This window comes from Dermacentor albipictus, chromosome 1 (assembly GCF_038994185.2).
Source record: "Dermacentor albipictus isolate Rhodes 1998 colony chromosome 1, USDA_Dalb.pri_finalv2, whole genome shotgun sequence".
Taxonomy (NCBI): domain Eukaryota; kingdom Metazoa; phylum Arthropoda; class Arachnida; order Ixodida; family Ixodidae; genus Dermacentor; species Dermacentor albipictus.
Window position 1 is genome coordinate 453,383,906 of NC_091821.1, and position 134,284 is coordinate 453,518,189.

Genomic DNA, 134,284 nt, shown 5'->3' on the forward strand with positions numbered 1-134,284 from the left:
GCAAACACTCATTCCCAGTCGGGCATCGAATGTTGTCGCAAACTCCCGCCTGGTGGCTCAGACGAAGAGAAGGTGTTGGACGTCGGAGCGAACGTCTGTAAGACGTTCAGTGAAACTTGAAATTATCGATGGAGGGGCGCGGCTCGGCCGACGTGGTCCACACGTGGCACTTCACTCGCGAAAGATTAGTTTACGGTTAAGGACTCAATGTGGAACTGAACCTGCGAGAATGACTTTTCGCTTCTGTAGCTGTCCTACAATACAGATTAACTCCACGTAGCCATTGGTTTTGCTTTCGTCCCAATGAGGCCTTAATTTCGGCCACTTCTTTTGGAAGGTATGTGCAAATAGTCGGTACCACATTAGCTATACGTGAACATAGGCCTCTTCATACTTTTCAGTCTTCCACTCTGATGCGCGTGCTTGTAATTTTTACTGCATTTTCACGTGAAATCTAAGATTGAGATGAAACAGGAGTATTACCTGCGAAGTCTGCAAAGTCTGTCCCCTGCAGTGGCTCATATTAGGTCACCTTTGCGAGAGATCTCGCAACCCTGTTGCTCGAACATGTTCGAGCCACTCGCCACGTTTTCACCACATACCGATTCCGACCTCCTAACGGGATTTTCAGCTATCGAAAAAGGCTGTAATATTGCATCACGTGTGATTGTCATAACATACGCTGGTGACATCATCTATTGCTTTGAAAAGCGAAGCTTCAGGAATGCATTTCCCATTAGGCTGATCGCACCAGCAGGAGAGTGCATCGGTCTGTTTAGGTGCACCAATTGGGATGGTTAAGTTTTCACTACTATCTGTTTTGCAAGCACGAAGAAAGTGTCAGTTGTGACAGTTCAGAAGTAAACGTAAGTACAATAACGGAACTAGAGTATCTGAAGGGCTTTTTTTTTCTTTTTTTGTGAGTAGTTCCAGCCTTCAGAACGGGCTAGCATTTACGTGAAAGTATTTTTCCATGTCCTCGTAAGAAAAGAAAAAAGAAACATTTTGTGAGAAATTCGACCTGATATGTTTCTATTAAATAAACGTTCGCATCCTAATAGATAAACATACAATAACAACTCATTTTCTTACTATTTTATGCATTACAAATGAAATGTCGTTGCTCTCGCCTATTTCTGCTGCAGAAACAATGTCGCGCGCGAAATGAACTCTGCGATAGTTATGCAGGTGTAAATTAAGCGCAATTATATTGGCACTCAATCCCCTGCGCTTGTCATAATGCGCCCTTAAGTAAGCCTCCGAACGCGTCGAGAAGCAGCTATATTTCCGAGAATAAAATCAACTGCTTCGTCCTAGGGGTCGTGGTCGCACTCACAGATTTTCTTCGTTCTTTTTTCCCAAGAAGGAGTTCGGTAGCTTCCTTTGCAAATTGCCCAGGGAATGCAGCTTTGCTGGTTCAAATTAGTAAACACCTCTAACACGGATGTTTGATTCGTCTTTTTTTAGAAACGCGTGAAGAACCTGAAGCAACAGCTCATTTCTATTTTGATTTGCGTTCATAATATTATACGCATGCGGAAGTTGAAGCGTTCTACAGGGCATTTTCCAGACTCAACAGGTATATAAATTCTTATAGAGAGCAGCTACTGATTTGCTTCCACGCAAATTTAGTTATATTCAGGCAATTTTCGTGCCGGAACAACAATCTGATTATGAGGTACGCAGTTACAGGGGACTCCGAATTTATCTTGATCACCTGCGATTCTTTAACACGCACCCGATGCACGGTACAGGGCCGTTTTTTTTTCTTTCTTTTTTTTTCATTTCCTCCCAGAAATGGCAATAGCGCCTGAGATATACACATAGTATATCTACCGATAATCTGCTTGAAGGGGAAGGCTCAAGATGCAATACTTTCGAATTATTTATATACAACGATCTTTAGACCTCGGTGTTTGGGGCACGGTATGGTAAAACTTTAATGAAGTCCTGCAGATCGTGAGCCTTCACGAAGCGGGCCGCTCCCAAGTGGGAACCGGAAGGCCGAGCCTCTCGGCCGCATCGTGAGCCTGCTGGACAGCCCAGAGTTGGCAGCCAGAAGAGGGCTGCCGAGAACCGCCTCCCATCTGGCCGAGCTGTTAGCGATAATAGAGCATGACCAGGCACACCGTCAGAGCATGTGGTCTAACGTGGCTATTTCTCCACAATCATGGCACCTAGCATTGGTGAAAAGTATCCGGAGAGATTTTATGTAGGAGCGACGGATTTGGATACGTATTATTCGTTTGTAGTAGACGGAGCATTAGTGCTTGAGATCTATTGAGCCGCGGATGAGGAACAAAGTAGGTTCTACGGCTGAGATAGTTGCGTTTAGTAATTTCGTTGTAGGTAGAGGAGTGTCCCTGTTCTCTGGGGAGTCGGCTTTCGATTGGCCGAGGGTAGCGCGGTGGGCAAGTTCACACGCAGCCCCGTGAGCCGACTCGTTGAGGTTGGGAGGAGCCCCCTTTATCTGACCCTGATGTGCGGGAAACCAATAAATGAAGTGGTGCGTGATTGCCTTGCCCCCAAGAAGTCTCAGGGCCTGTGTGGAAACGTTGCCTTCTTCAAATTCTCTGACTGCAGACCTTGAATCACTATAAATGACATCCCGTGAGCTATCCAGCAGGGCTAGTGCAATAGCCATTTGTTCAGCTATTTCGGTGTCCCTCGTCAGAACCGAGGCAGCAGTGGTGATTTCTTGCCGACCATCGACAGGGACGATGGTGAACGCCCGACCTCCATTACAAGAAGCGGCATCCACAAAGCTGACCTGTCGCTGATCACTGTGTATTTGCCTAAGGTGGTTGGCCGCCCTTGCCTTAATTCTACCGCGATTATATTGACACGTGTACTTATCTTTATCGGACAACCACGTTTCGCCGCTTAAGAACGGTAATCGCAAAGCGAGGGACGCGCCTGCATGTATCCGACGTGTCTGGAAAGTTATCGACGCTTCTATCCGCGTGTCGGTTGTCGCCGAACCTTGTGTTATCAGATTTCATCGCGTGACACGAATGATGTAGAACTTTGTGGAAGACACGCGGGTCCCATCAGTTAATCTGGAACATTCTACGACTGATCTATAAAAGCCGACGCGCTTGACCCGCTGATCAGTTTTTCCGACGATCGCCGACCGTGTTCGCCGCTATCGTTGTGCTATAAGTGTAGCCTGTTTTTGTGGGCACAGGTTCGCCCAATAAAAGCTAGTTTTGTATTCCACCATATTGCTTCTTTCTTCACCGTCACTACCACGTGACAATATGATCGGGGTGCATGTTCCTAGGTATGGGCGTGACCGTAATGTTCTCACGAATCGACGGTGCTTAGCCCTCTGTATATTATGTGTGTGCGTTTCGCTTTTTCCTGATATTACAATTCTCGTTTGTTTTGCAGGTGACCCAAAGGTTATGTTGTGTTTATGTGTCTCTTCGATTATCTAATGCGTTTTTCGAACCGTATTGTAAAAGCGCGAAAAGTGAACCTTTTTTATATTTCTTTTGTCTTAAATTCTATGTGAAGTGTATGTGCAATGTCTTTGAACAAACGAAATCGGTTTTGTACGGCCTCTACGTCAGGCAACGAGGAATGTGGTATACATTGTCCTGTTCCGCTTATTTTTTCAGCGAAACTGCATATGGCTACCCTGCGGTGGTGGTCGATGTCAGTCCATCTACGCGTCGCGCCGACACGAAAGAATTTTCGTCTCCAGTCACTCGCGAATGCTCTATAGCTCTCAATCTGGCGTAGTTATCTTAGAAAAAAATTCATACTGAAATTGGCCGCTCGGACGGCCGAGTTATTTCAATTGTCAATATTAGTTCACAGTGAAAGTATAGACGTTACAGAATTCCCGTCTGCTATCAATACTTGGACGTCTACGCAGGAAGTACGGTTACAGAAAGTGGCTGTAAGTCTTGTTTTATCGAAAATATCAGAAACAAATTTCAAGACAATTAGCCGCTCACACAACTCTAACATAACAGAGGGTTTCATGTACTTTTCGCAATTATGTAGTTCACAGTGAAGTTGTAGGTATTCTGAAATATATTCATGGAATTTCCGCATGCTGTACATGGGCTCCTACGGGAGGCCCCTATGGGAGGGAAACAGACAGGCGCTTGTTTGTACGCTGGAATAAATCTCTAGTCCTTCCACGTTTCATTCAGCTAATTAACTGGGAAGTATGCTCAGTCGCAAATTGCAAGCAAACGTGTTCTGTTTCGTGCACTCCTTCGACTGCTCCCGGTCAACGCACATCTTTGCTCGAGTCGATTCGCGGTTTAACGGCCACCTGCATCCAATGCACACATATACACAAAGCGACCTACAACAATAATAATAATAATAATAATAATAATAATAATAATAATAATAATAATAATAATAATAATAATAATAATAATAATAATAATAATACATAGGTGCGTCGATAGAGGTAAAACAACGCAGCTTCTCCGCTTGTCCCTCTTCACTGAGTGGAAGGGCTTATGAATTTTTCTTAATTGCAAAAACTGCCCGGCGTGTTGGCGGGAACTGCGGAATAAATTGATTATTTCACTTCAACGATCAACAGTCCCTATTCATTCAGGAAGTTAGCGTCCTGAAGGAACCGTCGACATATTGTTACGTGCAATATTGTGCTTTTGCCAACATTTGTAACTGGTAATAAATAAATGAATAAATAAAAATAAATAAATAAATAAAAAATTCGTCGGGTATCGACCTCTAGAGCTGGTGATTCAAAACAGCGTTCATCAACCGATGATATTTAGTTTCACGCAAGGAGATCGAATTTTTCTAATATGGACAAAATGGACACTCATTAATAGGATAAGCAACATGCAACAGCGGATTACCTGTTTCATTCGCTTTGGCTTCTATAGTTTTTGAACCTTGCAGAGAGGTAAGTGGCACTGTCGAATTTCGTCACCTTTATTGCGACAAAATAAACGCATTGTTTTAAATATCAGACCACATTATTTTTCTCTCTTCTCCAACATGTTGCTCGAGTGTAAGTCTATGCATTAAATTTTCAGTGCAAACCTATACTGAAATCTTCAGCAATGTTATGTCGTACTTTTATGAAACCTGAAGACAGCCCAGACACATAAGCGTTTTTTTGCTTGAGCGTTCTTACCGTCCGCTCCGTTGAGCCGGTGTGCGTGACTGCAAGTGCGCATGCGTAGTCCGCTTAACCGCAATGGAGCTGACGATGCGAGGAAAGCGTGCCGCTTGCAGAATTCCAAAGTGGCGTGCGGGCTGTCGTCGCAGTCTTCCACTAGCGCTATCAATCCAAGATCCTTCACTGCAACCATGCCTTCGACTGCTTTCACTGCAGCTTTGTTTGCTACTGGGCAGCGCCAGCCTCGAAAGCCGTTAGCGTAGAAGAGGACCCATTGCGAGAAATCGCGAGTGCTAACCCATTTGAACACCCCGCTGCGTGGTAAAAAGCGCAAGGGAACGTGTTGCGCGCTTTGCATTCTAATACTTGAAGACACAGCAGTTTTTCTATTTCCGAGCACTTCAGCAAGGTCATAAGAAAATGATCATTTAGCTCACTTCTCAGTGCCATCGCTTGTCGCGTCGGTGCGAATCACTTCAACAAAATAGCCCCACTAGAGCTGGGAATAGCTTTTCTTTGTTTTTGTTTTTTTCACTGCGCATAATTCAGCCAGAGGGTGCTGCAAGTATACGAACCGTCGAATCTGCTATGTTAAGCGCACACCTAAAACATTCAAATTGGTCGCCTCTCCACTGTGGCTCAGCAGGGCGACAGGGAGGGAAGTGTACCGTAAAGACACTCAGCTAAAACACCCCAAAATCGCTTTTTGAGTCGGCACTTATTACGGAGTGGTACACTATGAATGCCAAGAACTTATTTTATTATACAGCGGATAGAGGCTCAAAGCAGCATTCCCATGTACGTAAAGAAAGGAACCATTTCTTCCTAAACAAAGAGACAAAGATAACTGCACAAAGATTTGGAGGACCCTTAAGCTTCGCTTTTGAAAGTGGAATGCGATAGCATTCAAAGACCCCTGACTGCTTGTCACGCTTCCCGGAACCGCAGCTTTCTTGCGGATGCGCGGAGGCGAGCGCCATCTGTATGGTGTTGCTGCAAGGAACCTAGCGGGCCGCGTCGCTCTATGAATGCTAGAAACGAAAAAAAAGGGCGTTGACCGTTGACGTTTCGTGTCGGAGTTTCCGCGTACCAAAATTATGTTTTCTGGAATATTCAAATTACAATCCAACGCTACCATGCCCGTAGGTTTTGCTTAGGTCGTACTTCCCAATTTTTCTAATGCGTTCTACTTTGAGGTGCTCAATTAGTTCACTAACGACTCTTCGCCACGCGGAAGGCCTGCGTGATTGTGGTTCAGCATGATTTTTCGGGAAGTGGTGTCCGACGCAGGACGCCGACAGCGTTTTTTTTTTTCTGTGTATTGGGGCCCTTAACGCGTTAATATCGTGTAGTGGGTCAATATGTTGATGAAGCGTCCCCAGTGTTCATGTCATCTGGGGATATTGAAACACAATTCACGGGTACTTTTCTTTCCCGTGGAAAACACAACACCATAAGTGAATGTATTTTTATTATTCTTGGGAGGTGAGGGCTAGAACGCAATTAAGCAACTTCCGTAGGCAGTACCGCATGAACCTGACTTTATATCTGGGTCATTCCAAGAGAAATGTCCTCGACCCAAAGAGATCATTGGAGTTTCTCTTCGAACTAATTGGGCTAATACTGCTAATACTGATACTGATATTGCTGGTGAATGAGGTTTGACTAAATTAGATTTCACGAAAAAAAATATATTTCGATATGTATATACACTTTGAAATTTCCCCAAAGAAGCAAACCTTAGTTGAAGGTAAATGTTCAAACTCAAGTTTGACTCTCGGTACAATGACAAGGCGGTACAATGATATCCTGCAGGCGTAGTTATTTCATGAGACTTCGTAGGTGAGCCCATTGCTGTGTTTTGTGTACTTATTTGGCTCAATAAAATGGAAAATTGCGCGTGTTTAGGAAAATTCTTGCATAAACATCGTTATTGATTCAGTCACAATGCCTTTTACTGCTTTTTTAATGAAGCTACAGTTTCTGATACAATTATTGTAAGACAATGACTTAAGTACTTTCCGAGAAAGTGACTTCCGAATTGGGCAAAATGCCACATTTTTACGATGTTCATAAGTAAGGTAAGCGTTAAGACCGTCCAAATAAAAATACGTGATATACATCATTTTCTGCAGTTTCTTATTTAGAAATTTTACTTCGTGTAAAATTTGTCTCAGGCGAGTATGATACTTTTGGATTCTCCAACTAATGTCACCGCCAGGCACTGCTGGACTGCGCCTTCACTACAAAACACGCGCGGCCCACAAATGAAGTTTTTGCCGTGCTTGTGAAGTCTTTCTGCATATTATTTGGGTGTGTGCTTTTCGTTATGCGCAATGCGTACTTTGCAATGTCGCGCGCGGTCGGGCGTGCTGTATCTTGAAATGGATCTGTAGATGACTCATGCCTTTGTGTGTGCTGTGTTCGCACCGCTCTTGCGTTGGAGCGATAGGCTGCACGAAGGTCACTTCGCTCGCTACTGCTGCCGCACTTGCTCGCACCAGCGTTTTGACGGCGAATGTCGGCGAATGTCTCATTGATTGAAATGTGTTCATTTCTGCTTGTGCGCGTCCACACCATGCTTGTTAACTCACTAAGGGAATATTTCCGAGTTTATACGCCCGATAAAACTACTATCCTTACTTCGTATAGCTGTCTGCTAATTTGCTATTGCAATCGTTGCTTCGCCTTCCGGTCGAAACTGCAACTTTTTACTACGAGCGCGTAACGGAAGAAAAAACACACAAAAAAGTAGGCTACGGTAGGCGCTAAGTGTTATGTTGAAAGGCCTGGACGAGATGCTACATCCAAGTATATTTACAAGTAGACGAGAGCCTCATAGCTAAAAGGCCTTCCCCACCTTCACATCATGGTCGTCTTTTAGGCACTAATAGCCATTTTTGTCCTCAGTGCTACTGGCCTCTATCAATATGTTGTGTAAGTGATAGCGATGTAATTTTGAGAGTTTTGAATGAAATGCGCAATACAGGGTGCAAGGAGTTCGAAAACAGTATAACTTCGGAGGTATGGGTAAAATCTCGCAGCCTATACCAGAAGCAATTTTTTTTCTGTGAAATGCAAGACGTTACATTCATGATATTGTTCTGAGATTGTTTTTAGTGTTCCTGGAATTATTCGTGACTTAAGAAGCAAGATTTTCTTTTCAGCTTCTTGTGACAGTACGCGCTCCTCACATAATTATCGAATATATACGCAAAAGTCGCCGAATATATACGCAAAAAGAACGTAAGCCACTATCTCCATGTTATCTTAGTCAACTCCTCTTAGCAAGTTTCGCCATCCTATGTGAATGCCAGCACGTCTGAAACTGAGGAGTAGTTAGTTTCATACATAGCCATTGAGTACGCGTAAAAAAATGTGAATAAGCATAAGGAGACAACCGGATATCATGATCCTCGACACACTTTCAGATATCTTGTAAAACAGGCGTGGTCTTCAGACACTTTAGCGCCATGTCAATATCGTTTGTCAGTGACAGCTATCGCGCCCTCAGCAAAACACTACCGCCGCCATTTGACATGCTTAGTAATGCGGCACTTATGACCGTAATTTATCTGTGTACTTTCTCCGTTGTCGTCGTTTCCTGGTGATTAGGGTCACGAAAGGGTTCTGCAAAATAAATACACTATCACATGCTATGTACTTCCTTAAACGGTTCCTCTTGGAGGCGCCATACGTTCCAAACGTTCTGCTGGTGATCTCGAGAAGATTACCGATCTTTTGTTTCTGCTTGTACTGTCGACAATGCAGATCCGTTAAAAATAGCGCTGAGCACACATATCTCACATTTCGCACGAACTGTCTTCCAAGTAGTTTATTGCCTTTATCCTAGTGTAAACCCAGCAGATTTTGTGTCCTCTACATTTGCTCTGTATCTCATTCATCTAATGGCACTTACTGGTGCAGCGCCTAGGGTTTCGGCTAATAAACGAAACTCGTATGTTTTTCAACTTGGAAACTCCATAAGGCCACAAAAGATTTCTGTTATCATGACAAATTGCTAAGACACGACGGGACGTTGTCTAAATGATATATGAAGAGAACACATCGAACAGACGTGGTGACGGCCTAGTTTTGCATAAAGAAATGCGTGAAGGCAAGTTTTTGATTCAACGCTTTGTAGTGTCAGCCCAAAATATTTCCTGGAAGAGGCAATGTGACTATCCACCATTAAGTTTTCCCTTATATCATCGTCAGTAATCTAAGCAGCGCTTCACTTTTGTTGTCAGCAATCCTGGCAGATCATTAAAAGCGGATGGCTAAAAAAAAAACAATGCAATAGCAATTCATATTCTTAACCGCCGTGTGACGGTCGTGAAGAATACGAGTACGTCACACGTGAATTACGATCGTGTGTATTTATGATCCTTTAGAATAAAGTACCCTGTTCATGTTTACTCTCAGCCAATTTACTTCTTCCATGCATGTTTATTGCACATAAACCTAGAAACCTTAACAAACCATAGGCCTTCGAACAAGGCTCAAACTTGGCGCCTCGTTAAATGACGCGTACTTGAAAGCCTGTAACAGCTGTCATAACTACATAACTTGCATCTATTTCGTGTTTATGTAAGTGAAACAGAATCGACACGCAAAAACGTCGGACGCCGTACTCATTAGCAATAATATTTTATTCACAGCAATAAAAAAGTCCGGTCCGGGAAACAAAATTCAGAGCCATGTAATCAGGTAGCTTTTAAAAAATAATAATGAAACGTTTGAATGCTTCTTCCAGGATATAACACGCTACCTGCTTGGTATTAAAGTGTTCAAGCACGTGGACATCCTATAATAACCTCACTCCCCCTTTCTCGCTCTTCCGCACTATGCTTGACATTTCTTTACCGCAACGCGAATTACGTACAGTGCAACCAGGGGGACAACTATGGGCTGTCCGAAGGCACGTGCTGTGTGCATGCTGCACAGTTTGCTATAGCGCTCAGAATTGAGCTCAGACGAAAGGCAGGTGTAAGAAAAATCAAGCAAGAAAATCAAAGAATCGGCAGTTGCTTTTCGCCGTCAAGCGAAAAAAAACTTTTTGCAAAGATGGACAGTCAATCCTAACTTCTTGTGTAAAATTTGCTCCTGTCGCCTGCACTGTAATAAGCAATACAAACGGTGACTTGGTGACCACAGGGGGAAATATGGCACTTGTGTTCGGCTTGAGCGCAGGTCTTTCGAACTAAGCCATGTGCTTACCGACGAACAAGGCTATGTCATGATATTGTTCTCTGACGTCATGTAACCTAAGGTTCTTTTGTTTCTTATTCACAGTTATGATTTTAGTTTATTCCCCTATTGTCAAACGTATGACTAGGGCTGCGCTGAGTTTGGTACCTCGAAATTCCTATTTAAACAAGGATAACTTACCTCATGGCGCATACTCGCGTTTTGGATACGTTGGAGTGAAGGCTCAGTTGTGGGTGGTTCACAAAACGAATTACACAATAGTTACTATATTTTATAGCTTTTTACCTAAATACCATTGTATTGGATTTTGTACAAATTTGCACTGCATGGGCAGAAATTAGGGTAAGCATGTTGTTATAATATTTTGCCTAATGTAGAACAGTGTTTGGTGATCACAAGACAATGCAAGTGCATTATGCGCAAAGTGTACTGTACAAGCGCTTTCGCTTGCCCCTTTGGTGCCTACAGTTTCTTGTAACCAGTAGGTTTCAAGTCTGCTAGACATTTCATTCTAACATGTTAAAGTACATTTCGTAGGCACTCCATGAGGTTATGCTTGTTTATAAGCACGATGCATCCTGCAAAGAAGTCTTTCAGTCTTCCCCAGCAACCGGAGCCGCAATTCTTCGGAGAACACCAGTGTTGCCGTCGAGCTGCACATAATCACCTAAGATAACAAAAATAAATTAATCATACTTCTGACCACTGTTTACAAACTCTATAACTTCAACCTTATTAGGAACAAAAATGCCTCATAGTTGCTCTACGCATTCGCATTTAGGAATTTAAGAACAGGAGGGAGAGTGCTGAAAGACGCGGTAGTTTATTCATAACCTTGTTGGGTCTATTGCCTGTACGTGCGCGCAGCTGGCATGTAACGTCAAAAAAAGTTATCTTTCTCTCACGCTAAATTACGTTGAAATAGATTTTCCGCAGGTTCGTAATCAGATGGCCGTTTACAGCGGTATTGACTTGTTAAACATAACGGGTCCGGTAGGGCCTAGAAACAAAAAGCGCTTACCAGACGCGAGCATCGTGGTGACACCTTCGATACCAACGACACAGGGTAGACCGTACTCGCGCGCAACGACAGCACCTGAAAGGAATGAGACGAACGTAAATGTGAATGTTTGAACGCCTGTTACTTAGTGCTCATGATATCGCAGGGTGCGCTATAGCGCACCAGGGCATTTTTGTCTCCGTGCGTCACCAACCGTAAGCTCTAATCGGACGTATGCAAAGGATATAGATCGATTCAAGAACTTCGGTGGACATATAGTCAGTGAGTGATTACCACATTTACAATGACCCGGACTCGCGCGCGTACATACGCGCACAAACGCAACACAAACATGTGAACAGAAATAGAGAGTTACACCGCTTGGAAGCTCTGCATGCCTCTACCATGCTATTTGAACGTGGCGTTTGTGTGTATGTGGGACATCACGGAGGGACATCACGGAGCTCTTTCGGCAAAGCACATGTGCCATGAGCTGCGAAATGTTTCAATGGGGTCAGTCATCTTTCTATCGCTGGTTGCACTACAAGCAGAAGCACCTTCATTTTGCTGCAGCACCATGTTGTTTACAGCTCAGCGCGACGCGGTTTAAAAATAACGATTTTCGTGTGACGATGGCGTGCGGCTGCGTGATTGGTAGGGAATGTCCATCAAAGAACAAAAATCAACGCATCCTGAATTGAAGTGCCGAAATTTCATTTGGGTGTTACATATCAATCATTATAGATGTCAACTAGACAACACCTTCTTTGTGCAGCTTCTTTAGCCAGTAATCCGTAATTTTTTTTCCTTGCGTCACATTTTATCGGTCGCGCATTGTATGCTACCAAGGAGTCCGTACGGCTGCGGCATTGAAAGCTGAGCAGCGGTCCAGCAACAAAGCATGCGTGGAGCCCCGAAGTGGCCGTATCTCTCGTGCGCCAATAAGAACACCTAGGCGGTGTCAGTGCTGAATCATCACTAAGGAAGCCAATAGACAGGCCGCCAGGAAATCTACGATAGCTCATTTGGCTGTAGTTGATGTATCGGTTGCTCAGCTTAGCATACATCTGCAAAAGTTTATTTATTCACTGAGCATACTAAATCTACTTCCCCCGTGTTGGTGTCCTTCAGGTCTCCTTATACGTAGCCCCTAAAAGGTCGCTTTCGCTCGCGAAATATTAGCGCAAGCCTAAGGTTACCCAATAGGAAATACAACACCTGCATGTTGGCCTACTATGATGCCTATCATCATACAATACTCAACTGTAATCGCTATATTTCAACACCAATGATGTTCAGGAATGTGGACAAATAGGTCGATAATGTTTAACGTGGTCCATGGCCCCGTTCTACAAGCAGCGCCAAACAGCAGACGATAAAAAGTGTGTCACATATACAAGTTAACATCACAACACTATTGAAAAAATAATACAAATACAAAAGCACATGACATACATAATTATTAGTTTTTGTGGTTATCCGACAGCCACTCAAACATACCGGTATTTAAATCTCGTGATACAGCAGACCCTAATAATTACAGACCTATATCACTGACATCTATCTGCTGCAAATTACTGGAACACATCCTATACTCTCATATTATAGCCCATCTTAACGATAATAGCCTGCTCCTCAATAACCATCATGGCTTTCGCCAAAATCGCTCATGTGAGACGCAACTTTACGAGCTTGTAACAGATATTCACATTTTTTTGCACAGATTGATTAGTACAGACGCCATTTTTATTGACTTTTCTAAAGCTTTCGACCGAGTACCTCATAATCGACTAAAACTGAAAGTTAGAAACGTACAGCTTCACTGCAACACGACGCCATGGATTGAGGAGTTCCTAACGAACCGATTCTAAGTAATCAGTCTGAACAACGGCTTTTCTAACCGCACTCACGTCACTTCGAGAGTTCCTCAAGGATCCATCCTTGGGCTACTGCTATTTTTAATATACATAAATGACATCGCAACTAATATTACCTCACAAATACGTCTCTTCGCAGATGACTGCGTCTTGTACAATGAAATAAGCTGCCCTGCTGACATCTCTGTGTTGCAGTCTGATTTAACAAAACTAACTGACTGGTGTGACACATGGCAGATGGAAATTAACATAGCCAAAACTAAACTCGTAAAATTTGCTTCAATAACTCGACCTAATTCTGACCAATATACAATACGCAGTATTACTGTTGACTCAGTATCTTCAATCAAGTACTTGAGTGTCCTGTTTACTTCCAATTTAAGCTGGAATGCTCACATTTAACACATCACCACAAAAGCATGCAAAAGACTTGGTTACCTGAACCGTCACTTACACCTTGCTAACACAGATACCAGACTCCGCGCATACAGTTCTCTTATCAGGCCTTCTTTAGAATATGCGTCAATAATTTGGCACCCTCATCACTATAATCTCACGAACCTACTCAAATCAGTTCAAAATAAAGCTGCGCGGTTCAACCACTCACGATATCAAAGTGTGTCCGCCTTAAAGAAATCCCTTAATCTCCCTTCACTTTACATGCGCAGGAAATTATCACGGTTGACCTTCTTCCATAGCCTTTACCACAGGAACATTGCATTCGCTCGAGCCCATATTCTTCCCGCTCCCCACATCTCTACCCACACAGACCATGTTCATAAAGTAAAACCTATATTTGCCAGGACTAACGCGCTTATCAAAATTTGTCTCTAGTTTTATCTGTTGCCGAATGGAACTCGCAACCTGCAAACATTGTCTCGCTTACGGAATCATAATCATTTCATGCAGCACTGCTAACCTTTTTAGAGTGTATCAACCTGTCAGAACCCACATTTTCTTGAAAATTTACTTAAACAGTGTGTTCAAGTGCTTGGCATTTTGTAAAATTTATTCCGTTTCATCTTATATGTGTCTGTGTAGGCTGTTTACCTAAATGTTTGTTTGATTGTATCCTTAAGCTCGTGTTCTGATGGGTACTGATTGTTTGCATCACATTTTAGATTCTTATGCGTGTTTCACGCTACTAAACATTGTATAAATTTCGTTACCTTTTTCTTTCTTTCTTTCTTTTTTTTTGTTTGCTTCTGCTAGATGTTTTTTATGGTTCCTAATGCCTTCATATATTTACATTGTACAGATTTCACTCATGCTTGAACTTTTTCATCCCCCCCCCTATGTAATACCTTAACGGGCTCTTAGGGTACTCAAATAAATAAATAAATAAAAACTACTGCTTCTTACAACGTTAACAGTCACACTTCATCAATGCAGTTCGCAACCGAATCGCTTGGGGCAACATTATATATATGGACAGCTTGCAACAAAAGGTAATTGATAAGAAGTTTTGCATTAGAGACAGCAACCTGTAGAGAACAAAATAGTCAAAAGCGCCATCTCATTTTCCTCCTCGTATTTAAGTGCAATCACTCTCAAACCACGGACGATTAAACCATATGACCTGTCGGTATGACCATATATTATGTTAAAATCTGTCTAGTTCCTTAATACACTTTGCATTTGTTGAATACCATATTTTGGTGGCGAAGGAAAAAAGAAAACTTGCCAGAGAGCCCGCTAAAACATATTTTTGGTGCTTAGCCTTACACTTGGCACTTCCCCACATAATCTTCCATTTGTTTCGGTCTCTTTCAATGTAATCTGACCGCCAATCATTAGTTATATACACACGGTCAGTTACACAGGGTCCTGAACTGCCCAAGCTGTATAGAGAACTCATCGACGAAATTTAGGATTCACACTATAAATGTTGCATTTCATAATCATCTTCCTAGCCATCGTAATGGCTAGCGGGAAACCTATTTGAAAGGCATATACAGTGATAGGATGCATACACGTGGAACACTTCCAAGAAGTTACAAATGCACTAAAACCACATATATGTGCGAACTAGCGTCGCCTGTGTGGAAGCTTACAATGCATTCAAGTCATAAAGAGGTTGAAACGTAGGGAACATATAAACAGACCTTTAAACTTCTGCCGTCTTGTCTTGAGAGAGAACTCACCATGTGACAGTGGGCCTCCTATTTCCGTCACGACTCCACCGAGAAGGGGAAAGTACGGTGTCCAGCCAGTGTCCGTCGCTGTTGTGATGAGTATATCACCCTTCTGCACATTGCAGAAAAATAAAGATGTTCCTTTACATAAATGACTGCTTCCCTCATAGCCCTTCTGTGTAATAATTCATTTTGTCAAAGTCGGTTTCCTGGCTCGAATCAATCAAGAAGTCCTTTCCACATACAGTCATGTACAATATTGTCACGTGGTGGTGACGTTAAGAACACAGTAGCAATACTGTGAAAGACAAAACTAACTTTTATTGGGCGAACCTGTGCCCACAAAAACAGGCTACACTTATAGCACAACGATAGCAGCGAACACGGTCGGCGATTGTCGAAAATCTCATCAGCGGGTCAAGCGCGTCCGCTTTTATGCACCCGTCGTCGAATCTTTATTCCATTATGATTTTATTCACAACATACCACCCAGTGACAACACATACCATGAACTGTCTTCGTAATATTTGCCAGTTTAAGGGAATTTCGAGCATATTGCATGTTTAACAAACAGGCTCTCACAGTGTAAATGCAAGAGGTTTCAAAAGAGTTCCCATTCCGAAAACTCTTTCTTCGCCGAAGGAACACCGGTTTACATAGGCACACTTGATGTACTGAAACTAGCTGGAATAGAACTTCATCTTTACACATTCAGAAGTTGTCTGACTACTTATGAGCCGCTCAGTGCGATAGCCTCGCGTCACAGAAGTGATGCTGCCAAACCGGGTAAGAAAACAAAATTAAGAGCCCCACAGCTGGTTCGGCTGTGGTTCTCTTAATTATTAGGCTCCTGGATTCTTCAGACATAATTTTCGGTTCATTACAAGGGCGATGTACTCACCTATGTCACTTCAAAAATTTGTACTAAATGAACATTATTAGTGCGGCCTTGAAATATACATTTACTAACAATCTGACATAAAATTTTAAAATGATATTTTTCCGTTTTTTTGTCCCTTTTCTCCAAAAGTGATCTTTATAAATTTGGCAACATACTGTAAAGGTTATAATCTACCACACCTAATAAATGCCCAGCTGTAAAATAAACAGAAGGTTCCACCTATCAACAAAAGAGTTTCGCGTTACGTGAAAAAAAAATTTACACCGTTCACTCTTGTGTCGCATCTGCATCGCCATCTTTTCACTTTTAGAAAATAGATACGGAAGAACGTGCGCCTGTTAGCAAAGTTTCATCTTGAACAATGCAGAATTACCACCGTTCTTTATGATAAATGTAGGGATCCACATGGTTGACGCAATTGGGTTTCTTCAACGACACTCGGACCTGTTCATTTCTCCCAACAAAGGTAACAAGTCGCACTTATTGCCATATTCAAGTACTGGATTATGGTGACATTATCAGCATGATAACATAATGTACAATAGATCCAGCTATTATTACCTCTAAGAAACGATGTCGCAAAGGGAATTATATTTTTCTGTGCTTCACAGCGCTTCTTTCTATGCTAGAAATGGCGTACCACAGAAGCGCAGCTCACTGCGATATCTCGCTGTCGTCGGCTTTATTCCTGAGAGTACTGTCGTTGAAGGAAGCTTTAATAATACGATTTGAAGGCCGATTACGTTGGGACGTTACCTCTATTAAATGGGCTTCTTCGAACGTTGGCACCACTCGAGCTTTGCCTTCGGCGATACCCTGAGACATCGGGTTTCCTGCATGACAAGTACAAAACAACTGGTGAAGACGGGAATGAAAATTATTAATTTCGGAAACGCCGCATATTATTGATCACAAGGTCGCATGCGTGCCTATTGTACGCTTGTATATATACTTCTGTTTTTTTCCTTCGTTTCGAAGCCCCAAAGGAATTTTTCACATGGTCAACTACAGGCGAAAACAAATGCGGCGTGAATGGCAGAACACAAAGCAAAAATTGAATTTCTCCGACAGAACGCACGAATGATATACAAGCGCTGTCCTATGCCCCACCGATAACTTCGCATTTCTTTGTTTTTTCTGGATATTAGCAAACCCAGGCTTCTACAATTTCAGCGCTTTTATTCCACAGCCGGCAATGAGCACAATCCTATTAGCATTTCCCATGCTGCAGAAATTTCAAATACCACCCTCAATGACGGAGAATAGAGCATGCCTGACTTGTTCACACTGTAGTGCTATCGTTAAAAGACGCGCATTTCAGAGTTTTTCCTAAAGCGAATATGTTCCTTTGGCTCTTTCACCCATTTTTGTTGGGATGGGTGTGTGCTTGGGCTTTCACCGCCGATACGAAGGCGCCGTAACTAGGGACGTCCGCTCTAGCACAACACTACTTCTGGGGTGCATTCATCGTCCAACGCGAACTCTTTATCTTTCTCTCAGACCAAGTGCGGTCGTGCGAAAGCTCTGGGTAATCTAAAGTGGTACATGATTTGGTGGAACGTTCGCGAAGCACAGCCTTCTCTTTCTCCCTTCGCCGGCGCCGGCGCTCAATCGTGCAGCTGGTAGTAACGCACATTTGACGAATCGGGTTGCATGTATTTCCACGTATACCACCGCTACAGATCTACAAGTTAATATTTCTGTTCTCTAGGTAATTACCCAGGGATACGGCAAACGCTACTAAACATATTCACTGCATCAAATACATGTCTTCATTCAGTGCATCATTCCTTTAATAACGTGAATATCTTTCTAGACGGGGTCAGCGATTTGCTTCCAACGCCAGTCAAACGTGATGGTTTCTGCATGTATATATATATTTTTAGTTTTCCAGAACATACCCGCTATTCATCTTGTATACAAGGAGTGTACATTGCACCAGCGAGGCTTTGTATTATCGATATGACTGCGGAAAGTCGAGGTGGTAGTATAAAAGGCAGTTTAGCTTCACAAATAACAAGAAAGAAAACATTTGCTTGAATTGAGAAGCCTGCACATGCCCGCAGTGGAGCCTCTGAGTCCTTCCATAAAAATTTCCCTAATTTCACATTTACGTTTTCTTTTTCAATCCATTTACGTTCATAAGGAACCACCCGTCTCATATAAATCATTATGGCCTCGTTTACAAGTACAAAGAAAGACTGCATCTTCATAATACAAATTGTCGCCCTAGTGACATCTACGAAATGCAAACAAATACATGAAGAACCTGCATTTGAAGAGCACTTCTGTAACGCCACAGCTTGCATCTAACGCACCCTGCGGTAACTTAACTTTCGCATTTTATGCTCTTCACATGGAAGTAAGATGCTGAAATGTTATATATTGTCTGCCTACGTGAGGTTCTTTTTGTATTATTGTTTTTTCTTGATTTCTTGGAGGGCTACCTTGCAGAATACAAAATAAACAATAAAAGACATGCATGAATGCAATCCTGCGTCACGCAGGAAGTCCAGCAGGGTTCTGTAATCAGAGCCATCTTGACTCCATTTGTTGACGTCAACATGTTGATCATTGTTGAGGCAAGACCGTCTGAGCAAAGTCTCCCGAATATGTCATGAACCTAAGAAAGTCTTCAGCAGGCGACACACATCAGTTTCTTATACCTGGGGGGTACACTTTAAGTGGGTGGCATAGTCAGTGGCGAAGCCCTTCTACATGCAGGTGAACGCAGGGGTGAGGGCTACCCCAGCCAGCATTTTGCTCAGGGAAACTACCTCCACCCCTGTGAGGTTCATGACGTACAGAGGACACTCATATCAGCTGGTGGTAGCGTTCTCCACAGAAACTCGTGGCAGCAGCAACAACGGCAACATCAACACGGCCGACCGACGGCGGTGGCGCCCGCCTTTTCCATGGCCGTCATAGATACAAAGGGAACGATCCGAGTCACGGCATCAGCGAGGCTGCCGTCGGCCGAAGCAGCGGAAGAGATGGCCATAGCCCTCGCGGTACTCCACGGAGGTGCGGAGGATAGCCTGATTATCAGCGATTCCAAATCAGCGATTCGGAATTACATCAAAGGTTGGGTGTCCGCGGATGTGGCGCGTATGCTCAACGCCCGGGCCGGGGACTTCGGATCCGGCACCATTACAAACAAGTCCCTCAAGTGGTTCCCCGCGCACGTCGGGGAGCTTGGCAGTAACAGCAACTATGACACCAACATTGCTAACGGCCGAAGACGCAACGACACTCCACCCAACCACAACGAGCGCGCCCACCTCGTCGCGAGGCAGCTTACCCGCCGCGACGTGGTCACCCAGAGGGCAGCCGCTGCCGTTGTTGTGCGGGACCCCAGCGGAGGAGTGACGGCGACGGCGGCTGCCACCCCGTCTGGCGCGGCCGCTGTTGTTACCAATACAACACAAATCGCGGCGGACGGAGCTGGGGATCACGTGGACGCCGACTGCGATGTCAGGGAGTTTCCGGCAACGTACAGAGAGGTGATTGGTCACTATCGGAAAGAAAGCAGAAAATATCCAGAACCCCACGGGCGTCTAGACAGGTCCCAGGCGGTCGACCTGAGACGGTTGCAGACGGGCACTTTCACCAACCCCTACCACCTGCACCGCCTGTGGCCCGCGCTGCACCCGTCGCCCGGCTGCCCGTGGTGCGAGCACGAACGGGCTGATATGGCCCATGTGCTTTGGGAATGCCAACGCCACGTGGAACAAGGACAAAGAGGCAGGGGGAATACAACAGCGGAACCCTCTGAAGCGGGGCGCCTCGCTGTGAGATGGCAAGCCGCCCTCCTCAGCGAGGCACCCGAAGACCAGGAGTGGGCCGTCAAGCGGGCCAGGGCCGTTGCCGAGGATCTCGAAAGATCTTCCTCGGGCGATGGTCCACTGGCAGCCTAGCCCCGGGCACCAACATCAACTGCTGGACAAATAAAGTTTATTCCTATCCTATCCTATCCTCGTGATTTAAAATGCCTGATTATATAACGCAGAATACTAATAATCTGAGGTGCGATTTAGTTATGGCGTTTGTATGGAGCTACATAACCTAGCAACCACCACCCCTTGAACTCTCTTTCCCTTCCTTTTAAAGATACAGAGCTGGAGGGGGATTGCAGAAATTGGAGAGAACTGTTTCGAACGCGGATTATACTCTTCAAGAGTTTTCTTTCTACATGCACCCATTTGTTACTGGCTTAGAGAAAGCGCTTTCACATGGAGGTTAGCTAAAGTTGGAACTTGAATCGAGCTAAGCTTGAGTGTATAGCTGAGCTGGATGTACCTTTAGCCTGGGAATTGACGCTGGTTCCGCCTCCAGCATAATAGCTCTAATACTACTCAATTCAAACAAAATTTTGCTTACCTTTGATTTCGAAGTCTCCTTCAACGTGTTTCCTGACTCTTTCGATCTGAAGCACCACCAGAAAAAGATTGTTGTAGAAATTTGTGGCAAATTGATCAAATCCTGTACAGTCATTGACTATGAGAACTTCTCTAAATTATTGTTTTTTTATAACCAGTAACCTACACTGAATAAATCAATTTCCATTTCAATCATATTTCATCAATTTTTGACAATCTCAACAAATATGTTCGTTAGCGAAATATTTGCTAAATTCGCGTTTCCGAATGTGAGGCTGGAAAGCAATGCTGCAGCTATCGGTTTTATTTCTTGCACATACAAATGTCATTACAGTTACTTGTTTCATAGGACTCTGTACCAATACAGAGCAAAACTAAGATGCCGATCGAGTAGAGCTATAAGGTACCGATCCGTGCAACAAAAGATGGCATTCCAGAGAAGTGTTCAGACTGCACTGCAGGAGAAGCGCATACAAAGACGCAAAAGCAGCGAGTTACACGTTCGGAGTCACAACGTTCTACTTGAAGGAGTAATTATGGTGCAAGTCAAGAGGGGCAGAGGTAGAGTCGCACACTGTTCCAGGATGTATCTTCCATGTTGGAATGATATACTGCGGCAACACAGACCGTTGCCGTTAAATTCTGTATCATTATTAGCCTATCGTGGTCTCTGTGGTGGAAGCTGGGCATGCATAAACTCCTGACTCCGGGAGACAAGCGCATCTCCTCTAAACACAGGTGGATTGAACGCAAATGAGCTCTCATACAGCGATCTTTTTGAAGGAGCGAACCTATTCCGCTAACTCATGCGCAATATCAGAACTACCAGCTTCAGTGCACAAAAAATATTCCTGGCATTTGTGACACGGGCAGAGCAGTGACATATTCACCGATGCTGGCATTATCGCCTTGGTTCGTTTGGTCCTTCTATGATGAAGACTCTCTTTCAGACCATTCATCCGGTCCTGCTCGCTACACGCGCGCCTAATTGAGGCCATCGCAGCTATGCATCAAGGCACACTCCTCCGAAGGCAAAGAACATGACTCGGCATTAGGTTACTCTGCAGCAGCACCAATATGTCTCTGCTCTTATGAAAACACCCTCGAGAATGGTTTAACCGCTGTCAATTCATTCCCTCGGCAAGTAGCAAGGTATTTGTGAATGCGATGCGGTTTACGTAGCAAGGCGCTGTACCATATTATAGTTTACAAATGCCACGGCGTCTGCTGAAAGGTTGTGAGGGCATTAGATCAATGCTTTTTCGTAAAAATATGTACTTATTTGCTGCTTGATGCGCATACGGAAGTTGTTTAGTACTTCAGTGCGCGTGTTATTATTTAGGAGGCAGAAAGTGGATTTCGGATGTGCAGACCCGCACATGCTGAATACGAGGTTCTAGGAGGTAGGGAAGTTTACCAGAGTGCATAAGTGTCCTTCGTACTCCTATTTTTCTTACAGTACTGCTTTACTTCGTATGTTATGGTTGTAGCACTCGCTCCCTGGCTTTCACCATCCGCCATCCTTGGGAATAGTGACACCGCCTTAAATGTGACCAAGTATAATTAAACTGTGCCTCCGACACAAAATGCTGGTAACCTAACTTTATATAGGAAATACTTACGGGCTTCGGCACTCCAATTAGAATTGTTGGATACTTGTCCTTGTCCAACTGTTCGTACATTTTCTGTCGGCGCTGAGCTCTAGGAACGAGGAAGATGGAATCAAAACAATAGGAAACTGACGAGTGGTCGGAGGCAACTTGTTTTAGAATGATTTAAATAAAAGAAGCACCGCGAAATGCAAGCCGTTGTACGACAGAACGAGATTAAAGGACCAAAGAAATTGGATTTCCGCAGTAAACTAAGTAGCAAACAGAAGAGTTTAAGGCTAAAGTAAAACGAGCAGTTTATGAAAAATGCAAATGTTGGCATTTGTGCAGTCTTTCGTAGCCGCCTTACCCGCCGAAATTAGCCAGAATCATTAGGAAATCTTTCCACAGAATAAATTCACTCGCTTATCTCTTACAAATAAAGAATCAATATTATGTGAAGGATATCAATAATAACAATATGAAGAAAATAATCGAAAGTGACATGAAAAAACACTCAAGGAGTACTAAGTCATGTCGGTTCTCAAGTGCATTGTTATTGTGTGTGCGTGCGCGCGTGCGTGCGTGCGTGTGCGCGTGTGCGTGTGTGTGCGTGTGCGTGTGTGTGTGTGCGTGTGTGTGCGTGTGTGCGCGCGTGTGAGTGTGTGCGCGCCTGTGTGTGCGTGTGTGTGCGCGTGTGCGGGTGTGTGTGCGCGTGTGTGCGTGTGCGTGTGTGTGCGTGTGTGTGCGTGTGTGCGGGTGTGTGCGTGCGCGCGCGCGCGCGTGTGTGTGTGTGTGCGGAAATACAAAGGAGATATTGAAGAGCGACCACGATAACAGCGGTGAGTCCTCATACAACGCGTGGTGAATGCATAACCCAGTGACACAAGCGTCCGAGAAAAAGAATGGATATATGTGAAATTAGGAATAATTGAATTTGCTGCTTTTTGTTGGCATGCATGATTGTATAAACCGTCGGCATTCAGCTCAAAATCTGATTGCGGACATGTCTAGAAATTAGAAAAAGAAGGTAACGACGTTAAAAAGTAGGCGATGCTATTGAACATGAAAGTAAAGACGCAGAACAATAACATAAGTGGAATCACTTTTTTCATTGTGCTTACATGTATTCATAGTACCTTTCGTGCCATACACGCATCGTATATACGAATCGGAGATAGATGCGCGCTCATGTTGAATTGATATGTGTTGCATAAACGAGCGTGGAGCGAGGTTCATTGATCGCCTTTTTGAAGGTGTCACCTATTACTGCGACCTACTAAACTGCCGAAAATGCAGATTGCCTTAAAAGGCGACTGTTAAAGCGGCGGTTTGTGGCAGACTGGATTCTTCAACAGATTCTATACTCGAAGCAACAAAAGAGGCAGAGCAAGCACGGGTTCCTTCTGAAAAAAGTAAAAACATCCAATGGTAGGCTGCAACACAACAGTACCAGAAAGAAAGGCAACTGAAGCCTGTCACATCAAACGAATATTGGTTTTATATATATATATATATATATATATACATATATATATATATATATATATATAGATAGATAGATAGATATATAATATATATATATATATATATATATATATATATATATATATATATATATATTCTTTTTTTTTTCTTCAATTCGTCGCTGTCTCTGAAGGATACATTCTTATGACCAACTTTAATCATCACAAATTTATTGATACTGCATACTCAAACGCACGTGTTCTTCGAGTCGCAGTCTGTTCCACTGCTTTTTTGTTGTAATTTAAGCCCATAAAGACGACCTATTGTTCACCGGTCATCGTGTAGGCTCGGACGCCCCCGCATCGCCGTTATCGGCACTTGAGGCCGTTGGGAACTGATAGTCAGGAAAGAACAATGCGAGGTATGACCCTCCACCCATACTAATCTCAAGTGGCAATTAGTGTACTTCCCGTCGCGTGCGTTTTCACATTGACATCACTAAGCTCCGTGCGCCGCAGCCTTGTAATGTGAATACTTACGACCACGTCACTGAAATGAAAGTTCGAAACTATCGAAATCGATAGGACTCCAGTATTGAAACGAAGTGTAATGTCTAAGAATACCAGCATTTTTTAGTCTTCGTTGTGTGCTTCATACTTCGTGTCAGGGAAATTGCAAATAATATTGATACGCTGGACAACTCTGCTTTTTAATCTTCCCAGAAGCGTCGTTACTAAAGTTTGAAGACACTTTCCGATATGAGGGCACACGTAAACGTTCTTGTTCACGCAATCTATTGATTATTTATTTAAAAGGACGCGTTTCGAAGGAAATTTATTCTCGTGATAACGAACACATGCGGTTACTGTCGAACTTGAAAAAGACAATTGCTCTGTGCTTTTGTAGTTCGCATATAGTAGAAGTATGTTACACTCGAGATATTGAGTCCAGCACTGCGTCACAGGAGTGAAGAAATTTGTTTCTCTTACTTGAGAACCAGCTCTGGGGCCCTCGTGCGGAGCAAGATGCCTATCTCTTCGTAGCTCAGGAAGAAGAGCAGTTCCGGTGAAGGGAGCCTGCCCTCAAGAACCATGCGGTGCGCCAACTCGTGGCACATCAGTCGCAGTTGGTGGATGACGCGAACTATCGCAGACTGCAAGAGAATGTTAAAATGATCATCCAGCAGGAGAACGTATCGAAAGGAGCTCTCTCGTTCATATTCTGGGAAATTTGCGAGAGCGTTATAGCTTCTGCACCCTCCCGTTTTACCGGTGTGTCGTGCGTCGCAAATGGCGCATTCGAAGAGGTAAACGATGTTGCAAATGTTCCACTTGTGATCCCCTTGTATTTGGAATGAAAAGTAAAAAGCGGTGCTCTGGACAACGTTAGCAGTGCTCATCATGGGGCAAAGTTTGCTTCCAACTTCTCCAAAGTATAGTGCGCAGGCTTTGAAATTAGCTGAGGTAATTATGAAGGACGCGACAACAACTAAGAGGTTGGTGGCCTGTCTGTATGCCACACGCACAGGTTCAGGACCAATGTGGCACATTTCTCTCGCCCTGTAAAGGTATGGTATGATGCTGGTGATTTATGTTAGGAGTTGATGCTGAATACCGGATGAAAAGATTATCCTGTGAATTTGGGGGAGCTGTTTTGCTGTTTATGAGCGCATTACGATGAAGCCTGTCTGCTTTCAGAATCGTGCCGCTGATAAGACAGGGAGCATAGCGCTGGCTTAATAAGTCGATTTGGAGTTGGTCATTGTTCAATGCAGTCCTCTTTTATAGTGCATATCCGCTTGCAACTGATGCCTTTGCTGTACTGGAGTCTGCAGTGCTGTTGATATATATATATATATATATATATATATAAACGAGAAGAAAGGGGGTTAACCGAGGGACCCGATAATTATTAGTCATATAATGAGAAGCCAACAAACACTGACACCAAGTACAACAAGGGGAAATTGCATGTGCTTAATATTAAGCACATGCAATTTCCCCTTGTTGTACTTGGTGTCAGTGTTTGTTGGCTTCTCATTATATGACTATATATATATATATATATATCAGCAGGGACTGCTGTGTTTTGGTGATACTAAGCCAAAACATTCCGTTCTCTCCCATTTTGCTGGGCTCTATGCGTGCAGCTTTTATCTACATTGTAATTTCGCCAGCGACCTGCTTGGGCATTTTTCAGTTGCGGGTGCATAACTGTTTACATTTCTGACCCTTTCATGATGTATCCACTCGTATTTCACAAGTGTAATTTTCCATGGAGGCTACCTAATATTTATACTGTCTAAAATCTGAATTTTTACGCGGCCCACTCTTTCGTTCCAGTTGGCCTTTAACTGTCTTCACATACGGAGTTCTCAGACCTACCTTCCCGGTTTCACGTGCTGCAACAGTACTTCGTGCCTTTGGTACGACCAGCTTCAAAATGAGTCTGAAAGGAAAAGCTCCTCATTAGCATGTTCTGTACTCTAAGCACGGATACTAACGTTGTAGCGAATCTTAGCAAATCTTCTTTTATTAGACTCTCAATATAACGACGTCAGCATTGGACTCCGCTTGGTTTTAATTTCGCTAAAATAAGAGTGCCCGTGGCCCACGACCTCCACGTCAACTATATAGTGAGCAATATCAAATCGTAACTCGTTTCTCGAAGAATTATGTATGGTCACATAGGAGTGCTTCACGCAGAAAGTATGGACCATATTAGTATTACTTGATTGACGGCACTAAGATTTGACAGAACGATAAGCTTTGGGAAAACAGTGGGAAACTTTGGCTTTAGTAAAAAAAAAAAAACACGAACTTTCCACAATAGTGTGCGAATGTGCCTGCATGTTTGTTGTGAGCAAAATGGCCACAGCGCCAACGAATGAGTTCGGTTGTACGCAAATGTGGAATTATGAGACGTTACAACCCGTTGCGCGAGGCCCTCATATTGAAAACTACGTACGAACCCAAACTCGCACGCGTTTGCAATTCCTTGCTCAGCACATCAAGTAACGTAACACCTGCTACCCCATTGCATGAACCAGAAGATGACCACCTCATTTGTGTTCACTGCGCGACACAAAAGCGCTCATTGTAATAGAAAAAATACAATGAAACCTACCTTTGCAAAGCGGACAGCCGGAAAGCGCATTTGCCGGCATCCCACGGAGGCAGCTCCTGTTTGTTTGCCGTCTGGGGAGCCTTTGCGGCAGCCTGGAGAGGGTGATAAGGATCACAGTTCAATGTGCTTGAAATTGTGCGCAATTATTGAATAAACTAATGCGAAGCAAGCGTAGAAGTATATTAGCTGTTGGACGTGAATTTGTTCGTAAGAAGCTCATGCTAAGTTGAACAATTCCTCATCTCGTGGTACAAAATTAGAGAAACTTCAAAGGCAGAGACACTAGTGTTTACGGAGTACCTCAACACTTCAGAATGGTGGTAACATATTTATCGGACGTCGTGATGTGCAAAACGGACATGCGGCTTCCAGCCTTTCTTTTCTTATATTTAACCGAATCTAAGGATATCTCTGTATGTCACCTAAATCAGGAAGTGGAAGGTAAAACGCCCTGTAGCCCGGAAAGCCTTAAAAGCGTATTCCGACTGCGGAACACCTTTTCAATCAGCCCGTCAATATATGTTTCACAATGGTCAGCCAATGTGCTGCCCCACATCTCCATTCCCGATGATTCTGTCACAGCACACAGTAACAGCGTTGCTCACAGCAGCGATTATGTCGCGTATGTCATCTAAGCCTTATTTACCAGGCCATTTGTTAAATAAACTTATGATTTAAGTGAGAACTTTGATGTAAATGAGAATGAGGTGATATGTTGTTAAGAACCTGAAGTAGGAAAAGGTAATGCAGCCCTGGAAAACAACTAATTATTGCTCCTCCTACACGTCAATATGTCCACTCTGCTGTTAGGCGCCGCGAAGTTTAGCCAACGCCTATATATTTGGATGTGCTATAGCATAGCTATACAGGATATGTTGTTTGCTGCTATACGAAGGAAATCACACCCTTATGTTACTTTTTGTTGCATAATCGTTGAATATTTTTTAGTCAACTACGTGATTTTTATATCTTAAGCAAAATTTCAAATGAAAACGTTCTTGAGCGTTCTCGAAAATGTCCGATTAAATAGTATGAGCTTTTGTCTATTACGCAATCTTTTTTTTTGTATTATACACAAAGCGTTGCCAATATGAAAAATTATTAGTGCGACTATCTGTTTCGGAAAGGGGATCGCTGTTCCCTCATTCATGCTGAACAACCCTTAGGTTTAACCTATGGTACGCTGCCACTAAAAATGTACCAGGACAGCAACAGTTCAGGGTTCTTTACTCTGCTTTCATTATCACGAACAGAATTGTCTCTTGCTTTCGGTGGTGCAACTGAGACCAACATGTGGCGTGAACTTCTTTGCCAACGTGCGCCTTCCTGAATCATTGTCGTGTCACATCCTCAGTGGCAGTGCACTATACTTTACGTACACTGGCCATTCGTGGCTTTCACATCTCACTCCACTGCTGCCTCTAACTTGAAGACTTGCGATATGTTTAAAACAATCTTGACTAAAGATGTTAAAAAGAGTGAACAACATGGTTTATGTCGCATCCTTCTATAGCAAAGATGAAAATTTTGAAAGTTTGGATAAAGTGAGCTGAGACACACTACATATTAGGATCCCACTCAATACACGGGAGACATTTTGCGTCATCTTGTGCAAAGTTTTGCGTGATTAGCGTTGCATTTATTCGCGCACTTTGCGTAAGCATAAAAAGAAAGCTTGCCTAACGCTGATTCCCACACAAACGTAGTGTCCATCACAGCTTGGCGTCGTGCTTTCTCGAACCGTTTCGTTTTGCTATTCATTTGTTTAGATCACTTCCAAGCTACAGTTTCGAGGAAGCTACAGTCATCGGCAAGGCCCTTACGGCATTCCATGAAATGTGTGGTTGCCCGCCGTGGTTGCTTAGTGGCCATGGTGTTTGGATCCTAAGCACGAGTTCACGGGATCGAATTCCGCCCACGGAGGCCACATTTCGATGGGTGCGAAACACCCGTGTACTTAGATTTAGGGGATCCGTGAAAGAACTCAGGTGGACAGAATTATTCCCTAGTCTCTATTGCAACGTGGCTCGTAATCAAATTGTGCTTATGGCACGTAAAACCCCATCATATAATTTAATTTTTTAAGGTTTGCTAAAGGTATCGACGTGACTGAACTTTGAAAAAGATCTAGGGTAATGTGTGCGTCATTCTTCATTTAGCATGATTTAAGCAGGTAGTAGGCGGATGCTCATCCAGCAACTTTGACTTGGCCAGTATTATAACTTGCACATTACTAACTGCTAAAAGCGGGTCTTGCTTATAGTGTCCCAAAGAGCTATCGATAACCATTATACATAATCGTAACCAACATGTGGTTAGCATCATATCAACAGATACCGCAAAAGACGGCTTGAGCTTGTGGTACTCAATAGAGACCTTATGGCATACATCTAATACAGAATGTTACAGTTCCAGCCTACTTCGTTAAAATATAGACCTGGGTGACGCTTGAATTTTAAATTCCCCATTTAATGTCAGTAGCTCATCTATATTTCATTTGTATAAGTGCAAATGATAGCATTTGGAGGTAAACTTGGCTATCCACGAGCAATTACTTCCTGTTATTACATATTGTGATCACCTTTCGTTTAGTCGCTTGCTGGTTTTGCTATTTCTAACTTGTAATATTTAGGCACGTTAAGCACGCTGCGTGAGCGTTCAACGACGCAGTTTTTTCGCAACATGTATACTTAAATATGGAGAGCGCAAGGACTCCATGAGCTGTAATATAACGCCCAGCATGGCATGCAAAGAGGCATACATATCTTGTCTTTTTTTATACAGCTTGACTTTCAAGACTTCAGTCTTCGCTGACACAGACGTGCAGAGAAGAAGCAGGAAAGTAGATCACCCAGTAGATCAACAAACATGCTAGTGTGTTCGCGGGGCCACGAGTAAATCATACAGCAGGGTAGTCTGTCTTGTGATAAGGCTGGCTACGTGGAACACTTAGTGTGGTTGTGCCCAAAGTTTGAAGAGGAAAGAAATGCATTTTTAGCAGTCTGCAGAATCTTCCGCACGGAAGCTTGGACAACGTAGTGTTACCGGAAGGGCGGTGCGAAATAAGGACAAGGGTTTAACTTTTGATTATTGCCTTCTGAGACACTGAGCGGATGAATGTTTGAAGAAATACTGACCCTCATTATGTAACAGATTCTCAGGCGGAACATTTGCCTGCCAAGCAAGCCAGGCAGACTAAGCCTGACTGTTCTAACCGCGACCACCACAACCACCAAGTCTTCTAAGGTGGAAAATCTGGAATTGTAACTTCTGTCTAAGAACAAGTGCTTCCAGGGAGGAGAGGGGACGGGCTTGCACTGGCCGCAAGTAAAAACGATGCAAAATAATTCGCGACGATTTATGAGTAACCATACGTAAACTTTCTCGAGCGCTCTATTGTTGTAACTTAGAAACGAAAGTAACAAATTTATGCGGTCCAGTGGATATAAATTTGAAGCCATGAACTGTTCGACGCAACGATCACACATAATATTGCCTTCAAACCTTTCCAAATAAAATCAGAATTGATTACGTAAGATATTCACTTGTAAGTATAAAATGCGATGCAATTGAAGCTGTCTGGAAATTCTTCTTTGAGTCAGGTTTCGCGAAAATTTATAACCATTTGATGTTGACAGCCGTGTCGTCAAAGACGACATCATGCGCCCCTGAATTGCGTTTTGAATACCGCGAGATGTCATGTAAATGCACGCTGTATCATAAGCATGCCACATGACCTTTCACCTTTACATCGATGTCTTTAGGCTAGCAAAAGCTGATTTTACGAAGAGCACATTAGGAGGCACTTACTCTTGCCATGTGCATCGTCATACTGATTTGAGCATGTAATAGTGGCACACAAAAAAAGGTACGTGACTTCTGTAACATAACAGACGGGATTAACAATGTCTCTAAGAAGTACTTAAGTGTATGTGCTATCTTCGGCTTTGAAGAGGATTTTGAAACGGGAGAAGTGATACAGGTAGACAGGACGTATATACAACGGAGGCCACCAACAATAGTTTTCGAAACGCAGTGAGTACCTCACTAGAATATGATGCAAATAAGTTTTCTTGCAGGAATAGGGTGAGTCACTTACTCTCGCGCCAAGAAGAAGGTTCAAGCTTGAAGGAAAATATTGTCATTCGTTATCGCCTAATAAAAGATTAATGCCTAACTTGGTAGTTTTTATTGTTACATTGACGGCAAAACTTAATAGGTACCTTGGAATTTTTAACGACAAAACTTGGTCGAAAAAATCATAGCAAATTAGGACTTGAATATATCTTGTATCTGTGCTTCTACTAAGCAATATTATTGCTCAATTAACAAAACGCACTAAGCCGGGCAGAATTATCATAATTTTTTTACTAAGAGCCACAAAAACATTTTTGCCATGAAAAAGAAAATGTGGGGTTTTACGCGCCAACACCATTTTTCAATTATGAGGCACGCCGTAGTGGGGCACTCCGGAAATTTTGACCACCTGGGGTTCCTTAACGTTTAAATCTAAGTACAAGGGTGTTTTCGCATTTCGCGCCCATCGAAATGCGGCCGCCGTGGCCGGGATTCGATCCCACGACCTCGTGCTCAGCACCCTAACACCATAGCCACTGAGCAACCACGGCGGGTTTTTGCAGTGAAACGACTTTAAAATTGGTCAGAGGGGTTCGCTTGCAAAGACCGCATGTAAAAAAACATGTTATAGCATTACGGCCAATTGTTTTGCGACGGTACCACCCACACACCCACGCTTTCATATCGTTGTGTGGGCGAAAAAGCCATTACTCGATCGTACATCGTACATATACCGCATGCACACAGGGCGCCGTTTTCGCGGGGCGCAGAACGCAATCAGAGCTGAATTTAGCATCTCGCTCGACGTTCAGGGAGGCATCGCTGTGGTAGTACATCTGTCGACCCGAGCGGGAGGGGTCGCGATTGAGAGACTTCACTCAGGCATACTAGCCAAAATCCTCTAAACTGAAACCAGTGCTTATCTGCAGTTATAAATCCTGCAAGTATGCTTTTCTCTTTCCTTTTTTTTAGAAAAGTGTAACGCTTGCTGACTGTGGCGCTCCCGCTTTCAACACACAGGGTCCAAAAATGGCGCGGCCATGCTCGGGGAGCAAGACAGAGTGAATGAAAATTTGCGTCCACCACCTTTGACTACGGCGGGCCGGCTGCGAATAGGGAGCGAGTATGATTGCAAGATTCCACCGCAGGACCACCCCTGGCTGTGTGGTAAGCTAAACATGCAAGCATTCTAATTCATGCACATATATCACGCGCCTTACTTTGGCACCGTTGTGCAAAGAAAGGCAGCCATTATACTCGATCGTGCATGTTCCACCCGCGCAGATAGCGCTATTGTCGCGGCGCGCATATGACGCAATCGTAGCTAAACATAGCCACAGGCACGGCGTTTAGAGGGGCGTAGTTCAGAAGTAGATTTGTAGCGTTGGCAGCGTTTGCGAGAAACGACTATTTCATATTAGGTAAAATTTATCAAATTCGTGCTGGTGTTGATCAGAAGAAAACAAAGCCTACGAGCGTTGTAGTTGTTGCAACAACAAAAAATCACGCTTTCTCCGCTATCACGTTCCACTGAGTTCCAGACGTGCACTCCAGAAGTGGTGTTCGATATGTTTCGAGTCTCTTGACAACAGATACCTGACCCCTTTGACCACGGCTGATCGCGTCCGTCTGCACAAGGAGCACAAGCGCAAGAGATTTGGGGAAGCGCAGTAACCACATTAATAAACGACTGCGGCGGGCTGGAACGGCGCAGGGCAGTATTTGGTGCCACTAGTAGGGGGGCACCAAAGAGACCAACCAGTAGGGTGCGATTTCTTTTCTCTAGTGCCCATGTGTTCTCTGCAAAGCAAACAGGTCCACTACGAATAGGGAGCCAGCATGATTTCAAAATTAGACCGTAGGACACCCACTCGCTGTATATCATTGTCTCGGCGTGTAAGTTTTCTAATGCGTAAATAAACGTAACTGTCTATTTGGTTGCGTCATTTCTTTGCGTTTCAGCCTCTACAATGTCCACATCACGCACATAATGTTTCACATGCCCCATTGCTGCTGCCTCGCTTATACAGCCTAGCAATTTCTTTTAACCAAGCGATCACGAAAGCTAGGAATAGATAATTGTAAAGGTACATAATTCTTCTTTAGCCCGTTGTATGACATCCCACCACACATCCGTGTAATGACACGAAATCTGGCACACGAACTCCGTCAGGCCAGAGTAAAATTGTGGACAATTTTTACACTAACCATTCACATCCTTAATACTAGTTTCAGTTTGACAGGACAATACAGTTTTTTCTTTTTGCCTGCACCAAGAGTGGCAGTAACTAATTTCGTCTTTTGGCGGCGAATGAGACATCACGCTGTATCCCTAAACTGCATGAAGTGATTCCCACTATGATTTAATAAGCTAACTTTACCTGTTGCAGGCACTATTTAATTCGTGACGAAAACAGAAAGCCACTAATTTTACTGGTTTTCTAGGCAGAATTCTGTTATTCCACGTTAAAGTTTATTCAAATAAATGTACAAGTAGTAAGGGCTGTGGTATTAACAGGTCAACTCTGTTGAAACGTTTGGCTAGTCTAGTTTAATTACAGTCAGATAGCATAACATGGTCAATGCTCATTTCTTAGTCCGGGTGCGCTTAGCCACAAAAAGTGGCCAAGGCTTTTAATTTCTCACATTAACGTTATAAGCATGGATCGAAGGGCAACACTGTTCACGCGATGAGGCACATAATACTACCAAGACAGTTCATTTTTTTTTATATTAGGTATCCCACATAGCTTGTGCCAAAAAGAAGATTAACTGCCGCGTAGCTGCAAAGAATCAAAGTAATATTTTTAGAGCAAGTCACACAATTTGTCGTATTGCATTTCACCTACTTACATAATTAGTTGCTATAAGTAAAGCCAACTTGACAAATAATATATTCAGAACAAAAGTGTCAATGGGAAACCTGTTGCCAACCCCTACTGAAACATTCCTGGATCCAATTTTCAGTTGCTCAACATGGGCTACATAACTGTCTTTTCTTTTTTTTTTTTTCAAAACCTGAAAGAAGGCCCTCGAAACCCGGAAAAGCGCCGCACCATGTATAGGGCTACGGAAAGCTGGATCGGGAATATGTCAGGATCGCCTCCGATGGCAAATTTATTCTTAATAAATTATTTGCGCATTAACATAGTTATGAGCAACTAATTACGTAATTAGGCGAAAAACGAACAAAGATATTCTTACTTGTTCCAAGCGGCAATGAAAAACAATATCACAATAGTTTTGTCCAGCTACGTAGAGCAATTGCACATTTTAAAATTTTCACGCAGGTTACAAGCGACACTTGGTATAAACCCCGTAAGCATAGTAAAATGTTTGGAACCTCAAAGCGAACGGTCTTGCCCTAGGGTTTCCCACAAGAAGCTGTGAACTGTGGAGAGTTATGGTGTTTTTACAATTTCCGAAAGCATGTTTTTGATTTCATACCTTCAGTGACTTCACCAGTGACGAGGGATCCATCGCCCACGGTTTTGTGTACACATCGAACTGAAATAGAGCACGAGCACATGAAAGTTTGAAATTTTGGTAATCGACTCAAGTAATACAATCAGTGCGATTCCACTCTTGACGCAAGTCTATTCCTGCAGTAGTCAAATTTTCAGGAGGTTTTGCTCCTTAAGTTTGACTCTTTTACAAACAGTGCATCTTGCGCCCACTAAACAAAACCTGCGCGCCACTGACTACTATCCAAAGCGCTCCGAATGTAATTACACAGGTCACATATCTTCATCCTTAATTGATAATTAGGATAAATTAGTTCAGTTCGGTACATTAAATTTTTGTTCTGATTATCTCTGTGGTTTTGTGATACTTCGATAAGTCCATCAACCAAGTGTGAACGCTTGTAGCAATTTTATTTTTTTGTGGGCGAATGTTTGAACAATTTGTGGCGTTGTTACTTTTTCCCAAATACGAGACCCAAAGGTTTCATAGGTAGTAACATTAGCGGCAACTGCTACCAGTCGTATTAGAAGGATCGTCATCATACAATTTGGCAATCACGCGATTGTTAACGTGCCTAAGTGCTTCTGCATAGGCTTCCGTTTATTGCCTTGCGTAACAGTGAAATATGCCGTGTTACCAACAAGAATAACTTTCAAAACAACATTGAAAATAATTTTTCATAACTGCAGCTGGTAACACGCGCAGCCCATATCGCTAATTCGTACCTACTTAAATTTAAGAAAATTCCTGGGAGCAAAGTTATAACGATAAATAATCATACTTAAAGTGAAACATTTCGGTTACCTCCTTTACTGCTCGATGGCCATGCTTCTTGATGAACTCTCGAAACTTCTCGCCACACGTGTTGTCAGCACTTGACAACCACTCCGATGCTTCCTATGTCGTGGTAAAAGGCATGACGAAAGTCAAATGTAGGTTTGATACAGAATTCAGGATTCCCTACTACCATAATCCTTCCTGACAACTTAGCAAGGTGGCCCATTCACGCCAGCCAATTGAACTTAAGCGACTGAAGATACGCATTGTAAATGAACACAACATGGCAATAATTAAGGCTGAAACAGAAACTTCTCAGATTTGAAGAAGGGGATCAGTAATTTTCCAACCCACGTAAATTTTTCATGCTACTTGAAATGTGTCTGAGTATCATCGATGCTCACCAAATTAATAATGTCTTATTTCTATTGTGCGTACAATTGTGCAGCCATAAGGAAGGTAACTTCTTTAAGCCATTTTTGTACAACTTCAGGGTAAACACGGGGAATGCGGGAGATGACGATGAGCAAAACGAGAACAAGGTGAAAGCAGGAGCCAATGTTTCGACAAGTGGACTTGTCTTCTTCAAGGTGACATATGTTTTCCTCGCCACAGTATATATAGATGGGGTTCTTCTAAAGGGGAGAGGGTGTAAGCCGGCTGGCTGTGGCAACGAGGGAAGGTGTGTTAGCGTGTCGAATTGAGAGTAAAGGAATGCTGTGCACAAGGCCAAGGCCAGGGTCACCTCCCCCCCGTCTGTTAACCACGTGTCACCGCATTCGTGTTAGCCGGCGTGTCAACGGCTTCTGACACGCCGGCTGAAAAAAAAGGAGGAAAGGAAAAAAAGGGTACGCCTATAGCTTCAAAAAGGGTGTGGCCTATAGCTTGAAATTTAGCATGGCGAATAGATTCTAAAGCTGCCTTTGAAACGTTTATGCCTATTGGTTGCAATGTCTTGAACTTAGGGATGAGGTATGATTCTCTGTATTTTCTTTCTCGTTCATAACGGAAATTTGCCTGTAAGATGTAGAGTTTAAGTTCATCAAAGTTATAACCAGGTTGGTTGAAATGCTAAGCGACGGTTTTGGGAAGCTTTATAGCTGTGTCAGTGCGATATCTGTTTAATCTGACGTTCACTGATCGTCCTGTTTCACCGATATATTGCTTCTTACAGAAGGAACATTCAAGCATATAAATCACATCCGAACTCCTACAAGTGAAGCTAGATTGGACTTCATGTGTATAACTATTTGCGGTGCTCAGCAAATAGTTCAACACATGAAGTCAAATCTAGCTATTGCAACCAATATGCATAAACGTTTCAAAGGGAGTTTTAGAATCTATTCGCTATATATGCTAAATTTCAAGCTATAGGCAGCAACCCTTGGTTTTGTTTCTTGGCGTACCATTTTTTTTCCTTTCCTCCTTTTTTAGCTGGCGTGTCAGACGCCGCTGACACGCAGGCTAACACGCATGCGTTGACACGTGGTTGACAGACGGGGGGGAGGGGTGACCCTGGCCTAGTGCACAGCATGCCTTCACTCTCAATTCGACACGCTAACACACCTTCCCTCGTTGCCGCCCCCACCCGCCTTACACCCTCTCGCCTTTAGAAGAACGCCACCTATATATACTGTGGCGAGAAAAGCATAGGTCGCCTTGAAGAAGACTAATCCACTCGTCGAGACGTTGGGTCCTGCTTTCACCTTGTTCGCGTTTTGCTCATCGCTTTGTAGAACTTGGAATATATAATATCTTATACAACTGAGAAAAGGGCTCACATTCCATATATTGCGCCGTTGCGGAAACGTTACGGCAACTGGCGCGCTTTTCGAGTCTTATATGTGCAAACCACGTTTCAATTGGCCGGTGCCACTGCTACTTTTGTAGAATCAGCGCTGAGTAAAAAAGTTCCTGTAGTGGCACGCATTTTACACGACTTAATGATAATGACAGACGAACACTCACCGTCTTAATGCTTTTTTACTTGTTGGTTTACCAACACCAGCCTCATTAACAGCAGTGATGAGTGATTCAGTAAAAATAGGAACAATCTGCTCTAAATTCCCCTCCCCCTTTCCTACCGATTTTTTGGCAAAATTCACAATGCAGTTAGTCTGAGCATTGTGCGCACGGTTGCCTTAAACTCAAGTGTAATGAAAAGCAGATAGGAATGCTGGCATCGTGGCTCTTGCAGGGGAAAGGTGTGAATGTGGTTTGAGCGGTGAAAAGCAAGTTTACTTGAATGAAGTCATTCTTATCTGCCTCTCTAAATGCGAACAGCACCGCATTTTCCTTAACTGTACTCACCTCGGTGCTCATGTTGAGGAAGTGTTCCTTGTCCGGGGAGTCTCTCAGCAAGGAGCCTAGTTCCTGCGGTGAAGGAGAACGCTTAAGAATGCATAAATACGCTTTTGTCTCCTGCAACATACGGGTCTGACGGTAACACCCTAGAAAAAGACGAACAATTGGCGAATGAATGAAATGCTGGTTGGGAAGGTTTAACATCACAACAGGTGCGTTGCTCGTGCGGCGGGTCTGTTTAGCCGTGCATGGTAGATTCCTTTAAGACCCCTCTGTAGTAAATATAAACGCAACCCCAACAGTACTACATTAGGATGGATATTTGGGCGTGTTGGTTAAGCATGATCTGAAGCGAAGGCGCTAAAAAAACGATGGACGAAGAAGGAACACACACACACACCGGGCGCCCTGTGTGTGTGTCCTTCTTCGTCCATCGTCTTTTTAGCGCCTTCACTTCAGAACAGTACTAGGATTAAAACCCTATTGAAGAATCCATATTCCAAATAACTCCGATATGCAATAATCCGATATGAACCATAGAGGATCCAATATAAAAACCCCTTTTCTTATACATCATATGTTGCTATTCGACATAGGAGTTATGGGAAAACAACCTTTTTTTCAGTAGTGGAGTTCCTTGTAGAAGCCGAGCAACGTAGAAAGTTCGCACTTTGTCCCAGGCGTCATGGTGTAGTTTCAAGGAAAATAAAAAAATCTTCAGGGACCATGGCAACAAACACTTCCAGCTTGTAGTTACTGAAGAAGGTACCACGTATGGGCCAGGAAATCCACCACTCCGCTTTAACTGTGTAGCCTTGTTTTTAAAACTTCGTGAAAGAAAACATGCTCAAAAAGCATTACCGCAGAAGCATAGTCAAGTGAGCAAGTTAGCTTTCATAGAAAAAGGAAAGCACGAACGAGAAAACTACGAAGAAAGAATTATGCAGACGACAAGAAAGTACTCGTGTTTTCTGCCCCTTGTGCGACTACTTGAAATGACCTATACCTTGCTAAGCACGACATAGGGGGATCAAATCCCAGCAGGGGCAGCCGCATTTCAGTGGGGGCGAAAATCAAAGATGTCCGTGTCCCGTGCACTTAGGCAACGTTAAAGATCTGGTGATCAAATTTAATCCGGGGTCCCCCACTACGGCGTGCCTCATAATAAATTCTTGGTTTCGGCACGTCAAGCCCGAGGATTCAAATTCTCCACACGTACATCGTCGGCCCCGTCGATGTCCCTTACGCACTATTCTTTCTACGACAGTGTTCTACGACAGTAAAAGAGCTCGCGAAAACATATTTACTTAATATCTTTTATTCTCTATAAGCTAAAGCCAAACGTAACGTAAATGCTTTTCAGCGGCAGTGTCTTCCGTGGTATGTTAAAATAACGCAATTCATCTTTAAATTGAACTATTCACACCTGCAACAAAGAAAGCGTTATCCGCACAGTGTCCTGTCTCGTCCTTTCTTTTTTCTGTCACCGCCCACTTGCGCTGTATATACTTGCACTATCGCGCGAGCTAGAACAAAGAACCGTGTTATACGTCATGACTCGTCTAAAAGAAAGGTGATATACGAAAGTCCTTCATAGAATATGCATAATCTGGATCACCAAATGGACATGCTTATCGCGGAAAGCAAGCAACACAAAAGCGCGTCCTTCTGGCTTTGGCGCCCTGAAAGTCCCGCATGCTGTACGAGCGTACAGACTCGATAGGGAGTGCCGTGAACAAAAGCCATCAAAATAAAAGCACCTCACTATTGTTTCGGCTCCTCAAGAACGCCACTTCGGCTTCTCCTACTGTCGGCTCTCTACTGGTATGCGTTGGCCGGTACGAGGAGAGAAAGGATAGGAGCAGCAGACAATCACTGCATGAAGATAGCCTGTGCTAGAAAGGAAAATTCCAAACTAGAAGGCAGACTTGTCAGAATCTAAAAGGGAAAGCGTTTCATGCTAGAAAAATGTACGTTGTACCTGCTAGAGCTTTACAGGAGCACACGTTATTTCGAGAGAGATGAAAATTATTCGGAGCCATGCGCAGTTTGAATCGATGCCACGATAAGTTCGTTGCAGCAAGCTCGCTGTTTAGCATAGCTTGGGGCTCCGCAGTGCGTTACCAGATATAACAAGGTGCTTGCGTGACGGGAGTTAGTATTTGTGCGTGTGCGTGAAGCGGATCAGTGTCGGCCTGAGTGTGACGTCAGCAACCAGGTGACGACGACTGCGCTACTATGAGGGCTGCGGAGGCAAAATGACGACTCGTTTTTTTTTTGTGCACTGACGAAGAAACCTTCCAAGATGTTCTGCTGCGACCTGGGCCGATGCTGAAGGCGGTAAAATGCAGCGCAGTGTCTGTGCTACAGTAGCGCTAGCTGCAATGAACAGTGAATGAAATAAACTAACCATCTTGTTGCGAAGCGACGTTACACACGCAAAATAGTCTTGCGTTTCTTCTGTGTCTGTGTCCTCAAGGAAACAGGCTTAAGTGTACATTCAGTTCCAAGCACATTTTTGCAGTGTGACGGGGTGCACGTGCTCATTGTTTTTAAGTGTTAGCTTTGGTGCGAGCGCAGTATGAGAATTGTTACAAAGAATCATTCAGTTTACTGAAAAAAATGACAATAGAAAACGCCGGGACAAATGTTTATGAAAGCTGCAACTTGGGCAGTTCAAGCCACATGAAAATAATTAGCATTGCATGCATTTATATGAGCTTTAGTCTTTCGGCCTGAATCGGCTTGTGACTTAATGATGTTCGACAAAGCATCACATCAATAACGCAAGAGTTCGCAGTGTTAGGCATACGAGCAGACACAACTGATTCCCTTGCTCTGTTTAGAAAGCTATGAGTGCTTAGAATTTTAGAAACATAAAGCGTAACAAACAATTTTGCCGAAAGCTCGCAAGTAACAAAGCTGCATAAAGCTAGAAGGTCTAAGTTTGGGCAAATCCATCTAAATAACGCTGGCTGAGTCGCCCTACTTACAGTTCCCGCATTTAAAATACTCCGTTTCATACTTAGCCTGCAACACTGTGGAACCTACGCTAGTTTTTCAGCAACCTAAATGCACCTAAAACCTAATTACTCTGCGCATTTCGTCATCAGGCTGCGTGGCCCAGCGCAAGCCTGCACCTGCGGTGCAACAATGGGCTGCAAATGAGAAACCAGAAAATAAAAAAACAATGAAACGTAAAATTACCTAAGACATTGTATTACCAGCCTTAAAACTCAGCTTGTGCAGTTTTAAGGTATACAACAGTTCTCATTTTTTTTTTAGTAAGCCTAAATGACTAACGATTCAGCGTCAGTGCTGGTAAAAATGCCGCACCCTTTCTTGGTGTGAACACAGCTACTGCAAGAAGTCTCACTAGCGCTTACAACAACGTTGCCAGCTGTGTTTCAAAAAGGAGTATAGAGGCTCACTTTTGTGCAGTAATCTTTGTATGAAACACCTTCTGCTAGGGTTTTTACCAGCCAAACCATACCCATCGTCCTTAGTGAGGAACGTCGCAATCTTGGTCTGTCATACGAAATTCTTTCTGCAATTTTTCATCCCCTCGCATTAACTGTACTCACTGGGTAGACGCAAATTGCCAGTTTTAAACATTGAGATGCATTTGCATAATCTAACTACCTCAATGCGCATTTGTAATTAGACCATATTATGTCGATTATTATATATGGTATCTCCCCAACGCAACCTCCAGTCGATCTACAGTCGCACACGGCATTTCTTAGTCATGGAGGCCCCTGCATGGTATTCTTTACCTGAATCAGTCGAGGAACACCAGCACTTTCGACATCTCCTCCTAGAAGAATCTTTGACAGCTCGCTGAAGACTTCGTTGTTCAGTTCTGCAAACAATGCGCACATATTTATCCACGGGTAAGTGCATAGCGAGGAAATATGGCGCGAGAATGTGCAGTTCCAGGCTCTTTAGTGCAATTACACCTCAGCAATATTTGACAACCATATTCTTCTCAGTACGAAAGCATTGGAATATGTAGACTATTAGTAGGGAGAAAATGGAGTGTATTCCCCTCGCGAGTGACGTCGATGGGTGGTCGCCGCTTACCTCGGCTGTTTTATCCAGATGAAAAATTCCGCGAAAACATCAGGACAACCCACAAACAAGAGACGAGACAAGCACTGGCGCTCACTAACCTTCTTGCTCGGCTGTCTCGCACGCTCGCTCGGTTCGTACATGCTAGGAGATAAGTAAATGCGTGCTATGCAGCCTCAAGGATGTTGCGGGTGCTTTCTCGATGCGAAGCCCATGGAGCCCAGGTTATTTTTTTTTACGCGTGAGCGTATAAGCCCCAACTTTAGAGATTAGCGATGCGAGTGTATGAAGCTCAGCGACAAAAGTTGGCACAGCGCCAAGAATGAGGTTTGCGCGGCGCAGTTGTCACGCCGGATGATCACTGACCCAGAGAAAATAGGTGGGTGAAGCCACGGATGACGTCATTGGCATGGCAGGGGCTGTGCCAACTCGCACAGGTAGCGTGGCGCGGAGCGGATGGCTTCACGTGTGATATATAGTATATGCTTTACGAATACCTAACCGCACTTGTTTCGAATAAAAAATGTATATGGTTAAAAGAAAGCTTTAGCTAGTGGTCAAGTCCGATTTCTCCATTCAATTACATGTAAAACGCTCAAACGTGTTCGTTACGTTACCGTTTCACCTATTGGAACGACATATTTTGTCATTTGAAAGGAAATTCCTAGCAACTCTAGCATGCAGCATTTTGATTTAGAGCGTCGAATGTTTTCCGATAAATGCTCAACTTTGATAATTTTGGAAATTGCCAGGCACTTTGCAAATTTGTAACTCTGAAAATTCCTTTTTTCAGTAAATGAGTTTGTATAGGCCATTTATATCAGTAATAATAGTAGGAACATAATCATTTTCGTATTCAGATCATCCAAAACGAACAAACATCCCGGGCGACAGTCAAAAGCAAATACTGACATTTACTAACCTCCACTGGCGGTTGCTAGTACCTGTATAATAATGAGGTTGTACATCGATGATGCTGCAAATGCCTTTACTAGGAGCGTGGCGGGCTGCAAAAAAGGACAAAAGGTATTTTAAAACGAACAGAATGGTCAACGAAGCAGCATTGGCATAAGAATACTGAAACCCACTTGTGACTAAACGCCATGGATGACCTAACTGCCATACAATTCATAGGTACAATAATCACTAGGTACACGTTAGGCACTGGCGTGTCTTCGAGCAGCCCATATAGGTGTGCATGAAAAACAAGCGAATGTTGTGTCTGTGCGTGATGTTTTCAGGCGTCCATGGCGGATATATCTTGACCTTGACGTGCATTACTCAAGAAAACCCAGTGAAAAGGCAACGTGAATCTTGCATTGATTTTTAATTACTACCGCTACCGATATTTCAGGTATGTGAATTCACACTGTCGCGTCAAAAGCTCCTGTCACACCAAAGAGATTTATACCGCACTGCCTGATGACCTTTTTTTTTCAAATCAATGGGAACCTCCGTCATTACGAGAGCAATTTCTGCAGTAAACCTGAGGCAGTGTCGAGAAATCATCTCTTCATTACTTCGAGAACGTGTCTGGCTTGCGGCAAAAATTTTGCCCCATTTTCGAACGCTGTCGCCCTATATAGAGGACTGAATAGGTCCGTAGTGGCATCACCAAACCTTTCTCAACAATATTGTGCGCTAATTAAAATTACCTGTTTTTTTTTCAGTTGTGCTGCGCCTGAACAGCCACGACATTTTACCTGGCAAGCTAGCTTACTTTCCTATGATTTCTACTGACAGTACAAAATGATTATCGGCGAGTATTTCATAGCACGAGTGACTCCAAACATTAGAAGGCAAAAAATAATTTCCGTTATATAACTTCCATACCCCTCGCATGTGATGCAAGTTGCAACCGATGTATCTGTGTATCTGCTCCGCAGTGATCATTCCGTCGGTTGACAACTTTAGTTCGGCAGCTGCGGATGCAGTCTTATCCAGATCTTGAGCACCAGAAAGCATCAGCTGCAATATGAAATGGGAGAAAGATTGACAGAAAATGAACGCCAAAAAAGATGTCCGAACTTCCGCGCTTCTCCAGCGAGAAACGATAAAAAATGGGACATCGGTGATCGCTCCTATAGTATGCGCTTTCGTAATACGCCATGGGACATTCCTTGAGAAGTACCAAAAAAGGTGGCACAGCCGACTTCACAAAATATGTCACCCTTCTGACTCACCTGCGTTTGAGAACCAACACAACCGAGCACTGCAACACCCTGTCTACGTAAATACTGGCTACTAGTGTTATACTGGGTCCATCTAAGTGAAAGTAGTCATTTCGCATGGTATACATTCCTTCATTTGGCATGGTAGTACACTTTCATACCTCAGACACACAGTCGACTTACTAGCCCGCGTTCTCTCTTATCTGCAATGCTTTTCCCAAAAGCACCTTGCCTTGAGCACTGTGTTTTCCAAAAAAAAAGAAGCGAAGATAAACCCGAACATGCTAAGCGGGATGTTACATAAACTTTATTATGGTATGCTGACATGGAATGTTGGTCAGGAGATTATTTATTAAAAAGCCTCTTTTAAATTTTCTGTCACAAGTTTCACAATTGCTGATTTTCTGGTTTAAAAGGAGATAATTCGCAAACGGCCAGGACTGAGCCGCATTGACGTGCTGCGTTTGCCAACGCACAGTAGATACACCTCATCAAAACTTATCCAGGGGGCCTGGAAATCTTCGAAGCTTTAACTGAGACAAAATGTGGATTTATCGTCCCGCTTGGCCTTGGTACAGGAACCGCGCATTTACCTACAAAACTATCATTGCTCGCCCAACAACCTGTTTTTGCAACCAGGCGCTCAAGGCGAATTTCTTCCTCTTTCCCAAGTGAAAAAGCTAAGTGCTCGTACAGTACCTGTCTCCCAGTGTGCTCCAACCACTGATGACACCATGATAGAGTGTTTAAGCGTGACTGAACGAGAACGTAGAAAGAAACAGATACAGAGACACAGCGCCCTGTTTCTTTCTACGTCCTGGGGCCCTATAACGTAAAACTATTCTAATATGTTTTATTCCAATCTCTTGACGTCAAATTTGCGTAGCCGCCGACGCAAGCATCAGGCGCTCATCCACAGGGCTGTCTCAACAAACCAATCGAATGCTCTCCTCGTTCATAGGAGGTCACCTATCTTTGCTTGAAAAACAAATACCATTGCCTGCATTAAGCAGCTTGTCTTATATAATTGGCTCACAAGTGGCGAGGAGCACGCTCAAGTGGAGAGGGATTCAATGGGCGGCATGGCAACAATATAAAACCCAAAATGGGATTGTGAAACACACCTGTTTGCTCAAACCCGCAACACAACGCAGCAATGAGAGGTACAGCTAACCAGCTCAGACCTGGCCAGACTACAGTCCTTCATAAACCATGTCAGGTGGGCGGCCGAAGCCAGTGGGGCCCTAAACTAAAAAGGCTTCGACCATTCCCCCAAAATCCTTTTCAACAATTTAAGCTTCTTTCTCTCTTTCTCTCTCCGTCTACGGAATTGGAAAAAGTGCCAAAGAATGCTAGCCCCTTTAAAAAGGGAGGAATGGTAAAAAAAAAATGACGAGCAATACTAAAAGCTAGCGGCGACTTTAAAGGCATTGTCCCTAAACTGTGCAGGCGATGAGAACGACGGTAAACTGGCGACGTTTGCGAAATGAACAATTTCCTTTAGATATCGCTAAACTACCTCAACAACTCAGGGCCCTCCGTTGAATTCTTTGCCGTCAATGCAGCCATCGCTTATGATAGAGGCACATAGGCTTGCAACGCAGGTCACTGGAAGATCATGTTCAGCCCGGAGAAGCTGACGCATGTAGGCCGCATTAAAGATTCAGGAAATATTTACAAACGTTTTTAATGCGTCCCACCATTAATGCAGAAGCACGATGAGAATATAAACTGGCGTCTACTGCCTTAGTCACCTTTAATTGGTGGCTGTAGCAAGTGGGTGTCGGCTCAAAAGATTGCAATTTTTCTGCAAGTTTCTCCATGGCGCCTTCTATGCAACCGTGCATACTTTTTTGCCGTTGCATTTTTTTCAATTTGATTTTGTTTCTTTTACCGACCAATGGCCCCAGTATTAAGTTGTAGCGGCATTGCAAGTTGCCTGTGTGTGAGTGGACCCTAGGCCTTCATACCTTGATATTGAGAAACAAAATCAAGAAGATCGCCGATATAATGACCGAACATTGTGACCGAGATGAAATAGAGCGTAGCCATCGTCTACATCATCATTCACTTCACCTCCCGTGGAGGGGGTAAACGGGTTAGAAACGGCTACCCGTTCGGCGTGAAGCGAGCCACAAGATGTTACCTTGTAGGGCGATGACGTAATTTCTAGTAAATACGGAAGTCTGCGTCAAACCTCCTGAAAAACGCTTCTACCGCGAAACTTCTGAAGCCTCAGACGTCTGCTTTTCGACAATGGTCAATTATGAACAGGGTAAGATGTCATATGACGGTCTGTGGGTATTTGTCAAATGACAGGCAGTCATAATGTTATAACATTAGAATCGCTCAGCTGGAACCTGAGGACATAGGACTTTTTTTTTACTTTACGCCGTGCTATGCCTCGTCAGAAAGCGTGGGGAACAAAAGAACACGATCGACCCATAGCTCGTAAATGCTGTTTGTTTCAAAATATAATCCATTCGGCTTCTACGAAAATTCATGAGTTTCTGACTGAAAGAAAAAGGGCCTGCTATTTTTTCTTAGTAGTCATTGCGAGCAAACTGTCTTACAGGTGCAGGCTGCATTTTAATATAGCCCACCTCTTCTTCTGTAACATTTTTTATTCGTTGTAGCAAATTATGTGACACCGAGCTTCATTTTAATAAATAAACTTCGTCTAAACAATTTTCTACTTCAACAGTAAAGAACTACTCACCTTCATGGTGTAGAATATCTGCGCCGGTAGCCTTGTTTTTTTCTGCTTCCTGACTCTCTTTACGCCAGCTTCAACATCGGCGCTAATGTCCCGCCCCATGATACTGTACATTAGTGACCGGTCGAGAAGGTTGGACCCTGGACCAGTTCTCCTTTGTCCCTGAAGCGCAGCAATGTTGAACATGTGTCATCAACAGCAGGCCGTAATGCAATTATGAAAATGTGAAAATACTGTGCTAGCTGCATGAATGTACTGAAGCGTAAGCTTGTCGCTGCCCATCAGCGAAATGTTGATTGCAACACGCTAAGAGAGTGACACAGGATGTACGGAAAAAGAACACCGTACTTTTACCGTACCGTGTAGGATTTCATATTCACTACGTACTTTGCAAGATACTTCGAGCCATGTTGTTTTCCCATAATTAATTGTTCTTTTTGTTAAACGTAATAATAATGGTGTTATTATTTGTTTTAAATGGCAACAACTGGTATTTACACTGCTAATATTTTTTCCTGTTGCGACTTTGTTTTGCAGTTTATAGTATTGTTATTCGCTGGAATTTACTATGGTAGGTCCCACTAACAGTGCTTTTCTTTTGGACATGTTAATTTACGTTGTCTGTACCCATTTTGTACATGTGGCTAAAGGGAATGAACATTGAAAATATTCATCTTCAACATACACTTTTTAAAAAGGGAGTACGCACAAACTAGTGACGGTTGCACATGCTGCTAGTCAGTGCGCCTGCTAGTGGCCTGTTTTTATATATGACGCCCTTGTCATTATGGTTGCGTCCGCCTCAATGACCAGCACGATCGGTATTCATGTGTTCCACATAGACCCCTCAACACGCTGTCAAAAAGAGCGGGGAAAACAAGTTTCAAGGAGTATCCTCTTGCTAAGCCTTCATTACGCAAAGCGAAAGCAGCTCCAATGAGGTGGTAGAAGGACAAAGCACCCACTTCCATGTGCATTTGTGGGTTTTGATCACCACTAACTACCTCCACATTGTTAAAGCTACTCGTCCGTATACGGGCGGAGAGCGCATGAGTGGCACTAGTATTAGGGTCATAAGTTAACAGCTACCACCAAATTACAAATTTATCGCAAAGTAAAATGCGGTAACCTGCTCTTGAAAGCCACAAAACTATACGCACGTTGTTGGTATAGGCGGGTACTTAGAACGCACTGCAGTGGCGACACATCTAATTACAGACTGCCCCAGGCGCTGACATTTTGTGCAAGTGCTCAAGAAGAAAAGGAAACACTCTACACTAAGCCGTTCCCATGAAAAGCGCTAATCAGTTGATGTTGTCGGAGCCACACATGTAAGCTTGCGTCGCAGCAACTTCATGTCATGTTGCGTGAAAAGACACACAGGATCGGGAATGAAACGATTCTTCTACGCATTGTGGCCGTTTTAGTGAACTTTAAATTCAAACGAAATGCACACAGGATTCGGTGAGAATTCATAATAATGTTATTACAGTTCAATGCAAATGACGCGCCAAGTTCTCGGCGAATAAAAGCAAATCGACCGTCGTCGGGCACTCCTATAGAACTAGCCAATATCCGTGCACCGAAATATACAGGTTGTCTCAGTTAACATTAGTAAGAGTCATGAAAAATGCCGATGCACTCTAAGTCGGCGCGACCAAATGCAATGCCTGTTGCTGACTATTGCATGATGTAAAACACATTTTCATTTATATTTGATATAATTGCATAATTATTAAAAATTCGCTAAAGTCTGACGCAACAAGGTTAGGAAAAAAATTTAAATTTGAAAGTTGTAGAGGGGTTTTCAAAGCGTCCGATTGAAGAGCTTCTAGCTTTCTGTATGCTAAGTATTAGCTGTTTTCCGATTAATGCTGATGCCTGCGAAATATTTAAAAAGTAACATACCGCGTAACATGCCCGCTTGCGCCACATGACATTACAGGGTCGCAACGCAAGCATTGACTGTGCGATTATTTTATACCATCAACCGTTACGGTTTACGCGATAACGGTTTCTCTGTCACTTTTTAAGTGGCAGCACACCCTGCTAAACACAGTGGAACATTATACGCACAACATCCGGGAGCACTGCAGCTATGGCACGCAAGCGGGCATGTCACGCGCTATATTTTTTTTTTTATTTCGCGGACATCTGCGGTAAGGCATACATTCACAGTCGCAATGCTGTATTGACACTTTCACGCACGCAGGTATACGGGAGTCATCAAAGACCGGACATGAATCCACACGTGTATACCCGTCCTGATCGAGACTTGTCGCGAACAATGAAGACACATCTACAGCTTTTTACAGTCAACAAACGCGGACCTTAAAACTCCAACATCGTGCAAATTGGAGGGAAGACGTATTAAGCACATTCGAGCAATCCGAACCTCAAGTGTAAACGTAATTTCTGCTGCAGAAGCCCAAAGGTGTTCAAGCTATGGCCTGGTTAAGCATGGCGGTAAGTGTACGTTGTTGACGGCGAAATTTCATGTCTTTGAGGGATTTTATATACGGCATGTAAATACAGTTCTTTTTTACAACCCCAATGCAGCGTAAAACATTCGCACCCATAAGCGTACACCTATTGCTCTGCAAAATTTTACGTGCTTTTACTTACGTCAGAGAGCCACATGAAATAGTTGTAACGCTGCAAAGGCATCCACAAGGACTGGTATTGCGTGGGGTCGGGATCATAGGCTCGCACCAAACGAAGACACATGTCCTGCGAGAAAACACATGGTTATTCATTGAGTGTGTTAGCCGTAGTCTCACAAAGAAAACTTGTAATGTGGACGCGATTGACCTAGCACTGCTAGTAAAATGCTGTGAAAGCTCATTTTTACTTTGAAAAGAAGGCAACTAGAGAACTAAACATTAATTTACCAAATTTCACGAAAAGAAAGCACAGCGCTAGCATTAAATCCATCATGACGTGGCCACTGCATTTCCTATTTAGCGTATATATATATATATATATATATATATATATATATATATATATATATATATATATATATATATATATATATGATGTTGGACGTAATAGGGGGTTAATGCATGTAGCCATAGCGGGCACACCAACTTTATATAAATATTTGCATTCGCTTATGATTGTCTAAAATTGTAATCAATTGAAGGCACCACTAAAACCGGGCTGGCTGAACGATTTATAAATGCGGTGGTTGGCGCTCTTTTGAGGCTAAAGGATTACAAGGTGATGAACGTAACACATTAGTTTAGATTTCCTCTCGAAACCTACGAGTATGTACAGACGCCGTCGCCTTGCTGTTAGCATCATGCTGGAACAAAACGAAGAATCTGAACCGGAGTACATGTATACGCTGCTGTTATGTAATATATATATATATATATATATATATATATATATATATATATATATATATATATATATATATATATATATGTGTGTGTGTGTGTGTGTGTGTGTGTGCATGTGTGTGTGTTTCTAGAAAGCAGAAGTAAGGATTCGGACTTGCAGTCATCGCAACAAAATGCAAGTCACTGTTCCCAATAAACACAAAATGAAGTAGCAGGATTATATTTGTGAAACACTGCGCTGGAAAAAATCCATTACGGCACTCGGCATCAAGCACACACGGAAGGTCTGCATGCATATGTGTGTGCGTGTGTGTCTGTGTGTCCGCTGCGTCACTTACCAACTTCATCACTAACTCTCTTGCACATTGCCAATGCTTTATTAAAAGAATTTAATCACGCACTGGGGCAGGGACTGCAATAATTGTACTTCAACAAATATAAATTATTCGCATTCGGTTCCTTTTTGGACTACTATGTCACAAGAAAAAAATCACTTGTTCCTGAAGCAGGCACTCCTAAGCAGGAAAGTGGTTCCGGTAATTCACTGGCCAAAAGAGGCAGTATACAGAAGCGAAGGCAGAAGTTCGTTGGGCACGTTGAAACGTTGATGCCAAAACGACAGGAGCCTTACTACTGGAAGAGATCGAAAGCATCTCACAGAACTCGCCCATCCTTGAAGCTTTCTCTAGTGCCCGTTCAGTCATTGTTCGGAAATGGTGGTGAATGGAGAAGATATGCTAGATAGTAGCGGAATTTTCATAAATAACGTACTATGTAGTGGGTTGGCGAGAGAAAGATTATACTGCCTTGCCTAAAATATGCACTTTAGTTTAGGCATTCACAGTTCAGCGCTTTGGCGTGTAACTGAATTGTGTCAATCATTTTTTTTTTTCTGCAAGGAAACAGTTCAGGCATGTATACGCGAGGTATACATGCCTGAATTGCTGCTATGCAAAACACAGATGATTGCATTGGCTGTGCATACTGTAGACACATTCTCGGCCACTTTCCTGAATCTGCTTTTCTCATCCCCCGTGACAAATATGATCACCACTTGCAGGATGCCGGGACAGCCGAACAAATATCTCCTCTTCTGCAGTACATGCTGATGGATTCACGTGGCATTGTTTTCTATCATGGCGGCGAGGGCTAGAAGTCGGATGAAAGATTGATTTCTTTCTTTATGAAGGTAGCAACACGGTATAATTTTTAGAACTTTAGGCCTACGTCATACTGGTCAGAACCAATTGGAAAAAATCGCGATATTGAATTTCAGTATAGCGTGCAGAGTTCTTGGGTGGGATACGAAATCTGGTCGTGATAACACTTCGTAAGAACATCAATTATCGAAAAGATTGTGACCTTAATGCGTGTCAACTGGCAAGATTCACAGTAAGGCACGTAGCAACAGCACACCGCCGAATGTGTTCACAGCTCTATGAAAATGTGCCCCCTATTTCCATGGCATGCTCTTAATCGCACTTTCGTTATCATTTACCTCGTAACTCATAGATTGCAAGCAAAAACAAGCTATTTTCTTTGTTGGCTTGACTTCGCTTCCTTATATTTTGGCTTTATATGGTTTTGACTAACAAAGACCTCCCTATCTGCTTGGGCTATTGATGCTCGTTGTACCTTACGGTATTCGAGCGGGGTCATTCATTCAACTTATAAAGCATAGGTGCGACTTCTTTATGTGACAGTGAAGTAGTTTGTGGGCCTGTTACATGCAACTGTGTGCATTCTTGAATTTATGGACTTGAACACGTCAAGTCTATATAAACATTGTGCTTGGCATAGCATCGCGTCTGGCTTGTCCTCTGCCAGCCACGGCAGTTAGAAGATTTCTGGCGGTGAGTCAAAACGAGACAGAAAGTACGTGAGCAATCATCTCGGTTCCATATATCACCTTGCAGTACGATTCGATGCCAACACGAATAAAGGAGAAACTCAGTGGAGACGTAGCTCCAGGAAGCACTTCTCTGAAAGAAAAAAAAGGCAAGAATAGGTATTCGGTAAGCAAGTTTCAAATTACGCCACTCTATGGTCACCGGGGCACAACGACATTGGAGGACAGCTAAGTGCGAGTGAGCATGCAAGTTTGTATACCGGCCCGGTGCTTCACGCACCTTGAGCCAGAATTAAAGCCGTAAACCGCAGCTGGCTGACACCAACGACATGTTGTTTTCCGTCATGTGGCGCGCTTCATATTATTTTTCTTGTATTACACCCAATTAGTCAGTTATGTGCAAATAATTATGAAAAAGAAATTATAACTGAAGTTTTTTGGCGCACGAGAAGGAACGTGAGACAGAGGCAAGACGCGGCCACATCGGTACGTAGCGCTGTGGCCGCGTCTTGCCTCTGTCTCTCGTCCCTTTTCGTGCGCTAGAAACCTCAGTTATGGAATACCAACACACCCTAACCTACGCTCTTTCAAGAAGTTTATTTGAGTTAGCTTATTTGAGGGCTTTAGTATAGGTTACCTATGACGGCGGTGCGTTCATTCCGCGCGCTTCCGTCTCCAATTCCGCTTCCAAGCGCTGCCGCAAAGCTCGCTCAGAGCATGGTTCAGAACGATGCAATACGATAGCGCATGAGTGCAGTCACGTAGAGAGAGTGTGTGATTGTGAAGAGAAAGGGGCGCTATTTTCTGCAGCCGTTTAGGGAGCACGACTCAGCGCCTAGGGGAAGGGGAGGGAGACATAAAGACGAAAAAAAAAGAGGAGAGAGAGAAGGTCGAGGCGATTGCAGAGCTCGGTACCGTTAGGTGCCGCTGTCAGCGGTAGCCATGCGGCGCATTCTCAATTTACACGACAGCCCCGTGTCCTACAGGAACGTAAAAAGGTGCCTCCGCGAAACAGCAGCTGGGATGCCGAGGCCACTGGGAGTCCGAAGCGTCGGAACGAGACGTGGAGAGGCGACCTCTCTTTGGAGAAGCCGCGACACGAACTAAGTAGATGGTCGATTGTTTCGTCCTGGCCGCACGCTGAGAAGGCCGGGGATGAAGCCAGGCCTTTGACGTATATTTTTCTTATTTCGGCTGCATTTGTTAAATGCCGGAAAAAAAGGCAGCACACAGTGGGTACGTTGCCGCAAAGCACTACATCGCTAGCCTCGGTAACGACGTAACTAAGCACAGTTCGCCCTCAAATAAATATAAAATTGTTTTTCATAATTATAATAAAGTAAATTACTAATTAGGCAGAGTATAAAAATCTGTCTGGGGAGCGCCACATGACGGCAAACAATACATACTTGCTTACACTCAACTGCGATTTACTGATTTGTTGTAATCCTTGGTTGAATTTACGTGAAAAACGCGGCACACTAGGTACTCACTATGCACGTAGCAAATCAAGCAGAACTGGAGTGCCGCTAAATACAAAACAGGTCATAGCTTTACACATCTGATAGTGCGAGATGTTACACTCTGAGGTACCATACCATAGGTACCATACACTCTGAGGTACCATAAGATATCAGTAGGTGTTTATCCAGCAGGACCGTTCCTGCTTAATGGACTTAATGGACTTACTCACCATTCTACATTAACAGGAACATTCGGCGAAGCATGCCAATTATTTCTCCTATCAATGTTACATTACGATGACTATCGTCACAAAGCCGTAGTAATGTTAACATGCATGTGCTAGAGTAAACGTTACTTACGTATGCTAAAGCGTGCACTTAAATAAACGCGAGCGAGTGGTCACATTTGTATGTTTGTTTGCTTGCTTACTTGTTACACCGTAACAAGGCCCAGATGACAACCTGGCTACAAGTATATATGCAGCAAGACTAAGAGAGATATTTATGGAAAGATATTTGATACTCACGCCATGTTTGCCTTGCAGAGCACTTCCTTCTCGCACTTAAGGCCATTGTCGAATTCATGAATCATCTCGCAGTCTGACTCCCTGAAGAACGTTGTCACTGGCCGACACTGCATGGCATAGCGTTTATGTACGATATGGACTTTCCAGTAGTCGCGAGTTTATTCCTATATTTAGGTAGGTGAAATGACACTTACCTGTAGCATAAAGAAACGCCCATTGCTGATCGCCCACTCAATATCTTGAGGTGTAGTGTAAGTTTTCTCAATCTATAGGAGAGTACAGAACAAAAGGGATCAGTCCCAACGTTATCGGGCTATCGAAATAAGTTATTCGAAACTAATTCTGGGTATACCACAAGAGTTAACACATTTGAAAACAGTGCACAGCTACGAAAGGGAGATTTTGCTTTCAGGGAACTCATATGTAAATATAGACCGCATAAGTTTAACGATGAACATTTCTCAGCCACGTATATATATATACATATATATGTATATATATATATATATATATATATATATATATATATATATATATATATATATATATATATATATATATATATATATATATTATATATATATATATATATATATATGATCTTTTTTATGTGCCCCGTGAAGGTCTTCCCCCATTTTCCTCTACTTTGACCCCCCCACTGCTGAGGCAACAATTGTTAATTGCTGCGTAGTTGTCCACGTAAGTTCCACAAGTTTTCCCACGTGGTGGGGACGCAACAGGTCGAGGCGTAGTCGGCACGAGGAGGAACAGCGAAGTGCAAATAATCGAGCCGACGTTATACAGCCGCGCAGCGTGCAGGAATATATGACAGATATAGAATATAGCATAAAATACTACGCTAGAGTTTAGCCAAGCGATTGAAAGCACTGCAAAATAGCGAATGAATGTCGCCTAATATACTGAAGCATCTGCAAATCCCTAGATAGCTTTCGGGCAGTGGCAAACGAAGCTTCAACGATTCCCGAAGGGTGCAAAAACTCTTTTATACAGCTTGGCTATCTTTCATGTATGATTTGCTCAACTTCCATACATGTGCGAAAATATTTTTTTTCTTTCACATCATTGGAAATTATGTTTAATAGTTATAATCCATCCACTGAAAAACGACTTAGCTGGGTGCCATCGTGTCAACGGCTGCTGCGCAGATTTGGAGGACGCATAAGATAAAAAGTGAGCGTCAGTTCACCAGCAGCTATAGAAAACACACGCGTCGCGACAGGAAAACTCCAGAACAGCATTGAACAGGGATGTCCGATTGTCGCAGTTTCTGAGACGAGATCACATACGAAACGAATAGTGCCAGAAGCGAATCGAATTGAACCGAACATATAATATTCTATTAGTTTGCCAATAAGGTGCAGCCTTACTACCATTACTATCAACCATTTTTCGCATTGGGGTGCTTGTCGCCACGTCAACACAGCTGCTGCATATATACATAGTACCAAGCAATACCCACTCCTGATTGTCGTGTCTAAAAAATGTATTGCAACTAGTTGCAGTTATGCCAGGAACACCCGGCTTCCTGAAATACGCAGTTGGCGCTGGTATGTACATTACATCCACTCTGAATGTGTAAAAGTTACACATTGTCACTTAAATTTTATATTTGATTGTGCCTAGTGGAGGAAATGAAGCATCCAAAAGCTGTCTCAAAAATATTCAGGTTTTCTAGTATTCGCTATTTGATTTGAAGACCGAATCATGTAGGAGAGAATTCGGTTCGTTATTCGATATCTCCAAAGATTTACATCCCCCTAAAAATTGCAATGACTCGTGTTTCTATGCAGCGTAACCAATAGAGCATACTTTACCTGTGTGCCAATAAAAGCCAAAGTCTCAACCTCTTCTTTTGATATGCACGCCCTGCGAGCCTTTTCCTCGCTGACCGGCGCCGTAACTACGCCGTCACTGTCTGCAAGAGAAGCACCTCAAAAATAATGGAAGAAAAAAAATGACATCCACCCAACTTGTAGCTTCGTGCTGAACGACGGCTGTAAGCCTTATAGAATTTTCCTTCAGCTTGCAGACTTCTTCGTCGTCGTCGTCATTGCCATCATAATCATCATCATCAGCCTGGCTACGCCCACTGCAGGGCAAAGGCTTCTCCCATACTTCAACTACCCCGGTCATGTGCTAAATGTGGTCATGTTGTCCCTGCAAACTTAATCTCATCCGCCCACCTAACTTCCTGCCGCCCCCTCCTACGCTTCCCTTCTCTTGGAATCCAGTCCGAAACCCTTAATGACCATCGGTTATCTTCCCTCCTTATTACAGGCCCTGTCCATGCCCATTTATGTTTTTTTATTTCAACTAACATGTCAGTAACTCGCGTCTTATTTACCTCAAAACCTCAGATTAGCTGAAAATTTTGATTTCAGGATTTCATCAAACGTCACAAGTTCTTTAAGTGAGATGTCAGCACTGCTGGAAAGTAAATTTTCCCCAGGCCGTTTAGGATATGCTTACTTCAAGCACATGTTCCAGAACTGAGCTGTCTTACACCCATGAATGTTAACCATCATCTATGCATGCAAAGCATGCATATACGCTACGCATACTTTGAAAGCTTACCGGAGGATGTCGTGTAGACCGACTTGTGGCCCAATTGTGTTGACATGACCACCGGCCTGCTTAAACCTGCCCTTTTGAGGACGAAAGTGTCGGGTTCCGCTGTTGCCGAGACCACCGACTGCGTGCATGAAAACACATAAGTTATGTATAAGTAGGCGCATATATTAGAATAAACGCCCTCTCCCGAGAGAACCTTTTATGAACGAATACACGTCTTTGACATAGTTGCCGTACAATCTTTCTTAGTTCGCTCATAAATATGCAATCCCTAATCCGATATACGTATATCTATATACTTTTTTTGCAAGCATATCTCAGTTCTCAGAAACTTCCTTACTCATAAGCCAGTGCCGCCAGACCTATCGGTGTCGTAGCCAGTACTGAAAGCCTTCGCTTTCTGAATAATGAGATTCAGCTTGGAATACGGCGTTTATCACAGTATTTATTATTTCCTTTTATTTTATGTGTAGTACTGCCTAAGTCCCTTATCAGAAAAAAACATCAACTAGAAAAATATCGAACTTAGGTTCGCATTGCACCGCAGTGAAAGAAATTTTTATTTCTTGTAGATAATGCGCTCAAACAAAAGGCACCTTGGATATGCGTGAATAGCTGGAAATTCTCTCCACTGAAAAAATTGGTTTACCGTACGTCGCGATACTGTGAGCAGAGTATGCAACGTCCGAGAGCCGGACATTGCAATCCGATGCGGGCAAGAGCGCCACGCAGGGAACTGCCTGTAACTTAATTCTTTTTTGTCTTGTCTTTGATAATTTTTCCCACGCTGAAAACATACAAAATAAAGTGCATTGAAGAGGCATAGAATGGAAACCTTGCTGTTTTCTTTAGAGGAGCCATATAATTCTAATAGATACAACTCAATCTCACCGTCTAAATCTTCAATGCCACCGCGAGCAATTTATATCCTGTGGACCAGTGTGCGTGCGATTAATAACAACAACCAAGTGCATCAAAACACATTTTAAGAGAATTTGTTTTGTCTGAAAAAGTACTTGCTAGTATATTTATCCGGGGCACCTTGCTACAAGTCGTGGCAGGGTAGTTCAGAAAGAGCCAGAACCTATTTTAGTCCCATACAGTTCAATCATTTCTTCTCAAACAGCTATGTAATTCACTGTCTACGTAAAGGAATTTGGCAGCCCTGGGAAAGAGTAGACTCCTCAAGCAGGCATGCATAATAAATTAATATCTTTAAGAAGAAAGCAGTCATAATCCTTACCTCGCCAAGGCCGTAGTTAGCTGTAACGGTGATTTGCGCTGGGCTACCAGTGAGCGCATCACAGGTGAACATGACTCCGGCAGCGTTTGCATCGACCAACTCTTGCACAACTACTGCCATCGGTACGTTCAAAGGTTGTCCATATTGCCTGCGTGTTTGCAAATAGCAGATATATAAACATAACACCCCGTCATTGAGCAGCTTGTACGGAAATGTTGGGCACTAGCCGAGGAATAGGCATAACTAAACACCAACAGAAATTAATTTGCCAAAAAAAAATATCCGTGGTTCCCATGTTCATAGGACTGCCATGTTTCTTTGCACATGTTTCTACAGCTTGTTTGTGCCTTTCACATACTCCATCTATGGGCTAAACGGGAGGAACTGCACTTGTCCAAGAAATTCAAAGGTGTACCTATTACGTCGAACATGGTTCATAAGCACAGAAGAAGAGCATGTTTTCTCGAAATATGGGTCAGTTGTTTCAAGCGGTATATACTGGAATTGACCGGCTTTGAGATGTTTGGCACACTTAATATCTCGAACAAAGAGGGACGGTAACTTGTCAGTTTGTTTATGAATTTCGCTGCATTGAAGTGAGTAAAATATGACATCTGTATTGAAGTATTAAAATGTGTATTAAAATGTATTAAAATGTATTAAACCAAAAAAGTAAATAATACATTATACAGGCACCCTAAACAGGCCCGTATTATCGCTTCAATGCACCAAAGTTGGAACGGAGGTTTACAAACGTGTTCCCATAGATATTGCCATCGCTAGATATGACGGTTTCGTGATAGCAGAAAAATGGAAACAACAGAAAGCGCTTTTCTGCGCCAAGTACTTCTAACACAAATAAAAAACTCACCTCTTATAGTTTACATTTGTGAAACTGAACTGCGACGCCCAGCACTTCACCACACCGCTGATTACCTTCGCCGTAAAAAACAAATTGTGTGAATAAACATTCATATAGCAATAAAATGAAAATTATAAAATCTCATATACATCGCCCCACCTTTTCTTCGCCCCGTAGGCCAAGCAATGTTGTCATCTGACCCGCTGCTGACATGTCTTCAGAATCTTCACCTGTATGGACAATTACAACCAGTGTTCACGACTTCAAGTTCACAAAAAACTTTAAAAGAGCTTATATAAAGTCTTACCTAGTGCTGACGATCTGACGGCAAACCTCGTGTCTGCATTAAATTTTGAAATGCGTCGCGAAATCTCTTCCGCGATTTCTGCAGGTACTTCGAGCTTCTCTATGCCAGCAACCACACTGCGGAAACGAAAACAAGCACGAACATTTTGTAATAATACGGACGGAGAATAACTTCGAATATCCTCCCAGGTATTGTTCCTTAAGGTGTGGTGCCTGGACCTCTATGCGACCTTGAAGGGGATGAATGTAAACCACTTAGTGACATGCAATTGACGTCGAGCGTTTCCTAAAAGAACACGTGGTACAACCTCACGATGACATTTATTTATGTCTCTGTTTTCTACACGGTTGACGATAAAATGAAATAACGATCCTCGTTTCTTGTTAGTGTAGTCTTCAGGGTAAGCCACCACCGTTATGGTTGTTTTTGGTATAAAGCGGCGCTTTTATTTACGGATTGTCGGTAGACACCGTCTGACATATAAGATATATTTGTGACAGTGGAATATAAAATTTAAATTCAGTTCTCGCTACCAAGGCGTCAACCTATTCTTGTATATATTCCGTTTTATAAACATCACCAATGACTGCTCAACAGAATATATTACAAGAGCGTCAAAACGCCATTATGGAAGAAACTTACTAAATCTTATCAAAAGTAAACGCTATTTTAGATATCGTATTAGTGTTCCACTTACTTCACTTGCAAAAAGAAGCATGAAACGCGTTTCACCACGTGCACGACAGGGGTGACTTAAAGAAAGCTTTTCTCTGGCGACAAGTGTTACATTGGACATATCTGGAGGTGTTTTAGTTACAGGTGGAGGGTGCATCGTGGACACGGAAAGAGAGAGAGATAACTTTAATGTCAGAAAGCTGGAGAGGTCAGCTTTGGTGATGACACTGGCGTACTACTCCACGCTGGAGAAGGCTCGTTTGGGAGAACAACAAATATAAGATGTGAAGACGGAGAGTGGAATAATGAAGTTGACGAATATGGAAGCTGCGCAGTACACTGGTTCTAAGCAAAGCCATACATGTACACTACCCAGCACATGCTTCTTCGCGGGCAGAGGTTAATGCTATATACTGCAGCGTAGCCATAGGAATGTCTATCGATAGCCTAATTTCCGCAACTGTTGGCGCCACTGCAGTACCATGTGCAGAGCGTCGGTTAGTTGCCCCCGCATTGCCTCGATGACTGTCTCCTTGCCCTCGCTTAGATTCCAAGGTCAGAGGCCGCGGCAGCAATCGTGGCCATAAATTCAATTCCGAGCTTGCGTTGCTCCCTTGACGCAATGACTCGGAAAGATCAAGCGCTGCCGACTCAACCACTTTCTGTTGGACCCACACAATTGGATTCAGGGAGCCATCGTCGGGATTCGCAGCTTCACCACGCCGGCGACGCGGCCGCCTCCGTCAGTGGAGCACTCACTCTGGCGGCTCTTTGTGTTACATATTGGGCTTACCATTTGGTTCATCCTTTTTATCTTTCCATTTCTGTTTGGGACAAGCATTAGAATTCTCCTGGATTGTTTATTGCCATTCGAGAACAGCATTTTTTTCGTTGTTTTTATAAAGATATGCCATAGCTACCTGCGCAGTGGAGGCATGCCGTCTCACGATTCTCGAAGCCAAGCCGGTTTCCTGGATTTCGTTGTCTACGTTCAACGAGCTGGGCGTCGACGCATTTTTTTCCCCGCACGAAGAAGAAAAGCGCATTGGGGTGACGAAGCTAAAGGCGCGTATACAACCGGCGTAACGCGGACGCGATTCACCCGCGACGCAGTTACACTACGTCGTCGAAAATTGGACGCTCTACAGTCTAGCGTGGCTGGTGCGAGAATGGAACATGTCCTGCTCATTTCAGAACCGCTGTAGCAGAATTCATCGTGCTCTAGCTTGGCTCACCAGCAGCACGCTGGCCTAAATCGGATTCACTGAAGCGAACGCGATGAGTCTGCGCTTTAGACAAACAACAAAGCGCTCGCTCGTCGCACATTGATGCGCTTGCGCTGCGGCAATAACTTATCGGTGCACTGCTGCGGGTCACGTTTAAAAAAAATATGGGGTTTTACGTGCCAAAACCACTTTCTGATTATGAGGCACGCCGTAGTGGAGGACTCCGGCAATTTTGACCACCGGAAGTACTTTAACACGCACCTAAATCTAACTACACGGGTGCTTTCGCATTTCGCCCCCATCGAAATGCGGCCGCCGTGGCCGGCGGGTCACGTTTAACGCGCAGGGTAAAATTATAGCCGTCTTAGCGCCTCCGGTGTGACGTATCTGACTTCACCGGTCGCAGCCTCGCACGCTGAAAACGCTGCAATCGTCAACCGATCAGATAACTACTGACACCTGTAGTGAATAATGAAAAGTTGCCTAGGGTCGGTGGGGCGTCCAAGATTTATGCGCCCCGTCTGGTTTTGCACCGGCCGTCCCATTCGCAGCGCTCCCAGCAGTAAAGTGTAATGTGGCACCCGGCTACCCTGAGAGGGCGCTGTTAGCCGAGTCATACTAAAGCCCCTTGATAATTTGAAAGTAGCGCCATTCTGTGAACTTTGCCGCCGCGCCGCCAACCCTCGCACATCCTCCTCTCCCGCCTCTCCACTCGGCGCTTTTCTGACCGATGATTGGCCGCTGCGGCCGGCCCCAGCCGTCGCCTTGGAAACGCGCGCGAAAGCGTCGCTTTGCTTGTGTTGTTGTTTTTCTTCAGCGCCATGGGGAGGCCGTGTTCCTCTGTCGTGGGTCGAGCATTTCTACTTTATGGGACCTAATATTATATTCATATGACGCTTTCATTTCTTCACAGGCTTGAATGCTTTTCTGTGTTGCCTGAATGTATTCTAGTAATATATGTCGTACATTTGTATATATATTCTAATTCTTTGCGTGATAATCTTGTTTATTTCATTTGCTGTACATGAGTGTTATCGCGCGGCTTTTTGTTGTACCACTTACCCAAAACTTTGTGAGTATACAAACTAGCTGCTTCGTTTCCTTCAGTTATGTTATGTTGTAAAATTTTAGTTGCATCTGGTGCGCTACTCTGAATAATACTTGTTCCTTTTTCACGCATATCGTCTGAGGATAACACCATGCAATGTTTCATGTTACTGGGTTCGAGCTTATGCTACTTGTAACCGGCGGTTTATATGAATATTTATATTTTCCGAAGTGTGTGCTATCCTGGATGTTTTGTGCGTTTTCCGTGTAACGTTTCAAGAGTCACCTGCAATAAAAATTGCATCTGGCCAGATATGTGCTGGTGTGCCACAGCGGCTGTGTATTCTATGCTCCAGACCTGTACTCTGCGTCTGAAATTTGTGTTGGGGTGGCGCGATGTTTTCAGTAAGTAGCTGAAAAAACTGGCAAAACCCTGCCCCCCTCTCAGATCTATGGTAATGGCTGCGGCTGGCAGCTTTTCCAGCTCTTACGAAACAGCTTTATTGGCAAATTGCAAAAGGAATGACATCTGGGAGAGTCATTAATGCCACAGATTGGAAGAATAATGTGCAAAGGAGGACCAAAACTTCGCGCAAATAAGCTTTGAGCATCTTCTTGCCTGCTATGGATCTTTAGAGCGTTGAAGGCCTTCGTGTGACCGCCGCGACTGTGAAAGTCTACCGCGATACCGAGGTCTAGCGGCACGTGAGGAGCGAGTCAGCAGATATGCCTTTTAAGGCTGACTTTCATTCGCCATAGGTGCAATCTTTACAATTTATATTTAGTTATGCTATCGAAATAACGTCAGATTCTTAAGCTCTGTGTTTCTAAAATAGTACGAATTGTTTCCTTGAAACCGACCCAGCCACAGAATGGCTAAATCCTTTCTTATCGTCCTTTACAGCGCTGAATATTGCATCACCACGGGCGTCTGAGGCACTAATTGAATGCATTCGATGGGCTACACTGAATAAGTCACAAAGACAGCATCACCTTCCCATCTCTTAATCTAGTCGTCCGTTGCCGTCAGCAATCATTCATAAATTTCAAGCCAACCCTTGGCTACGCTCACTTCTACAGTAGTCAATAAAAATATATCTCTCTTGAGAGCACGAAAAACTAGAAAAAAATTGTTCTCTTTCAAGCAGGAATGAAATTTCTATAGCCCAGGTATTAAATGCGCGGCATATGCATTACACCGAGGCCCCAAGCCTTTTAGGACTGAACCCCTCCCCCCATGCCCCCTCCTAAAAAAATTCATAATCACGTTAAAGCAAATTTCGCATCATTTTTGCGGCCATTGCCCTGCTTCTGAAGCTTCACGCACGCAATGACGTCCAACTAAATTACCGCAATCTCTGCCTGGCTCGACTGCAAAAAGATAGTGTCATAAAAAGTACTTCCGCGAAAATGCAGCGCTAGTGTAAATTGGATTTAACGGAGCGTCACTGCGTCGAAAAATATTAAAGAATGTACAAATTTAAATTAAATACAGTGCTAATTAAAGCTCTGGCCTGTTGAAGTGACCAGTATAAAGATATCAAAGCCAATGTGGGCTATATACAGTACGCTGCGATTGTTAATTCATGCCGCAAACGCGCACGTTTAGCGCTCTCATTGTTCAAACGAGAAGGTGATAAATGTGGGTCATGGTAGAGTCAAGCACACTGCATCCCTTTCTAGTGCTTTCGGTTAATAATAGAGCGAGAAAAAAATCCCGAAGTTAGGTGCGATCACGGGTGCCAGCTAATGCATCGGGCCGGCGTGCGCGCGATGGCCTGCGAAGCGTGCCGTGCGCAGCGCGCACAGCCGGCGGGCGAGGAGAACCGAGGAGGAAAGCGCGGGAGTGGAGGAGAGTGTCGCTACTTTCAAATTATCAAGGGGCTTTAAGTCATACGGCGCCAGCGACGGCCGCAGTAGAAGACTAACCGCGTGACATGTCATAGTGCGCATTGCCTATTTTTTTTCGCGTTTTCTAGAGCATTTTTTGTGCCAAGGGAAGGGAGCAGTGCCTAGACCTTCATAATGCATTTATTTTGGCCTAACTTACAAAGAAAGGCACAGCAACTGCTCAGTTTTCCAAAATTACATCACTGCAAAGATATGACTTATTGTATGTGTTAGTATAACGCTACTTTATTCGTGTCCGCTTCTTTGCAGCGTAAAATATCCTCATGTGGGAAGTAATACAGGTGTTCTGGCGTTCTAGTTTCTTCGAGAGATATCTGGATGGAAATTGGGCTAATTATGGTCGCAAATGCATTCTTTGATGCTCATTCCGTGAAACAGCCTTATTATTTAATCGCGCACAAATATTGATGAGGTAAGCACAAGCCCAAGCAGGGCTACTTTCTTCGTTATAAGAAGCCCGTTTGAACGCTAAAGCCATTGGAGGTCGTCAGATGCCGCCCCCTGGGTCGCTGGGCACTTAAGTCTGGCTGCTCTGAAAGATTTTAAAGCATTCCGACTACTGACACCCACTCGCGGCTTATGTCCTTGTATCTAATGTTTGCAACATTATCTATGTCTACGCAAGTCAATAGTGTCCTTTGAATCCCGCATCTGTTTCTGGAAGCTCAGTAGAACTGAATAGCATCTGCTGTCAGGCTTGTTGGTGCGGGAACGGGCCCACTCGTTACAATCCGAATCGACATCGGAAAAATTGCCATATCTGGTCACACCAGCCAGCTGGTCCAATGCTATCTCGACATAGGAATTGAGGAGAGGATGCCTTATCCGCATTTGGATTTATTGTCACCCCGACCTTCCGAACGAAAGCGCTGAGCTCAAAGGGGAATAGAGAGGGGATATATGGCATAGGTCGGCAGAGTAACTCCTGAGCCCACTCATTCAGGCTCATTGAAATTTACACTGACGCGCGAGTGTGGGGCTGGCCGAGTAGAATTTTGGCGAGTCGGTTACCGGTGAGCCTTAAAGCAAAAAATAAATGCTGTAAGCAAGTTCTGGTAATTTGTTTACTACATGGCGAATTTTGAAAAAAAAGCAATCGATAACATTGTTGAGACCGCGGAAACATCAAAAGTTTATCCAAGTGGCTCTCACCATACTCCGAACGACTGTACCAAGAGAACAGGACTCATCACGGAACTGCGCGACCACCGCCTTACGGGCAGCACAATGTTCGCATGTATACGCTGAACTTCCCCATTCCTTCACACGCGAGCACGCACACGCACACATACAAACTTTACGTAGGTGCCTGTGGCTCCATTCCAGAGCCGTCGCAGCGCCGGCGACGCTCAGACTAGCCATACGGACACTTCCGCCCCTCTCACGGTCCAGTGCTTCTTGTCTTGTCACCAAAAGTGTGTGTACACATTTCACGCACCCGCGGCCCGACGAAGGGAGTTCGGAAGGGAAACGTGGGAAGCCTCGCCGGCGAGCACCAAGCATTGTGCGCAAAGCGAGCCCCGCTATCGCTTTCCCCACCGGCGCCGCAGTGCCTGGCGATGTCCGAGGGTCAGGCGTCGCCAGACCCGAAGGCGCCGGCGATATCGTGAGAAGTGGGCGTGTTCGGTGCCGAGTGCCGGGTTTGGTCCGTTCGATATGGGTTCCTTTTCAGCGTGCCCACGACCTTCTTTCATAGTAACGCGTGCGTGCTGCTTAAATTGAGCGTTTGAGCTGTTGCCTCGTTCGGAGGCGGCGCTGGTGTTCAGCGCAGCTGAAATGAAATCTCGATGTCACCACTTGAAGTGTCCATATAACTGATATCGCAGTACTAAATTCTCGGTGTACGGGCAAAAAAAGAAAGAAACGATATGACTATGAGGCGCGCCGTAGCCCAGAGCTCCGAAATAATTTCGGCCACTCGACTTTCTCTAACGTTCCCCTCAGTCTAACTACATGGGCGATTGTGGCAAGTTTCTGAGGGCGAATCTTGCTGCACCTTGATTCACGCCATCTCACTACGGCGAAATGCATAGACCACAGCAAGCGCCGATACCAGCTGGCGAAACTGCTTTGAAACTGACCAATTCTGTGAGCCAGCTTTGAAATGTAGCTCACACAACGAGAAACATCGATATAGCCCGCAAATTTTGGAGTATAGTGCGTTTCCCGCACATGACGACCTTCTGCAGAGATATTCCACTTCTACGTACTCACTTGAATGTAGCGAGTGTATGTATGCCGAAAATAAATAAATCAGCGCATTTGAGAAAATAAGCTCAAGGATGTACCTTGGCCTACGTACACGATGAAGCCGTCATCTCCAAATCAGCAAAAGATCGTAAAGCAGCGCAAAGACATTCTTTCCTCGCCTCATCCAAGCCGCGGCAATATCACTAGAGCACCGGAAAGCCTTCCCGATGCCTCCCTTGCGAGCGCCGTGGCGTGGAGGGGGAGCCGGCCGCAGCCCACCTATGGAATTACATTCACCCCGTTCGATGGGAACGACCGCAGGAAAACCGGCCAGTGCGCGTGAATCTCGGAGGCTATGGGGCAGGCATGGCGTGAAGTTCGCGCAAATTTACAGCGTGAAGTTTCGCTCATTTTGCTCAGGCGGCAACGCATTCCTGCATGACTTGCTGCCGTATCTATTCAGCTACGTTGTCGCGTTCTCCCCGACAAATGCCGCACGCGGTTCCTGCTGATTTCTGGCGATGTGTAAGAAAGGCTTTAGTTCACCTACTTTGACACGTCCGATTAGAGGCGTGCGAAATGTCTCGAAGATGATGCACTACCACAAACGAACGCTCGACAGTATCGCGCCTGAATAGAACTTACCACTGCTTTTCGCGGGCAATCGCAGCCCATATATAGTAAGTTACAGTCATCCGGAGAATGCGTTTGGCAAGCAGCTCATGCATGAGTAAGTGACTGTGCTCTTGATATCGAGAAGAAAGGGGGTTAACCAGGGCATCCGATTTTTATTAATCAAATCATGAGAAGCCAAGAAACAGACACCAAGGACAACACAGGGGAAATCACTTGTACTTACTAATTGAAAAAGACAAGTGATCAATTATTAGCAATGAAAGTGGATATAAAAACAAGCTGCCGCAGGATGGGAACGATACCACGCCTTCGCATTGCGCGTGCGATCCCACATCTTCGCACGCGTGATGCAAAGACGTGGGCTCGTTCCCCACCTGCGGCAGGTTGTTTTTTCATCCACTTTCATTGCCATTAATTGATCATTTAATTCAATTAGTAATACAAATAATTTCCCCTATGTTGTCCTTGGTGTGTGTTTGTTGGCATCTCATGACGTGCTCGTAATAAGTAGCTTGTTCAGTTTCTTCTGCTGCAGTTTACATGCTTTGTGCGCGTTGGCTGGCGCGCTTCGCACTTTCCTGCTGCGGCGAAGTGCACGCTTTCGCTTTGAAAGCTAGGATAGGAAATGTATCCAGCCTTCCCCTACGCAGCGTTGTGTACTGCACAGCCATCGTTCGCGTTCGAGTAGGTGTCCGAGCACCCGATGGCCACGCAACGCGCAGGCGTTCTTGCAACAGCTCAAATCACATGCGCAACGAGACAGTACGTTGAGAGAGAAACCCAAAAACTGTAAAGGTTGAGCGAGCGGCGCGCCTGGGTGCCTATAGGCGCTACTGACACATCAGCAGTGTACGCTTGTAAAACTCACCATATCCGCATCGCTACGGCTTCGCCGCCAGGGGCATGCGACGTCTGCTTGGACGCTACTTAAAGGTTGCTAATAATAAAATTAAACCATTAGCAGGCTTGCGGCTTTGCTAAGATTATATCGATAGTACATGCTAAGCATATCTAGGGAATATAATGCGAGTGAAATTTCGTTGCAGTTGGCCTTTAAGATGTTAGAGTTTTACTACGAGACATTATTTCCCCATCTGCACCAATCTTTCTTGCAATATGCCATGACAGATTGTGCACAACATTTTTAAAAGGAAGCCTTGTGCAGAAGCCATCGATGAACAATATCTTGCTTTGAACTAAATTTAGGAAATTTCTTTGAATTTTGTACGGCCGATGATAATTGCAAATTCAAGCCAACAGCTCGAACCAAGAAAACTAATGAACGAACAAAGGAACTAAGGAATGAATGAGTTAGACAATTAGCTAGAGAGCCATATAATGCCATTCTCTTTGATACAAAACGTAACGTACGTTTACAAGAGGCAAGAAGTATAGCTATTAGTCATTTGCCAATACAACTTGGGGTACATAAAATTTCCACGTACCTGTTGCAAGCTTCTTTTAGATGCATTTGCTTGTCGTTTCTGCAAGAAGCGTGTATATAGTCAAAATAGGTCGTGCGTTTTACTGAATTCACATCCACTGATCACCACAAAGTGATTTTGATAGAGCACGAAAATCAATGCGTCAGCAACAAGCCGAACTTTATACGCAAAATGATAACAAGAACTTACTTGTTGAGTTACAATCTCTACCAACTCAGTCACTACCAGCTTTATTTTCTTGTGCAATATCGCTGCATTATTTTGGGGAAAATCTTGACCACCGAATGAATAAAAGAAATAAAGAAGAGCGTTTGAGGCACAAGCTCCGAACGTTTATTTTATACGGACTGGAAGGCTTTATGAGTATGGCAGGGTCATTATTAGTTTTGCTCGGCACACGAGCTGTCCTCAAAAGAATGTTGACTAGCGCAAGAGGCAAATCCATTTGCACGTTTTGCCGTTATTAAAGAAACAAATCATTTTTGTTGAAAATAATTCCCAACTGTCTTGCTCTTAACAAATGGTTACACATTTTTTTTTTATTCAGCTTTACCGTGTGGCCTTGAACTATCTTGTAACTTACACAATTGCTCGAAGGCGCGTTTTCTTTATTGGAGGCGGTGAGGGGTGGGAAGGGCAGAAAATGTCGCTGCATTTGCTCAACGGGAGCTGGATGGAATATTTTTCCAACAGTGATGCCCATTCCATGTGTTTATTGCAAGTTACATCCAATAAGCTGCTGATTTTAGTCGCCTGAGGCGTGTTCCATAGGCCATGTAACACCGATGGGTAACTGAATGAGACAGACCCTGTTTCATGCCGAAAGTCCGCAACTAGCTAGGCTTCGCAATTGAGTGCTTCAGGCTTTGCACTATGGAGCAACACCAAGCACGAGCCAGAAGGAAAGCATTGTGCGCTGACTATACGTACGCAGACTCAGATTATCAGTGAGAAATGTATTTCATATCTGTAGAGACGTTACAGCCTTCTTAAATTCTAAAGAGGGCGTCATAGAGATGCATCCTGCAGAACAGTAAACACCCACCTTTTTCTTGAATCCTCAATTTTCCTGATTAGATTTCGAAACTCTCCGCTCGAGGCAAAACGCCTGTAAGACTCCGTTGTCACAACAAATCCACGAGGAACTGTAAACTGAAAGTGCGTGAAAAAGCAATTATAGCCTGTCTGTTACCATGCAAATGAAGCAAAGGTGGGCTACTGCAATATCCACTTTGAAAAACATGAATATTCTGGGGTTTTACGTGCTAAAACCACAATTTGATTGTGAAGCACGCCGCAGTTTGTGACTTGGGAAATTTTGACCACCTGGGAATCTTTCATGTGCCCTCCTTGCACGGGACACGGGAGTTTTTGCAATTCGACCCCATCTAAATGCGGCCGCCGTGGCCGGGATTTGATTCCGCGTCCTCGTGCTCAGCAGCGCAACTCCATAGCGGCTAAGCCCCCACGGCGGGTAAATATGATGATATAAAAAAAACGCGGTTGTGGAATTTAATGCGGTGCGCATCCTTTAGCTGTAAAATACTTAGCCGTCATCTTCATGTGGTGAGCTGAGCACACTACGGCAAGAATATGCTCTGTTTGGCAACTCTCTGTGTCTGTCCTAGTGTTTTCAAGTAAGCAAAAATCAGTTAGCAACCCTATTTGGTAGGGTATATGGGCACGGCTCATAAAAGTGAGTTGGAGGTAGTTGGTAAGAGTCATTCATTTTTAACAGCACCAAAAAACACATGCATAAGGAAGGTCACATGACTAGCGCTGTGTGCTTATAGCTTCCTTGTCCGTGTGCTTCTTGGTTCTGTTTAATATGAATGGGTATACGGCGTCTGCTCCGAGGAAACAGTTTCTTTTGATTTTCTGAAATAAACCATATATATGAACTGAAATGTTTTATAAAAAATTTTATAGTTTTGTGTATCGTTTTAAATGGAAATAAGGTTTTCTTTTAAATCATATATTTTTGCAACGCAAGCCCATCGTAATCTCTGTTGTGTGTACCACATCGGCTGCGAAACTCTTGCAACCTCCAGCTCTAATATGTCAGACAGGTGTGCTGCCTACCGTATTCAGTTGAGTAGAGATTGAGTGTAGTATGGCCAGGGAGGACCCCTTGCCTCCAGTCAGGTCAGAAACCTTGCTACGTTGCTCTTGGATGTCCGACACAAGGGGCGCCACCTTTTTCATGGCACGCTCTGCACAACAACAAAAGAAAAACTTAACGAATATTTGAAGCGCCAGACACAATTACTGGTACTCGTTTTCTTTTTACACCGAGGAAACACATAGGCCTTATGCCACGAGATTGAATGTTCCTGATTCAAAATGTTAAAGAGACTAGTGCTTCTTCAGGCAGGCTTCTGAAGATAACATGTGCAGTGCATCAAATAAGCAACAAATTTTCAAGGCGCAGATCTTCGCTTCGTTCACAAGATATTTGCAAGAATTCCAAGCTTATTTTAAAACATACATTTTTGTGTCTCATAATTTGAAAGAAACGCTTAAACTACAAAACCTATCGCACGTGTTTAGGAGCTTATTTTAACCTTCGTTACTGCAGCAGGGGCTAAGCTGTCTATAACTGCTGCTCCTTCAATATTTGCAGTCTTGCAGTTTATAGCAATTAGCAATATGTCAACTATAGGGCCTTTAGTTGTAAGCTGACTATGCTAGAATCATACATGGTTTTTTGCTTACCATCAATTAACTTGTGTTTGAAATGGTCATCGATGTGGTGGGGTGTTCTTTCCCGCCTAGAAAAAAGAAGAGAAGTCATGAACCATGCACGCGGATCAAATGGCAATCCTTTTTTTTCATCAGGCATCATATGCGTGAGAAAGATGCTCGCTTAGACTAACAGGTATGCTGGTCATCCACTCTCATAAGCAAGGTTGAGTTCGTTAAGCAAAAATGTCTGACGAAATCATACAAATCATGTTGAAGGCCCAATCTCGTTTTAGTTCTTTACACCTCAAACAAACGTAAATATATATTACTCAAGAAGAGCAACCCGATTCAGAAGAGGGACTTTTGAGTTTGAGAGACTGAGTAAATTAGGCAACAGCCAATGAAATTGCAGACTTCTGCTAAGTAAACCAGCCAACTCTCAAGTAAGAACAATCGCTGATCATATTTCTTAACACTTGCGTGTAAGCCCTTGGTTTACTTGGAGGTGATGCTGATATTTGTTACGACAGCGATTTGTTTTGAAGGGAGAGAGTCAAAATGCCTCTTGAGTAAACAAGGTTGCATCTGTTACTTGCAGCAGCGAAACGGCACCTAAGCTCGCATTGCCATTGGCTGCGACGCCATGTCACGAGCTACGCTTCGAAGGAGCAGAGCGGGTGAAAAGGTTCACCTGCTGTAGGGATAGCATGGCAGGTCTTGCGTGAGTGGAGAGGGCATAGCCGTGGCGCCACGTCACCCTCGATCTCGGCACACTTGTTGCTAGATAGAAAGCCAGTGCACTCCGCTTTTTGACGTCATGCTACTCGAACCGAAATTTCCCATATCAAGTCCGGTGTGACGAGCGTGGTAACATAAAGTCACTGCGGCTTACTCGAAAGCCCATTAGATTCTATGGCAGCCTAGCGAGGTAGCACGACGTCATGGATCGAAGTGCACAGGCCTTGTGCCATCTTGGAGGCGTTGGCAGAGCGGGTGGAAGGGCTCACCCGCTGCGGCGATAGCGCGTCAGCTACGTCGGCGGCATGTGGCGCTGGCACGGCGAGCTGCTGCTGGTTACTTTCTCGGACAACACGGACTACTATGGTACATTACTCGCCGCGCAAAACTCGTAGGGCCACTCGGCACCATTCAATTCGACATTATTGCTCTCGCATTCTGAATTCATAAGAAATGATTACGTGTCCTCGGATTTTTTGTTGCTATCATCACATACTTAAAAAAATTGAGTTTTAAGCCTTTATATTATCACCATGCTTTCAACATCTCTCCAGTCGGCTATCCTTCAAGAGTTGCACGCTTGTCTGAAAATGAGAGCACTTTAGGTGCTTACCTTTTTACAGCAATCTGGAATCCAGATCCGTTCTGTTCTTCACATTTCAGATCAATCGCTGTTACGTTAACTTGAGACGAACCATCTTCGTTTCGGAACGTCACGCTTGGTGCCACGCTTTTCATGTTGACGCGAAAAACACCGCTATCTGCCGGCAAAAAGGGTTTTATTAAAAACAGTAGCTTATACACGTATACAGTTATTTTCTGCAAAGGCAGTACTAACTGCTGCCTAGCGAAATGCTTATTTTAGATAGGTTGGATTTTCCTGCAATATGCAAGATAGGTCTGGAGTAAACTGGGGTCAATAACGCAACTAAACATAGGCCAGGTTGTTTGCTCTTCCGTTTCAACTGTATTACCGCTCTGACTGGAATTCCCTAATTTCATCCCCCCCCCCGTCTAATATTGTGCTGCCCTTCCTAGGCACCCATTCTGTAACTCTAATGGCCCACTGGTTATCTGCCCTATGCGTTACATCGCCAGCCCTGATTGTCAAATAGAATATAAGCTAGCCCCATCTGCTCGCTAATCCACACAGCTCTCCTCCTCCCTCTTAATATTGCTACGGCACTACGGCGATCACGAAAGGCCAGCGGTGTGAAGACGACGACGACGATTAAGAAGCTAGCGCGGGCTGTTGCCTCTTGGCCAAGCGCAGCGTATTTTCCTTGTAAATATATTTATACATAGCTTGTCGTCTGCGTCTTCCTACGTAACATATTTGGTGGAGGTGGACGTTCCCTGTACCTCGTCACGGAGCTTCGCAGTGGACGGTACGTCGAGCCTACCTTCATGGCTCCCGGCGACGCCAACCCGACTCCACCAGCTCCGACACCTGCTGCCACTTCGACGACCTACATCACCCTCTCCGCTCCCCGTGGTCCTGGCGTATTCTCGGCAAAAGATGGGGAAGACGTCGAGGACTGGATCAGCCTTTACGAACACGTCAGCCGCAATAACCGGTGGGACCCAACTATCATGCTCGCCAACGTCGTCTTTTACCTCGGTGGCACACCTCGAGTTTGGTATCGGACGCACGAAGATGAGCTGACCAGTTGGGATTCGCTTAAGCAAAAGCTTCGAGACTTGTTCGGCAACCCCTACGGTCACCAACTTGCCGCGCAGAAGGCGCTTTCCGGTCGTGTGCAGACGTCAACGGAGCCCTACGTCACGTACATTCAGGATGTCTTGGCTCTGTGCCGCAAAGTTGACACCCACATGACTGAGTCAGACAAGGTTTCCCACATCCTCAAAGGCATTGCCGATGACGCCTTCAACTTGCTCGTTTGCAACAACGTAGCCACAGTGGATGCTGTTATAAAAGAGTGTCGCCGCCTGGAACTCGCCAAAAGCAGACGTATTGACCAGCAGTTTGCCCGTCTGCCCAACACCCCAGCGACATCTTCCTGTGCCGACGCTCCTCGTCCCAACAACACTGCCAATGTTACCAGGATCGTCCGGCGTGAGATCGAGGCCGCCTATCCGGCTGCCTTCGACTCCAGTCCCACCCCCACATCTGCAGTCACGGTCTCACTGATCCAGGCAGTTGTCCGCCAGGAGTTTGAAAACATGGGTCTTCACACCATCTGCTCGGCCCATCGCCCTGATACCCGCCCGGCTTCTTCGATTTCGCCCCGTCCCGCATCTTCTTACCCACCACGTTTCCGCAACCCATCTGAATGGCGCACTGCTGACGACAAGCCTATTTGTTTCCACTGCCATCGCATCGGGCACATTTCTCAGCACTGTCGTAGTCGCTGGAGTTCCCCGATCCGGTCTACTTCTACTGCCTACTCTCGCCCCTCAGGTGGCCCTTCTCGTCCCTATGCCGCACGCTCCGATAATGCCGCCACTGATTCTCCTGCAACGAACCGCCCCTATTCTCGTTCGCCTTCGCCCCAACGACGCCAATCTCGCTCTCCCCAGCCCCGTCGCTCCTACTCGCCGACTCCCTTCGGACGCCGCTCCCAGCCGGAAAACTAGACGATGCAGCGCCTCGAGGTGACGCTGCATTGCCCCCTACGCCGCCAAATCCTCTACTGACTTTGCCCACTCATCTGAACCTTCTTGACGTGCAAGTCGACGGTGTTTCTGTGTCTGCTCTCATAGACACTGGGGCGCATTTGTCCGTAATGAGCGCTGACCTTCGTAACCGGCTCAGGAAAATTATCACGCCCGCCACGACGCCTGTTGTCCGTGTCGCCGATGGCGGAACAGCCCCCGTCATTGGTATGTGTACCGCCCGCGTCTCCTTCGCCGATCGCTCAACAATCGTGCTATTCACAGTCATCGCCCACTGTCCCCACGACATCATCCTCGGCTTAGACTTCCTCTCCGCACATTCTGCTCTCATCGATTGTTCCGCCAGTGCTCTCCGCCTTGACCTGCCTGTTCTGGATCCTGCTGAACCACACCCCAGTCGCCTCAGTTCCGCCGACTTCGTTCGCTTGCCACCTTCGGCACTGACCTACGTTGACCTAGTGTCATCCCCACCAGTCCCCGACGGTCACTACATCGCGGCTCCTATGCCAGACGTCCTCCTTACACACGGGATCACAGTACCCCGTACAGTTTTATCTATTACGGCGAATTGCGTCTGCCTGCCAGTGGTCAACTTTGGCTTGACGTCACAAGTGCTGCCACGTGGGATGTCTTTGGCCCAGCTTTGTTCATTCGAGGATCACTCAGTAGCATCCATTGCAGTAGACGACACTTCATCCGATACTCCTCTCCCATCGCAGTCGACAAATTGTACCATCGCTGACTTCCGGAAAATGATTGCCCCCGACTTGCCCTCCGAGCACGCTCGTGACCCCTACCGCGTTCTGTTTTCCTACCACGATATTTTTGACTTTAACGATCGTCCTTTAGCCCAAACTACAGCTGTCAAACATCGCATTAATACCGGCGATGCCCCTCCTATTCATCGCCGCCCGTATCGAGTGTCACCAGCTGAGCGTCAAGTTATTCACGCAGAAGTTCGCAAAATGCTTGCCAAGAACATTATTGAACCGTCATGTAGTCCTTGGGCGTCACCGGTTGTGCTGGTAAAAAAGAAGGATGGCTCATGGCGCTTTTGCGTGGATTATCGGCACCTTAACAGGGTTACCAAAAAGGACGTGTATCCCCTACCTCGGATTGATGACGCCCTTGACTGCCTCCACGGTGCTCGCTATTTCTCCTCTATTTACCTTCGCTCCGGCTATTGGCAGATTGCCGTGGACGATCTCGACCGCGAGAAGACTGCCTTTGTAACACCCGACGGTCTTTATCAATTCAAGGTGATGCCGTTCGGCCTATGTAACGCTCCTGCCACTTTTGAACGCATGATGGACTCCCTTCTTCACGGTTTCAAATGGTCCACGTGCTTGTGCTACTTGGACGACGTTATCGTATTCTCCCCAACGTTCGCTACGCACCTCGAGCGCCTCTCAGCAGTCCTGGACGTTTTTCGGTGAGCCGGTCTGCAACTCAACGCATCGAAGTGCCAATTCGGCCGTCGCCAGATTACCGTCCTTGGACCTCTCGTTGACGCTAACGGAGTGCAACCGGACCCAGGCAAGATCCATGCTGTTACGCACTTCCTTGTTCCGAAGTGTGTCAGGGATGTGCGCAGCTTCATCGGCCTTTGTTCGTACTTCCGCCGTTTCGTGAGGAATTTCTCCGCCATAGCACGACCACTAACCGACCTTTTGAAAAAAGACGCTCCTTTCCAATGGGGCGATAACGAGGCCTCTGCATTCTCTCATCTAATCGACATTCTCACAACGCATCCCGTTCTGGCCCATTTCGATCCTTCTGCGCCTACCGAAGTCCGTACTGACGCCAGCGGTCACGGAATTGGAGCAGTACTGGCACAACGCCAGCGTGGCCACGACCGTGTTATCGCTTACGCCAGCAGGCTCCTCTCACCCGCGGAGCGCAACTATTCCATCACTGAGCGTGAGTGTCTGGCCCTAGTTTGGGCGGTTGCGAAATTCCGCCCATACTTATATGGCCGATCCTTTTCCGTTGTCACAGACCATCACGCGCTTTGTTGGTTATGCTCATTGAAAGACCCTTCAGGAAGACTTGGTCGCTGGGCCTTACGCCTCCAAGAATATTCGTTCTCTGTCACCTACAAATCTGGCCGACTACACAAGGACGCTGACTGCCTGTCTCGCTACCCGGTTGACGAGCCTGACGACGCCGACAGTAGTACCGCCGACGGCATTTTCTCTGTGTCTGCCTTCGCTAACATCGCCGATGAGCAGTACCGAGACCTATCGCTGCGAGTACTCATCGAGCGTCTGCGCTCTACACCTACCGACGCATCCGTTCGCCGATATGTCCTCCAGGGCGGCATTCTGTACCGAAGGAGCTTCCTCCCTGATGGCCCTGATCTTCTTCTTGTCGTGCCAAAACATCTACGACAGACTGTGCTCTTTGAGATGCATGACGCACCCACTGCAGGACATCTTGGGGTAACCCGCACGTACGACCGCGTCCGCCGCCGCTTCTATTGGCCTGGTCTCGCTCGCTCCTTTCGACGCTATGTTGCTGCCTGTGATCCCTGCCAGCGTCGGAAGACACCTCAGGTGCTACCTGCCGGTCATCTCCAGCCGATCACCGTCCCTGTGGAACCGTTCTTTCGTGTTGGATTAGACCTGCTCGGTCCCTTTCCCACGTCATCCTCTGGGAACAAATGGGTAGCCGTCGCGACTGATTACGCCACCCGATACGCTATCACTCGGGCTCTCCCTACCAGCTGCGCCACTGACGTCGCGGACTTTCTCTTGCGTGACATTATCTTCCTTCATGGCGCCCCGCAACAGCTGCTTACTGACCGTGGTCGAAACTTCCTCTCGAAAGTTATCGCTGACATTGTGCGTTTCTGCTCCATTCAACACAAACTGACTACTTCATACCATCCTCAAACCAATGGCCTGACAGAGCGGTTAAACCGTACTCTTACAGATATGCTGGCCAAGTACATTTCCAAGGACCACCACGACTGGGACATGGCCCTTCCTTACGTAACATTTGCGTACAATTCTTCCCGGCACGACACCACTGGATTTTCTCCCTTTTATCTACTGTACGGTCGCGAACCTACCTTGCCCCTAGACACGGCACTTCCTCCTGCTGCGGTCTCAACAAGCGAGTATGCGCGCGACGCCATCGCCCTCGCCGACCATGCACGCCAGCTTGCCCGTGCTCGACTTACGGCCTCACAGACCACTCAGCAGTGTCAGTACAACACCCGCCATCGTGACGTACAGTTTTCACCTGGTGCGCTCGTGCTCTAGTGGTCGCCCTCTCGTCACGTCGGACTTTCAGAGAAGCTTCTTTCGCGATACACAGGGCCCTACCGCGTGCTGCGCCAGGTGACGCCTGTGACTTACGAAATTGCTCCTGTGGGCTCAAGCTCGTCCTCTCCTGTGGCATCTAGTGATGTCGTACACGTCAGTAGGCTCAAGGCCTACTACACTGCTTCCGAGTCCGATCTTTAGTCGCTCCGGGACGGCGCTTTTGCAGCCGGGGGTAGTGCTACGGCACTACGGCGATCACGAAAGGCCAGCGGTGTGAAGACGACGACGACGATTTAGAAGCTAGCGCGGGCTGTTGCCTCTTGGCCAAGCGCAGTGTATTTTCCTTGTAAATTTATTTGTACATAGCTTGTCGTCTGCGTCTTCCTACGTAACAATATTACACCTAACATTTTTAGTTCCGTTGCTCTTTGCGTGGTTCTTAACTTCTTCTCGAGCTTCTGTGTGAAATTCCACGCTTCGGCCCCGAATATTAGCAACGGTTAATTGAATATCCGCACAATTTGAGACAAGACACACTGGACCATGTCATATCAATTATATAAGCAGATATTGCGAGCTATCCGCAGAGAGCATAATATGCAAACCATTCCTGAAATCTAGCATATTAACAATTAAGCATGTATACCTATCATCGATTTGCTTAATTTTGCTTAATGTGACACGCATAGCCTTGTTGGTGCTTACAAGAAGGTGAAAGCAAGCATTTTCGCCTCCTTCCAAGAGTAGGAAATATCAAAGTGCGAACTCTTTTAGGGGCTAGTTTCATACATACTTTCGCAAGTGTCATAGCAAACTCACCACTTCGTATAAACACTTGACCGTTTCCTTCATCTGGACCACCTTTGCTCTTCAGAACTCCGTGGTCGATGGGGAGCATTAATGCTGAGGGTGAATAAATAGACCCGTACAAGAATCTGCAAAAGTCACAAAACAAAACTCCAATGACAAAACTCCAATGAGTAGATGTGCAATACCTACGTTCTTTTTTTAAAATAATACGAGCTGCGTTTGCTCTACCAGGGCAGGTAATGTATATTCTCTTAACCTCGATACCTTTAGACGCTGTGTTCTCAGACATGCCACTTCAGATGGGCAGAATCGTAACAATGTGCGAACAGAAATTTATTTTCATCACTAAGAGAAACATTGCGAGAATATCTTACCTCTCCGTAACTGCCGGGTCAAACAGTGACGTAGGTCTAAATGCTATAGCACAATGTGTTAAGAGCGCACACCCATGTTTCGCACCCATATGCGAACTGAAAGCCATGATGAAATCAACAACAATTACTCTAAGGAATGCTGAACCGCTCAAACACGATTTATTTTTTGTTTATGCTATATATCCATCTATCTATCTATCTATCTATCTATCTATCTAGCCTGTATGCATTTACTGACCGCTTGCCTTGACCTGAAAAGTTCGCGTAGACGGGACGCCTCCAACAGAAAGGATGTTCCACATCCGCCTCCAAGGCCGCAAGTGATTGCGCTGGCTAACACTCTCAAGGTTAGTTTCCCATGGTTAGCCCCAAGGCTTGGGAGTAACACCAGCAATACGCCGCTGTAGCTCAACTGGTAAGAGCATCGCGCGCGTAAAACGGAAACGTGGTTTCCTATGGCAACTGTGGTCAGTTGTTTTTTCATCCCCTGTCTTTTTCATCCTTTTATAATTTCTTTAATTTATATTGAGAACTACATTATCTCCTTTGCTGTCATTTGTGCCATTGTTTGTTCACTGATGGTATGAGCAATGATAAATCGAGTCCCTATATATATATATATAGTAAGGGCATTGCCATTTACGCGTCTAGTGCAGCGATAAAGCTAACTAGTTTTCTCCATGCGAAAGTTGCTTGTGCAGTTTGCCTGTTACTTGCAGCAAAATATGCAAGTTTATCGACTTTTGCCCCTCACTCAAGCACTATTTTTGTTTTGTTTGCAATCCGCGTTTCTGAGTGAGTGCGAAACCTAATCGTTTAACATTTGCGTTCAACTGACCCTTTTCTTCCTCCGTAGGCGTTGGAGTGAGCCAAATGGTACGTGTCGCCGTCCTGCGAAGAACGTCACAAAAAAGCTGCACGATATTGCGTGCACTTCATCATAAGGCAAAGGCCAGTCAGGCTGAGCTTCACGTGATTTCAATTTGGACGCATGTCCAGGCCACACACAGCGAATATTTTTCGCACTAGATTAATGTTAGAAATATGAAACATTTACATGACTGCTAAGCAAAGCTGGTAGGAATAGTGACGTCATTTTGCGCTACCGCAGAAACTCATTTCCTATAACGAACCGAGGTGAGAAAATGGGGATTGTCAATAAAGACCTCATACCATGTAATTCTCGCTCAACAGTCGAAATTTAGCGAGTTGGCTATATTTAAAAAAAATTGTGAGCTTAATTGGTGCAAGGAAATCACCTAAATAAATAGGATATCTCGGTTCATTTGTTTGTCCTATACGAATGCCACGACGCACAGCACAATTCGTATCAATGTACGAGTTCTAAAGCTAAAGAAAAAAGTTGACAGATATTATCATGTGTCATTATTAGCAAATTTAACCACCAACTGGACAACAACAGAGTGCACCCATGCTGGCGTCAAACTAACGAAAGCACGCTTGCCTCACCACTCTAAACTAAATCAGGCGGGGCCAAGCAATTCGCCATAGCGCGGGAAGGCGTTCACTGGGACGGAGAGATTTGTAATATACACCACTTTTGGAAACCCACTTTTCGCTAACAGCGACCTTAGGAAAAATTTATGCGTGTTTCGGATACCTTTCTTTGGAGAAAATTAATGTCGAGCGCTGATGTCATGCACACCAGCTTCCACGTTTCACGTGCGGCACGACAGTATCATCACGTCGACCTATCTTTTAGATTCGACGTTTACTATTTTCCGCATACTGCAATTTTTAATCAGTAGGGGGCAAAATTCTGGCTCCAGAAGTCTGTATTCTTATGAGCATGAGGGTAGGAACGAGTTGAATTAAATTGGTCGACTAAATTTTACATGTCGAGCTATATGCACTAAAAAAATACGCCTTCCTGGCTTTTCCGTGCATTCTGCCGCTAAATGCGCTGTTTGTTCTGGTACATAATTTCTGCTCTTCATTTGTCATTGAGCTAAACCTGAGGTAAAGGTATGAAAGAAATGTAGACTGGAGCTGAAATATTTGAGTATTACTGCAGACTCAGAGTTAAATAACATAATATTCCGAGTGTTTAGTCGAGTGTTTAGCTCGAAGGAACAATATTTATGTTATAAAATGAGATCAAGATAAACGTAAGTTAGAAGCCAATGATATGCATCCGAAAAGCGCTTGCTTGGCTACCATACTCAGCAGAAACGCGGTAAAAGAATATAACATCGAAAACACGAGAATCAGAATGAAAGATGCGGCGAATGTGTAGATGCGGCGCGGGCAGCGCCACCTGCTGCAGTTATAACATGTAGCCTCGGAATGACCAATTATACCCTAGGTTTCTTCCTTAATTAAAACTATAATGAGCTTTCTTGTTTTTATTGCATCTGCGTCTGCATTTATGGTCGGTCGTCAGGAAAGGAAGCGCGTATTACCTCGAGAAATCCAAAATGGTTATCTTCCTCGTATGGGCCATCGAGGACAGTACCTACAGAAAGAAAGTAAAAGGCGCGTCGTGTTTACAGCGAATCCTTCATTTCTGAACAACCCATACCCAGGCCATTAGTGTGACGCACGGAATTTACTGAACTAATTAAATTTTTCAAGCTAGAATACGTGCGGAAATAGTAAACTACGACATGCACACGTACTACAGACATCTTAGCTCTCGGATTGTAATTTCACCATACGAGTAAACATAATTCTGTTACGCGAAATCCCAAAGAAACCCCTTTTCGAACGTTTTCACAAATCACAGGCTGGCTCCGGCGTCCGCCATTCGCGGAAGCTGGCGCGCGGATGTCTCGGGGCACATGAAGCAGCGCGCCCGGTTCCTTGCAATACCTCCAACCGGCGCGCGCCTCCGCCGCATCGCAGCCCGCACAAGAAGCCGCGTTTCTACTACAGAGCCCGCCTTCCTGCATTGCGCTCGCGGTCAGCGTTTCCCGGTAAACATTACGGTTACATACGCTGCAGCTGTAGGGGAGCTTGAGAAGAAGTCGTGGGTCTTTAAATGCTATCGCAGTCCGCTCTCAAAGGCGAAGCTTAAGCGTCCTCCAAATTTAGTTTTAATGATTAATCGTTTACGCCATTAAATCTGGTGATTCTACTGGGCATATTTTAAAAAGTATACTTGGTAATTGTTCCACTCAACTAATTACATAGGACATCGAATCGAAATGAGTAAGCAAAACGAATAATTTACAATATAATAAAGCGTTAGTCATCAGGTTTTCGCGCAATTGCTTCAGGCACATAGTTTTATTTTCCAGCAGTAGCCGGTGAGACTACTAGTCGTAAACACTTAGAACAGATTCCGAAGGTTTCACCACTTACGAGATACGCGCTTTCAAAGTTGAGGTGAAAATGCACTGCTGTTCCACAACGTTTTCAAGAAAGCCCATTGGCTACAATTATTAAAATTTCAATGCGTGCAGGAAGGTTACTATATACAATGTAAATTTTTCGTAATGGGTCTATCTATTTTTGTGTAAGTAATGTTGCAAAGCGCAAAGACTACAATTGAGCTATGTGACACGTGTGGCCTTTCTTTTTTTTAAACTGTTCGGGTAGACTTCTTATATTGAGCAGGAGATCCACTCAAACGTGTCGCCTAAATTGCAACGCTTTCACGCAGACATACCTAATTTTTTCCATGGAAAGAAAAACATTATCTTCATGAAAATACTGTTAAAAGGACAGAAAGAAAACCATGTACCTATGATGCGTTGCATGCACATTGCGATTTCCGCTTACGAATATGAGACTAAACTGAACCACAATAAATAATAGTTGGAAAAATGTAAATGTGACAAATGAGACAAACGTGATGATAGCGCAGGCTTAATTTACGAAATTTACAAAATGACGCAGCACGTTGACGTCCCTTTAGGATACGCAGTCTCATCGTGAAATAGGAAGCTGAAAGAGGCAGCGGGAAAGAAAATATAGAGCAACAAGTGCGTTCCATTTTGCAAGTGCGGACTACAACGCATTATCAACTCAATAAGCCTAGAATTGACTCCGTAGCTGTGATAAATCAGGGATATAAGAAAAGGAGGACGCAACAAATATTTGTCCATAAATTGTTGTTATACGCATATAAAGTCATCCCTAACCCTATATATATATATATATATATATATATATATATATATATATATATATATATATAATGTATATATATATAATGTATATCCCCGGAAGTAGACTGCCACAGTTATATCTTACAGCACAGCTCTGCAGGCTTTACTGGATGGTCCTTTGCATGATCTGTACATGCGCGAGACCTGGACAGTGGTTTACAGCCATGTGAATGTTTTCTTTCCAAAAACAAGCGCAACGGATGCTTACCTCGCGTTCTCACTTTGCAACCCCACAAGAAGACTTCTCTCGTCTGGTCTGCAATGGTCAGTTCGCCAGCCATCATACCAGCCTGATCGTACTGGTCCATTTCAGCAGCCAACCTTTCACGTAGGAAAAGTGCATTATTCTCATATGGTACTGCATTTTGTTATGCCCGTGCTTGTGAAGAGTGAAACAGCGCTTAATCAAAAGATAGTATGCTTCACCTACTTGTTGATGTCACGCAACAAGTTCAAGGTAGGCATTTCCGCCAGGCTGTCTGCCAGCAGCGCTGGTGACAATTCAGCCGGGTGCTCCAGCGTATGCGACACTGTCGACCAGCTGCATAGGCGTCCGCATGTTAGAGAATTTGGCAACGCTTGCCCACTATAAATGGTCACACCAAAGGGGTGCCACGCACTTAAACGTTGTTTTATATTGATCCATCACAAACCAATGAAATAATCATGGCATTAGCCAACATTTTCTCAGAAATCGATGCCTATTTTCACAAAGAGGTCCGTGTCACTACGTGAGCAGGTATGTTTGGTAAAATTGGAGCAGAAGAATGTTTCACCTAAGTTCTTATACGTCTTTTTTTAATATTTCATGTGAGGTCAAGCGCAATATGTTTAGTGTAGGGGTTTAGTTAACCATAGCGGTAATGAACTGAAAGAGAGTATGCTTCACAGTACCTGCATTGAATTTCTTCGATCGCTAACTCCTTCATACATTTTAACACAGCCACACAATTTCCTGACATTATAGGACACAGCACTTCATTTGATAAATAGGCGTTCTTTCAGAGCAGTTCACATACTGACACGTGTACCGGTTTATCATTCTCGGGCGACCGCTTTTCACCGTCTATGTAAATGTTAAACGTTAGCTCTAAGCGTAGGACGACCGTGCATGCGTCGGAAGTTTCTCGTATGCTATCGATGGTTCTATCCGTTGGGTGTTGTCACCGAACCTTGTGTGATCTGATTCTGCGCGCGACGTGAACTCTGTGGTTCTTTCTGAAAGACACGCGAACAGCATCGATTACTCTCGACCTTCGATGACTCATGTACGTATAAAAGCTAATGTACTTGACCCGCAAATCAGATTTCGATGATCGCCTACTGTGCTCGCTGCTATCGTTGTACTTCGAGTGTAGCCTGTTTTTTCTGTGTTTGGTTTTTGTGTGCACTGGTTCGTCCGATAGAGAGTTAGTTTTCTCATTCGCAGTTTTCCTACTGTGTGCCTGACCGTCACTACTACGTGACAGACTTCTGCAGACTTCCTCTAGACTTCCAACAGCGTGTCGCATATAAAAGATCTTTTGCCATGGTTGCAACCTGTGTTTACCGCCGCCAACCCCTAAGCAATTCGCCAGGCACCCTTTTGATCCGTAATATTTCTTTTCAATCGTCACCGAAAAGTGACATCTAGGGTTCAGAACATGTGTTGTGCACATGGAACCGCGCTGAGTAAACGTTCCTTTAAACTCAAAAACCAAAATGTGTTGTACCAATCTGTAACGGGCTGGATACTTTCATCAATCAACGCGCGAAACCGTTGCCAAGAAGACGGGAAAGCACCGCCTTTGCAAGATGTAAAAAAACTTTTCGGAAAATGCGCTTTCCTATGCACTCAGAAACGCAGGACTTATCGTAGGCGGCTCGCTTAACTTGAATTTTTGACGGCGCTTTCTCCTTGCGAAGGGCCCAACGCCATTAACTTGAATATATGCGGCCACATTTTTGTCGTGAACACACCTAAGTTTAGTTTTTCCCCATCTCATTTTTTCATACGTACACTACATGCTTGCTTCTAACCTTAGCGCCTCAACAAAGAAACGCATGCGGGTACAATAACCAGTAGCCCCAAATACAGGTGCAAGGTTGTGTTCAAGCAGACATGCCCACTATTGCAAAACACGGAAAAAATTGCCAAAATGTAAATTCGTAACTGGCAATTTTACAGTGCCCCTTTCCAGAGTCCCCCACTACGGAATGTCTCATAAACGATAGTTGTTCTTGCATGCAAAACCCCAAAATTTATCTTTTCCCAGCGTGCTTGCTTAAAAAGCAGTTTAGGACGAATACAAGCTGATACGCCTTCTAATGCCGCCAAGAACTGGGATTCTTCGTTGGCCAGATGGAAAGCAGAAGTAAGTTATTTGCGACAAATTTTCCGAGGACGCCTTTGCACCATGCTTAGCATAGACGTTCACTTGAAATACTCACATGAAGCCGAACTTGACGTGTATATCTATTTCCTCCGATCGCCCATCTTCAGCAGTAGATTGCTTCCTAAACAGGGAAAAAAGAACGAGAAATATGTCCCATTCTTTCTTAAAATATATCTCAGGTTCCACAATTCGTGCTCTGGTTACACGGCTCTTCACACCGATATCTGACATAGTTCAATATGTTTGTGTTAAGCCCTTGTTTACAACTTTTCTACAATCAGCATTACCTGAGCAGGCCGTTAAAGGCCACGCGCCAACGGCGGTTGGGAGCCAAGCACTGCAGGCGGAGACCAGCTGCAGAGAAGCTGCTCTCTGTGCTCCGGTCAAGCGTAAGCGTGAGTGGTAGCGTGTAACGAGCACCATCCGAGGCGTAGAGGGCAAGCCACAGCTCGGCCATGCGATCGTGAAAGCGTGACACGCTGACTGCCAGGCGGTAGCCTTCCGAGTTCACACCGTAGAAGAGGATCCGGTCTTCTGTCTGCACGGAGTGGAACGTCCTTTATCAACGCTTGAATTTTTAAAAACGGTCTTGTGGCTGTCTTTATTCCCATTCTGCTGTTTCTTCTTTATCTTAACTGAATTATCTTAACTGAATTCTGAATGATGAAACATTTTCATTATGCAGTAGAAAAACAATAACAATAAACAACGTTTCTTTGAGCACCTTCACCTCAGCGAACGACTACAACACTGCCTTTGCATCTTGCGCAATTGCGTGTCGTTGTGTTTTTATGTCACGCATAGCGTTCTTACATTTATGGTACACTAACATTCTTAATTCATTTCATCTTTCCAAGAAAGACAGCACATATATTTCAACCTGCTCATTAATCGTCGAAAATATGGCATTGACATTCGAGTACCGCACAGAATTCTCCACAGACATCATCATGCGTTTAGCACTGGAAACACCAGAAACATCGCTTACGCACACCTTGGCTTTTTCCCCCAAGGTCTCACTGACGCAATAAAGTACTACCTTATTAGTCATAAAACCTTAATGAGCGGCCTTCAAACATACTCTTAGCTCAATTAAATGAACGTGCATTCAATATAGACAGAGAGTACAGCAAACTTCGTCTTTCACTCACTGCTCGCAATGCAGTACTTTAAAAGAAAAACACCCGCTGCTACTGTTGTCACTGCTGGAAATTTCGGGCTGCTAAACCAAATGAGTGTCATAAGCGCTCGTTCAGTTTAATTATAGCGGTGCTACAATATTATGATAAGCAGTTACCGCAAAAAGTCTTTGAGGAGTTTCATACTTCAAAGCCTGAATAGGCACCTAAACTGATATGCTGGGGTCTGTCTGACTGATTAAAAATGGTCCTAACAGCAATAAACTATTATTCTAAACGCAAAATTCTTTCGTTGCTCGAACTGCGGAATGACGCGATTCGGTTTTGAACCAACAAATTAAAGATGAGGGCAATAAAAATAAACACTAAATCAGTTTATAGGAATTATTTGTGCTAAAATTTAAATCTATATAAATCTCAAAGTGGAAGGCTGATTATTCAACAGATATGAAAGATTATCTTCCATTTCTTGAAATTAGCGCCCGAACCTAAGCGCCTTTAGATCAATATGACGTCACAAATTTCATAGAATTTTCTTGTATTTGAGTCAGTGTGGTGCTCTAGAAAGTTTCTAAGTCGGACAAAATAAGTACTTTGTTCCTAGAAATAAAACAGTCCAGTATGCAGTCGGAAAATCTAGAAATGACTAGGCCCCAACTTGAAGTCAGCACTCAGAATCACTACTGGTAATTTGTTTTTGCGTCTTTTCTAACTTCATAAGTCTCCTTTCATGATGACAGTCGCTTTTCTGCTTTTACAGGAGCGCAGTTTATTCAGAGAGCCCACATTATGTTTCTGTTTAGCGTTCCTTTAAAACACTCATGGGATAGCAGACGACTATTTTTGAGGGAAACAGTTGGCATGCACGGTGACGTTCGCTTTTTCTTTTTTTTTTCGTATTAAGGCCACGAATTGAACGAGGTCCTCCATTTGCAGCTACATCTACCATGAACTAAGTTGCCCAAACGAGATAACCGCGTGAAAGTGTTCGCTTGAGCCTGTGGTGCCCGTTCACTACTGGCTGCTCGGAGTACCGGTGTAACAATGCCAGAGAGAGGGCGAGTCATTCCTCAGGTGGATTCGCCTTTATTGCGCTTGTTCACATATCCAGTGTGTATTTATGCCACAATAAATACCGTAATTTATGCAACCTCGTGAAAGTCTCCTTAATATATATTTTTGACTTTTTCTTAAATGTGGTATTTCATGCATTCACAGTTCTGTATTATATGGAAATTCACAGGGCCGACCTAATTTCTCTAACCGCCGAGCATGCAGTTGCTTTTCATTTTGAAAGCTTGCCATGAGTTCCTTCACTTTATATTTAAGTTTATTGCTCAACTTTTCTACTCAAGCAGAACGTACTCACCTTCTCCAAATGACTGTTTGGACGTGGACATTCCTTGGCCCATTCATCTGGTGCGCAAACGGCGCAGTTGCTGACAGTGTCATCGCATTTTTGTGGCTGCACGTATTCGAACCGCCGACCCTTCCTTTGTAGCAGGTATGTCAAACGCGCCACGGCCAGCAGATAGCGAAGCAGGTGCATGAATCCTGTGTAAATTAACGGAATCGTCAGTAAATGAGTGGCTTCAACCAGTTGAACGTGACAGTGCCACTGACTGCTGAAGTAATGCTAAAGTTGCCGAGCTCGTAGACAACACCTACTTGAAAAGCAGGTGCAACCCAGCTATTTAGGCGTTCCTATTTAAGGCTTTCCTATTTCCTATTCCTATCCTTTCCTTTCCAATGACGCACGGTAACACCACTACCGCAATGCAAAAAAAAAATGCGCAGCGCGGTGACGTACAGGCGTGGCCACTGTCAAAGCGAACACGGGATTCCGTGGCATCACCTGTACATGTGTTACTTTCAGCCCCCCAAAACTAGCAGGAATATGCTGAAGAACTGAGAATTCTAGCAAAACTACATCACGCGCACCACATTCCTCAGTGGTAATTTGTGAAAGACACCGTCTGTGAAATGTCGCTGTTGTGCGGCAAGCAATGAGCAGCGAGAACTGGACATTGCATCAACCAAGAAAGTGAATGAGCGTCAGGGTACGATCAGCGGGAAGATGAATATGCAGTGGGTGTTCCGCTGCGAGGCACCTTTCGTGCTAATTTCGAGTAATCTGAAATGTTGCGTAATCGCAATAAACAACAATTACCGCGAGGTATATTGTAGGCGGAAGATACATAGCTGAACAGTGCAGAACAAGAAATGCAACGCAGAGAAATCTTGCCGAAACGTTGGCTTCATTGACACTCCTTGTTCTAGCAGTGTTAATTACTTCAGCCTTTGATGTTCCTGTGAACCTCTGTCTTCTTTAGCATGGGAGTCGTTTGTCATGCGTGTCTTTCAGTCCGCCAGTTCCCCTGATTCTTCTCGATCATTTTGTAGCCTCAATCTAGCATGGGAGGGCCTATTGTCCCATGTTGCTGCTCCTTCTTGTAGTACGGTGCGCCTGTGGTTAGGTAGAGAATGCACAACCGCCATCGGAACCCAGCGTTGCACTGGATAACACGTGCATGACTAGGTTTACTAAGCGCGCAGAGATAATAAGAGAGTCAATGCAGAAGCACCGACCACCAACTGGCCGATCATTGCACGCGTCATGCGGACGTCGTCGATTCGGCCTCCAACGGCAGCACATTGTTTTTTTAATGCGAAAAATTCCTTGTGTCATTAAAAATTGCTGGTGTTTTGCGCGCCAGAATATCGATCTCATCTTCGGGCATGTCGTAGCGGGCTACTCTGGATTAATCCGACCTGCGGTCTTAACGTGCGCTTAAATCTGAATGCTTGAGCGGCTTTCCTTTTCATTTTTTTTTTCATTCTGGCCTCTTCAAAATGCGGATAACGCGGCAGGGACCGAGCCCATGACCTCGAGCTGAACAGCTCAACCACATAGCCACTGGGCTACTGTGACGGGGGTCACTCCATCATGCCTAGCAGATTGCGGTAGGCAGGCAGCTAGGATCCTGCGTCGCCTCATTTCGGTTGATGAAAGGAAACGCGTGGCCGATGGTAGGACGAACCGTCTTATTTCCAGCACGGAATTTCTGTGCTTTAGCCATCAACCCCAATCATATGCATATACGCTGGCAGAAAGCCAGCTGGGTCTTTGAGACACTGTGTTAGCTTGCACGACCTTCACGATCAGCCCACACTATACCCAGTCCTTTCATTTCGGCAGCTAATGCTACCGTAAAATCTCTGCGACATAGCAAACCACCTGCATGAATGGCCCACGTCGCACAGGTTTTAGCGTTTCTTCGCCAGAGTGCGTATGCCACCGTATTTGAACATAGGCTACATGACATTGACACAGGTACGTATGAAAATTTGGCGCCGATGACGCCACGGTTCGCGTCTCTCTCGCTTATGCACAGCCGAGCACGCACGAAATTTGTGCAACATATTGCACGTTTGTGGGCCTAACGATTCGCAATGAAAACCAGGTTTAGGCTGATCAATTCATCTCATTATAGCTTAGGAAGCTTCCTCAAGCACGACCATTCCCCTTCGCATGGACGAACGCAATGCCGAGCAGCGCCTACGTGAGTGCGGCGCGCGAAGCTAAGTTTGGCTCCAATGTTGTGAAGCGTGGCGTGAAAGTGGTTCCGTCTGCGCGCGTGACACGTGTGTAGTTGGTTAATGACTCATTTTCTTTATGCAATGATACCAACGTAAGCTGCCTGGGTATAGTATAGTTGCAAACATATAGATTACATTGCTATAGCATCTTATCGCTACATCAGTTTAACCAAGCGGCGCCCTTTGAGCCATTCGAAAGACGTTTCACGTCAAAGCAATTAACTTCCCCTAAGGCATTCGTTACGTTACGGAAGGCTTGCTTCACAAGGATGCCGCTCAAGCAAGACGCGACTTAATAGTTGAGTCATGCCGTGGTGAGCGGCAGGAAAGAAAGTGATTTAGGGGAGAATGCAGGAAACAGAGATACCGAGATGCCGAATTCGAGATAACGAATCTCTAAGTGGTCCAACATCTCCGCTGCAACCGCTCTCGCAGTGGTATTGAAGACAGCGGAAGTAGATGCACTCAACTTACCCAGCTGTCTCATTGGGATTATTTTTAAAAGCGAAGCTTTTTCGGCTCTCTACACCCCCCCCCCCTCCTCTTTCTCACATCTTACGGGATGGTGGCGGCCGCATGCTGCTGTGCCTGCTATGAAGCTTGTATACTGGGTATCTCTGGGCATATGCCCGAACAGACAACTTCGAACGGTCGGTATGTAAAAATAGTCATGGGAGACTGGGTACGAAGTTTTTCTGAGCAGAATCCTGGCTTTAAGGTAACCCTCGCCACTACTGTCACCTGCAATTAGAAGGGTTTTATCAAGGACGATTTCAACTGCCGGTACTGTACGACCCTGGCACAAGACGGATGTTTACACTTCACTGTTAACTTGCCCACGTGCACTACACATATGGGAGCCGTTGCTCCGAGGGTCTGACTTCCGCAGTTACCGGCACGCTGACTTCAGCGCGTGGAGTAAAGATAACCGTCATTACCAGGATGTCAAACAAAAAACTTTCGAGTTCGGGTTCAAGCTTAGGCATATTTTCTGTTGTGGTTCAGATTCAGCTTTGGACCAAGCATATAATTGTTTGAACTGGTTCTAATCGGTTCGTACGGCTTCACAGCAATTCGGAATTAATTAGAATTCAAAGTTCTAGCACACGCATTTTATTGCATTCTTGGACAAAGTAGTCAAGCGACTAGACTTGGAAGGGATAGCAGCGATGATTGTAAGCAGCCTACGGTTTGCAGACGTACTTGATCTTCAGCATCGCTAGGGATGAACTGTACCAAATGATTGAAGACATTATAAGAGAAAGTGTACGAGTAAGGTTGACGAGTAATATACGGAAGGCAAAGGCAATGTTCAATAGCCTGCCAAGACAAACAAGAATTCCTGATCGGTAGTCAGCCTCAAGAATTTATTTCAAGAGTACGTTTTCCTAGGTCAGTTAGTCACGGGAAACACTGATCACGGGAATAAAACTTACACAAGAATGAAAAGGGGTTCGAGGGCACACTGGGCACATTACAATGGCCGTCTGCTTACTGATATCTTTGCAAAGCATAGAATCATTGCAGTCAACCGCAACTAGTACCATATAGGGAAGAGGCTTGAATAGTAACAAAAATAAAAACATGAGAAGAAGTCAAAGACAGTACAACGCAGCATGGAAGGAAAAATGTTACGCGTAATATAAGGACACACGGAGAGAGCGGTTTGGATCAGAGAGGAAACAGGGGGAGTCGATGTTATAGTTAACAATAGGAGTGAAAATGGAGCTGCATGCCATGTAAAGGAGTACTGCTGATAACCGGCGATCTATTCTAGTTATATAATAGGTCTGAAGGGTAGGAAAGCACAGTCGAGGACGGCAGAAAATTAATTTGTGTTGACCTGGCATAACTTAGAATCAGCCAGCGCGAAACAGTGATAATTGAAGAAGGCTGAGGAGGCTTTCGTCCTGAAATGTACACAAAGATGGGCTAAATACGATGAAAAAGTTTGAAAAATAGCACTTTCCGTTTTCACTTGCCAATTTATTAGAGCGACATTCCTTTACCTGCCACGCACCGTCTATCTCAGAAGTTCATGTAGCGAGACGGCAAAAAGTGGGAGACTCCAACAGAGGATCAAAGAAAGATTGAATACGGTTGATGGCAGCAGTGGCCAGCAAGAATGGAAAATGTAAGAAACCAAAGAAATAAACAGACATAGATACAGGCAAACAAGCAAGCAAAAAAGCAAAAATTTGCAGCATCCCTGACAAATTGCGAAAAATCATAATTTATACATGAAATATCAACCTTCAGAAAAATAAATTACAAGCATTCAGTGCATCCAGCTAAAAAAGTTACTCTTTACGTGTTATTCTTGCAAGTATTTTCGTTAATCGAGAAGACTGCTGCGTATTCTAAATTTACATCGGGAAATATCTTCTGCCGGAGCAGCCCAAGGATGGGGCTTGCTTGAGACAACATGCAAGCCTCAGATGGCAGGCCATAACTCCACATGCGGTACAGTGAATGGCCTTGTACGAGTTCCGTCGTCAGTGGTCATAAAATTTTCTGTGAGTGGCTGATGGACGCACATGGCTTCATTTTTGAACCACCCTGGTTCTTGTAGCCATGTCATCAAAATTGTTCGCTAAATATACATGTATGTAGCTACCTGTGATTTCTGTGTGCTCTCGTATGCACGATCATCTTTGTATATACCGATCTCATAGCATCGCTACAAAACTATGTAGGGTGACATCTTCATAACACGTAACCATTGTGTACACTGTATGTATTGAACATCACTTTGTGTAATCTGACAATTAGCTTATGTGCAACTGTGCGTTTTCGGCAGTCTAATGTTAGTTAGTGTGGACTCTGAGACTTCTTTCAAAACGTGCCATGTATACAATGCCTCATACTTTGTATATGTTATCGTCCTGGTGGAATTGTGCCGTGAATGTGACTCAGTGTTCGTATCGTCTCTTGTTCAAATAAACTTTTTTGTAAGCGAATTTCTCGAAAGGCTCGTTTCACCCGTTAGTCATATTATATCGTTGTCATAATAGTGAAAAAGAAAACGTAATTTCTCACGAAAGGTAGAACGTTGATTGCGATAACAAATTATTGGACAGATTATCTGTTTTATCGGCGGCATCAACTATTGTAAAAATTCGCTTACTAACTAAATTAACAAGCACCGTGGCATGTGCGCGCAGGCGAACATAAACACATCGCACTCGGTGACCGCAGACACTCGCTGTCAGAACGTTGGCGTGTTCAAGAGGTTACCCTGCTCCACCCCCCCCCCCCTCCTCTCTTGCGGACGCGAGAACACGCCGCCTCCCCAAGTCACCATCCTTCTCGGCTCACCGTCACGTGATTTCCCTCGCACCTACAGTTACGCTTACTGGCCGCAATCTTACCACCCTCGGACTTTATACGGAACGAAAAGGCGACGCGAACGACGACGGCAGAAATTTGCCTACATTGTCCATTAAATTGCTCTCGCAAGAAAATTTACAGTTTCGGCCGTAGGGCCAAGCACTGCCTGCGATGGCAAGGTTTTACCAATTCCTGGAACATCTTTGACGCTGTTTAACTACACGTATGTCCGACTAACGCGGAACGCGACAGACGAGAATGCGCCCAAAATTTTTGACACGCGGAAAAACTTCAACACACCATGTAGGGCTTGTAGTGATATCGCACAGCCGCCATTACACTGCCCGTAAAAATCGTACTGCAATACTTCCTTCATAGGGTCGAGAGTTCGTACTTTTTGCAATTGCGCTATTTCACCGCTCTCGATACGATTATTTTACTCCTAATTTCTTCATACGGCAGCCTTTTCATTTATTGTACCGCGCTAACTATTGCTTAATTGTCACCGCAGTACGCACTGATAGCTCACACCTTAGCTGCATTCGCAGTGTTCTTCATGAGCCCTAAAGTTATGCACGAGAATTGTTTCGTGATGGACTCATATCAGGGTTGGTGTGGCGTTGCATTTTGCACTTTAGTTTTTTTCGTGCAGAAGCAACAATACGAGCTTTTGAACATTCATCGCTATTGCACCGAAAAATGTCGAGATTTTTGCTGCTGTAAGAACTGTTTACAAGAGCCAACTTATTGCGATGGCACCTAGGACACCGAAAGGGTGTTAGCGCCACCGCCATCGTGCTGTCAAGGTATGGACTCGCATGCGTAGTCCATGTATGCAGTGTTGCGTTTAGCTACAAAAGTGTCGAAGCCAAGTCCTCCTCACACAGGGTGTCAGACTGGGCTAGCTTGCGCTCCATGGTGTTTCACGCTTCGTGAAAAAACAAATCATTCTCGCGCTCCACCTAAGCGACTCTGTCGTAGTCAGGGCAGCAATCTGGCTTCTATAGCGCCGTGCGCTCTCACATTAGCGTTCGTAATGAAAATTGGTGCGCTTACCACCCCCGTTGCGCATAAATTGGTCTGGCCGTAAAGAACAGTAAACGTCGAGCTAAATCTATCATTACGAAGGCGAAGTGCCACTATATTTACCAACATTTCCGTCTATCTCATCCCGTGCACCACGAAAATGCGATGCCAGTAACGCCATTGCCGAGGTTGCTCCCGCTACAGCTTTGGTACAGCTTACTGATAGGGCGCGCTACTCCTGTTGCGCAGCAAAAGTAGCCCGGCGGAGGCACGGCAGACAGCGAAAGACGCCAGGGAGACTGAGCGCTCTCCCCGGCTAGAGGAAGAAAAGCGTCTGAAGGAGGCGCAACCAAACATCTCGATTCTTTCTCAGTGATCTCGATGCAAGAGCTCAGTGTTGGGCCGCCACTGAGCAAATCGCTGGCTTCACGGAGCGTTGCTTGCGAAGGCTGACTGCATGACGTAATGCTCTCTCCTGATTTTCTTGAATCCTCCGTGAAGGCAAATCAGGGTATCAGATGCTCAAGGCATCAGGCGCGCAGTATATTCACAGCAAATTCTATTTCCCGGAATTGAAGTGTATGTTGCCCTGTGTCTGCCTTTTGAATGTCGGCCTCTTGGAAATGACAAATAAAACTTCAGCGTACTAAAAGTTGCAACTTGAGTGATATTGTGAAGAAACATTAAGACGAGCTCGGAATCAATGTTTTTGTAGCTTGTTTGGAAGTAAATAGTGTATGTAATGCGGCCCTGTAGAAAGCGGCGTGGGTGGGGGGGGGGGGGGAGGGGTATTTTGTTTCATTCTCAGCTTGCCCGAATGTTCTGGTTTGAGCGCCCGGATAACGTGTCTGGCTTTCGGATCAAGGTCACTTGAAGGTGGCGGACAACTGCTGCTAAAAGCGTTTCATGTTTAAGAGAGAGAGAACTGAACTTTTATGTTCTGAAATGGTAATCCGAGTCAGAAACTGGTTCACCCTTGGTGGGAGGATTCCTCATTCAAAGAACCATTTGGCTTGGGCGGCTTTCTTTGGAGTCATCTTGGGGAGCTTGTGAGGTAGGTTCTGCGGATGTGTCACGCAGTGGGCAATCCTGGACCATGTGTTGCAGGGTGTCTGGGACGTCGCAATGGGGGCATGTGTACGAGTACTGCATAGGATATAGTGTTTGCATGATTATTCCGTGAACGTACGTGTTTGTCTGTAGGCGGTGGAGTATGACTTCTTCCTCTTTGCTCAGCTTCTTGTGTTGTGAAGCGTACGTTCTTCTGCTGAATAGGTGGTGTTGCAGAAACATTTTTTTAGTGCTTTAGGGCGATCCCATTTACTTTGGTGGCCGGCCTGGTGTGGCATGGCAGGAAAGCCCCGTTGGTATGCTCGCTGCAGCGGCGTGTGCCGCCTCATTTCCTGTCATGCCCTAATGGCCTGGAACCCAGTTGTTGTAGGTGTCGGTTAACGGGGCGCGTGCGATGTGATTTCTAAGTATTTTGAGCGCGGTGTCTGATATGCGCCCTTTTTGATAGTTGCGAGCTGCTGCTTGGGAGTCTGTTAGTGTTACCGCTACTTCAGGGCAAGTTGTTATTGCCAGAGCGATTGCCGTTTCTTCTGCAGTCTCGGGGGCTCTTGCTGGGATGGTGACAGCTGCGAGTTCTTTGCCTTGGTGATCTGTGACGCTTAGGGCAAAGGCGTTTCGTTTATTATACCGGGCAGCATCGGTGTACTTCGTATAAGGGTCTCTCCTGTATTTCTTGTTGAGTGCACTGATTCTGCTTCGCCGACGCTCCTTATGGTAAGTTGGATGCATATCGCATGGTATACTTGCATCGCTGATACAGTCCCGGACTGCAGGTGGGATTCTTGATTTCTGGTCTTTGTCTGCAATGTAGCCTTCACTGTAGTTGAGGTACCGCAAAACCGCACCTACGGTGGTTGTGAGCTTGAGCCACTCTAGTTGGCTGGTTTTATGAGCCTGCCACGTACTGTGTACGCTGAGCTTGAGGAGTTTCGGCGTTGATACCAAGGGTGGCAGGGTCAAGGCAACTTTGACTGCCTTTCGAATAAAACATTGAGTTTCTTGATTTCAGCCGGCTTGAGCGTCAAGTAGGGAGCTGTATAGGTGGTATGGCTAGTTAGGAGAGCTTGAATTATGCTTACTGTGTCGAGCTCCTTGAGTCCGCTTCATGATTTAAAAAACATTCATTAAAATAAAAAGGAGCCGCTAGGTTCTTGAGGCCGAGCCACGAACGGCAGCAGCTCTCGAGCTGCCGCAGCGGCACGGGCACATGAAATAAAAGAAAAAGTGAAACCAGTTCCAAGCAGTGAACACTGTCAATACAGCCAAGCTGGTGGTCGTTCTTTCAAGTTTGAACTCGTGTTTAGCGCATTTTTAATGAAGATCGTTTGTCTTGTCCACATTTTGCTGGATTCGAGCTTCGGTTCCGGATCGCCCAAACCAAAGCCTATCACACACCTTGCAGCTGTGGCAGCACTCAGGGTCGTGAAATTTTCTCTTCAACCATCCATCGGCATCTTCCGTGGGAGGAATCTTTCTGCCTGGACGTTCTGCTCGGCCTCCTATTCTCGAAGTTGGGGGTTGGCTTGTCTCTGCTGGCGCTTGGCATGAGTAGCCTTCTCTTGAAAGTGGGGGTTGGCTTGCTTCCACCGGCGCTTGGCTTGCGCTTAACGTTCTCGATCCTCGGCGGTAGCAGCTTCCCTACACTGGCGCTTTGCTTGCGCTCCTTGCTATCGAAGCTCGGGATTTGCGTGACGTTGGCGCTGCCGCTCTCGTGCGAGCTCCCGCTGCCGCTCGCACCGAGGGGAATCCATGGAGCGAAAGGGCGCGCGCCGGCGCAACACCTGCTCCTATACCCCTCTTCTCCCCCCTTCCCCCGACGCACGCTCTGCCCCCTGCCCCCCTGCGTGACACGGGACAACCGACGACAAAGGCTCGACTTAGAAAAGCTCCGCTGTTAAAAGTGATTTATCCCCAGTAGCGAACGGACTCGTTGTCGCGTCTCTCTCGCATGAGTTCTACAGCTCATAGAAAAATTCTACGTGTGCGTTACTTGTTAGTTTGTTGCCTTCTTTCCTATGGTGACAGCTCGTGCAATGAGACCTTGTTTTAAGCGGCCCCTGTCCCCAGTATCGGTCCACATTCCCCAATGCTTTCCTCGTAGAAGCTAAAGCTACGTAGAAATTGTGCGACGTACGTTGTACCGCCTTCATGATCAGCCTAGGTTGATCACGTTTTAACACTTATTAACCGGAATACAAATGCCATCGGCGTTGTAACATAGACCACATGACAAATACAGAGGTACGTGCGACTGCATAACACTTAGTCACAGGTCACGTAAGAAACTATACAACTCTCGATTACGCCACTTGAGTACCCATGCAGTAGCCAACACCGACATGTCGTACTAATTTGCCTAGAACGGACGCAGTAGGAAGCATGTTGTAGCCGTCGAACAATCGCCGCCACCTTCGCCGTCATCTCACTGCGGTCCTCACGGAAACGAACACTTCCGTCACATACACAATTACCCTATTTACATAAATTAGTTAGCCCACAAATCAACGATCTGCGGAACGCCAAGCAATGCCGGACAGCTAGGTACCTCCGAAATGCTTGACATGCCGTTCCCTTGGTGCGTGTGATTTTTGCAATCTTGCGGTGGTTGCCCAAATGCAAACATGTGCTTAGGGGGGAGGCGGGGAGGGGGTCATTTCGGTTTTGTGAAGAGAATTCAGAAGCAAACGTCAACATTTCTGAAGTGCTTAGCAGACGAGCATTTCCAAGGTCGGTTCTTTAACACACCAACTTCGAAATAAGTAAACTGTGCCCGCACTGATAACTTGTCACACTAGGTATGTGTGACTCGACATGTGCCACTGAGTATGTTAGCATTCTTTGCGTTTGTATGAAGAAAGCGATAGAAAGAACAAATTTTGCACGTTTCGAATGTCTTGGGGAGCGTTGTAGCAGATACACAAACGCCTTGGAAGCATTTTAGCGGGGCCGGAAGTCTTTTAACGACTTCGACGTCGTTAAGTCTGTCTAACAACAAATATTGCAGGATGCCTAAGCTTCGCCTTTAACAATGCAACGCGATATTCTTCAAAACTCCCTGACTGCTTTTCACGCTTTCCAGAAACTTCAGCTTATGTAACCACAATGTTTACCTGGAAACGCTCACTTCGAACGCTATGCACGAAGGCCACCTTCCTGGTGGAAACGCGGCCCCTTGCGTGGGCCGATTTTGGAACTTGTGAACAGCCACGACAAAAAAATTACATCATTTTCAGGTGTCTCTTATATTTTCGCACTTCTAATATTTAATTATGAGAAGATTTAACATAAAAGACATGCGCTGTCCATGTTTTGTTTCATGGCATTTGTTTATGGGCTGTCATTTTCAAAATTTTGAGGACTAAATTTGTCAAGAATGTAACACAAGGTATGAGTAACTTTGATGATAGGATGTGTGCCAATTTAACCCGCATATACCGCATGTCATATAACATACGCCTACACTTAAACGTATAAGGAAATTGTCGCTCACGCACAACTACACCATTGCCAAGGGCGAGACAAATACCGCCTTTTCTGCGACACGGTGCCATTAACGTTATCGCGTTAATACATCTCAAGTGTATATTAGTAGCCCTCTTCCTCAGTATCAAATGCGCTTATGGTAATGTTAATCACCAAACCAGATTGCATGCCCTAGAGGCTGCGGGACTCGGTGACTGAATGCTTTCATGGATAGAGAGCTACTTGAACAAGATACTGCTTTTGTTAAAAATGCGCGGACGATGAAGTTGTCAGACGCTATACCACCCATGACATCCCGAAAGGTACAGTTCTCGGTCCTTAATTATAAAACATTGCAAATATTAGCCTTGCTGACGTTTTACTGCAAGCACTCATCCTGTCTGTGCGCTGACGACATTTGTATCCAATCATCTATCGTGACGCGCCCCAGGTCCTTACCAGGCTCGAGCGGGAAGCAATCCTGACGACAATCTTGCTTGGTCGCAAATGAAGAGACCTCAGGCTGCATTTCTCAAGAATCATCAGGCTTCACCAGATTTCTCTTTTGAAAAGCTTAGCACCACTGGAACATCACTATGTCCTTTGTAGTGTGCGTAGGAGCCTCTCTGAATTAATAAGTTTCACTTTCACGCAAGGAACAAAAACAGACACAGGAAACTTCCTTGGGCAGTAAATGGCTCAAGGATGCCACAGTGTCTAAACCAGCGGGTATTTCTTAAGTGATGATGTTTTCTTTATCCAAAAATAGTATTAGTGGCCTGCGTTTCTTAAGAAAATTCCTCCTGTGGGTTCGCCATGCGGTGCGTTTCTTTCGCCGCGTAGCTGACAGACAATGGCTCCAGCTTTATCTCGAGTGAGTGCGTGTCCCATTTCTTCGATGTTGATATCACCGCAGCTTGTGACAGATACTTCTTGACGTCATCAGAGAAGACATTACCGCGCCCACTTCTAGCAGAGTGTTTTGGCTGCGCGAGGTCACTAATGCTATCTTCGGCTGGTCGTTTTTGAGCACTCTGGAGCGCTCTGGCGAGCGGCGTTGTCTTCGGCTGATTGAAAGAGGGTGCGCGCCCTGCGTTCGGCTGGTTCTTCTCGATTGCTCACCTCCATCTTGGAGCGCTCTGAGGCGCTCCGAGCCCTGTCGTCGGAGCCGTCATCGAGATTGAAACATCATCGCAGCGCTGCGTCGCTGCTGTTGGCGACGGCCCACCGTAACCTTGGCAACCTAGGCCACTGCATGCTGGCGTTTCGACGAACGTTCGTCCCGCCGGCACGTCCGCCGGTTTCTCCGGCACTGCCGGGAGCTTTGGATAGGCGAAACATCGGACGTTGGCAGTTGTCACGTGGTTTCGCATCAGCAATTTCCTGCTCCAAGAGCGAGTCGCACGTTCGGCTTGCGCGCTTGTCCCCTACCTTTGAGCTCGGGAAACGACCGATCTACCCGACTCTGCTTCGGGGCATACAGGCGACCAGTCGAAGATACCATTAGTGTGGTAACGCGGGCTTTGTTACCATTAACACCCATTCGAAACGTCCGTGTGATAAATCTCCGTCTGTTTTTTTTTTCTTTCGTGCTCTTTTGTGCGTTTACCAGCGAGTACTCCTTGTTTTCGTTCTGCGATATTGCGTCAGAAAAGAACGGGTGCTGTAGACGATGAGCAGCCGAGCTAAGCTGCGATTAGGGACCGTGTCCCTACGCTCAGCTGTGCGTTGCCCAACAGGTTCAAACGTATGTACACATGCGCGGCTCTCGGAAATCGGCAGCGCAGCGCCGTACTGACTCGCGCGTGGCTAGTGCTTTTCCTGCCCAGCGTCGTTATGCGATCACGCGAGCGCGTCGATGCCGTTCCGCCTGAGGTGCTCGCATCTACGTTAGCTCTCGTTCAAGCCGACAACGTGCAGTTACTCTCAGTAGAATAGCCCGTAAAATTTCGCAAAACCTTGATCGGCTGTGGAGGCGTTGAAGATGCAAACCACACCTACGATTCGTATGTTCTGTTCTTTCATAGGCTTGGTTTCTCGCGCATTAGTAACTCAAAAATTAAGTGATGGTCACATGCCGGGGAAGCGTGCCTCAGTAGCGACTAATACAGGAAGAAAAAATTGCCATCCGCCCGACTGCAGCACAAAGCTACAAAGGAAACCCATAGGGGCTTCTCAGAAAAAAAATTACGCAGTTGAATGAAGATTTGCGCAGGCCAGGGCGAATTTTGTGGGCACACTACATATACCTGCAAATAAAGACTGGCTAAGTCTCTTGTTTGCCCGTGCGTGCCTACATTTCACGCGGGCGATATGCTAGCTAAACCTTCAAAGCCTTATTTGCAGGCTCACCCTACATAGCAGAGTGTGAGCGTATGGCCAGTTGGTGATTCATGATTTCGGGAAGTTGTTGCAAGGAAAACACGAGACTTGAAGGAAGGGACAACACGAAGTGGTACTGACAACTGATGATTTACTGAAACGAACACCAAGCTTTTATTGATCAGACTCACGTGTGCACCCAAAAAGCAACGCAAAAACCAATGAAACACACAGAGCGACCCTAAACAGGGGTGCGATACCGATACTAAGAAAACGTTGACAGACTACTGAGGTACCCAACACGTGTGCATCGCATGGAAAGAAACAACAGTTATTTCTGCGAAACCGCAACCGACGGCGGGCTAACGCACTCACCATCGCAGTCACGACGACGAGCTCGCAATCGCAAAGCATCGCAAGGCCACTGCCTCTGCAGTCTATCTTTCCGGCTGGCTATTTTGTCTGCCGATAATCTTATTCTTTGGAAACAAAGGAGAGCAGGCCAAGCACCTCGCGAATGAATAGCCAAGCGTGACCCTCCAGCTGCCCCCAGGGAACGTTCATGCTCACTGGCAAACGAATGTTAATGCACCTGCCGGTTTGTCCAATGTAGTATCTGCCGCACTTTAATGGAATCTTATATATGAACAGTCGCATGCAACGCACATGACAATTTGTATGCTCCGTTTCACAGAAGGGCGAGCTCGTGCTTCCCGTTGCCACCATGCTGCACAACTTCGACAGTTTAAAAGCTGCTGAAAGGACACTATCAACCCCATATTTACCACAAATCTTTGTGACATTATGGGAAGCCTTATGTATGTAGGTAAGTACTGTAAAATTTTTCCTAACTAGCTTGTTCATGAGAAAGTGATGATTCCTTGTCCTTTCTGCGAAATTTGACAAGCAATGAAATGAAATACGGCACCTGCAATTAAAAGAAAGCTCGGAAAACTCGTTTTTTCCAGACGTCCCACTTGAAGTCAAAAATTACAAAGCTGTTTGTGGTGCAATGAACTTAAAAGCGCTGATCTAAAACATGATGAGGCTGTACCCCGCTTTGTAAAATTTTAAGCAGATAAATCGAAAGGCAGCAACGCTTTTTCGGACCTGGGCTTGAAGGCCCACCAAGCTTGGTCTGTGGACGAAAAATCCAACTTCAAACTTTAAATCTAAAAATTGGATTGACCATTATGCAGAAGCTTGTGAGTGAAGTTCAACTATCTTGAGCAACTGGAAAAGAATGACAAAATCTCCAGAGCCATTTCTGCAAGGTCATCGTCTAGTGAAAGTTTTAGTATGATTAAAAATTGTCTACATTTCTAAAGATTCTCAAAATGGAAGGGTGAATCGGCTTAAACTTAAGCGCATGGTCGAAATTGGCAAAGAAAATTTCACAAAGCCCTTACGCGATACTGGAACCAATGGATAAGCCGTTCTTCTAAAGCGTTACGTTTTGGGCGAGTTGGTTGCAGATGGTTCTTATTAGACTTTCGCGCGCACAATCACAGGACGTCGAACAAAGGGACACGCATTTTACAGTACTTTACAGCACTTTACAGGGAGAAGCAAATTTTACAGTACTTCCCTACATAATCTTACGAAGATTTCTGGTAAATATGGGGTTGATATTTTCCTTTAAGAAGCTTTCGAAGCTGTGCAGCATGGTGGCAAGAGGCACCACGGACCTGGCCTCCTGTGAAACGACGCATACAAATTCGCAGGTGCCTTGCACGCCATGTGTACTATATAAGATTATACTAATGTGCGGGGGATGCTACGTTGCACAAACCGGTAGGTGCATTACGATTCGCTTGCGAGGGAGCGAGTTCGCTGTAGGCAGCCGGAGGGCCGCACTTGGCTATTCATTGCCGTGTTTGCTTGGGCTGCTCGCCTGTGTATTCAAAGACTGAGATTATCGGCAAAAAAAATGCCCAGATGGAAAAGAGATTGTAGAGGCAGTGGCCATGCTGGGAACTTCGCCACGATGGGAACTTCGTTAGCTCGCTGTCAGTTTCGGTTTCTCAGAAAGAACTTTTGTTTCTTTCCATGTGATACACACATGTTGGATGCCTCAGTAGTCGGTCAGCGTTTTCTTAGTATCGCGCCCCTCTTTAAGGTCGCTCTGTCTTTCTGTTGCTTTTTACGCAGCTTTTCGGGGTGCACAAGTTGGTCATATCTATAAAAGCTCGGCGTTCATTTCATTAAATGGTCAGTTGTCAGTACCGCTTCGTGTTGTCCCTTCCTTCAAGTCTCCTGTTTTGCTTGCGGCAACTTCCCAAAATCAACTCACCTGAGACACGTCATCTATTCAGTCATGTTTTCATGAGCGTGTTGTTTTTCTGCAAACATGTCAAATGAAGTTTATGCCAATGACATATTTACGCCCTATGGTGATCTCTTCGCAAGACAAGGTTTATTAACTTACCATGAAAAAGGTTTTCGTAGGTATGTGAACAGGAAACAGGAAAAGAGACGGAAGAGTGTGTAAGCAGGGGAAGGCAAGTCTTTGTGTCTTCTTTGAAGTCGTGGTATGCTTTTTGTGTTGTTCACTTGCGCAAATGACTCGTTAACTAGTCCTTTCAAGCGGCCTGTCGTCTTGGAGAAAATTGAGCCGACATCCCTGGCCTCTGCGAAAGTTGATGTCCAGCGAAGCTGTTGCGAAATAGCCACTACACCTGCTGAAGGGGGTATGGATGGTTCGGATGCTTGTTTTTAACTTGTTCTTTATTGAACGCATGCTGCTCTGTGTTTTATACGAGTGATTCCCATGAATTGATGCATTTTTCATCTCACTTTGCTGAGCGCTTGTAGTCTCTGCCTACGAGGGTATGAGCCATTGCATGTCTTGCTTACGGCGGTATGAACGATTCCAGTTTTGCTTCCTTACGGGGGTATGATCCATGGCTGATGATGATATGGACTTGTTTTGACCTTATTCTTTATTGAAACGTACGTTGTTCTGTACGTTGTATGCGGGATTCCAATGAATATATGCACTGTTCGCCTGATTTTGCTGAGTGCTTGTAGCCTCTGTATTACGAGGGGATGCGCCAGTTCATTTTTGCTTGCTTGGGGGGGGGGGGGGGGGTATGACAGCCATTGATTATGATGATAATTTTTATTCACTAATGGACACGCGAAAGGCCGGCCACTGATAGGCTATCAGCTTCGCTGTAAAAGAAGTATCAATCTGTAGGCATTTGTGCTGGTGCCTACAGAATGCTCTGCATATTAGTAGGTCCTTTGTAGATCGACGTGACGCATTCGAAAATGTCTTATTTCCCTATTTGCATGTCTTTCTGTCGTGCGTTACTGTGTCAAACTAACTCTTCAAAACGTTCTTAATCACTTGTTTCTCACGGTGACATATTATGGTATGCGCGCCGTCGATGTGAGAAACGCGTGATGTTCAAAATCTCAGAAGAAAGAAAAACACTGCAATGTTCTGAGACCAGTACACGCGCATTCAATTTGCATTTGAAGCCTGCGCAAATAGGCACAACCAAAGCTATGCACAGCTCTCTTATGAGATGTCGACATACGCTGAACGAGAATTTATCTTTGTCACGGAAGCACAATCTCGTAAACTTTTGGCGCAGGCTCTACGTCAAACTACGTCGGTGGCTGTACAAATACCACACAGGAAAGCCGCTTGTTGCGCTTGTTATTCAAAAAGAAAGTGGTTGGAGCATTTCCCATTCAGCAAGGTAGTGTTACAGGCTCAAACCTAAAAGAATTACATTCTTTCATTTATGCGGATCAGGCTGTTTCCACAAGGACATTCGAGTTTTGCTAACTGCTTATGAACTATTATTTTTGCGTATTTCGGTTGTAGTGCGCGTCTAAACTCCATCCCCTGCTGCACTATTTTTATAATCGATAACCAATGAGCCTGGTGCAACAGATTGTAAAGTTTAGATCGGTTGTAAATAGTTCATTTCTTTTATTCATTGTTCGGAACTTCTAACATTGTTTGGGACAGATCTATGATATAGCAGAAATGGAATGAAGTGGGCAGACAATGAAAGCAAAGAAAGTGTAGTAATGCAACATACAAGAATTCGAAATCTCTGACCACCATTTGCCTACCTCGGAATGTATTGTTCTCGTTGACAGTTTGATGCATGAAGCATAACGGTGAATGTGCAGTTGTCAAAATTCAAGTTATGGCACCTTTGTTCTTGACGACGTTACACAACTTTTCTGTATCGAGTATGTTTCTAGCCTTCTTCATGGACCGATCCCTAAGATGGCCCAGTATACATCTAAGTGCATTGTCGCGGCAATGGGTATGTGACAAGATATGAGCTCCTGGGTAAATTGGGCATGGACCATCGGGCACGTGATGACAATGTGTATGGGTCACTGGAGTCACTGAGTTGTGACGACTGGGGTGACTATGATGAAGATAATGATGATTGCAATGGTAATGATGACGATGATAATGATAACGGATATGCCTAAAAATTAAAGCACCATTCAAGATCTACTAGACGTGGATCAAACGTTGTCGCTCCAGTGAGGCTCTCACAATAACTTATGGTGTTCATAGACGTCATTCTCAGCCCCGACTAGCCCAGTAACGCATTTTCCTTCATCGACGGCAACTAGTCGTTGAATCGCCTTCCAACTTTTTGTTACAGCATTCGAAGCATGCACGCGTCACAACGAAAATGAGTAACCGAAGTCCGCACGTTCGCGAGATCAAGTTTCATTCGTTGCAGCCCGTACGTTGGGAATGCAGTCACGTACTTCTAAGAACCAAAGACAACAGCCGGGATAAAACCAGAGTAGGCATTGGCTTACCGAATTCAGAAATGTTGCAGAGAATAATACTCAGCAGAAATTAACACGTTTATTTAGAAGTATTCGTGATCATTCTTTACCTATTCCTCCACTCAATTGCTTTCAAAAGGCATAAAAAAGGATTAATTACAAGGGTGAATCACAACTATTCGCCTCTAGTCTTTATTAGCCAAACAAAGGTACGTACAGGTAATTACAAATATTTGTACTAATCTACATACCTTACTATTTTACCACGTAGTTCGCACACTCGTTCAGGCATTTGTCCCATCGCAGCATTAAAGTTAAGATGCCCCTGTCGTCAGTCAGCGACTCACGCGGCCTGAACGTACGCTGATTGTCATGTAAGTCTTCATGGCCTTTTGAGAACTCACAGCGCACCACCTCACACTTCTCAAAGTAAGACACATTTCCCCATACGTGGGCCACATTTCGCTGTCGATTTTGATGGGCGTTCGTTGCTCGTTCCGTAGAAAACGAATCGCACTTCGCTGCTCGTACGCCGTGGACTTGTGAAGCACAACTGCCACCTTCAACAACCGACAGCAGCGTCGTGCCGCGGAGCTACCGGCAGATAAGCACCGCTTGTAATGGATATATTGACGTCGCATCTATAGCCGTAACTTGGCTCAAAATAGAGGCAAAGATTTCCTGATTTTTGATCGTATATTGCGACTATGAATAATTACATGGCTGCGACAAACAAAGAGAGTACCAGTTTTGGTATTTACAGTTGCCGTATTTTCTACGGGCTCCTCACTGGCTGTCCTTGGCTGTTGCAAAACCACTAAACTAAACACTAAAACACTAAACGTTACAACTGAATTGCTGTGGCCTGACCTTATGCTAAAATTGCTAATGGAGCAGCCGCCCAAGGTAAATTTTATGCTACCCGAATTACTATCGCACCTGTTTCATTTTAACGCTCTGCCAATCCACGCAGTAGGCCTTTCTGTAGGCGCACTTCTCCTAACCAACCGCACATCTATGGGAGACTAATTTCGTGATTTCCCACGCATTTCTTTACCGAAGGCAGCCATAGTGTGCGCACGAGTGAATTAGTAGCTTTCTCGGAACACTGTAAAGCGCGGACTGGCTGTTTCTATTACGCGTGAAGAACGCGCATCTAGTGTCGAGCAAATCTGCAACGTCCCATGTGACGTAGTGTCTTTCTTTTCATGCTCGGGGAGCTTCTACCGAGTGACAAAAAAAAAAGAGCGGGGCACCCACCGTGGTCCAGCCATATTTCCGTTCCTCGTCGGTAGAGCTGCGCGAGCGGCGCCCAGAGAGCGGCCCAGAGCGCCGCGGCGGCCGAAGCCATGACTGCACTGTCTGCGAGGGCTCTTCCTTATCCGCGCAGGCGCGCGCATCCGCACACAATCGACGACAATGATAGAGCGGCGATAGACGCGCACGGTCAGCAACGACACACGACACGAACTACCAGTGCGACGAGCGCGTCCCCAAACACACAATGGGGGCACGCGCGACGGCAAGCGGGCAGTTCGACGGCGCGCGCAGCACCCCAGGCAGTCGGCTTGCGCAATCTCCCCTTACCACGCGGATGAAGCCGCTCGCAAATTCCGCGCACTCGTGATGCCCGAAGCTCCTTTCGCCATCGCAGACATGCTTATTTGCCAATTCATTATCTCATGTGCTCGCGTGACGCGACGTATGCATGTCGGTATCAGGGCTACGCATGTATCACCTTGGGATGCATGCCTAACCCCACTGGGTACAGTGTACCCAATTGTGCACGTGACTCGCTTTTCGCCATTTTTTTTTGTCTAATAAGAAAAAAATAACACTATGGGGTTTCACGTTTCTAACCCATGGTATGATTATAAGGCACGCCGTAGTACTGGGCTCCGAATTATTTTGACCCCCTAGTTTTCGTTAATGTGAAAATTAATTAACGCGGAAAATTAAATTATAAGGTCTTACGTGCCAAAACCACGTTCTGATTATGAGGCGCGCCGTAGTAAGGGGCTCCGTAAATTTCGACCACCTGGGGTTCTTTAACATGCACCTAAATCTAAATACACAGGTGTTTTCGCATTTCGCCCCCATTGAAAAGAATTGTAATAAATACCACGAGTTCTAAAGGTGTTAACTTCGCCAATTAATCACGTGTGGGCGCCGGCGTATACTTTCCAGACCCTCTTAATTATGGGCACTGAGTAGTAGCCCATATTGCACGAAATTGTACACGTCAATAATTCAAACTGTTTAGCTAGAGCTAGTTGGAGCTGTTTTGTGCGTTCTGTCGCCCTGATTTGGTGTGCTCTATGATGGTTCTTCGCTTTATTTAATTTGCCTAAACACATTACAAAATAAAAATTTAGAGCATGCTTAAGTTTCGCTTTTAAGAGTGGAACGCGATAGCATTCAAAGATGCCTGACTGCTTCTCACGCTTGCCGGCAACTGGAGCGTATGTAAACATAATATTTACCGAGAAACACTGGCCGCGAACGCTATGCACGAAGGAGGACTTTGTGGTTGAAACACCGCCTCTTGTGTGGGCGCCGTGGGCAGTGATGCGGGGGAAGTGATCGCCAGCTGGAGGTATTGCAAGGAAGTGGGCATGCCACTCCGTGGCCAATGTTAAGAACGGCCCGCTGGGGTGCAAGTTCTGCCAGCCAGTTGCGACGGCGGACAATGCGCCACGTCCGTCACTCTGCGTCGCGGGATTGCCGAGATGAGTTTGACGAACCAGGCTTTGTGACGGAACCAGCCACCGCCGACCTGGTCTGCTGTGAATAAGGGAGTCCCCGAGGGAACGTAGTTCGAGGCCCCTTCCCACGCACCGCTCCGGAAGTCAGCCCCGAGTTCTGCGAAGACCGTCTGACCTCGGTTGAGGGCCGTGAACCTGTGCAGAAATGTGTGTGTGTAATCCCTCGCGCAAAGAGGCGGCTCGTCTACGGTGCCTGGTACGCCGTTTCCCTCACCCTGGGTTCGAGTGGGGACCAAGTGTTTATAAACCGCAGTTGTGCGGCCGCTCAGTGTACTTTCTCTCGCAGTCATGCTAGAATGATGAACTGCAACGTCCTGATGTCGGTACTGTAAATAAACCGATATTCCTCGTTCTCCATCAGAAGCCGTCCTTCCCTTCAACAACGCCCTCAGCGTGGCTAATTTGGACGACGGCATGGAGCAGCTACCATCCAATTCATGCCCGACTCCAATCTTGACAACTGGTTACGAGCAGAGGGATTGACCCCCAGTCCTCACACCAACAAGACACGAACCCGCGCCCCGGCGCGCGCAAATGGTCGACGCCGGAAACGATAGAAGAGTTCTTTTTTTTTTAATTATGCTTTCTCGTAGTGCCAAATTACAATCCGAGAGCTGTGATTTCTGTAGGTGGCGTGTAAGTCGTAGCTTACGACTTTTTCACGTATTTTAGCTTGGGAAATTCAATCAGTTCAGTAAATTCTTTGCGTTACACGGGGGGTCTGGGTATGAGTGGTTGAAAAATGGTTTTGCCTTAAGTGACAACCGACGGAGACAACGATCTTATGCGGCACGGGCTTCTGAACGCTATCGCGTTAAGCTTTGTCCACAGGTGGCAAAGAAAGCGAGCGGACCACTGAGCGCAGATGTGAACCCGCTTACCTACTCAAAGTGTCGTCATTTCACTTCAAGCGTATTGTTACGCACATTTATTTCGCGATCGCTGCTAACACGTCTTACGGTAGGTTCGACATGGCTCATTCCGTAGTAACGACGCAAGGATAATTTTAAAGCTTTAGCATTAGGAGCGTCGAAGTGGGAGAAAGCGTATGCGTGCGATGTTCATGAAGCCGGTCGCGGAGTAGAAATAGTGAGGGAACAGGAAAGCTTACAAGAGCTCACGAATGGGAGAGTTTAGAAGAGCGTGGGTGGTCTAGAATGCAGTCGGCGCTCGGAAGCAGCGAGAGACAGCTTCATGCACTTATGAATTGTTGTATCTGCGGTCGACTGCAGTCAGGTGTTTTTTACATGAGGAAAGACACGCAAATACACATATACGCGCACGAAAAAAAAAACGCTCCGGCGACAGTGTTATGTCGTTTCGGTTTGAATTTTCTTAATGAACGTTGTAATCAACTTCGAAGCTCATTATTTATTGACCTTGGTTTCCCTATAGATTAATTTTGGTATACGGGAATAGAAAATACACGTAGTGCGTGTGGAAGCGCGTCAAGAAACATTCTCTGTAGATAATATTAATGATAATTGCGAGAAAAATTGTGGCTTATACTCGCTAAGGGCTACTCACAAAGAATGGGGCAGTGCAGGCAAGACTGATTATTAGAGGAGGCGCTCAAATCTGACTAGGTGCCGACCAGGAAAGAACAAATGAAACTGATGTTAAATACTCACAACTGTACGAGAAAGCTTCGGTGTCTTAAAAAGAACCAATAAATAAAGCTTCCAGATCAAGATACAAGGAGTGACTAAAATGGCAGTGACCATTCTGTCTGCGGGAATTCGCAAAACCAAGCTTTCTATGGCAGTTCATACTGTATTACTTTAGATGTAGACTACCACGGAGGCTCCAAAACACAATGAGAGAGGAACGTTTTAAGGGGAGGCCGAACTGGCGCCGACTGTTTTCTCGAGTGATACGAGGGGTAAAGGGATCTAAGTTAGCAAGACAAAAAAAGAAAGAAGGAAGCTACTCGCTGGATTTCGCCACATAACGGACAGCGTAGAAGAAGCAGTAGACTATATGTGTACATTTTTAAATTTAGGCATAGTAGAAGGAACACATCGACTATCGCATGGCCACTGCGACTTCATTTGTGAGTATTTTTTCTGCCCTGTGCCTTCTATGACCTTCTATTATAAAGAATGATGAAGTAGTCCGTGGTATACTATTAAAACGCTAGAAATACATCGCACGGAACCAACTTAAAATAATTTGATTCAAGTTCACTTGTTCTGTGTAACGAGGTAGGTTAAACGGGGGCCAGTAAAAAAAAAAATTCTGTAGGTGGTCACCCCGTCTGCTTGTACTACGGCTGTTTTAGGTCCTTAAAAGTCGAACGACCACATCGTATAAAAAAATTTCTTTTAAAAATAAGTGACGCGGAAATTCTCATATAGGGTGTCTAGAGAAAAGAGCGGCGATAGCGAAAAAAAAGTATGCACGAAGACAGTTGTTCGAGGAGCCACTGCGCTTCACAACGTGCAGTACTTTGCCATAGAAAGAGAACAATTAGGTGTTCGGTGCAGCCGCACGCATTGTGTGGTCAGTCAGCAAAGGTCACTGCAAGTGACAAAGCTCTGTACGTAGAAAACAAGCGTCCGAAGTATTGTCAACAAAAGAGTGCACGCGAACATCGGGCGTACAAACACTCGTAGATAACGGCGGAGTACAGTGGTAGGCGTCGATAGACGTCCATGGAACTGAGCGCGATATTTCTCCTGGCTATTCTGACCTTATTTTGCTCATATCTTGCTCTGACTGATGCTATTGATATAACAAAAAATTTGGCAGCATGTGACACGCCTGTAACACGTGAAAGGCTGCTGGACACGAGGTAGTGCATTAAGTTATACGATCGGACGGGTCAGACTTCTTGCAAGACATACTGAGCTGCAGCGGGAAGTAAAGGTATGGCACTGTAGGTCGACCGCCTCAATGACACCTGCGAGCACCAAATGCCCTACCTAAAGGTTATCTGGTTCTCTCTTTCTTTCGTTCGTTCATTTTTCCTTGGTCTTCCTTTCGTTCTTTCTTTCGTGACTTTTTTCATTCTGTCTTATCTTCGTTCTTTCTATTTCGTTTCTTCTTTCGTTCATTTTTCTTTCGCTTCTTCATTGATATATAGACATTGAGTCTTTGTTTGCTTACGGCGGTGTGAGCCATTCCTGATGATGATATTTTTTGCATCCCTGGACCAGACGCGACTTTCGTCTGGTACGAGCCATTGCAACCAGCCACTTAAGGCGGTCGCCTTAAAATGAGCTCCGCCATTCTCTACTTCATGAACACAGCCTTAAATCTGACTGACCATTACTGGCAGACTGTTTGCAGGAGCTGAATCCCGTCGCCTCTCGTAGCCAATGTTTACGTTATCGCTTATACCACAACAGACGATTCAGCCTCCTTTTACAGCACAGAGCCATATTCTAAACTCTCGGTTCATCTGCAGCCAAAGAGGCGTTAGAAACAAGTTTTGTCATACGGAAAGTTTTATTGAAGGATTTCGTTCGAGCACCGCACAAGAAAGTAAATAAAAGAAACTAGGACTTTAGCACAGAGTGACTCGCTCACATGCGCATAAGGCGCACAAAGAGAAAGTTATTTGGCTGCAGCGAAATAAAAATACTACCCTGGGTCGGAAACTGCTCCTATTGCTTGCGGCGCCTTTTTCTTAATTTCAGCATCGTCCTTCTCTTAGATGTAAACAGCTTGGTGAAGGCCTGCCTCGGTGAATTTCGTTTATCCCTTTATTGCTTCAACAGCCTGCACCATGCGCCTGCATGCGTGCCAGCCCCTTCCATACCACCCTGATTTCGCGACATAGCAAGTTTCAGCTGCTAAGTCCAGACGGTTCGCTGAAGCAGAACAACGCTTGATTTCGACGTCACACGCACTCATCCTACAAAAGCATGTCTACGGCTCAGGCCACTGCACAGGGCTGCGCACGGCCATTCAAACAAATTATAGATTAAATTCTGGCGTTCCACTTGCCGAAGCCACTATTTTATTATGAGTACAGTAAGAAAGTCAGGGCAAATTTTCACCACTTCAAGTTCTTTAACGTGTGCCCACTGCACCGTACAGAGGCGTCTTTTGCATTTCACCCCCATCAAAATGTGGCCACCGCGTCCTCGGCCTTACTAGCGCTACGCCATCGCCACTACGGCACCACGGCGGGAGTCTCCAAATAAATGTAACGACTTCAACAGGCTCATGCATGTTTATTAATTCAGATGCAAAAATTGCACTGCTGCCCTCTGCAATTCTGAGTGTTTTTCTGGCTGCCGCAGCCCGCTACTTCAGAGTTTGCCGAGGGCGATAATGTGCAGATATGAATGCATTGTGTTATTCTAGAAGGCCATTTACGTATTTCGCAATGGAACCGGAAAATGCACGCAAGCTGGTAGAATGCTATCAACGTAACTTTCCATGTTCTAAGCTCGCACAAAGCTCTTTGACCTGCAATTCAGACGTTTCTCTACTTGCTGCGTGTGTTTCTTTGGTGCCCAATCTGTCTCACCAATTTTTTTTACTGCAGTGGGCCACCACCATTCTGCACTCACCTCATATGACCTGTCACTGTAGGGATCTTTCTTTTGTATAGGTTAAATGCGTTGCTAAAACAAAGAAAAAATAGTTGAAAGATAGCGCTCGTGTCATCCATTCCTTCCTTCTGGTCCGTGTGTTTTTTGGCGCAGCCTAAGCTACCAACTGCCATTTCGCTTGTTTCTTGCTTTCTTTCTTGCACTTTCTTGCTTTCGCTTGTGTAAAATTACCCCAGTAGAAGTACGTTTAAGCACAGGAGGCCGGAAATGGCACAAAGCTATCTTTTTCTCTTAATTTTCTACAGTGCAGGGCAACTCGATTTTATACAAACACGGCCAATTTTTTTCAATGTAAACATAACCACCACTGTTTATATGATATAATTGCAACTTTGACGTTCTCTATGTTTTACGCATGCATCTAGCCCAAACCATCAGGGGTAACGGTTATGAAAGCAAACAGTAGGTAATTTTGGCACCAAACATTGAGATTTATTATTTATATCGCGACTCGTAGAGCTCAAGTTGTTGATCTTAAGTATGAAGTTAGGTTGGCTTGCCCCAGCTTATGGTTCTTTGCTGCAAAGACGATGGAAAGGTACCGCCGCCTTAGTCATATAATTATGAAAGTGTATTTCGAAAATCGCTCCACTTAAACAGTCAGATTGCCTCAAGAGGTAAAGTTTTTATTGATAGCCCCCTGTCCTAAAGATAATGAATAAGAAACTAATGTGAGCTTCTTGCCAATTTCACTGTGAGACAGGCAGTGCAGGTACGATGTTTTGATCAATGTTGACAGGAAATGTTACTTCTGTATATTCACTAAGCGAATCAATCCGCATATACTCCTTATGCTCAGACGCATAGTAATAATTTGGAGCACCTTGTATTGCCTAGATTTTGCGTCTCTCACTGTAAAATACTACAAACATTTATCCAGCATAATTCGTGTCCAATCAATAAGGTTGTAAAAGAAGATAGAATGGTAGTGAACTTTATTGCTTGAAAACGTGTGAAGTACCCGTTAATGTACCATCTGCGACAGCGATAAGTCATGTCAGACGCTGACGGGAAGATGCAGATATTTGCGGTGCACCACTCTTCGAAAGAACTCGGAGATGAATCGGAGCACTTTGCTCACGATAACGATAATAATGCTTTCTTCATTTCTGTACCCTTTAATTTGATTTATTATGCCTTCTTAGGTTGTTGCGACATTTGCGAACGGGCTGAGGGGCTTCATTGCATCATATGCGTTGCGTTTTCTGCGTGTTTCTTGCATAATAACTTCCACTGTTTACCAATGTAAGGAAGCTATGGCCAGGCTTTTTATTTCACTTCAGCAAACGTGTGACCCCACAAACCACCAAAAAGCCTCAAATTGAAGCAAGTGACTTTTTTCCTCCGTTTGCATGTACCGTGCGTTTATGACGGTATGACGGGGCTATACAGACAGACAGCTCATGCGCAAGTTGTAGCGAGACACAGCTCACTGCTCATACTTGAAATAATAGAAGCAGATTTCGTCAGTAAGGTTGATAGTTTGCGCGTTAGGGTCCCCTCTATCGCACTGAGACCTAGCGATGTCATGTATCTAAACAGATACAAATAGTTAAGCGCGTTCATATTTGCGCGACCTTGTTCATAGTACAATGACTTGATCTTAGAACGCCCCTCTTCGCTGCCCTTCCGTGTGGGCACTTGCCCCCTCTTGTAGACGTACACATTTTGTGGCAAGGCAATAAAATATTGTTCGAACACAGCGCAGTGTGTGTCGCCTCTCGCAGTCTTTCTTCTTCGCGCGGTGCCTCGTATTTACCATGAATTACCAACTAGCCGAAGCAACCATCCTAATCCTCCCTAACTGCAATATTTATTCTAACTAAATTGTACGTTCACTGACTATGACTCAGTGAACGCACGGGGTAGTGACTTTAGGACCCGCACCAGCACTTATACGTGGCATAAGACCATCAGGCAAAAAGACTTATAGGAGCTGTGTGTATTTGTTAAGGTGCAAGACATCAATCGTGATGACGAGCTTCTGTAGCCCCATCGCTTGACTGATATAACGTGGAAACTGTAACAGAATCAACTACGACCCCAGCGCAATCTCAACGTGTCTCTATACTAAGGAGTTTTATAGACCACCGTATGTGAAGTCAAAGCTTTTCTTTCTTTATCTCTCTCTTCCTTTACTCTGTTTCTCACATTCAGGATACAGTGTCTTCTATTTCAATGAATGTGTTCAATCAGTCAATCAATCAATCAATCAGTCAATAAACCAATCCATCATTTAATTAATTAATTATTCAATCAAGCAAGCAAGCAGTACTTTCTGTTGCTGGTAAGTGTGCAATGGACACTTCCGCCTGATTTTCTGATGCAATGAGCTCCAATATAACCACGACGATCATTTGCAACTTCCTGTCTCGATCAGTGCCACCTTATCATATAGGCACGATCCGCCGTGGTTGATTAGAGGCTATGGTGTCAGGCTGCTAAGCACCAAGTCGTGCGATCGAATCCCCGTCATGGCGTCCACATGTCGATGGGGCGAAATGCGAAAGCACCCATGTACTTAATTTAGGTGCATGGTAAATAACCCTAGGTGACAGTGACAGTGACAAGAACTTTATTAGAGTGTCCTGAGAAACTCGATTGGGGGGAACCGAAGGCTCCCCGATCAAGTTGGTGGCTCCATCCATGACGGGACAGGGAGTTGGTGACTCTCCGCGACGTCGCGGGCCCTCTGGACCGCCTGTAGTTGGTTTGTGGAATCCGAGCTCTTCAGCAAGGCATCCCACTTGGAATTGTTATGAAATTCGGAGCCTGTGTTGTACGGGCACAGCCAGAGCATGTGGTCAAAGTAGCAGCACGCATGACCGCATTTGGAGCACGATTGCTGGAAGTTCGGGTCTATCTAACTAAGCGCTCCCGGGGTGAGGTAGGATCTCGTCTGTAAAAGCCTGAAAGTAACAACCTGAGCCCTGTTTAGTTTCGCACTGGGGGGAGGGAATTTTCTCCTGCTGTGTCTGTAATGTGACGTAATTTCGTGAAAGGTCGTACGATTATCTTTGTAGGGGCAATCCTGGGGGAGAGCCGGACCATTAGCTCGGGCGCGGTTCGTGAATTCACGCACCATGCAGTTGGCCCGCTCGCTAGAGTTGCAACCCGCTTGGTTAGTTACGTAGTTCACGTGCGCTGGGAACCACGATATGGTATGGCCTCCAGTGTCTTCTCGCGTAGTAATACAAAAGGATCTGCTTTTGCCCTGACCGCCGTGCGCGAGCCGGAAAAAATGGTCGCCGGGCCTTTTGCGGCTTGAAGAGCCAAGGCTATCGCGGTTTCCGCCGCCTCGTTCGCGTGTTTAGCGTAGATTGATGCGGCACTGATAAGTTTTCCGCGCGAGTCAACGACCGTGATTGCAAAACTTGTCTTCGCTGTCATATTTGGCAGCGTCTACGAAGAATGCATCTGCCCTATAAGGATCGATTCGTCGAAGGATGGTTGTGGCCCGCGTTCTTCTGTGACCTTTTCTATATATTCGGTGGATGTTCCTCGGTATGGGCTCAACCTTTATACTTTCATGGCTAATTTAGACAGGGGGTGTCTGTCGAGCGGTGCCTGTATAGGGAGTTGACCAGCTTCATCAAGAATTTTCATTCCAGGCTTAGTTGACGAAAGCCTGGAGATCTGTGCAATAAACTGTGCTTCGATTGATTCGTCTGTGGTATTGTGAATTCCGAGTTCAAGTAGTTTTACTGTGCTAGCGGATGGTGAAATACCGAGTATTCTTTTCACGTCGAACCTGATGAGCATGTCGGGTTTGTTCTTTTCAATTTTGCTCCTTTTGAGGTACGGTGCCGTGTAAGTAATTTGACTGATGAAGAACGCTTGGAAGACCCTGAGTAGGTAGTCCTCCTTGGGTCCCCCCATTTTGCTTGCGATTCTAGTTATGAATCTTAGTATATTTTTCGCCTGCGCACCCAGCTTGTTTATAACTTTTGCATTACAGCCTTTGGCGTTGATTGAAAGTCCTAAACTTTTGATGGAGTTCACCCTCGGAATGGGGTGCCCTTCTCGTGTTGTAATTTTGACTGGCAGCGTTTCCAGAGGCTCGAGGTTCCTAACGCCCTCCTCGACTGTCTGTAGAGGAAGAGTTCGGATTTAGTCGGTGACAGCTTGAGAACCGTGCACGTAAGAAATTCTTCCGTTGCATCTATGGCCACCTGGAGAGATTGCTCTAAATCAGCCAGAGACCCCCCCGGGGACCAGATTGCGATATCGTCTGTATAAATTGCGTGGCCTATTTTTGGGAGTGTGTCGAGCTTTTCGGGGAGTTTATGCATGACGATATTCAATACTAAGGGGGATAAGACCGAGCCCTGAGGGGTTCCGCAATTGCCCAGTTCGTAAGGACCGCCCGACATCGTATCGAGTCGAAGGAACGCCTTCTTTTCTGATAGGAACGAGAGAGTGGAATTTAAAAAAAAATCGTCCTAGGTTGACAAAGAAAATTTCATTCAAGATATATTCGTGAGCCACCTTATCAAAGGCCTTAGCGAGGTCGAGTCCAACGACTCCTATTACGCCCCGCGTCTCGTTCTCGAGTATGGATCTTTCAGGAGGAGCATTGTGTCTTGTGTCGCGAATACCTTTATAAAACATATTAGAGTATGCCAAATAGTTCGTGGTTTTCTACGTGTTCGACGATTCGATTGTGTACTGCATGTTCTGCCACTTTGCAAATGCACGATGTTAGAGAGATGGGACGCAGGTTATTTATGTGCGGAGGTTTCCCCGGCTTGGGGATGAGCACCACCTTGGCGGTGCGCCATTCCGACGCGACCTGCCCCAAGCTCCACACCTCGTTTATCTCTGCCGTTAGGATTTCGATGGCCTTTTCGTCCAGGCTCTGGAGGAGCTTGTTGGTGACACCGTCTGGCCCCGGGGCAGACCTTCTACTGAAGTAGAAGAGTGCGTGTCTTATTTCTGAAATTGGAAAAGGTTCGTCTAATTCTGGCCAGTGTTCATCATCATCATCATCATCATCAGCCTGGTTACGCCCACTGCAGGGTAAAGGCCTCTCCCATATTTCTCCAACAACCCCGGTCATCTACTAATTGTGGCCATGCCGTCCCTGCAAACTTCTTAATCTCATCCGCCCACCTAACTTTCTGCCGCCCCCTGCTACGCTTCCCTTCCCTTGGGATCCAGTCCGTAACCCTTAATGACCATCGGTTATCTTCCCTCCTCATTACATGTCCTGCCCATGCCCATTTCTTTTTCTTCATTTCAACTAAGATGCCATTAACTCGTGTTTGTTTCCTCACCCAATCTGCTCTTTTCTTATCCCTTAACGTTACACCTATCATTCTTCTTTCCATAGCTCGTTGCGTCGTCCTCAATTTGAGTAGAACCCTTTTCGTAAGCCTCCAGGTTTCTGCCCCGTAGGTGAGTACTGGTAAGACACAACTATTATACACTTTTCTCTTGAGGGATAATGGCAACCTGCTGTTCATGATCTGAGAATGCCTCCCAAAGGCACCCCAGCCCATTCTCATTCTTCTGGTTATTTCCGTCTCATGATCCGGATCCGCAGTCACTACCTGCCCTAAGTAGATGCCCCCCCTTACGACTTCCAGTGCCTCGCTGCCTATTGTAAATTGCTGTTCTCTTCCGAGACTGTTAAACATTACTTTAGTTTTCTGCAGATTAATTTTTAGACCCACTCTTCTGCTTTGCCTCTCGAGGTCAGTGAGCATGCATTGCAGTTGGTCCACTGAGTTACTAAGCAAAGCAATATCATCAGCGAATCGCAAGTTACTAAGGTATTCTCCACTAACTTTTATCCCCATTTCTTCCCAATCCAGGTCTCTGAATACCTCCTGTAAACACGCTGTGAATAGCATTGGAGAAATCGTATCTCCCTGCCTGACGCCTTTCTTTATTGGGATTTTGTTGCTTTCTTTACGGAGGACTACCGTGGCTGTGGAGCCGCTATAGATATCTTTCAGTATTTTTACATACGGCTCGTCGACTCCCTGATTCATTAATGCCTCCATTACTGCTGAAGCTTCGACAGAATCAAATTCTTTCTCGTAATCAATGAAAGCTATATATAAGGGTTGGTTATATTCCGCACATTTCTCTATAACCTGATTGATAGTGTGAATATGGTCTATTGTTGAGTAGCCTTTACGGAATCCTGCCTGGTCCTTTGGTTGACAGAAGTCTAAGGTGTTCCTGATTCTATTTGCGATTACCTTAGTAAATGCTTTGTAGACAACGGACAGCAAGCTGATCGGTCTATAATTTTTCAAGTCTTTGGCGTCCCCTTTCTTATGGATTAGGATTATGCTAGCGTTTTCCCAAGATTCCAGTACGCTCGACGTTATGAGGCATTGCGTATACAGGGTGGCCAGTTTCTCTAGAACAATCTGCCCACCATCCTTCAACAAATCTGCTGTTACCTGATCCTCCCCAGCTGCCTTACCCCTTTGCATATCTCCCAAGGCTTTCTTTACTTCTTCTGGCGTTACCTGTGGGATTTCGAATTCCTCTAGACTAGTTTCTATTCCATTATCGTCGTGGGTGCCACTGGTACTGTATAAATCTCTATAGAACTCCTCAGCCACTTGAACTATCTCATCCATATTAGTAATGATATTGCGGGCTTTGTCTCTAAACGCATACATCTGATTCTTGCCAATTCCTAGTTTCTTCTTCATTTTTTTAGGCTTCCTCCGTTCCTGAGAGCATGTTCAATTCTATCCATATTATACTATCTTATGCCAGCTGTCTTACGCTTGTTGATTAACTTCGAAAGTTCTGCCAGTTCTATTCTAGCTGTAGGGTTAGAGGCTTTCATACATTGGTGTTTCTTGAACAGATCTTTCGTCTCCTGCGATAGTTTACTGGTATCCTGCCTAGCGGAGTTACCACCGATTTCCATTGCACACTCCTTAATGATGCCCACAAGATTGTCGTTCATTGCTTCAGCACTACGGTCCTCTTCTTGAGTTAAAGCCGAATACCTGTCCTGTAGCTTGATCTGGAATTCCTCTATTTTCCCTCTTACCGCTAACTCGTTGATCAGCTTCTTATGTACCAGTTTCTTCCGTTCCCTTCGCAGGTCTAGGCTAATTCGAGTTCTTACCATCCTGTGGTCACTGCAGCGCACCTTGCCGAGCACATCCACATCTTGTATGATGCCAGGGTTAGCGCAGAGTACGAAATCTATTTCATTTCTAGTCTCGCCGTTCGGGCTCCTCCACGTCCACTTTCGGCTATCCCGCTTGCGGAAGAAGGTATTCATTATCCTCATATAATTCTGCTCCGCAAACTCTACTAATAACTCTCCCCTGATATTCCTAGTGCCTATGCCATATTCCCCCACTGCCTTGTCTCCAGCCTGCTTCTTGCCTACCTTGGCATTAAAGTCGCCCATTAGTATTGTGTGTTTAGTTTTCACTCTACCCATCGCCGATGCCACGTCTTCATAGAAACTTTCGACTTCCTGGTCGCCATGACTGGATGTAGGGGCGTAGACCTGTACAATCTTGATTTTGTACCTCTTATTACGTTTCACCAGAAGACCTGCCACCCTCTCGTTAATGCTATAGAATTCCTGTATGTTACCAGCTATATTCTTATTAATCAGGAATCCGACGCCTAGTTTTCTTCTCTCCGCTAAGCCCCGGTAGCACAGGACGTGCCCGCTTTTTAGCACTGTATATGCTTCTTTTGGCCTCCTAACTTCACTGAGCCCTATGATATCCCATTTACTGCCCTCTAATTCCTCCAATAGCACTGCTACACTCGCCTCACTAGATAACGTTCTAGCGTTAAACGTTGCCAGGTTCATATTCCAATGGCGGCCTGTCCGGAGCCAGTGATTCTTAGCACCCTCTGCTGCGTCGCAGGTCTGACCGCCGCCGTGGTCAGTTGCTTCACAGATGCTGGGGACTGAGGGCCGGGGTTTGATTGTGTTGTTCATATAGGAGGTTTTGGCCAAGTATTGCACCAGGGTGGCCAATCCTGCTCTGGTGAGGGAGTGCGTTACCGGTTCTGGTCACCGGGATTAGGCAACACTCCAGGCCTGTTTATGCAATTTTATCAACACGCCTATTTTTTTTAGTCCGGGGGAAAATTGCCGGCACCGGGGTTCGAACCACACACCTCTTGCACGCGAGGGGGGTGTTCTACCTCTACGCCACCGCTGCACTCCTGGCCAGTCTAGCCCCGTGTAAACTGCTCTTGCACTTATGCCTTGCAAATCTCCTTCCTTGATGGGTAGGTGTGTTCGTGCCAGGTCGCTGACAATTACATCATTTGTGAGGCCCGAGGTGACCTGTTTATGTATTAGACTATCCATTGCGAGATTTAACGCATTCCGGGACTGGTTGTCGTTTAGGAGGATTTTAAGCAGATTCCACTTACTACCTCTTGTCATGCGACCGTCCGTTTCGTCGCACGTTTCATCCCACTGTTGCAAGGCCAGGTGCCTGGAATAGCACTCTATTTCCTTGTTTAGTGACGTTAGTTTTGTTCCTAGTCGGCGATTTAATTTCTGTATTTTCCACCTCTCTCAAAGAGCGTGTTTAGCCTCCAGGAGATGCGCTAACCGCCAGTCCATTGTGGGGACTTCAAGTTCTGTGCTAATTTCCTTAGTCGCGTTTTTGACGGCCTGTTTAACATTGGTAATTAGTTCTTTGAAGGATTCGCTTAAGGGGGCCGTTTCGGCTCGAATTTTCCGGAAAAGATCCCAATCGAAATATTCGTATTTGACCGGAGGTTTGGGTTTCACCTGCTCCGCAATATCGTGAACGTAGTGGTCACTACCCAAGTCCTCCTGGAGATTATCCCACGTGCCCTCGATATTTCGGAAGAATGTGAGGTCTGGCGTGGTGTCTCGACTGACCGAATTACCCCTTCTAGTGGGAAACCTAGGATCTGTAAAAAGTGTGAGGTTAAAATCGGCTGCACGTCCAGCTAGGTTTCTGCCCATCTTGCTGTTAAAGCCGTATCCCCATTCCGTGTTCGGAGCGTTGAAGTCCCCCGCATTTAAGAGGGGTGCGTCTCTGGCTGCCCTGATTGCGGAATGGAATAGTGCATTAAAGTCTCTGGTCTTATCTGCAGGCGAACTGTAGACGTTAAGAATGAAGACATTCGCGTTGCTCGATCTACTGCGCACGAGTTCGATCAGTTGTGCTTCTAGTCCACTATGATATTTTGGAATGATGTGCTCCACAAAGGACACGCTCTTTTTAACTAAGGTGGCGATGCCTCCCCCCGTTAAACCCAGGTGTTAAAATTATTTCCTAGTCCTCCCCCTCCCCCTCATGATAAGATCATGGTGTTGGCATGTCAAACCCCATGATTTAGTATTATTGTATAGGCGTGAAATCTTCACGCCCTCAATAGTCTGAGGTACATTATTGATTACGCGAAGTACTGCGAAAGGTGGTCTGGCCTAATGTATACCTAGTCTTTTCTAATGAACCTCTTTTCATTTAGGGCTTCGTGAATAGTCTGCACGTGTTTTTTCTAACGTATCAGAATGTTTGACTGGTCGTGGACGCTAGATAGTAAGAAGAAAATGGAATCAAGTGCTAGGAATCCGTACATCATAATAACGTAGATGTAAGCGGATTTTGCCGGTAAGGTACCCGGTATTTGCAAAGTAATACCAACTTCTATACAAAGCATTTCTTATCTGCGCGCAAGGAGCCCCACTTAATCCGCAGAAAATTTTCATCCTCCTTAACGCGAACAAGGACAGTGCTGAAGGTCCTTAAGAATGAGTTATTGCTCATGCGCACCTATAGCATGAAAGAAGAATTTTGGGTCGAGCGCAACCAGCAATTGCGTCCCAATAATCCCGCAGCCTACCAAGCCATCGTTTAATGAACTGTCGGGATTAACTCAGTAATAAACACCGGGGCCGCACATTTCTGCTTCGCTGTTCAACCATCTGTGCGGAGTGCTTCGGCGGGGATATTTCGTTTACATTTTTTAAATATAATAGTATCGTTTCAAATCACGCTGTGTAGTTTGTTTAGGAAGGCGCTTTTATGAATTACTGATGCACGCTAAAGCTTCATTTATTTTGGTTAGGATAGCTTTATGAGCAAGCATTAGCGACACTTATGCCTTAAGTGCCTGGAATATTCTCGCTGGTGTAGTTTTGTCTGCAGGCACAGGTAACTGGAATGATAATTACCTCGAAAAGCCTGAAGTGGATCCTAACACATGTTATGCCCCGAGGTAACCCATGCTTCTAATATCGTGGTTATAGTTTAGTGGGGTAAGCAGGATTTACTGTTTTCTCATTCAGCGTGGTGAGTTGTTAGCTTATTTGCTTGCAAGTAATTTAGAATTCAATGCAAACCACACTCGTTCCACATTTGGAGCAATCGGCCAGGTCACAGTGCTGCTAGTTGGCTTTCAGACGGTGTGCACACACTAAAATTCTATTACAACTGCTAAGATTAGTTTCCAAGTGGTTCATTTACACCAGTAGAAGTAACACTGCTTGAAAGAAAACATTCGCTCAATTTCGCTACCCTATTGGAAGAAACGCAACTTGCTCTGGTCGGTTATTTTTAGATTGAAGAGTACTACGAGTGTCTGCTGCGTCCCGAAGCCGGGACCCTACCTCGAACACTACATACTGATAGCCCGAACACGCTCCAGTCATTAGACGCTAACTACCTTATCACACAGATCAGCTAACTATAAAGACAAAGGCGCAACCCGACTCATAAACGGACCCCTCATTTGTTTTTATCCGAAGACACACTGACAATGCAATTTATCAATTTATAGGCTCGTTCTAAAGGAACTTACAGTGTGGTTTGACACGCCAAAACCATGATCTGATAATGAGGCCCGTCGTAGGGAGAGATTCCACATTATGCTGACCACCTGACGTTTTTTTAACGCCCACCCATTTCAAAGTACACGGGTGTTTTTGCACTTCGCCCCCATCGAAATGCAGCCGCTTTGGCCGGGATTTGGTCCCACGACCTCAGACCTCAGAGCCCCCATGCCACCAAGGCGGCCTCCATGCCACCAAGTGCGCAATATCTGTATTTACCTTCTGAAAGCACTATGAAAGCTACTGCCTATTATTGTGGGACACGTGTGACAATGCGCTGTTGTTTATTAAGATAAAAAACCTACAAGTATGGTATCTGTAGCCGAGACGCAACGTCGCGGACAAGTGCGTGCACCTTTAGGAAACCCGCAAAGCACGAACACTTCCCTTTTTTACCTTCCGGCACGCTTGAAAGGTTTTTTCTTTAAAAAAAGACGTATATAAAAGCCTGCTGAGTACAGTGAAAATTATAATCCGTGGCGTACAATGCATGTGACCCATTGCTAAAAGCAGTAAACGCTTAGCGGCTTCAGCACGCCCATAAAGAGTGTCGCACACCTTTCCTTGTTTAACTCTGCGTGAATTTTCTGTCGTCGTTGAGCTCTCATAAAAGAAAAACTTGAACGTGTAAGCGATGGATTTTTCCAAATGAACAATCTGTTGAAAGTAAAGGAAAAGTTCCACCAAACAACGTCAAGGATTTATCGATTCTATTTACTACCTGCAAACTTTCGGCACTAGCATGGGAACACCATTCGCTCCCACGTATGCCAACATGTTCAAAGTTATACCCTTTAAAACCACATACCTATCTGGGTTACATTGACGGACTTTATATCATATGGGAACAAGGCACAATCCCGTTAACCCACCTAATTAGCAAGTTCAACCACTTTCACAATAGTATTAAATTCACAGAGCTCAACACCCCTCCTGGTCAAATCAACTCTTCGACACGATGGTCTACATAGAAAGCGGAAAACTGAGAACGACACTTTACCGGAAGCCTACGGTTATCCAGCAATATTTAGACTCAAAGAAGAAATTTTTGTGGGACAAGCAAAACGAATAACAAGAATCTGCAACGAAGACAATGATTATATCCGCCAGCTAAATGACCTTAAAGCCACGCTAACCGAAAGAAACTATCCACAAATTCCTCTCGGCAGAACTTATGACGTCGCATCAAGATCACAGAGGCAGTCGGAATTAGCTAAGAAACAGCCTACGCCAGAATCTGAGACATCGCCAGCCTTTATAAGAAAACATTCTAGTGCCCTCCCGAACAAAAACAACATCCTGCGAAAATGCCACCCAATATTATCATGTAATGAGCATCTGAGAAAAGCGTTCCCTGTGGCACCAAGGGCGACCTATCGTCGCAAAAGAAACTTTAAAGACATGTTACTGCACGCAAAAGTCAGCGAACATTATTCCCCGGTAATAAAAGCATGTTGTTAAAATTAAAAAAAAAATTATGGGGTTTTACGTGCCAGAACCACTTTCTGATTATGAGGCACGCCGTTGTGGAGGACTCCGGGAATTTCGACCACCTGGGGTTCTTTAACGTGCACCTAAATCTAAGTACACAGGTGTTCTCGCCCCCATCGAAATGCGGCCGCCGTGGCCGGGACTCGATCCCGCGACCTCGTGTTCAGCAGCCCAACACCATAGCCACTGAACAACCACGGCGGCTAAGCTGGTTCTTGCACCAGGGAAAAACCTACAGGCACCTTCAAAGTGACATTCAAATTAAAAGCACCGCAAATAGGTTTACATACGAAGTGCAAACTAGCGTTACTTGTACTAGTTTCGATGGGATTTATATCCTGGAATGTTCCTGCCGTAATAAACAATATATCGGTGAAGCGGGACAAACAATGAACGCCAGGTTAAACCAACATCGCGTGGCTGCAGCAAAAGAGCTTCCCAAAGCCATCGCCAAGCATTGTAACCAACCAGGTCATAGCTTTGACGAACTTGAACTCTAAGCTTCCGTTCCGTTCGAGACACAATATACAGAGAAACATACCTCATCCATAAGTTCAAGACATTGCAACTGTGAGGAAGAACATCGGCACGCCAAAAAAGCCCCGTTGCCATGGCGTGTCTCGTACCGAGTTCGCTCGCTGGCTGCACCCTACCTGCTGGTGCTGCATTTGTCGCTGCTGCTCTACGACCACGATAAACACCCTTTGTAATTGATGGAGCTGCTGGGTACAACAGGAAATCTGGAAAATTCTTCGACCATGGCCGTACGCGTCGACGGCACAGAAAGCCACGAAAGCGTTGTGACATAAGGCCGACAGATCTGGACACCCATGTACAGACTCTGTTCAAACCTTCATATGTGCGCGAAACTGTGCTCGCTCTATCTCCTCTCTCTCTCTTCGTCCCCATACCCCTTCCCCCAGTGCAGGATAGCAAACCGGACGCACGTCTCGTTAACCTCCCTGCCTTTCCCCTCTTCTATTTCGCTATCTCTCTCTCTCTCTCTCTCTCTCTGAAACTTCGCAATCGGACACTGCAGTCCGTCTTCATTATGCCGGAAGAACAACCACCGCAACCCGCTGCCCCTGTTACTACCGTGGTCTGCCTTGGCCCGTTGCGTCAACGCGACCCACCTATCTTCAGCGGTACCGAAGAGCATGACGTAGAAAACTGGCTCGCTCACTACCACAAGATGAGCGTCGACAACCACTGGGGCGACAAAAAAAAACTGAACTACGTGTCGTTCTATTTTAATGGTGTCGGCACCGTGGCAATGCGTTATAGTGATCTCACGACGTGGACCACCTTCAAAACTAAGGTTACGGTGGTATTCGGGCTCCCCGCCGTTAGCAAGCTTCGCTCCGAGCAACGTTTGCGTGGTCGTGTGCATCAGACTGGGGAGGCATTTACCAGATATATACGAGAAGTTGTCGACTTCTCTAACCGCGTCGACGTCACAATGGCTGATGCCAAGAAAATCAGGCATATCCTAAAAGGCATTGAAGACGATGCCTTCCTGATGTTGTTGGGGAAATATTCGGAAACAATGTCTGAACTCGTCAGTCTCTGTGAAAGCTTCGACGAACTACGCAAGCAACGCGAAGCCACCCACCAATCTCCTCCTCAGGCCACTTCAATGTCGAGCTTGGTTGTTGCCTCGGATAATACTTCGCTGCTACTACAGATCAAGGAATTCGTCCGTGAAGAGGCTGCGCGTCAGGTTTCTCTAATACCACTTACAGACAGCCGAGTTCTCCACTGCCACGCCCTCTACAATATGTCATCAATGAGCAGGTAACCGATCACATAACGCCTTCTCGCCAGCAGGCTCCGACTGCCGCTTCCCTGACGTACGCCGAAATCTCTACCAGGCCTGCACCACAGACCTACGGTCCCCTTCGCCCGCCTTTGTGCCCACCCGTATCCCCTCCAGCCCAGCCAGTGATGCAGTATGCACGACCTCACGACTTTTGGTGCACGGAAGATTTGTTTTATTGTGGCCGTGGCTGGACACGACGTATGTCCCTGTCGCCTACTTACACCAAACGTCTCCAACAATGTGCGTCCATAAGCGCCACATTTCCTATAACGCCGCAACTATTCGGACAGCTTTGAATGTCCTCCTACCATCGAGACTGCATTCTCCACTCGCCGTTCACCTTCTCCTCGCCGCCGCTCCCTTTCCTCCATGCACCCCCCCTCCTCCGGAGCTCTCTGCGCCAGGAAAAGTAAATATTGCAGTTCAGGAGGCGAGACCTGCGGTGTCAGCGAAATGTATGAGGCCTCGCACTTCCCCGAAAAAACGTTATTGAAGTCGGAATAGAACGAATATTGACGCTAGCACTTGTCGACACGGCGCTGCACTTTCAGCGATAGATTCCCGTATGTGCTGAAAAACAAGAAAAGTGACGACACCGCTTTCTGTATTGTCATTTCGCGCAGCACATTGCGCCCTCCGGCGCCTGCACCACTCGTGTCGTCATTCAGGAGGTCCTTTATATCATAGAACTCATCGTGTTGCCATCATGTTCAAAAGTCGTCATATAAGGTTGGGACTTTCTTTCCACACATCATGCTATGATCGATCGCGCCCGCACCGCAACCGAGCTGTTTCCGTTTTCGACAGATATTACCACTGACCACAAGGACTCTTGTCGCGAAATCGCCGTTTCGGGAAACACTGCTATACCTGCCTGGTCTTCTGCTCTTGTCAGCATATCTTGGGACTGTAGATGACGGCACAGTACTCTTCGCGTCGTCCGAACTCTTATTTCGCCGCCGATCACTACCACTGCCATCCGCCGTCCTCGAGTTCGAAACTGGCACCTCTCTCATGTGCGTGTCAAACCCACCGGCCAAACAAATTACTTTACACCGCTGTGAAAGCCCTGGAAGAGCAGAGCCACTGGCCTCATCTTCAATATTTGACACGATGGACCACTCCACTTACCTTGCCGCTCTCGAGGCATCGCCTGCTCAGTCACTACCGTATTCTTTTACAACAACCATTGCCAGTGCATTGACAATGTTCAATGCCAGTTCATGTACCTTACAACGACGCAGCGCGACGAACTTCTTCACTTGCTCCGAGGCTTCTCTTCGTCTTTGGCTGCCAAGCAACATCACTCGGCCGCACAACGACTGTTTCTCACACTATCGACACTTGGAGCCATTCGTCCATTCGACAGTGTCCCTACGAGTATCGGCGACCGAAAGACGCGTTATCGATGACCAAGTGAACGATATGCTCAAACGCAGTGTCAACCAGCTCAGTGTCAATCAACGGTGTTATTTGGAGTTCATCTAGCGCACATATTTTTTTCCCTTGCGAGACAATACAGTAAAACTCACTTTTACCGTCTAGTATATTTGCAGTGGGAGCTTCGTCTTCCATGAAGGTCCGGTGTATTCTGGGCGAGCTTCGAACTCCGATGACACGTCCCGTCTCATAATGCTATACATCAATGACCTGTCCACAGTACTCTTATGCTAGCTAGTTTTTCATTGGGCCTGAAGTGATACATGTACGTAAGTCAATCAATACTATCAGCCTAAATAAATAAAAAGTTATCAAGAAATTCAGGAACGGCGAAGCAGGCATTAAATAAGATTGACAAAGGGTCTTCATCGTACAACAGAAGTCAGGCAACATCCATTTTGAATGTTTCATTTTGCTTTACTCTATTTTCTCAGCTTACAACGAGGTGAGAATAGGAAGGTTGAGCCAAAACGTTTGAGCAGCATATCACAGAAAAAAGCAAGTCGATGCATGCAAACTCTTTTACTTTTTTTTCGCCTGCTACATGTGTAATGCGCTAAGCACAATAAATGCTTGTCGCTTACGACAGAGATAAAGTTTCTTAGCATTAGAAACACCCGTGTTGTAACATTCATTAATGGTTAAAGATCTTTCACTTGGAAGTACCCCCCTCAGTCCTTTTTTTTTTGCTTTGTAACTGAAAAACTTCCATTTTGAACCTATATGTGGCCTCTGTAATATCTCGAAGTAGCGGGAACCTTGAGCAACGGAAGAAAACACAATCAAGGACACCAACAATTAGATATCAAATAAAAAAACAATACAACTTGTTTTTGGTTTCTTCGAAAGGTATGAACAAGCACAAAATTATTACGTACGAGGAATGACACTGCACCCTGGTAACATTGTGCTAGTTTGTACCCTACTAGCACGAGCATTACCAACACGATCAGCAGCGCACATTCGCCACATCACGCCTCATAAATTATCATTTCGGTTTACCTAATGTGCGCGTACGCTGGACTATGCCGGTAAAATGCATTGTTAATAGAAATTCGGTTGATGAGAAACTTTGTTATGATATAGTGTATGCATAATATCGCAATAAAATGTATGACTGGTTATGTGCTGTCTGTATATTATGCTGTTTCATGTGCTGTCTCTCTAGTATTCGCATCAGAATGTTTCACGTAATAAGAATTACCTTTTCGATGCGCATTATTTTTCAGCACTATATTTATCAAGCTGTCAATAAAATCAAATGAGTGGCAGGATCACATGACGCATGATTATATTTGTGTATTACACTTATTTACTACAGCGGCTTGACTAGAACACTGCTGGGCTTCCTCATAGATACGTGAGCTCATATTTATTTTTCTCGCGTTCCTGTCCACATTGCTCAAGAACATCATTGCAACGTGTTCACGTGTACAATATTCGTCATGGGCACGTACATCAGATAACCATGTGATATAGTTGTTGCGTTGCAGAGCAATCCATATGATTTGGTATACAGTAAGATTCGGCTGATATGCAAACGCCATCTGAGCGCATACTTCCTAGGAATGCATGGTAATGAGCCGTTTGAAGTAGGTCTGCCGGGTTGCATTGCTGAGGCTGTTTTTACTCGCCGAAAGACCAACCCGATTCTGCGTTAGTTGATAGGCCTAAATTGGGACAAATTTCATATATAGCCCAATAAAAACAACCGACAGCTGCAAGCTGATCATAATTTCCTATTTATGATATTTTTTTGCATCACACGTGCAAGCTTCTCTGTCTTTAAACCGAAGCTCCTTTGGAGTACCCTACCGGATCTCGCTGGCCGTAGCTGCTGGGTGCTGCTGCAGTCCAAAATAGGTGACACGGTGACACTTCATAGGTGACACGGCAGCAGTCATAAGAAATTAGCTTGTATTGTCTCAGATGAACTACAAAGGCACAGTACAGAGTATGTAACCTCTCTACCAAAATAGGCTGAGAAACAGTATATTTGTCTTCCATGCCAAGCGCGAATCTCTCCGCACAATAGGCTCGTGCATGATGTCATGTTGTAGTAGGTAGCCCCATCTGTACCAAAAAAAAAACATGCAGGGTCCTCACTTTTTGTACTTTCATAGGATGTGTTTCCTGGGATTTGACAAAGGCATTCGTCCCTATAAATCATAAGACAGTTTTTTGCTAAACTTGAACACTATGTATGATATCCTCGGTCAATTCTTAATTACACCGAGTCACTGCTAAGCTACAGACAAGAACTTGTAGTTATAAACTACTGTGCATTAGACCGTTGAAAGGTGGTGTCCCCCAGGACGCCATTTCAGAGCACCTCATTTCTAATATTTATATAAATGACATTGCAAATATCAGCATACTAGCGAAATTCTTTATATACTCTGATGACAGCACTGTTCTGTTAACGTTTTATAAGCTAAAGGAAGTAACTAACAATGCAAACCACGTAATACCCATACTACTACAACGCACCGCTGCACATTCTCAAGATATACACGAATAAAACTAAAGGGATAAATTTTTACTCTTAAGGTAATATCATGAAAAGCCCCTCGCCCCTCCTTTTTATTGGATAGCGTTATTGAGTGCGTGTGGACATTTTGGCCTACTGACCCGCCGTGGTTGCTCAGTGGCTATGGTGTTGGGCTGCTGAGCACGAGGTCGCGGGATCGAATCCCGGCCACGGCGGCCGCATTTCGATGGGGGCGAAATGCGAAAACACCCGTGTGCTTAGATTTAGGTGCACGTTAAAGAACCCCAGGTGGTCAAAATTTCCGGAGTCCTCCACTACGGCGTGCCTCATAATCAGAAAGTGGTTTTGGCACGTAAAACCCCAAATATTATTATTATTTTGGCCTACTGGCGTTATTTTCGCGCCAACCACGTCACAGGACCATGTCACAAGATTCCACTGAGTATATAGATGATATTTCATGACAATAAAAACCGAAGACAGGAATACCAAAAAAAAAGAACAACGGGGTCATATTAAACAAAAAGGAAAATCGGCGACATGTTATCTAAACCATGCTGTCCATAATATCATAGTTTAATGCAGAGAAACAGAAATTAACAATTAGTTCAGCCAGATACCATGATGACGGGTACGGACAATTTTGTTAATTATTCAATAAAAAAGTGCGATGTTTTCTGCTTGGAAAAGAACACAAAAAACGCTTTGCCTACAAAAACTATGAAAATAAAAAAAAAACAATGCAAGAGGCAGAGACAAGTTAGGAGTGGTTGTGACTTTGTAAATAGCCCAGTTTTTCCGAGGGATATAAAGACGCATTCGTTATGTCAGCAATATTAGGTGGAAGCAGTTCCTTTTGATCATGCACAATACCGTAGACTAATTGTGGTATTTCTTCGTCATGGCGGAACCGAGGGTACCTTCTGGCGCATCAGTGATAGAGGTTGAAGTATGACGTGCTTGAAGAATATGCGACTAGGCAAACGTTGGGTCCGGGGGATAAGGTTAGTCAAAGAACTACAACCGCTTTTGCGCATTCCAAGTTTACGAAGACAACGTTGTGTTTTTACTGATGAAACGCTTACAAAACGTTAACAGGATCACGTGACAATTGTACGGCTTTGTTCTGCTCGTTAGTAAGACTTGCCTGGTGAGGACGACATATGATGAAAGCATGTTGTAGAGAAGGCTGAACCAATGAATTGAAAGCGTGTAGTATTGTATCTCTATTAGCGCAATGTAAGCTCCGCTTAAAGAGATGCAAACCTTTCGAAGGCCTTACTAGTAATGTGTTCGATATGAATAGCTCAGCTTAAATCTGGATTAACCAGCAAGCCCTGGTAAATAAATGGCCTAACTTTTTCTATCACTAAGTTATTTATTGTATAACAGTTAGAAAATGCGAACGTAATGGTGGTAAAATTACAGCGCTTGGTGTTTTTTCCATTACTTTAATTTGTTAATAGCTGCGTTGCGCCATCCCTTCAACATTGAGGTCAGACGGCAATTTTGTGACGTCGCTTGGGAAAGTTATGCTTTGAGAAATCACGCAGCCGTCAGAAAAATAACTGACGGACGAACACATATCGGTTTCTATGGTTTTAAGGTAAACTAAAAACAAAAGCGCGCATAGCAGGCATTATTGTGGCACCCAAGACGTTACTTGAGTCGGAATAAGTATGTATTCGCGAAGTTTGGCTGACTGGCATCGATTGCTTAAAATTTCGTTGATCCATGCAGTCCTTCTGTGATCGTGGTACATATTGAGTACCTTTACCTTTACTCGAATATTAAGGACGCGGTCGAAAGCCTTTGATAATCAACAAGAATTGCATGTTGTAAACGCACACGTGTGCTGCTGCTATATGCCAGTCTGTCACACGGCTGTGTCTGACATGAAAGGTTGTGTGTGGCATGATAACGTTTCCCAGCAACCACGCCAATTTCAAGAAGCAACTTTTTATTTCGGTTCAGATAACCTATTCCCTGCGAGTATGGCATAATATGCTCTGGTAATTTACAAGAAACTGACGTGAGTGAAATCGGCATGTGAGTTGTTGGGGCGATTACTGCTACAAGATTTAAATATAGCTACCACATACATGTATTTTCTGTCGTGCGGTACACAACCATAATCGAGGCATTGCCATAAAATTAAGATAAGAAGATAGCCGGATTATAGAAAGTTTCATTCAAATAGTTTGGCGTTGATGCCGGCAAGACCCGGACTAGTATTGTCCGCAAGGTGATCCACAGTGTGAATGAACTACACTGTGTTCCATGATCACGATTTCTGGAAATGATGGGCAGTGAACAGCTGTGACAGCATCACTGAGTCAATTAGCGAAAGTTCATCATTAGTAAAAACCTCAGTAAAGTAGTTACTAAATGTCTTAAGATGTTATCGGGCATGTAGAACCTTACAAATCAAGTTTCTTTAGTGTATAATAATTATTCGTATCTCTTTCTTCTTTCCTGGCTTCATTCTCATTTTTACCGTATATGCATTTTCACTCTTTATTATAACCAGCCAGGTTTATCGGGTACATTGTGTTTCATTACAAAAAAAAAACAATTCCATTGCATTGGACAGTGAATTTTGTTTTGTAGTTTGATTTACAACTACAGTATACGAAGCCAATTCTATGCAATTGTGTAATTGTCCGAATGAACGAAGTGAAGAGGCTATTCATGTAGTTGTTAACACTGCCTTCTCCTTCTTTCTTGCCACTTTTGGGTTCTTCGCTGGAACTAAAGTAAAGTAAAGAATAACTCGACATTGAATACCTTGCTGTAAACATCGAAAGTAATGCGCATAAAGGTATAGCACAAAGGGGACGTTGCTCCTGGAAGCACTTCGCTGAAAGAAGACGGAACACCTTCGAATTATTATGGCGCCGACAAACCTCGAACGCGTGTCTAATCCACAACGCCAAATGTCCCTAGACAAGACTTATTCATTGTCTAATAGTATTCCTACATTGGGTTCGTACATTAAGCTCACCTCACTGTCAGTTCTTGTAAAATTGCTTAATGTGAAGGAAATCTATACGAATAAAAAAAATGTAGCTTACGTAACCTTACCTTATTACTGCGGTTGTTATTTATGTGCCGCCGAATATCCGCTTTTTTTTAACCTACCCCTCAATTTTGAACGAAACCAGACAGCCATGATAGATGCAAAACAGGTATACGCAAGACACTGCCTTGAATTTTTTACTCATTCACCGAGTAATTCCTTAAACGTGCATTATATTCGACGTATTTGTTCGATATAGCCTAGCAGGAGTCTTCACTGTATGCCAAACACACTGATAGCGACACCAAAATTCGCATAACACAAATTTTCTGGCGCGTTACTTTTACATTCCCCGATCTGTGAGAGTGAATAAATAATTTTGGCCTCTATTCGTTCACTAAAAGCGAACGT

At 44.9% G+C, this 134,284-nt stretch overlaps 1 protein-coding gene across 1 annotated transcript; it reads right to left on the bottom strand.

The window, feature by feature from the left end:
• Positions 1-9,755: 9,755 nt before the first annotated feature.
• Positions 9,756-107,035, bottom strand: LOC139054766 (rifampicin phosphotransferase-like). Its single transcript, XM_070532363.1, has 40 exons — positions 106,719-107,035; positions 87,238-87,422; positions 85,017-85,267; positions 84,785-84,850; positions 82,785-82,895; positions 82,563-82,675; positions 80,645-80,697; positions 79,060-79,112; positions 77,857-77,972; positions 71,745-71,892; positions 70,424-70,479; positions 69,791-69,921; positions 68,754-68,860; positions 67,709-67,747; positions 58,579-58,694; positions 58,431-58,501; positions 58,281-58,345; positions 57,410-57,557; positions 56,170-56,287; positions 55,410-55,510; positions 53,769-53,840; positions 53,575-53,681; positions 51,645-51,717; positions 49,014-49,118; positions 46,392-46,550; positions 43,335-43,469; positions 42,424-42,508; positions 41,207-41,292; positions 37,437-37,499; positions 35,154-35,246; positions 34,332-34,391; positions 26,808-26,899; positions 26,066-26,129; positions 24,671-24,834; positions 22,248-22,326; positions 20,627-20,672; positions 17,003-17,079; positions 15,355-15,457; positions 11,355-11,429; positions 9,756-11,000 (listed from the first exon to the last, which is right to left on the bottom strand). Exons 1-40 carry the CDS (start codon positions 106,807-106,809, stop codon positions 10,927-10,929), a joined length of 3,951 nt encoding a protein of 1,316 aa, XP_070388464.1. The 5' UTR covers positions 106,810-107,035; the 3' UTR covers positions 9,756-10,926.
• Between the last annotated feature and the right edge of the window lie 27,249 nt (positions 107,036-134,284).

Bases quoted from the DNA above. Each gene is read 5' to 3' on its own strand.
- LOC139054766 (XM_070532363.1), bottom strand. From the start codon at position 106,809: ATGGCTTCGGCCGCCGCGGCGCTCTGGGCCGCTCTCTGGGCGCCGCTC. The intron at 82,896-84,784 runs GTGAGTATTTCA...ACGCCTATGCAG, and splicing joins CACGTCAAGTTCGGCTTCAT to CTGGTCGACAGTGTCGCATA. The intron at 57,558-58,280 runs GTGAGTTTTTTA...GCAAACACGCAG, and splicing joins ACAAATGTAAACTATAAGAG to GCAATATGGACAACCTTTGA.